The sequence below is a fragment of the Anas acuta genome, chromosome W (genome assembly GCF_963932015.1).
Source record: "Anas acuta chromosome W, bAnaAcu1.1, whole genome shotgun sequence".
Lineage (NCBI taxonomy): Eukaryota > Metazoa > Chordata > Aves > Anseriformes > Anatidae > Anas > Anas acuta.
Genome location: NC_089016.1, coordinates 1,954,627 through 2,076,522, shown reverse-complemented (window position 1 = coordinate 2,076,522; position 121,896 = coordinate 1,954,627). Strand labels below are relative to the sequence as shown.

Here is a 121,896-nt window from a genome sequence, read left to right as displayed (position 1 = left end):
TGCACCTGCAGTGGCAGGCAGGCTCCAGCTCCCGACCCGCCGCGGGGAATAACGGCCCCTGGGTGACACGCTGAGAGCCAGGGAGACGCCTGAGGCTCTGGGCTGCAGCTCTGCTGCCAGGGCAGACCCTGGACCAGCTCTGGCTGCTGCCGGGACCCCACAGGAGGCTCCCTGGGGAGGGACGGGACAGCCAGCACCCCCATCATGGGGCTCTGGCCCTGCCCAAGGGCCTTTCCCAGCTGCTGCTGCCAGCACAGCAGGGGCTGTAGAAGGGGCAGGGGCTGGTCCCTTTCCAGCCTGACACAGCCCTGCTGCAGGACCAGCCCCGTGGATCCCATGGCGCAGGGACGGCTGGACAATCGCACCTTGGGCTCTTGGATGCTACAGCTTAGGAGATGCTCCGTGCTCCCACAGCAGGCTGCAAGGGGTGTCAGAGGCATCTGCCCCCACACCCAGCCCTACCCCATGATGATGTCCCACCGCAGTGACGTGAGAGCCGCAGCGGAGCCGTCCCTCATATATGGTCATGAAGAGCGCTGGAGAAGTTCATTGGAGAGCTGGGCTGCGTCGGAGGGGAGATAAGTGCCGATAACGTCTAAAAAGGTGCCTTCTGCTTCGATTGGCTCCTCCTGCAGCTGGGACAGCATCTGCACAGATATATTGCCCTCCCGTCATTGCCATTGCCCCATGGGTCCCCAGGAGCTCTAGCAGGAGGGCCGTGCTGTCAGGACAGGAGCCTCAGGATGGGGACAGAGGGACTCCTGTCCCCTTGGGTGTTGTGTCTGCTCCTCTGGGTGCAGCCATGCAGAGGTAAGTGCCAGCTTCTCTGTTCCACAGCCTTGGGACAGTGGGCAGCAGTGGGGCCATTGGGATCTCTCTGGGAGTGGGGTTGTTTTCAGGCACCACTGATATGAGAGGCAGAAGGTGCTCAGTCTCTCAGCTCTGTTCTTTAATCTGTGCCTGTCTGGGTGGGAGGGGGTAATTCATTTTCACATCTCCCATGTTTTTGGCAGCCCAAGCCTGACTTCATTTCTAGACACCTTGTCCTTGGGTACCTTTCTGGGACCCCTTGATCCCCAGCACTGTGCCTCTGGATCTAGAGGAGTCCCAGACAGTGAGAGTGGCCCTCAGTGAGCTCCAGGGCACAGCCAATGTCTGGGTTGTCCCAGAGGGGTTGTGTGCTGTTCCCTGCCCCTGGGATCTGGGGAAACATGGACTCCAGGAGGGCAGGTTGTGTCTCATTAACAAAAGGGGCATCTGCACCGAGAGATGTTCTTCTTGGTGGCCCTGGTCAAGCACAGGGGCCAGTCTGACAGTAGGGATGGGGAAGGGATGTGGGCTGTTGGTATCCTTGTGGTCAACCCAGACAGTGGGTTTGGGAGGTGTCTGTGGCAGACAATGGGCAATGGAAGCTGCTCAAGGGGCATGGGTCTGTTTGGGGGACACTGGGAAGGGGAGGAGTGGGAGCCCTGTGCAGGGCTGGGGGTTGTGTGGGGGTGGGCATGGGCAGGACAGGGGGCCACTGAGGTGGGAGGAGGTGGTGAGTGCTGTGGGGCAGCAAATGGCCCAGGAGGGCTAGAGCTGGGTACCCCCAGCCCAGTGTAGCCCATGGGGAGAGGAGGAACCCCCCGTTGCCCCTGAGACAGCCTATGGGGACAGGGATCCCACCCTGGGAACTGGGAGTCTGCCTGGGGAGGGGGTCCTCATGGACACGCAATGTGGGGCTCAAAACTCTCCTGACCCTTCCTGTGTTGCTGTTTGAAGGGGCTGCGGAGGTGAGGCTGGTGGATGGCGGCAGTCGCTGTGCTGGGAGAGTGGAGGTGAAACACCAGGACCGGTGGGGGACCGTGTGTGATGACTCCTGGGACATGTCCGATGCTGCAGTGGTTTGTAGGCAGCTGGGCTGTGGGGTTGCTCTCGAAGCTCCTCGGAAGGCACACTTTGGACCAGGATCTGGTTCCATTTGGATGGATGATGTTGAATGTGATAGCATGGAATCTGCCCTGTCTGAATGCATGCATGCAGGGTGGGGCCAAACAGACTGCGATCACAGTGAGGATGCTGGAGTGACATGCTCAGGTAAGGACTGAACTTGTTCCCTACTTCTGGGATGAGGACACTTCTAAAGGACCTGGCTGTGACCTCAGGAAACAAGTAGACACCAGAAAATGGCTCTGTGTGTCAAGTTGCACTCTGAGCTGGGTCTGTCACTGCTGGTGTCCCTTGTCCCTGGGGAAAGCCCAGTGGGAGCACACTGAGTCTGGCCCTGAAGCTGGAGCAGCCAAGCCTGGGGAGGTGCCTGGGGCTGGGAGAGGAAAGCCCCCACCCTCCAGCTCTGCCAGCCACCAGCAGCCTCAGGAAAGGGCGTGCAATGGCCCAGGACTTTTGGGTTGTACCCCCAGCAGACAAGAGAACCTCAGCCAAAGCAAGGGGGCTGTTAAAAGAGGGCAGGAGCACTGGGCTTGAACAGAGGAGCAGGGTGCCAAATGGCACCTTGTTCCTGTCCCACAGTCACCCCATGAGAGCCAGTGCTTTGAGATATGGCCCCTCCAGGTAGTGCTGACCTGTGTCCCAGCCTCTGCTGCCTGCCCTGTGCCCCAGGGGCTGTGCCAGCACCTCCTGGCTCTCCTCTCTGCCTCCCCTCACACCGGAAGCTCGTGTCATCCAAGAGCTGCTCTCTGCCTGCTTTCCTGACCCATGCATCGTAGGTGGCTGGGGACGTGCATGCCCAGCACCACACTGTCCCTGCCAGAGGACCCCACTTTGCAGAGGATCCTCCAATGTGCCCCATCTAACAGGAGCTCCCCAAGAGCCCCAGCATTCCCTGGGAACAGGGGGGCTTCTTGGCAGATCCACGGATTTCTTCTAACTGGCCTGAGCCTTGTGGGGCAGAGCAGGCTGAAGTAGCCCCGAGTTCCTGGGCCTGTTTCCCCAGGCCCACGTGCTGCGTGTGCTGCAGTGCTGGGTCTGGGGCCGGGCAGCCCAGGGACTCCGGGCAGCAGCAGTTTGTCTGAGCGGTGCCTGCTGCTGGGGGCTTGGAAAAAAGGACATGGGTGCTGGGCTGGTTTCTGAGGAGCAGCAGGGGGGCCCTGACCTCTTTGTGCCATCAGCACCCCCTGACAGCTGCTGGGCTGGCCATGGGGCTCTGCATGTGGCTGCCTTAGGGATGAGGTGGGAGGTGGGCATGGAAGTGCCAGAGGGCTCTGGGAACTCACAGGTCTCCTTGGTTGCTCCAGGATTTGTCCGGCTGGTCGGAGGGGACAGCCCCTGCTCTGGAAGTGTGGAGGTCTACGACAGGGACCAGTGGAAAGCTGTCTGTCACTCCCACTTTGGTGCCAAGGCTGCTGAGGTGGTGTGCAGGGAGCTGCAATGTGGCACAGCCCTGTCTGTCCATGGGGCAGCTCAGCTGGGAGAAGGGGCCGGTCCTGTCTGGGACAGAGAGCTGCAGTGTGTGGGGAATGAATCCGTCCTCTCCTTCTGCCCCACGGAGGCCCCCAAGGACAAAGCCTGCACCCACAGCAATGGCACTCATGTCACCTGCACACGTAAGGACTTGGAGTGGGATGGTGCCCACGGGGGCTGTGGTGGCGGCAGGAGAGCAGGGTGGGCACTGGGCTGTGCTGGGTCGTGGACAGGTGGGGTGAGGTGGTGTTCTGCAGCCCTAAAATTAGAGTGCTGCAGGAGGAGAAAGGCATGCTGTCCCTTTGGCCTCTCCTGCAGCTCCTGTGGGAGCAAGAGCACAAATGTGGCCTCTCTCACCCTCCTTTGTCCTTGAGTACACAGGGTTCAGGCTGGTGAACGGCAGCACAGCGTGTGAGGGCAGGGTGGAGGTGGAGGTGCTGGGGACGTGGGGGACCCTCTGTGCCTCCCGCTGGGACCTCTCGGATGCCCATGTTCTGTGTCGGCACCTCGGCTGTGGCTTTGCTGAGTCCATTCCTGGAGGAGGGCATTTTGGGAGAGGAACTGGCCCCATCTGGAGAGACTCGTTCCACTGTGACGGGACTGAAGCCCACCTGGGGCAGTGCCCGGTGACTGCCCTGGGGGCCTCGCCGTGCTCCCAGGAGAACGCTGCTGCTGTCAATTGCTCAGGTGAGTGCTAGGCAGTGCTGCAAAGTCCATTTGGCCCTGGTGTGTGACACGGCCACACAAATTTGGGGAGCTCATGGCAGAACCTGGCTGAATGTCTGCTCTCACCAGGCCTAACTCACCCCATGCCCCTGCGGTTGGTGGGTGGAGGGAGCCGGTGCGACGGGCGCGTGGAGGTCTTCCAGCACGGGATGTGGGGCAGAGTCCTGGATGAGCAGTGGGACATGCAGGAGGCCAGCGTGGTGTGCCGGCAGCTGCAGTGCGGAGAGGCAGAGGCAGCCTACACCCCCGTGAGGGCCGAGCGAGGACGAGGACCTGTGGGGCTGCGTGGGGTGCGGTGTGCAGGACAGGAGGCTGACCTGAGCCTCTGCAACACCTCCCTGCCTCAGAGCATGCCAACAGAAGGGATCGTGGAGGACGTGGGGGTCGTGTGCCAGGGTGAGTGGTGCTGCACGTCCCCCAGGTGCTGGTCCGGGAGGGCAGCCAGCCCCTGACGGCCGGGGTTCTCCCCGCTGCAGGGAGCCGGCGGGTCCGGCTTGTGGAAGGGGCCGGGCGCTGTGCCGGGAGAGTGGAGATCTACTACCAGGGGCGCTGGGGCACCGTCTGTGACGACGCCTGGGACCTGGCCGACGCCGCCGTCGTTTGCCACCAGCTGGGCTGCGGAGGGGCCCTGGAGGCAGCCGGCTCTGCTCGGTTTGGGGAGGGCTCCGGGCAGATCTGGCTGGATGGCGTCAACTGCTCTGGGGCTGAAACTGCTCTCTGGGACTGCCCTGCCAAGGCCTGGGGGCAGCACGACTGCAGGCACAAGGAGGATGCGGGAGTCGTCTGTTCAGGTCTGTGCTGGGAGTGGGGCTTGGAGCTGGGGCCAGTGAAGCCGGCGTGAGGGCAGAGCCAGGTAGGGCCAAGGCCATCTGTGGCTGACATCCAAGGACGTCCCTGGGGCCTTTCCTACTTCCAGAGTTCATGGCCTTGAGGCTGGAGAACAGCGACGGCTGCTCTGGACGCCTGCAGGTTTTCTACAACGGGACGTGGGGCAGCGTTTGCTCCAACTCCATGACCATTGAGACGGTGTCACTGGTGTGCAAGGAACTGGGCTGCGGGAATGAAGGAGATCTGGAAACAGATTCTAACTATGCCGAGCTGTCTGGCATCACGTGGCTGGATCATGTGGAGTGTGGGAAGAGCAGCAGCTCCTTCTGGCAGTGTCCCTCTGCTTCCTGGGATCCACAGTCATGTACTGACAGCCGAGATGAGGCCAATATCACCTGCAATGGTAAATCTGAGCCATCAAGCTACCAGGTCCTGTTCCCCAGTGGGTATGGTGAAATGTAGAGAAGGAACCCAGAGGGGCTTTGACTTCCTGCATTAGACCCTGTTTCTACTGGTGCACAAAGGTGTCTTCAACTCACAGAGCCACCCATGTCCACCAGCAGCAGTCAACAGCCGGGCTGCCAGCACCTCCCTGGGGGATGCAGAGGCAACTCCAGGCAAGGTCTCGGAGGAGACCATGCAGGGCTTTCAGGAGTCCTCCCTCCTGGGACAGCCTCCTGCTGCTCTGTGAACCAGGGACCCTGCGGGGCTGAGCACTCAGGTCCCCCCTGCAGTACCGTGTGTGTCCCCTGAGTGAACAGGGTTCTGCTGCTGCCCTGACCCAGGCAGCATGGGGACATGTGAGCAGAGGTCAGCTCTGCTCTCTTCTGCACAACCCCCAGAACAACCCTTTTCAGCCCAACTTCTCTTTCCTTTGGGACATGGACAGAAAGGCCGCAGGTGGCTGCATGCCCCAACTCCACCAGCTGCACAGGTAGGGAGATGCCCCTGCACGTGCCCCCCTCACCTGGCAGGGCTCCCCCAGCTGTCCCGGTGCCATGGGAGGTCGCTGCCTCCCCAGACAGGGAGAAGATCCGCACCGTGGGAGGCAAGGACGGCTGCTCGGGCAGAGTGGAGATCTGGCACCGTGGCACCTGGGGGACGCTGTGTGACAATGCCTGGGACATGCGGGATGCCGAGGTGGCGTGCAGGCAGCTGGGCTGTGGCTCTGCGGTCTATGCCCTGGGCCAGGCTGAAGCTGGAGAGGGGACGGGCCCCATGTGGCTGATGGAGTGCAGGGGGACGGAGCTGTCTCTGCAGGACTGCTGGGCCCAGCCAGGGGACAGCGGTGCCTGCCAGCATAAGGCAGATGCGGCTGTGCATTGCTCAGGTGAGCAGTGGGGCTGGGAGACATGGCTGGGGGCTTGGCAAGGAGCTGGCTAGGGCATTTGCCCTGCTGGATCCTGCTGCTTTCCTGAGCAAGGGTGTTCCTGCAGAGTGGGAGGCTGGTGGTGGGTGGGGAGCAGCCTCTGTGGGGCTGGATGTGCCAGCACATCTCCTGGGCTGCCTGCACTGTCCTGTGAGCAGCCCAGAGCAGTGGTGCTGGGCCCTGTCCCTTCCACCCTGCCCAGCCCCGCAGGAGGGACAATTCAGGTGGCACATGCTGGGGCCATTTGCCAGAGAGGCTGCCTGGTGCCACAGCCCCAGCCTCTCAGCCCAGCTCTCCTTCTGCTCCCCTGCAGCTGCACCCAGGACAGCAACATCCCCCCCAGAAGCAGGTAAGCTGTCCTTCCCCAGGGCTGGGTCTGTCCATGTCCACGCTGTGACCCACAGCCAGGAGAAAGGGCTCCTTGCTGGGCTGTGAGACTCCCAGGAAATCAAGGGAGCTGGGAGAAGTCTGTGATGGACCCAGCAGGGTGGGAGCTGCCCCATCACCCAGCCCTGTCCCCCCCAGCCCCTGCTACCTTGTGTGGTCAGGAGTGGCATGTCCTGCCCCCAGCCTCTCCCTTGTCTGATGCTGCCCCTGCCATGTTCCTGCCCATGCAGATCCCCCACAGGGCCGTCCGACCACCAGCAGAGAGGGACTCTCGGTGCCTGTCGTCATCTGCATCATCCTGGGGGCCCTCCTCTGCCTGCTCCTGGCCCTCCTGGCTGGGCAGGTGCGAAGCGCCAGGGCTCGGCGCAGAGGTGGGTTCTTCCCCAGTGGTTCTGGGGGGGGAGATGCCTCCTGGCAGGGCTGGGGGTGCTGGGGGTGTTGGTGTTCTGGGGCACAGAAACAGAGCCGTGTGCTGCCTCCTGCCCCATGTGCTGCCCCACTGACTGACAGACCATGGGGTACCAACATCAAGGGGTGGAGAGAGCCCAGACCCTGAGGCATCCGTTCTGGGGTGAGAAGAGAAATGTGAGATCTGGGCTGGGTGAGACGGGGAGGATGCACTGCTGGCAGTGCTCTGGGCAGCACTGGCAGGAGGAGCATGGGACAGCAGGGTCCATCACCGTTGTGTCAGCCACCCCGCAACAGGGCACAGGCTGTGCTATTGCTGTGTGGGGCAGAGATGGAGCAGCTCCATGGGGAGGGGAAATGAGGGAATTGGTGCAGGGTCTGCACTGGGACATGAACTGGGGACCAAAGGGGCACGAGGGCTGTCTCCAGAGGGATGGGTCGAGGCTGACTCTGTCCCAGACCATCCCATGGGGATGCTGCCCTCCCTGGGGATGTGGCCTCAGTGCCAACACAACACAGTGGGGCTGTGCTGTGGGGACAGCCCTGTGCTGGCCTAGGGAATGGGGCTGGGGGAGTCCAGTGGGGTCCTGTCCCTCTCTGCCCATGCCCAAACCTGCCCTGCTTCTGTCCCCAGGCTCTGGGAGAGCCTGGGAGCCCTTCCCTGAGGCCGTGTACGAGGAGATCGCTTACAGCGTGGCGTGGGAGAAGCAGGCGAGGTTCAGTCTCTCAGGTGGGTGCAGGTCCCTGTGGAGGCACATATCCGGGGCCATTTCTCCCTGCCCCAGACCAGGGCTGTGTCCTGCAGCTCCTGCCCATGGTCCCCAAAATCACTGGGCTGTGGGGATTTTGGGAGAGCATCCAGGTTCTGAGCCCTAAAGAGGAGCTTCCTCCCCACCAGCTCTGCCCATCCCAGAAGGGATAGCCCCTCTTTGCTTGTCCCTGAACCAAGGACTAAGTGAAGGGCTTTCCCAGGGCAGCTGTTGGAGTCCCTCTGAGAATTGTCTCTTTGCAAGGAACTGGTCTCCTCCCCATGCACCCCCAGCTCTGTGGGTGCCCATCCCCAGCAGTGCTGACCACCAGTCAGGGCAGCAGGGCTCATCCCACAGGACCCACTGCAGCTCTCTGCAGCCTCCTTTTCAGAGGGGTCCCTGACCCAGCTGCAGCCCTACCCCAGGCACGTGAGCAGGAGGATGGTCTGGGGCCACAACCAGGGATGGGGGGGCGGGGAGGAAGGTCTCCATGTCTCCTCCCTGCAGACAGACCAGACGGACAGCAGTGCCACCGAGTGTTATCAACAGAGCTGGAAGCATGAAGGCTCTGCTGTGACCCTGACACCAGCAGCATGTCAGCCCTGTGTCCCCACACACCCTCCCATCCTCTGCTCTGCAGGACATCTCTTCTCATTGCCACCACCTCCCCTCTCCTTTCAGATGTCCCTGTCCTGCCTGGAGGTTACCCAGCAGATGGCTATGATGATGCTGGGGAGGTTTCTGACCCAGGGGAGGATCCTGTCCCTGGGCAGGGGAACTGGGAAGTGCCCAGGACACCAGAGGAAGGAGCTGGGTCCAGGGATGCAGCCACAGGTGAGAGGGCAATGCAGCACTGCCACTTGCTAGGTGCCAACCCCAGGCCTAGGAGAATCCATGCCATATTGAAAGCCTGACCACCTCCACAAGGAGAACCTGTCCTGGGATATTTTGTGGGGGCTGGAGAACGGGCCGAGTGTCTCAGGCTGGTGAGGACAAGGAAGGTGATAAACAGCCCAAGGGGCACCCCACAGGCCCAACCACAGCAACCTGCCTTGATGCTTACAGGGGGAAGCCTGCAGTCCCGGAGAAGTGCTGTGGTCCATGGAGCTGAGGGAGACACCTCGTCACCTTTCCTGGGGACCACAGGCTATGACGATGTTGAAGAGGTGTCTCTGGCATTTCCCCATGAGGACACCCAGGATGTGACACCAGAGTCCCGTGCACAAGAGTTCCAGAGCCCCAGGCCAGCAGAGCCCAGCCCTGCTGAGCAGCTGGGTACAGCCGGGAGGGAAGAGAGCTCAGTGCCACTGGGAGAGCCGTGAGTGCCAGGGAATGGTGTCCCTTTTCCAGCAGTCAGCAGACACACATGGGTATTTCCCCTCTTGGTATTCCCCTATTTTTATGCTGTGTGTTGGTATTTCCTCATATTAAAACCCTCTGGGGGCTTTGCCCCAGATCCAGTGCTTCCCTGCCCAGGTATCAGGGTGTCTCCCTGAGGTGGATGGAGGGGAGAAGAGCTCAAATATTCAGCGGTTTGGAAGGAGCTCATCTTAGAGCCAGCAGGATTGGGGTCTGGCTTTGGGGCTGACAGAGCCCCTGGTCCCTGGACACTATTCCTACTGAAAGAGACATTTCCATCCTGCCAGCCACAGGCAGTTTCCAGACAAAGTGGATCTCTGGGAAGCCCCAAGAAACAATCCCTTGCAGTGCCCACCCTCTGCTGCCTTGGGCCCCCACGGAGATACCTCAGCTGCAAGAGCTGAACAGGGAGATGTCTTGGACCCTTGGGCAGGACTTGGCACCAGCTCCTGCTGGTGGGTCCCCACAGCCCTCCAGGTCTTCCCCAGCAGGCTCTTCTGCTGCAGGCTGGGAGGTGCTTTCGGTAGTGGGATGGTGGGCTGGAACACCTATTGGAGCATCTATTTAATCCCTCTGGGTCGTCTCTCCTGTCTGTGTATAGTCTCCTTTGGGTGAAGAACTGGCTGGAGGGCCATGCCCAGTGGGTTGTGGTTAATGGAATTAACCTCAGTTGGCGTCCCGTTACAAGTGGCATCGCCCAGGGGTTGGTACTGGGGCCTATCTTGTTTAATACCGTTATTAATGACCTAGATGAGGGGATTGAGTGTACCCTCAGTAAGTTTGCAGACGATGGCCTGAGCAGCCATTCCTGCAGCCTCTGCCCATGCTACCCACAGCCCCCCAGCTGGTGGTGCTGCTCTGTAGAGGAAGGGGGCTGTGGTGAGTGGAGCCGTGGGGGCACTCTGCAGGGCCGTGTTGGTCAGGCTGGGGAGGCAGAGCCAGCTGGTGGGGGGCACTGGCACTGACTGCCTCCCACACAAGTGGTTCCTTGGCCATGGATAGCCGGCACAGATAGGCGGCCTTCTTCAGAGTCAGAGACTCATGGAATGAGCTGGAAGGGACCCACAAGGGTGACCCACTTCCCATGTCAGATGATGCACAAGTGACCCACTTCCAACGTCAGGATATGTTTTGGGGTGATTCACTGTATTAAATCCATGAAATTTCACCAGAGGTGTAACAAATAACTCAACAGAGAGCTTTCCCTATGCCTGCTGTGTCCCTGGAGTTGCAGAGCTCTCCTTTGCCTGTTCAAACCCAGATTCAGCACCTCAGGGTGGCTCCACCTGGGATGTGCCCGTGCTCTATGGGCTCCATGTGCTATTGACTCCCTGGCACACACTGTCACTGCCGAGCGCTTGGGCTCTCCAGGAAGCTCCCGCTTTCCTCCAGAAAGAAGCCTGCCTGCCATCATCCCTCTCACCTATTGTGTACAGAGGCAGGTGAATTCACTGTCTCTGTGGGTGCTGTCCAAGAACAGGGAACAATCACAGGTGCAGCCTGGCAATGCTGCACCCTGGCAGTGCTGCTATGGCAGGACCCTTCTTCCCTCCACCTCTGCAATCTGCCACGTGCCCCTGAAGCTCCACCACAGGTCTACAAGGAAGGGTATCAGGCAAGTAAGTCAATGCATGGTCCTTTCTATTATTAAAATACACAGAAAGCCTGACCCACAATTTTTACAAAGACTTGGAGTCACGTGAGACAGGTACATACAGTGTAGGAAGGTATGAACAATGATATTTCTTTGTGGGAAACACTATGAGAGATGAGGGAAAGGCGGAGGTGCTCAATGCCTTCTTTGCCTCAGTCTTTAGCGGCAATACCGGTTGTTCTCTTGATATCCAGGATACTAGTTGGTGGAGTTCCTTGGGAGGCGGTTCTGAAGGACAGAGGGGTCCAGGAAGGCTGGGTGCTCTTCAAGAGGGAAATCCTAATGGCGCAGGAGCGGTCTGTCCCCACGTGCCCAAAGATGAGCTGGCGGGGAAGAAGACCAGCCTGGCTCAACAGAGAATTGTGGCTTGAGCTTAGGAGAAAAAATAGGGTTTATAATCTTTGGAAAAGTGGGCAGGCCACTAGGCAGGACTATAAGGATGTAGCGAGGCTGTGCAGGGACAAAATTAGAAAGGCCAAAGCTCATCTGGAGCTCAATCTGGCTACTGCCGTTAAAGATAACAAAAAACGTTTTCATAAATACATCAACACAAAAAGGAGGACTAAGGAGAATCTCCATCCTTTACTGGATGCGGGGGGGAAGTTAGTTACAAGAGATGAGGAAAAGGCGGAGGTGCTTAATGCCTTCTTTGCCTCAGTCTTTAGCGGCAATACCGGTTGTTCTCTGGATACCCAGTACCCTGAGCTGGTGGAAGGGGATGGGGAGCAGGATGTGGCCCTCACCATCCACGAAGAACTGGTTGGTGACCTGGTACGGCACTTGGATGTGCACAAGTCAATGGGGCCAGATGGGATCCACCCAAGGGTACTGAGAGAACTGGCAGAGGAGTTGGCCATATCCTCTTGAGAGTCATCATGCAGCACTTGCAGGGCAAGCAGGCGATCAGGCCCAGTCAGCATGGGTTTATGAAAGGCAGATCCTGCTTGACGAACCTGATCTCCTTCTATGACAAAGTGACGCGCTGGGTGGATGAGGGAAAGGTTGTGGATGTGGTCTACCTTGACTTCAGCAAGGCTTTTGACACCGTCTCCCACAGCATTCTCCTCAAGAAACTGGCTGCTCTTGACTTGGACTGGCACACACTTTGTTGGGTTAGAAACTGGCTGGATAGCTGGGCCCAAAAAGTCGTGGTAAATGGAGTCAAGTCCAGTTGGAGGCCAGTCACTAGTGGCATTCCCGAGGGTTCGGTGCTGGGGCCGGTCCTCTTCAACATCTTCATCAATGATCTGGACGAGGGCATTGAGTGCACCCTCAGTAAGTTTGCAGATGACACCAAGCTAGGTGCATGTGTCGATCTGCTCGAGGGTAGGAAAGCTCTACAGGAGGATCTGGATAGGCTGCACCAATGGGCTGAGGTCAACTGCATGAAGTTCAACAAGGCCAAGTGCTGGATCCTGCACCTGGGGTGCAATAACCCCAAGCAGAGCTACAGGCTGGGAGATGAGTGGTTGGAGAGCTGCCAGGCAGAGAAGGACCTGGGAGTGATGGTTGATAGTCAGCTGAATATGAGCCAGCAGTGTGCTCAGGTGGCCAAGAAGGCCAACGGCATCCTGGCTTGTATCAGAAACAGTGTGACCAGCAGGGCTAGGGAGGTGATCGTCCCCCTGTACTTGGTTCTGGTGAGGCCGCACCTCGAGTACTGTGTTCAGTTTTGGGCCCCTCGCTACAAGAAGGACATCGAGGTGCTTGAGAGGGTCCAGAGAAGGGCGACGAAGCTGGTGAGGGGCCTGGAGAACAAGTCCTACGAGGAGCGGCTGAGGGAGCTGGGCTTGTTCAGCATGGAGAAGAGGAGGCTCAGGGGTGACCTTATTGCTCTTTACAGATACCTTAAAGGAGGCTGTAGCGAGGTGGGGGTTGGCCTGTTCTCCCACATGCCTGGTGACAGGACTAGGGGGAATGGGCTTAAGTTGCGCCAGGGGAGTTTTAGGTTAGATGTTAGGAAGAACTTCTTTACTGAAAGGGTTGCTAGACACTGGAACAGGCTGCCCAGGGAGGTGGTGGAGTCACCATCCCTGGAAGTCTTCAAAAGACGTTTAGATGTAGAGCTTAGGGATATGGTTTAGTGGGGACTGTTAGCGTTAAGTCAGAGGTTGGACTCGATGATCTTGAGGTCTCTTCCAACCTAGAAATTCTGTGATTCTGTGATTCTGTAAAGCAAAGTAAAAAGAAAAAAAAATAGAAACAAATAGAAAGATTTCTGGGTATGTATACAGTTAAGATTAAGAACACAGACAGTTTATTCCTTCTGGAAAACCTCCAGTCATCACTTTCCATACTACATCCTTGAGCTCCTGATTCCTCATGCTGTAGATGAGGGGGTTCTCTGCTGGAGGCACCACCGAGTACAGAACTGCCAGGAAAAGATTAAGGGAGGAGGAGGACATAGAGGGGGGCTTCAGGTAGGCAAAGAAGGCAGTGCTGAGAAACAGGGAGACCACAGCCAGGTGAGGGAGGCATGTGGAAAAGGCTTTGTGTCATCCTTTTTGTCATTCCCCTATAAGGGGGCTTAGCTGCCTCCCCGTGCCTCACAGAATCCCACTGGAGTTGGGATTCCTCTTCCTTGGTTCAGGTGGGTACAAACCAGGCAGCATGTAAGCTGCTTTTCTCAGCTCTCAGCACTTTGAATAGAGAAAGAGGCCAAAAGGGAGCTGTTCAGAGGCAGACACCAGGTGATATTGGACATGGCAGAGTGACATCTGAGTGACACTTGAAGTGCCTAATTCCTCTGGGCCATAAACAGAGATTTTATTATTGCATGTACAATATAATATAACTGTAGCTTTTGCTCAATAGCAAAGAAATAAAAAAATAAAAGGCATGCTGTGACCTGGTTGCCATCACTGGAACGTGGTGGGACCACTCCCATGACTGGAGTGCTGCAATGAATGGTTATGGGCTCTTCAGAAGAGACAGACAGAACAGAAGGGATGGTGGTGTGGCCCTCTATATTAGGGAGTGTTTTGATGTTTCAGAACTCGAATCTGGGAATGATAATGTTGAGTACCTATGGGTTAGGGTCAGCGGGAAGGCCAACAAGGCAGGCATCCTGGTGGGGATATCTTATTGACCGCCAAACCCGGATGAGGAGACAGATGAGGCATTCTACAAGCAGACTTCGAGCTGTTCAGGACACTGGTTGGCAGAGTGCCTTGGGAGGCAGTTCTGAAGGGCAGAGGAGTCCAGAAAGGCTGAGCACTCCTCCAGAAGGAAATCTTCAAGGCTCAGGAGCAGACTGTCCATCCCCATGTACCCAAAGATGAGCCAGCATGGAAGAAGACTGGCCTGGCTGAACAGAAAGTTGTGGCTACAGCTTAGGAAGAAAAAGAGAGTTTAGGACCTTTGGAAAAGAGGGCAGGCCACTCGGGAGGACTATAAGGATGTTATGAGGCTGTGTAGGGACAAAATTAGAAAGGCCAAAGCTCATCAGGAGCTCACTCTCACTACTGCTGTTAAAGATAACAGAAAAAGGTTTTATAATTACAGAAACACAGAAAGGAGGACTAAGGACAATATTCATCCTTTACTGGATACAGGAGGAAACTTAGTGACAAGAGATGAAGAAAAGGCTGAGGTGCTTAATACCTTCTTTGCCTCAGTCTTTAGCAACAAGACCAGTTTTTCTCTGAGTACCCATCCACCTGATCTGGTGGAAGGGATGGGGAGCACAATATGGCCCTCATAATCCATGAGGACATGGTTGGAGACCTGCTACAGCACTTAGATGTACACAAGTCAGTAGGGCTGGATGGGATCCACCTGAGGGATCCCATTCCTCATCCTTCTGTAGAGAGGTGGGCACTGGTCTATTCTCCCACGTGCCCTTTTATAGGACAAGGGAGAATATGTTAATGTTGTGCCAGAGGAGGTTCAGGTTGGATATTGGGAAAAACTTCTTTACAAGGAAGGCAAGAGGAGCCTGGCCAGGAGAGATGTGAGATTTGGAGGAGGAAAGAGGAGCTTGGATAGCAGAAGGTAACGATTTTGGAGAGGTAAGAATATTCAGGTAATGTTGATCCCACCATAAAGCTGACTTAAAGCAGTCATGTGATGCCCTTACCCTATTTTAACCTGATACATTAATACCTAAATCTAAATGCCACTCCACACCCTGACAGGAATCCACTGCTCTAATTTTTGACCACAATATCCCTTGAAGCCAAAATTAGTCCATCACCCCTTTCCATTACCTTTCCACTCTTGCTCACCCTCATCCCTGCCCTTAACACTAGCATTAAAATGCTCTATTCAACCCTAGTCTTCTTGCAGACCTTAACAAAACCCTCAAACAAACAGCTTGCCCATACCCTAACCACAGACCTGACACCCAAAGCAGAACACCAAACCTTCCCACTAAAGAGCTGCTTAATCACTCACCCAGAAGGGTTCATCGTAGTCCCCAATGCCATACATGAACATCTATCATCCAAAGCCTGTCTTCCTGTGCATTAACCTTCTCACCTTTAACCCTTATCCTAACCCTTAAGTTTAGGTTCTTGTTCTCTCGGGGCAGGGCAGGAACCGTGAGATTGCTGTGCAGTCACATGGCATTCAAAATGAACGTGAATGGCCATGGATTTGATCAGCTTGTAGGCCACAAGGAGGAGATGGGTGGGAATGCTCTGATGAGCTCAGCTCTGCCTCAGGATCTCCCAAACCAGCAGGAGGAATTGGCCTGTGAAAGGGACTATGAGGTCACTTCTGTCTCTGCAGTTGATATGGCAGCAGCAGGAATGTGTCACAGAAAGGGACTGTGAGGTCACTTCTGTCTGAAGCAGCAAACAGGTCACATTTCTACCCGGGAACTGTAGTTTTCAGCTGACATCTGCCAGTGGTCCTGGTAGGCCAGCAGAAGGCACCTGGTTGGCATGCTGACTATGGGGTCCCCTCTGCCTACATACCCAGGAGGACCCAGAGAGAAAGAAGGCCCACATATGGGTTGTCCTGTCCCTTCTGTTTGAGTCCATGACTGGACAGCAGCAGGCACAAGGCTTAGGTGTGTCTGCAGAAAAGTCTGTAAGGTCAGCAGCCGGACCATGGCTTGGAAGATCCTGGTGAGGTGACTTCTGTCTGGTTAGTTGACAGACTGCAAGAAGGATGACAGGTTGCGATGCCTACTTCAGGAGTGGTTTCCACCCTGATGGAGCTTTCTTTGGTAGTAGGAAAGAGCAGGAGAGAAAAACCTGCCAGAAAGTACACCTTGGAAGGTTGGCACTGGCCATGAAGAAGAAGAAATGTCCCTCAAAGAGTTGTGCCGTGGTGCTAGAGGTCACCCAAAGGGTGTCTTTGATCAGAGCATGGCTTTGCGTTTGAAGGAAAAGCCAGTGAGGATTGATGAGAAATTTGTGAAATGATGGAAATGCCAGGATGAGAGCAAGGTGAAGAACAGAGATGGGTGTCTTCATCTTTCAAGGAAATAGGGCAAAGTGTGGGGCAGCATAGGAAAGTCTAGAGAGGACAAAGAGGTGGGTGCTCTCAAGAACAGAAGGCCCCAGCAGCCCTGACTTTTTTGTCCCCTTGGATAGAGCTTTTGAGGAGATGAAAGTCATTGCAAGGGGGCTTATTGCTTTCTTGAGACCCTGTGTAGAGGCAGGAAGGAGTCATACCACTGTTCTTATGGCATCACACTGCCCACCACACCCCACAGACTGCCAGCAAGAGCCCTGAGCCAGATATGGGAGTGCAGGACATTCCCTTCCAGTGGCTGGAGTCAGGACCTGGCCCTTTTACTTCAGCACAACAAACCCAGACTTTTCTCAGCACAGTGCTTTGCCTATCTGTAATCATGGCCTCCAATTATCTGCCCTAACAAGTCCCTGAGGAGAATCTCTTGGTAACAGCCCTCAGTGGGGCCCATTAATACTCCAAGTCACTTCAGCTTTTCCTTCTGACTTTACTTTCTCAAGCAATTGCATCATTCTCCTCTCAGTACCTGATGTTCACAGACTAGGCACCAAAATCCACCATGGAATTCATTAAAATGCAGAAGCACCTAAAAAAACCATATGTCTTCCATAGTGTTATTCATGTCCTCAAGACTTGAACAGCTAATTGGAGAGCTTTCATGGTGTAGTTAAGGAGGAAGATTTCAAAAAGCACCTAATAAATGCCTCTTCTAATTTTAAAGGATGAATTTTGTTGCATTTCAGTTTTGAGCATCTTTCTTGAATTGATATTAATCCTGGGCTTCTCCTGTAAAAAAAGGAGGAAAAGCAGACACTTGAGGTTTGACAGTGCATGGACAACCTTGCTCCTCACCACCCCAACCCTGACATTTCTCTCACTGGCCACCTGGAGCTTGCATCACTTTTCCTTACACCACACTTCTGCACTGAAGTCTGCAGCTCGATGTTATAGCCCCTTTGCACCAGCTCCCACCTGCTTTCCTTAGAGACCTGGCTGCACACAGAAAGGTTCTTCCTTATTATAAAACAGGCAGGAATAAACAAGGAGCAATTTTCCAAACAGCAAAACAAGCTTTCATCCTGTATGTCTCCAGTCAGGTTTACCTTCCCAAAACCATGACTGTAAATTAAGTATTTTATACTCATTGATAGGAATTTATAGGTATTAAGATTACTATTACTCCATATGATCTTAATTCAATGATAAATGATGAGGAGCTTGCTACAGAAACAATTAGGCAGACCGCTAATCGATGGGCAAGCTTGAACTCAATGCATCTCAAAGTAGCAACTGGGTCGGTGAGAGCAGTCTGAATGATCAAAGAGTAAGGGGAGGAAGATTCAGGAGAACCATGGGAAGTGCATAGGTCCAGACAGACATCTGGAAAGGAGACATTCAACAGGGATTGTTTATTCTAGATGGGTGGAAGTGCCTGGAAGATGAGGGAGTACACCATGATGGAGAAAGCGATGACAATGCAAGTACAGGTGACCATCAGTATTTCTTCTCCTGTGATGAATAGAGATCCTGAAAATTTACCTGAAGAAGGATGTAGATCACTGCTGAAGGAAGTGTCTTTTTGTGCCATCACCAATGCAGATTACAAAAGTACTTCCTCACATCATGGCAATATGTCCCACCCCATCTTTACCATCCTGTGGGTCAAGGTAGAGGGAGCTGACAGCCAAGGGACACATTTGGGTGACAAAGAGGGGACCCAGCAGAGACAAGGAGTCAAGGCAGTGGGGTGGGGGAGGCCAGGAGAAGCAGCCCAAGGGGTGGTGCTGCTTGTGAGGACATGTTTGTGGCAGCAGCCTGAGTGGGCAGCAGCTCTGTGGAGGCGAGGGGAGGCCAGGGAGCACATGCCAAGAGCCCTCCTGCCAGCAGAGACAAGGCCGGGGCTGAGGCCAAGTGGAGAGGCAGGCCCAGGGCAGGGGGCTGCAAGGGCCATGCTGAGTTCCCTGCCCCTGCAGCAGCCACGCTGGCCCTCAGCAGATGTGCTGGCTGGCATGCACGGGGAGGTCCTGGTGTGCATCAGAGAGCATCAAGGAAGGCACTGGAGAGGGCTGGGGTGACGTGGTTGTCACTGTCCCATGAAAGGGTTGTCTGGGGGTCCCCTCTGCTGCAGCCACCGCATGGAGCATGGCAGGAGGAGGGCACGCAGGGCTTGTGGCCACAGTGCAGAGCCTGGTCCTGGATGCTCCACGACTGCCTTGCAGGTCCTGGCAGGTGTCGTGGTTTAACCCGGCCGGCAGCTAAACACCACGCAGCCGTTCGCTCACCCTCCCCCCTCCCTCTCTGGGACGGGGGAGAGAAATGGAAAGTGAAGCCCGTGAGTTGAGATAAAGACAGTTTAATAAGACAGGAAAATAATAATAACAAAATAATAATAAAAATAATAACAATAATAATACAATGGTGATAATAGGAAAGTAATAATAGTATGTACAAACAAGTGATGCACAATGCAATTGCTCACCACTCGCTGACCGATGCCCAGCCTAACCCCGAGCAGTCCGGCCCCCTCCCCCCGGCTAGCCACCCCTATATATTGTTTAGCATGACGTCAGATGGTATGGAATACCCCTTTGGCTACTTTGGGTCACCTGTCCTGGGTCTGTCCCCTCCCAGCTCTTACTGCACCCCCAGCCTGCCCGTTGGCAGGACAGAGCAAAAGGCTGAGATGTCCTTGGCTTAGTATAAGCACTGCTCTGCAACAATTAAAGCATCGGGGTGTTATCAGCACTCTTCTCATCCTAAGCCAAAACACAGCATTCCACCAGCTACTAGGAAGAAAATTAATTCTGTGCTAACTGAAACCAGGACAGCAGGCCATGGTGAGGGGACAAATGCCCTGGGCCCCCTTCCTGCTCTGACCAGGCCAGCAAGGGCCCAGAGCGGCCTCCTCTCCCCTGCCCCTGCAGCTCTGGGCTCCCCTTGCGCAGCCCTGGCTCTGCAGCACCAAGCCCTGCTGATAGTCCTCCCCTAAATGCTCCCACCACACCCTGATGCTGCTGTTGCCCTGTACCGGGCACTGCCCAGCCCAGCCCCTGCCCACCTCTCCCCACTTCGATGCCCTCTCCCCAGTCCAGCCCATCCCAGCCCAACAGCCCAACAGCCCAGGCTGGGCTGGCCCCACGGCAGTGCCCACCACAGGCTGCTGCAGGGCTCTGGGCATGGCCACCACAGCTGCAGCCTCTCGCAAGGCACCACAGCTGCTGGGACAAAGGTGGCTCTGGGCCTCCCCAGCAACCCCGGGGCTGGGGGCAGCCATGGCTCGGGAAATGGAGGTCCGTGAAGCTGTAGGAGTCCTGGTCTCTTGCCTGGGAGATCCCCAGCACAGAGTGCCTGTGTCCCACAGGTCCAGTCCCAGTCCCCAGGCCAGCACAAGAAGCCTGCCCCAGGCACAGGGTAGCTCCAGATTCCTCTCCAGGATGACATTTGCCATCTGTCCCAGCACCTTTGGGACACTCCCAGGCCAGTAAAAGGACAGCTACTATTTGCTGGCACCACAGCTGCTGGGACAAAAGCAACTCTGGGCTTCCTCAGCAGCCCCCACGCTGGGGCCAGCCATGGCTCAGGAAATGGACGTACATTAGGCTGCATTCTTCTTCACCAATGTTATAAGTTGCCCCCTTAATTAATTTTCAGAGAGCATTGTATTAAGCATAGAAAGGAATTTATTGAGTAAGCCAACAGCAAGCAAAACAGTGCTGGGCAGCAGGGGAGTCTCTGCTCCACCAACGGCGCGTACCTCACCCCCGCCAGGGTACCATTTTATATCTTAGTAATTCCGGGATTACGCAGCACATCCTGGTATGTTCTGTGACTGTGCGCACTGTTGTTAGGGGGTCATCTCTGTCCCTCTGGTGGTCGTGAAGATGAAGGCCGTAGTCTTCCTCGGCGTTGTGGTTCAACTTCTTTTTTTTTTTTTTTTTATTTGGTCATGTTGGCCCAGCATGAGACAGGAAGGCAGGATGTTGATACATGAGTTTAACAACTTATCAGGAGGTGGTTACATGAGCTTTGCAACAGTGTCTTTGAACAAAAGAGGCAACTGAGGTGCAGAAGGAGAGAAGGGGAGGGGGTTCTCTTTTTTTGTTACATTAAGCAAAAGAATTTTCATAGTGTCAAGCCAAGCATTATACTGCTCCTTACTTCAGCAGGGAGCTTTCGCAACTCCCACTCCTCAAACCGAACTCCTTGTTTTTTATAATACAAAAGACAATGAACAAACATTTATGGTTTGTTCAAAAACTCTCTTCCTCTCTGCTCAAGTGTATCTAGCGACTCACAGAGGCTGTCCGTATCCCGTCGTCCTCATGGAGCGGTCACTGCCCTCCTGGCAGCGTGTCACCATCCTGCTTGCTGTTAGAGGCTGGTGGGTGTGAGTTGGGGCGATCTTACCTGTCCTGGAGAGCATTGGCAGCTCTTCCTTACAGCTCACTTCTCAAGGGAGAGTGGCAAGGATGTGCCATTCTCTGGTTCCATCGCTGTGCGTTTCTGGCTAAAAGACAGTCACCACAATACAGAGTAGCATCCCTCTGTGAACACGAGCATCCCCTGCCTCTGTGCCTGAGGGTCTCTAGCAACACACCAAAGCTCTCCCTTCCCATTGTCCACATGGAGCGGTCACTGCCCTCCTGGTCTAAGCGTGACACCATGGTGGGGAATGGCTTGGGGCTGTCTTAACTGCTGTAGAGTGTTGCCATATTTTCTGGCTAAGTTCACTAAGCGAGAGAGGCCATCAGTGTGCCATGGTCCGGTCTCATCACTAGGGATGTTTCTGTCTGAAAGAGGAAAGCACCAAATGGAGCAGCATCCCCCTCTAACCATCAGCAGCGCTTGCCTGAGTGCCCAAGGGTCTCCAGCGACTCACCAAGGCCATCCCTGTCCCCTCATCCTCATGCAGTGGTCACTCGTGTCCTGACCTGATCATGTCACCATCCTGCTTGCAGTTAGAGAGGAAAAAGAAGCTGACTCCCTCTGGTTGAGGTTGTGTCTAGAGCAGACACTTGAGTGGGAGGAGCAGGCGGCCGAGCAGCCTCCCCGTCAGCACGGGCAGCCGTTACAGGCCTGCCCAACCGCCCAATGTTCATTCATGTGTTCATTCATGTGTCAAACACGAACATCTAGATTCCAAGATCTGTGTCCACGCTGATGGGTTCACACGGCACTCTCAGACTGCTCCATGAATCCTTAGAGCTCTTTGAAGTATGAGGCCCTCACCCTCAGACTTTGAAGTATATTACAATCTGGATAAACACATATTGCCTAAATCAATCTCCCTGCACTGTGTAGTTTTACTGTAATATAATATGGTGGATTTTTTTCATTATTATTTTTCTTAATGGAAGGCTTAGAAGCAGGTGTTTTACTGACAGGAAGAATGAAAAGACGTCCCAGTTTTTCATTCCCTCTACAGCAGGTCAATCTTCATCAGCTGGCAGAATCATAAGAGCTCATGCAGCTCACAGAACTGCAGTGAAATATGTCTCCGGTTAGCTAGACAAGAGAAGGTTGGTGTGCAGATGTAGACATGGGTTATAGGTAAATACATGTATATCAAAAGAAGTGGGAAGCAATAGCTGTAAAATAAGGCAACTGGAGAGGAACAGCTGACAATAGGACATAGTGAAAGTGAGAAAGGAGGAAAGGAAGAGAGAAGCTATAAATCTGAGTTACGGAAAAATCACCTTTTCTTCAGTCTTTATTCAACTAAGAAACACATATTTTTGAACTGCGCTTTTCTCAGATTAGGAAAAGTGGTAAATCTATCATTTAATCAGCCATTTGGATAGTTAAGGTGCTGCCCTGTGTTTTGGCAGAAGCAGCTGGAGTGAAGATTAGACTGGTTCAAAATAGAACAGGGTGTAATTATTTCAGCCCTCTGAGCCCAGATTTGTACTTTCCATGGACAGCTGCAAGATAGCTAGAGAGCAGCTCTCTGCCATTTTCAGGTAGATAAGTGATTGTTTTCCATTTCCAAAATTAGATTTATTTTTGATTAATAAGCATCCAAACTCTTCTGTATCACCCTATCTCTGTCAGAAAAGGAGAACAATGAAGAAAAAAAAAAGGGGGGGGAACGACGACATAAGCAACCCAGACAAGTAAATCAATATTCCAATTCTCAACCAGACAAAAGTTCAAAATACTGAAAGGGTGTCTGAAAGCTTCCAGGAATTTTAGCCCACACTGAAGGTATTGGCACCCAGAGAGGACTGACAGCATGAGTGTCTGCTTGACAAAGAAAGAACTAATCACGTGGGTCTACCATTTAAGTAACTTTCAAAGGAATAAAGGAGGCAAAGGATTGATCTTATAGGCTAACTACTGGTATACTAGTTCAAAATCCTCTGTGAAGAGAAGTTTGAGGTCTCTTCCCTAAAGAGAAAGGTTAACAACCTTTCAAAATCAAAAGAGATTGACTTTGAAGAAACACTTTCAGAATGAGATGAGAAGAGCAATTTAAAGAGTCTTAATTTTCTTTTATTGCTCAGAAGCCAGAGTTCATACAAACAAAAAAGATAAGGACTTTAACGCTTAGAGAAAGGGGCACTGAATTTGTAAATTAAGTCAATGTGGAAACCCTTTCTTTCTACACATTCAAAAAAAAAAAAAAAGTGATCATAAAGGACAAAGAACAGGATGAATGTGTTTTACAAATGCTAGAAACATACATGTATGTAACAAGATTGCTGTGTTAGAAACATGTGTTGAGGGAAAATTATGATTACATTGGAATGACAGAGACTTGGTTAAATCAAGCTATCAACTGGGAGATAAAATTACCAAGGTATAAAGTTTGCGGGTGGGTGAGGTAAAACAAAAGTAATGAGGGAGGGAGTAACTTACGTACAGGGCAAATACTGAATAAACAGAAATAAATGACACTAGGATTTTGGCTGACACAACAGGGACTATTGGAAGTAAACTGAAGAATGAGATATGGAAAAAGTTAGTCCTTGGACCTTGCCAGAGACTTTCAGGAAAGGGTGAGAAAGCATATCAGGAAACGTTTTTACAGATGAAGGAAGTCTGTATCGAATCCAGCGTAATGATCCAGTGGAGGAGTTCAATTACCTAGACATTTCCTAGGAAAATGTTAGTGGAAAAAACTATTAAGCAAGCATGATTATAAGAGTAATACAGGATTGCTTCCTTACGGAATATGCTCAGAAGCCACTCAGGCCACAGGAAAAGGGTAATGTGGATATAGTGACTAGAAATAAACTAGACACAATGAATACAGTGAAAGCTGGGAGGAGTATTACAATAAATATGTAGTGCAGTGCATGTGGTTGCAATGCCATTAAGACTGGGGGGGTAAGTTGCACTTGCATGTTAAATAAAATCAGACCCTCACTGAACATTAAATAAATTAAAGGTAGCCCAAAAGAATCAAGCTTCACCAAAGGAAACGCAGGGAAAAATCTAAGATATATTTAAGAACATATTTTCAAAATACAAGACATTCATCAGGGATGAAGCCAGAAAAAAAAAACAAAAACAAAAAGCAAAAAACAAACGAACAAAAATCTGCAATTGTATCAGGGAAGTGTAGTGCTTTATCTAGTCCCATTCATTGAACAATAGGAAAAGAAAGATCTTGTGGCCAGTAACACACGTTTGAAACAGCATAAATTCCCCATGACTTATGAGCCCATCTGTTTTGCTACTGGTGCTGGAAGAAAAATGTGAGCAGATGAGAAGGGACTGCAGATGAAAAGTAGAGACTAGGTGTGAAAAGAGAAATGATACATGTTTAAATAGATTCTCTGACATTTCCCTGTTTCCAGTGAATGAGGTTCACAAATGACCTTGCTGCCACGCACAAAGCCTAATAGCGAACCTCCACAGCACATTACAGGCAGACACTCATGCCAATGTGATGAACTTAGATTCAAGACCATATTTTGGCTAACAGAGATTGGACTCAGTTCTCTGAGGAAGCTATTTCTTAAAAAAAATAAAAAAATAAAATAAAATAAATAAAAAAATTCATTTTATAAAAAGTAATTGCATTTATTATTTTGAAGTTTAGACACAGAAATATTCACACATGCAGTAGTTAATTCAGGTTAAACATGTATTAAGTAGCAATCTTAGTCATCATTCTGGCAACTAAGACCGTGTATCTCAAAACTCTTCATCATATATTGAGTTAATTTACTCTTATTAACCTCCTTGTATGGCTCAGTTTTAGCTGCTCTCCAGTTTTCTACAATTGACAGTTGACAATTTGTACAACTGGCCATTGCATGGACTTTTAATAAAAACAACAACAAAGCATGTGTGAGTTTTACTGATCTAAAAGTCAGTTTCCATACAGTTTTATCCCTGCATCTACCTTTGGATCTGTAGATTTTGCATGTCCAACTTTTAAGTCAAAGTTTGATATAAAATTTTGGTTCTCTAAGTAGCTTCTCAAGGTCTCAAGCTCATCACCAAGTTGATGATTAAATAGAAAAAGCAGTTTGTAATCCTTTCCCTGAAAGGGACAATATTTTAGGGGAAAAATAGCAAGGAGTAGATACATGCATAAACACCATGGGTCACAGTGTGGCCACCTGGATTGCTATGTGACCTGAAGTGTGGGTATGTGTGCTCTGCCTTGCTTTTCTCCTTACACAGTGTGGTGGTTTTACTCAGCTGGGCAGCCGAGCTCCACCACTGTCGCTCTCTCACTCCCCCTCCTCAAAGAGGAACAGGGAGAAAATACAATCAAAAGGGCTCAAGGGTTGAGATAAGGACAGGGAGAACGCACAGTAATTATTGTGCCTGGCAAAACAAACTCAGCAGTAAGATTTATTGCCTATTACTAACCAGCTAGAAAAGCGAGAAACAAAGGAAAGAAACCAAAAGCACCTATCCCCCCCATCCACCCTCTTCCACCTCCTCCCCCCGAGTAGCGCAGGGGAGTGGGGGAATGGGGGTTATGGTCAGTCTATAGTGCTTCTCCACCGCTCCTTCTCAATCACTCTTGTCCCCTGTGCTGTGGGGTTCCTCCCACAGGATGCAGGCCTTGCTGAACTGACCTGGCGTGGGCTTCCCACAGGCAGCAGCTCTTCAAGAACTGCTCCTACATGGCTTCATACCATGGGGCCCATCCCTCAGGAGCAAACTGCTCCAACCTGGGTCCCCCACGGGCAGCAGCTCCTACCAGGTCACCTGCTCCTGCGTGGGCTCCTCCACGGGCTGCAGGGAGACAGCCTGCTTCACCGTGGGCCTCACCACAGGCCGCAGGGGACTTCTGCTCCAGCACATGGAGCACCTCTCCCCCTCCTTCCTCACTGACCTTGGCACCTGCAAGGCTGTTCCTCACTCCTCTCACTCTCCCAGCTGCTGTGTGGCACGGCATTTTTTTTTTCCTGTCTTAAATCTGCTCTCACAGAGGTGCAAAGCAACATTTCTTATTGTCTCAGCTCTGGCCAGCAGTTGGGCCCTTGCTAAACATGGGGCAGCTTCTAGATCCTTCTCACAGAAGCCACACCTGTGGCCCCCTGCTACCAAAACCTTGCCACATAAACCCACTACAGTCTACCCTCCAGCCCTTCTTGTAGATGGGCATCACATATGCCAGCAGCCAGTCATCTGGGACCTCCCTGGATAGCCAGGACTGTTGATAAATGATGCAGAGTGGCTTTGTTAGCTCTTCTGCCCATCGGATATTAGGTTGGATATTAGGAAGAACTTCTTTCTTGAAAAGGTTGTTAGGCATTGGAATGGGCTGACCAAGGAAGTAGTGGAGTCACTAACCCTGGAGGTCTTTAAAAGACATTTCAATGTAGAGCTTAGTGATATGGTTTAGTGGAAGACTTGTTAGCGTTAGGTCATGGGTTGGAGTAGGTGATCTTAGAGGTTTCTTCCAACCTAAATGATTCTGTGATTCTCTGATGCTGTGAATCCCAACTCCTGCGGGCTTGAATGAGGTATGGGAGACAGCTGAGCCCCCTCCTAGCTTCTGGATTGCAAAGAATGAGATGCCTTGCTTGATTCAGCTGAAACTCTTCCCTCAGGAGGGGGAATAAAGATCCCTTTCTGTCCTTGGAAAGGTGTCCTGCCTAAAACCAGGGCACAGAAAGGTGATTCCTGGACCTCATACCTTTTCTGTATGAGGAATGACAGTGCTGGAAAAGAGTTTCTTTAACATGTAGAGGGAAGGAGCATCAGGGATTGCTTCAGTCAGTTTCAAAGTTGATTTCCCTGGAGGCCCAGGGACTTGTCAAGAGCTCCCTGTGCTGCTGAGCTGGGCCGGGCTCCTGGACCCAAGGGGAGCTCCTGGCAAGCGGGCAGCACTGCAGAGAGACAACTCTGCCCAGGAGCAGCTCCTCTGCACAGCACAGCAGGGCTGGGGGCACTGCCTGCAGGGGACAAGGGCAGTGAGAAAAGGGAGGGAGATGTTAAAGGCAGTGTGGAGGGGGGATGCTGAGAGCTCACTGTGGGAGAAATCTTCACAGTTCTAAAATGGTAAGTGTCTGTGAGAGGGCAAGGCAGATGCAGCATCCTAGAGGGTTCTTCTACAGCTGCCACTTCCTATGGCTGGTAGGACATGGCACAGGGGCTGTGCTGGTTTCTCTAGTGTGAAGGAAAGGAATGTTCCGTGGATCAGTGGTTACCTGCCCAAGCTGTCAGAGGGACAGGACATGAGGGTTCCTTCTCACAGGGCTGGCTGCAGGCTGTGCAGCCAGGGTGCAGGCAGGGGTGGCCAGGGCTGTGGTGCAGAGCAGGGTCCTTTCTGTGCCCCAGGGGCTGTGTGCCGGGGCAAGGCCTCTGCTGTCTGCCAGGCTCAGCATTCAGCCTACCTGATAAGCTGCCCAAGACACTGCAGGGAGAAGCTGTGGGTGTAATGAACCCCCTCGCAGGGCACAGCAGAATCCTGCTAGTGCCCAGGGGCTGCCTGGAGCAGACGGCTTGGAGCTCAACAGCAACCCCAGACCATGTCAGAGGGGACTCTTCAGACAGAAAGTCAAGGCTAAGGCTGCCTGCTGTGGTCTGGGCTTTCCAGGACCTGTGCTTTCACTGTTCTTTAGTTCATCAGGATGGGAATGGAAACAGAGCTGTACTGAGTAGAGATGATTTTGAGTTTCTGTCACTTCAAAATTTATGAGGAACCTCAGAAAGTGCCTTCAGCACCTGCAAGCCTTCAGAAGGCAGCAGCATCACCTTCCCAGTTTCATCAAGGCGTGTGTGACCTCCTGTTCAGCACCTGCCCACACTGAAAGGGTGCAGAGCAGAGCTGAGCACACAGCAAATGAGAAGGGGTCTGTGAGCACTGGCAGGGCATAGACGTGACAGAGAATCAGTTCGTTGTAGGATTGGCTGCAGGCAGCAGAGATGGGCAGAGGGAAAAGGAACTGCAACAAGAAACTCCAGGCACCTCCTGCCATCCCCTGCAGGGGGATGGGGCCGTTGGGTAAATTAGCTCTTTGGGGCAGCAGGGTGGGGGTCAGCTGAGGAGCAGACTGAGCATCCTGTGAAGGACCCCCAGGCAGGAAATTGCGTTCCTCACAGTGCACTCAAACAGCACAGGGCAGAGCGCCAGCCAGGGAGAGGGAAGTATGGGGAGAATGGAAGAGAGTGTGCAATGGGTCAGTGAGAAACAGAGTGGATTGTGCTCAGAGACCCTGTCCTGTCTCTGTGTTTTCCTCCATGGACAGCCAACCATGCGCTGAGGCAGCAAATGTCCAACAGCAGCTTCCCCACAGAGTTCCTCCTCCTGCCATTCTCAGACACACACGAGCTGCAGCTCCTGCACTTCGGGCTCTTCCTGGGCATCTACCTGGCTGCCCTCCTGGGCAACGGCCTCATCCTCACCGCCATAGCCGGCGACCACCGCCTCCACACCCCCATGTACTTCTTCCTCTTCAACCTCGCCCTCCTTGACCTGGGCTCCATCTCCACCACTGTTCCCAAAGCCATGGCCAATTCCCTCTGGAACACCACAGCCATCTCCTACTTGGAATGTGTTGCTCAGGTTTTTTTCTTTTTCTTTTTCATCTCAGCAGAGTTTTTTCTTCTAATCATCATTTCCTATGACCGCTATATTGCCATCTGCCAGCCCCTGCACTACGGGACAATAATAGACAGAAGAACTTGTGTCAACATGGCAGCAACTACCTGGGGCAGTACTTTTCTCTATGCTCTGCTGCATACTGCCAATACATTTTCACTACCATTCTGCCATGGCAATGCCCTAGACCAGTTCTTCTGTGAAATTCCCCAGATCCTCAAGCTCTCCTGCTCAGATGCCTACCTCAGAGAAGTTGGGCTTCTTGTGGTTAGTGTCTCTTTAGCCTTTGGGTGTTTTGTTTTCCTTGTGCTGTCCTACATGCAAATCTTCAGGGCTGTGCTGAGGATCTCCTGTGTGCGTGGACAGCACAAAGCCTTTTCCATGTGCCTCCCTCACCTGGCCGTGGTCTCCCTGTTTCTTACTACTTCCATGTTCACCTACCTGAAGCCCCCCTCCACATCCTCCTCATCCCTGAATCTTTTGCTGGGAGTTCTGTACTCAGTGGTGCCTCCAGCAATGAACCCCCTCATCTACAGCATGAGGAACCAGGAGCTGAAGAACGCAGTGTGGAAAGTGATGACTGGAGGTTTATGAGAAACAACTGCATGTCCATTGCATATCACTCATAATGTAACTCATTAAAGGTCAAGGCATATCTTGTGTGTTTTTTTTTTTTTTTTTTTTTTTTTGCTTTACTTATGTAGTGATATATTTAAAAAAAATCCTTTTTCTTCCCCTTCCATTTTGCTACTAAATGTCTCATGTGACTCTGAGATTTGGTATAAAAGAGGTGTATTTAATGGGCAATTAAGTATTTAATGTGTATTTAAATAAAAAGATGGTTCTTGCAGTGACTTGCTTGCCTGAGATGCTTCCTCAGAGAAATGGGCTGGAGCTGCAGGGGGACTTGTCTGTGTTCAGAGGTGGAAGGGGAGAAGACTCCTGGCACAGCAGCAATGCCAGGGAGCCCCAGGGCTTGGTCTGTCCAAATCAGCTCTCCATTTCACCACCCACACTCTCCTACGGAGCTCTTGTGTTGCTGCGAGGACTGATTGCACTTGTTACTTGCTCATCATGCTCCTGTGTGCACAGGCAGGGACAGGCCAGGGGCACTTCTCTAACACAGCTGGCTCCATACAAGCATCTCCAGCATAAAAGGGGATCTGATCAGGGCAGTGCCTGAAAGCTCAGCTCCTCTCCCAATGATGCTCTCATGGATATTTCAAAGCAACAGACATGAAAGAGGCTCCTGGCTTTGCTTGTTTCTCTGTGGACTCAGGCAGATAAGATAGGAGTCCCAGGATCATATTTTAGGCAGGGAGGGATGATTCCATTCCTGCCTGTTGGTGCCCAGCACCCATGAGATTTTGACTTCACCGGCCTGTATCCACAGCATGAAAGGCTGCCTTCCTGGGAGAGTCAGGGAGGACCAAAAGAGCAGGGGCTGGGTTTGGACCTTGTTCTCTGGACACCCTGGCAGATGCTGCCTCAGGCCAATGGTCCAAGAGCAGCCCCTTGCAACCACCGTTCCCAACACTAGGCTCTCGCCCCAGCTCACACAGATGGCTTCTTCCTCTGGATATGGACACTAAATGACTACATCAGGAGTCCATGTTTCCCTTGTCCATATGAGACTGCATCCGGTGTGGGTGTGGTGAGATGAAACTGAATGAGCCCAAGTGCCATAAACTGTTCCCTAAGGGAGCCATGAATTCCAGTGGGACAGAGAGAGTCTAAAGTTCACTTCCCATTGCAGGTAAGGTCCCCTAGAATACCATCTGAATAAAGCAATCCTAGTCATTGTAACTGTCATACCAACTCCTTCTCTGCAGAATTTGCCAAAAATATATGTTTTCCCAAAGTATATATAAAGTTCTTGAATCACATTTCCACACATGGGTGGGCATTTCCTTTAGGATGCAATGGAGTTGCTAAAGGCTGCATGAGGAAATGTCAGTCTGGACATGTAGAAGACCTTCTGAAGCATGAGCTCGTTGGCAGGCAGAGTACCTGAGGGACTGTGAAGGGCATGCACCTGGTGCTCTTGGGTGGGCTGGAAAGAGGCTTCCCGAGCACAACACCTCCTTGTGACCCTGTGGATGCTGGCTGTGAGGTCACTTCTGTCCCAGCCCCTGTCTAGACAACAGCAGGGAGGCAGAGCCTCTGAGGTCATAAAGGCTTTCAGGAAGCTGCCCCCAACAGGGTGACATATTTCATAGAATCATAGAATCATAGAATATCCTGAGTTGGAAGGGACCCTTAAGGATCATCAAGTCCAACTCTTGACACCGCACAGGTCTACCCAAAAGTTCAGACCATGTGACTAAGTGCACAGTCCAATCTCTTCTTAAATTCAGACAGGCTCGGTGCAGTGACCACTTCCCTGGGGAGCCTGTTCCAGTGTGCAACCACTCTCTCTGTGAAGAACCCCCTCTTGATGTCAAGCCTAGATTTCCCCTGCCTCAGCTTAACCCCGTTCCCGCGGATCCTGTCACTGGTGTTAATGGAGAAAAGGTCTCCTGCCTCTCGACACCCCCTTACGAGGAAGTTGTAGACTGCGATGAGGTCTCCCCTCAGCCTTCTCTTCTTCAGGCTGAACAGGCCCAGTGCCCTCAGCCGTTCCTCGTACGTCTTCCCCTCCAGGCCTTTCACCATCTTCGTAGCCCTCCTCTGGACACTCTCCAACAGTTTCATGTCCTTTTTATACTGTGGTGCCCAGAACTGCACACAGTACTCGAGGTGAGGCCACACCAGCGCAGAGTAGAGCGGGACAATCACCTCCCTCGACCTACTAGCGATGCCGTGCTTGATGCACCCCGGGACACGGTTGGCCCTCCTGGCTGCCAGGGCACACTGCTGGCTCATATTCAACTTGCTGTCTACCACGACCCCCAGATCCCTCTCTTCTAGGCTGCTCTCCAGCGTCTCATCGCCCAGTCTGTACGTGCAGCCAGGGTTTCCCCGTCCCAGGTGCAGGACCCGGCACTTGCTCTTATTGAACTTCATGCGGTTGGTGATCGCCCAGCTCTCCAACCTATCCAGATCCCTCTACAAGGCCTTTCCACCCTCATTCGAGTCCACAACTCCTCCAAGTTTGGTGTCATCAGCAAACTTGCTCAAAATACCTTCTATTCCTACATCCAGATCATTTATAAAAATATTGAAAAGTACCGGCCCTAAAATGAAGCCTTGAGGGACCCCACTGGTGACCGCCCGCCAGCCTGACGCAGCCCCATTTACCATAACCCTTTGGGCCCTGCCCATTAGCCAATTGCTCACCCATCATATGATGTTTTTATTTAGCTGTATGGTGGACATTTTGTCCAGTAGGATCCTATGGGAAACCGTGTCAAAAGCCTTGCTGAAGTCCAAAAAAATCACATCAGCTGGTTTCCCTTGGTCCACCATACGGGTGATCTTATCATCAAAGGAAATCAGGTTAGTTAGGCAGGACCTACCCTTCACAAACCCATGCTGGCTGGGACCAATGACTGCTTTGTCCCCCAGGTGCGCCTCAATACGTTCGAGAACCATCTTCTCCATGATTTTACCAGGCACTGACGTGAGACTGACAGGCCTGTAATTGGTAGGGTCTTCTTTCTGACCCTTCTTGAAAATCGGCACAACATTTGCCAGCTTCCAATTTACCGGGACCTCTCCAGATTCCCAGGATCGTTGAAAAATAATTGAGAGAGGTTCCGCGATGACATCCGCCAGCTCCTTCAGCACCCGGGGATGAATCCCATCCGGACCCATGGACTTGTAGGGATCCAGGTGGAGTAGCAAATCCCGCACACATTCAGGGTCGGTTGGGAGTTTGTCATCCCCACTGTCCCGGTCCTCCAGCTCAGGGTACCCTGGGTCCCGAAGCCCATCATCGACATTGAAGACAGAGGCAAAGAAGGCGTTAAGCGTCTCTGCTTTGCCTATGTCATTGTCTGTGAGGAGACCTTCCCTATCAAGGAGCGGCCCTATGTATTCTTTAGTTCTCCTTTTTCCATTCACATATCTAAAAAAAAACTTTTTATTTTCTCTCACAGAAACAGACAGCTTCAACTCTAGGTGTGCTTTGGCCACACAAATTTTCTCCCTACAAACATGAACAGCATCCCTGTATTCTTTCCATGTCACCTGGCCCTCCTTCCAGTAGCGAAACACTATTTCCGCCTAATCTCCATTAGAATGTTCCTGGTCAGCCACGCCTGCCTCCTTTCCCACCTGCCTGACTTGCGATATTTAGGAATTGCCTGATCTTGTGCTTCTAGGAGGCATCGCTTAAAGAATGACCAGCACTGGTGGACATCGAGGCCTTCAAGAGCAGTTTCCCAGGGGACCTTGCTGACTAGTTCCCTGAGCAGCCTGAAGTCCGCTTTCCCCATATCTAGGGATGAGGTTTTGGTGGCACTTTTCCTTCTATCACCGTAAATTTTGAACTCAACCACTTCATGGTCGCTATGACCGAGGCGGCCACCAATCACCACATCTCCCACCAGACCCTCTCTGTTTTCTAGCAGCAGGTCTAGGAGGGCACCTTTCCTTGTTGGCTCCGTTAGCATCTGCACCAAGAAGTTATCATCTAGGTGCTTCATGAACCTCCTGGACTTGCTCGTGTCAGCCGTGTGGCACTCCCAGTTAACGTCAGGCAGGTTGAAGTCCCCCATAAGGACAAGGGGAGTTAATCTCAAGGCCTCTCTTAGTTCTGTAAAGAATAATTTATCGGCGCTATCGTCCTGGCCAGGCGGTCTGTAATAGACTCCCACAACGACATCCCCTTTATTCGTTCGTCCCTTGATCCTTACCCAGAGGCTCTCTGAATAGTGGAAAAGTACTGCTGTAGAGCAAATGGTATAAGAAGGGAGTCTGTCCTCAATAAGAGAATTGAAGTCATGTTATCAATAGGAGAGCTGAACTTATGTCTTCAATAAAGGAGTAGCAGTTACTGGTCCTTAAAGAACCCTGGTGTCCATGTGGTCATTATGCCAAAGTCCCCATGTTCCCCATATGTACATACCCAAGCTGACGGTGCTGCTGTGCAGAGCAAATGGGCTGTGGTGCTGTGGGTGAATCTGCATAGCTGTCCTAGTCAGGGTGGGAAGCAGACAGCCAGGATCACTGGACTGTACCAGGCAGAGGTACTTCACGAAGGGGAAAATGAATCAGAGTCGCAGGTTCCCTGTGAATACCTGGCTTTAGGTCTTTCCCTGTGGCTGAGCACACAGTGGGAAATCTCTCACATTCATGGAGGCTGCAGTCACTGCCCACACCATGCTCTACTGTCCCTGGACATAACCTGGTCTCTTAAGGCAGCTCCAGATTCCCCTCCTGAAGGACATCACCTACAGGTCAGATGTGGGAACAGCCCTGGCTACGTATTTTGCTGTCTCTGCTCTGAGCAGACACCCATGGGTGAGTTTTAAATCTAGCCCTGGGTCTCTGACAGGTCACAATGTGACAATGATAATTCCCTCCTGAACAGAAGCAGGAACAGACCCTTCTGGGGAGCAATGCTTTGGGCCTTTTCTTGGCACTTGTTTGGGAAGGAAAGCCCAGCCTTCAGAATGTGAACTCGGGTAATTCCATTTTCTTAGAGATGTTATGAGAGAGTTTTCATTGACTCACTCACAGTGTTAAATGCACATTTATGCAGCCTCCATATGTCACAGAACACGTTCATTCATTTATAGAAGTGGGGGGAATAAAAACATTTATGTAGGGATGCAAAGGGCAAAAACAGACTGTGGTTTTTCCACTCGAGTGGGCAGCTGAGCTCCACCACAACTGTTCCCTCACTCCCCCTCCTCAAAGAGGAATGTGGAGAAAATATGACGAAAAAGGCTCAAAGGTTGAGATAGGGACAAGGAGATCATGCACTAATGATTGTGATAGGCAAAACAGACTTGACATAGGGAGACAGTAAGATTTATTGTTTATTACTAACAAGCTAGAGAAGTGAGAAACAAAGGAAAGAAACCAAAAGCACCTTCCCCTCCCTCATCCACCCTCTTCCACCTCCTCCCCCCAAGTGGGGCAGGGGAAGGGGAAAGGGGATTATGGTCAGTCTACAGTGCTTCTTCTCTGCTGCTCCTTCTCGGTCACTCTCGTCCCCTGTGCTGTGGAGTCTCTCCCATGGCATGCAGTCCTTGATGAACTGATCTGGCATGGGCTTCCCACAGGCAGAAGCTCTTCAAGAACTGCTCCAGATATGGGTCCGTACCACAGGGTCCATCCCTCGGGAGAAAACTGCTCCAACCTGGCTCCCCCACGGGCAGCAGCTCCTGCCCCATCACCTGCTCCTGCATGGGCTCCTCTCCATGGGCTACAGGTCCGGCCTGGAATCTGCTCCAGCAGTGGTCTTCTACAGGCCACAGACTCCATTGGTGCAGGTCCACCTGCTCCACTGTGGTCTCCATGGGCTTCAGCGTGGAACCCTGCTCCACCGTGGTACTCCATAGGCTGCAGGGGGACACCCTGCTTCACCATGGTCCTCACCACAGACCGCAGGGGACTTCTGCTCCAGTGCCTGAAGTACCTCTCCCCCTCCTTCTTCATTGACCTTGGTGCCTAAGGCTGTTCCTAACACCTCTCACTCTCCCAGCTGCTGTGTATCGCAGCATTTTTTTTTTCCTTGTCTTAAATCTGCTCTCACAGAGGTGCAAAACAACATCACTTCTTGGCTCGGCTCTCGTCAGCAGTGGGGCCCATACCAAACATTGGGCAACTTCTAGATCCTTCTCACAGAAGCCACAACGTACTGCTACCAAAACCTTCCACGTAAACCCACTACACAGACATAATGAGAAAAAGAAAAAAAGTATAAAATAATAAGAAGAATGACCAAAACAAAAGCCTGGAAGAGGATGTATTGAGATTCATCAATGGAGAGTGAAGGGATCTTTATGAGGACTGTACAACCTCCCCAAAATCAGTTTACTAACTGCATCCTTGAGATCCTTGTTCCTCATGCTGTAGATGAGGGGGTTCACTGCTGGAGGCAGCACCGAGTACAGAACTGCCAGCAGAAGATTCAGGGAGGAGGAGGACATGGAGGGGGGTTTCAGGTAGGCAAATGTGCCACTGCTGATGAACAGGGAGACCACGGCCAGGTGAGGGAGGCAAGTGGAAAAGGCTTTGTGCCGGCCCTGCTGTGAGGGGATCCTCAGCACTGCCCTGAAGATCTGCACATAGGACAACACAATGAAAACAAAGCAACCAAATAATATACAGGCACTAACCACAAGAAGCCCAATTTCCTGGAGGGAGGCATGTGAGCAGGAGAGCTTGAGGATCTGGGGAATTTCACAGAAGAACTGGTCCAGGGCATTGCCTTGGCAGAGGGGAAGGGAAAAGGTATTGACAGTGTGCAGCACAGAATAGAGAAAAGTACTGCCCCAGGCAGCTGCTGCCATGTTGACACAAGTTCTTCTGTCTATTATTGTCCGGTAGTGCAGGGGTTTGCAGATGGCAATGTAGCGGTCATAGGCCATGATGGTGAGGAGAGAAAACTCTGCTGTGAGAAAGAGAGCAAACATAAAGACCTGGGTAGCACAGCCTGCATAGGAAATGGCCCTGGTGTCCCACAGGGAGTTGGCCATGGCTTTGGGAACAGTGGTGGTAATAGTGCCCAGGTCAAGGAGGGCAAGGTTGAGGAGGAAGAAGTACATGGGAGTGTGGAGGCGGTGGTCACAGGCTATGGCTGTGAGGATGAGGCCGTTGCCCAGGAGGGCAGCCAGGTAGATGCCCAGGAAGAGTCCGAAGTGCAGGAGCTGCAGCTGGCGTGTGTCTGCGAATGGCAGGAGGAGGAACTCAGTGGGGAAGCTGTTGTTGGACATTTGCTGCCTCTGGGCATGGTTGCCTGTCCATGGAGGGAAAAACAGAGAAAAGTTAGGCTAACTTCCCTGAGCAACCCGCCTGCTTCTCTAAAAGAAATCACTGTCCCCAGAGCAGAATGAGGAATATGTGAGCTCATTCTCCCACCCTCCCAACTCAATGACACCATACCTATCATTTTAAGATGAAGCTTGAGCTGTTTGTTCCCAAGAAGACACCCTCAGGGCAAGGCCTTGACAGTCGGTGTCAGAACAGAAACTTACACCTACCTGCACCCCAGACAAAGAGAGTGGGAGAACCACACACAGGTTTAGAAATAAGAAAGAACGTTGCAGTGGTCCAACCTGCTGACAGACAGAAAGGGAGATGGGCATGTAGGGAAGCCTTTAGCTTACTAAGCTTGCATGCACCTAGAGAAGTGACACTGCAGGGCAAGTACTCTTATAATACTGATAACTGCATATCACCTTGCAGGACACAGGCTCCTCTCCTCTTCTGGAGGTCCATCTGAGGAGGAGGTGGCTCATGCCCTAAAGCCCCAGAGGGCAGAGGCTGTGCTGGGTGTCAGAGGAGAGCAGGGGATTGCTGCAGAGAAAGTGCCCGCACTGCAGACCTGACAGGGAGTGCCTGAATCCCCTCTCCCTTGGAGTTTCAGGCAGTTCCCTCTCTCCTCCCTGCCCCTGCCTCGAGCTGTCCCTGCTGGGGTCTTCTTCCCTGTCCCCACATCTCCTCCGTGCCATTGCTCACAGACCCATCCCATCCACAGTGTACTCACATCTGCCTTGTAGACGCCTCCTGTCCCAGGGTAATTTTCAGGGATATCTCCATGTTTTCAAAGGCTATGGAGCAGCTCAGACCTAAAAGACCTTACAATAACTTACAATAACTGTGGTCTCAGTGCCTTCATCCAAAGGGAGAAATAAATTCCATATCTAACTGCCACCCACAAGGCAGGAGGAGAAATCTCAAAGCACAGAATAATTCTCTCCAAGAAACTCTTCCTCTGAACTTTCCTTTGAGGAATCTGCTCTGAGGTGTCCTGGGGGTGCTATGTAGCTGTGAGAAGCCTTCCAGAGGCAGCCTCTGGGAGACAGTAGCCTCAGTGTACCAACAGGACCCTGCCCTTTCCTTCCCTGCCGAGGGGGGCTCCTTCCACCCACAGCTTCTCCCCGCAGCACCCTAGGCAGCTCCCCAGGCAGGCTGAGTGCTGAGCATGGCAGGCAGCAGAGGCCCTGTCCCAGCACACAGCCCCTGGGGCACAGCAGGGACCCTGCTCTGCACCACAGACCTGGACACCCCTGCCTGAACTCCAGATGTACAGCCTGCAGCTGGCCCTGTGAGAAGGAGCCCTCATGTCCTGTCCCTCTGACAGCTTAGGCAGGTAATCCCTGCTTTGGACCTTGTCATTTTCCTCTTATCCAAAAAAACTCTGAGAGTCCTCCTGAAAGCTCCCATAGGCTGTGGGATTTGACAGCAAATCTGCAGATGGCACCAGAAACAAGAGCTGCATTGCCCTGCAGCCAAAGACTTACCCTGCTCAAGACTGTGAAGATTTCTCCTGCAGTGAGCTCTCAGCATCCCCCCCTCCACACTGCCTTTAACATCTCCCTCCTTTCTCTCAGCGGCCCTTGTCCCCCGCAGGCAGTGCCCCTAGCCCTGCTGCTGTGCTGTGCAGAGGAGCTGCTCCTGGACAGAGCTATCTCTCTGCAGTGCTGCCTGCTCGCCAGGAGCTCCCCTTGGGCCCAGGAGCCCAGCCCAGCTCATCAGCACAGGGAGCTCTTGACAAGTCCCTGGGCCTCCAGGGGAATCCAGTATGAAACAGAGTGAAAAAATCACTAATGTTTTTTCCCTCCACTGAGGACAGAAACTCTTTTCCAGCACTATCATACCTCATATCTGAAAAAGTATTTGTTCCATGAGTGACCTTTCTCTGCAGAGCTGCTCTCAATGATTTCTTCTCCCAGTCTGTACTCATGGCTGAGATTGCCCTGGTCCAAGTGCAGAATCTTGCATTTGGACTTGTTGAACATCATTATGTTAACATTGGGCCCACTTCTCAAGCTTGTCCAGGTCCCTTTGAGTGGCTTCTCTTCCTTCTGTTCAATCAACTGCACTCTCAGCTTGATGTCATCAGCAAACTTGTTGATGGTGCACTCAACCCCACTGTCTATTTCATTGATGAAGATTTTCAATAGTCCTAGTCCTTGGAGAGACCCCCGAGGTAAACCTCTCTTCACCTGCCTCCAACTTGGAGATGGAGCCATTGACCACCACTCTCTTGGTGTGACCTTCAAGCCAATTCCTTACCCACTGAGTGGTTCAACCCTCAAGAAATTCAAGAGACTACTAGAGCACGATGAGGATAAGTTTCTGGTGCAGACATTTGGACCAGGATGGATTCTCCAATTTGGAGACCAGGATGTCGTGTGGGACCATGTCAAATGCCTTACAGAAGTCCATGTAGATGGCATCGGTCAGTCTTCCTTTGTCAACTGATGCAGTCGTTTCATTGTAGAAAACCAGCAGTTTGGTCAGGCATGATTTGCCTTTACTGAAGCCATTCTGGCTGTCTCGGATCACGTCTTTCTTTCTCTTTCTCTTGCACCTGCCTTGATATTGCTTCCAGGAGGACCTTCCAGGAGGAGCTTAGCTTAGGGATATGGTTTAGTGGGGACTGTTAGTGTTAGGTCAGAGGTTGGACTCGGTAATATTGAGGTCTCTTCCAACCTAGAAATTCTGTGATTCTGTGATTTCCCAAGATCTTGTCAGGCACAGAGGTGAGGCTCGTCAGTCTGTAGTTCCCCATGTCCTTTTTCTACCCTTTTTAAAAATGGGAATGATGTTTCCCTTTTTCCAGTCACCTGACTGCCAGACCTTTTTAAATATGACAGAAAGAATCTTGGCAACTGCATCAGCCAGTTCCTTCAGGACCCTGGGGTGCAAGTCATCAGGCCTCATAGACTTGCATGTCTTTACTTTCATCAGGTGGTCTCAAACTTACTCTTCACTTACAGTGGGTGAGACTTGACTCCCTCAGCCTCCATTTACAGGTTCAAGGAAAAGAAAGACTTGGGAAGCCTGACTGGCAGTGAAGACCAAGGCAAAGATATTGTTGAGTACCTTAACCTTCTCCTTATCTGCTATTACCAGTTCACCCTTCTCATCCGTCAGAAGAGACACACTCTCCTTTGCCTTTCTTTTCTGGCCAATGTATCTCTAGAATCCCTTCCTGTTATTCTTTGCATCCCTTGCCAAGCTCAGTTCTGTCTATGCCTTGACTTTCCTGATCCCATCCCTGTATATCCGGACTGCATCCCTGTACTCTTCCCTGGCCACATGTCTCCATTTCCACTGCCTGTGCATTTCCTTCTTGTGCCTCAGTTTGACCATCAGGTCCTTGCTGAGCTGCCCCAGTTGTCTGCCCTCCCCACCCACTTTCTTATGCAGGAGGATGAAGAGTTCCTTTGCTCTAAGGAGAACATTCTTAAAGAGTGGCCAGCTCTGTTCATCTTCTTTGGCAGGAGGGTTGTAATTGGGTGATCTATAAGGTGCCTTCCAAGTCAAACCATTCTAAGATTCTATGATTCTATTGGACCTGATGGGATTCACTCATGAGAGTGGAAGGAGCTGGTTGATGTCCTTGCAAGGCCACTCTTGGTCATCTTGGATCAATCCTGGTGACTAGCAGAAGTGCCCCAAGACTGGATAAAACCAAATGTCCATCTTTGCTGCAAGAATGGCAAGGAGGAGGGCCCAGGGAAGTGCAGGTTGCTTAGGCTCCACTCCATCCCTGGGAAGGTGATGGAGCAGCTCATCCTGGAACCCTGTTCCAGACACAGGAACTACAATAAAATCATCAGGAGCAGTTGGGATATCTTCATGTAGGGGAAGTCACTCTTGACCAACTGGGACAGGAAATGCTCCGATGAAATTACTGGCCTAGAAGAAGAGGACAGAGCAGTGGATATCGATACACTTTGACTTCAGTAAAGTTGTGTGGTGGATTAAACCTGGTAGGCAGCTAAGCAGCACAGGTCTACGAGCTCATTCCTCCTACCTAGTGGGATGTTTTGAAAAGAACCGAAGACTAAAAGTGAAAAAAAAAAAAAAAAAAGTGGGCTGGAATAAAGACAGTTTAATAGCTAGATGTGCACACAAGCAACAACAACAAACCAACCAACAAACAAACAAACAAAAAACAGAACTTATTATTCATCATTTGCCATTGACAGGCAGATGTTTAGCTATTTGCAGTGCTTCATCATGTGTAACCAGTCAATATGAAGGCAGATGCCATACTTCCTAATGTTCTTCACACCACCAATAAAAGACAAAAACAGATTTTGCTACTGTTGTTTAAATAGCTAAATAAATTCCTATCTTTTTTTTTTTTTCATGTCTCAGCTCAGCTTAGTACACACATGGACTTAGAACAGGTGCAGAGGAGGACAACAAAAATGATCTAGAGCACTTCTGTTAAGAGAGGAGACTGGGAGAATTATGGTGATGATGATGATGATGATGATTATCATTATTATTTACTGGAAAAGAGAAGGCTCTGGGGAGACCTTACAACAACCTTCCTGTACATAAAGGGAGCCTAGAGGAAACCTGGGGAAGGACTCATTACCAGGGAATGTAGTGATAGGCCAAGGGGCAAAGGCTTTCAAGTAAAAAAGGGAGATTTCTGTCAGATATTAGGTATTCACATATCGATGAACCATGTCTGCACAGCATCAAGGGTTTCTGTTTCTCATCCTGCCCCCAATGACATGTAGGTTGGGGGTGTGCAAAACATTGTGAAGTTTGCATCTTGGGCTGCATCAAAAGAGGAATGTCCAGCAGAACAAGTAAGGTGATTGTCCCCTTCTACTCTGCCCTTGTGAGGTCCCACCTGCAGTACTGTATTCAGGTTTGGGGACCCCAGTACAAGAAAGATGTCGACCTGTTAGAGCAAGTTCAGAGGAGGGCCACAAAGATGATCAGAGGGCTGGAGCTCCTCTCCTATGAAAAAAGGGTGAGAGAGCTGGGGATGTTCAGCCTGGGGAAGAGAAGGTTCTGAAGAGGCCTCATTGTGTCCTTTCAGTACGTAAAGGGGTCTTGAAAAAAGGATGGAGATGGACTCTTTACTCGAGTTGATAATGACAGGGCAAGAGGGAAAGGTCTTCAAGTAACTGAGGATAGATTTAGACTAGATGTTAGGAGGAAATTCTTGACTGCATAGATAGTGAGTCACTGGAAGAGGTTGCGCAGAGAAATTGTGGATCCCCCATCCTTAGAGGTGTTCAAGGCCAGACTGGAGAAGGCTCTGGGCAACCTGATCTAGTAGGTGGCATGCCTGCTTAAAGCACATACCTTGAAACAGTAAGATCTTTTAGGTCCCATTCAACCTAAGCCATTTTGTGATTCTTTGACACTGCAAGGACAACTAACTGAAGCACTCCCTGCAGCCCACTACACTGCTAACAAAAGTATACCATGCACAAGAAGGACACCTCCAGTGAAGACAGCCTGAGAAAGCTGGGATTGCTTAGCCTCGAGAAGACTCCAGTAGACATTATTGTGGCCTTCCAATACACAAATGGGGCCTAGCCAAGTCTGTAGTGATTGGAATAGAATAGTTCAGTTGGAAGGGACCTTCAAAGGTCATCTAGTCCAACTTCCTGACCTCTTAAGTGTTAAACATAAATTAGAGAGTATGTATGAGGGTATTGTCCAAATGCCTCTTGAGCACTGACAGACATGGGACATCAAGCAGGTCTCTAGGAAGCCTGTTCCAGTGTTTGACCACCCTCACAGTACAGAAAATTTTCCTAATGCCCCATCTGAACGTCCCCTGGTGCATCTATGTGCCATTCCCACATGTTCTGTGATCAGTTACAAGAGAGAAAAGATCATCCCCTCCTTCAACACTTCCCCCCCTCAGGAAGTTGTTGAGAACAATGGGGTTACTCCTCAGCCTTCTTTTCTCCAAACTAGGTGGCCAAAGGATCCTCAGGCTGTCCTCATAGGACATGTCCTTTTACACCTTTTCCCTTGGTTTCCCAACTGACAATGTTGGGAAACCCTCTCTCCATGCTCTCACCAGTCAGTGTGACTGACCATGTTTGGTTCCCTCCACTGCTTCCTTTATCACTTGTTGGTCATATTTGTGTCCCTGGATGTGTTGTAGTTTATCCCCAGGAGGTAACCAAGCTCCCCACAGCCACTCTCAGCCTCACCCTCCATAGCAGAACAGATGGAGAACAATAGGAGAGAGATGGAGAGACACTTTATCAGGGAGCACAGTGTTAAGACAATAAGTTTTAAATTAAAAGAGAGTAGATTTAGATCAGATCTAAGGAAGAAATTATTCACACAAAGAGTGGTGAGACACTGGAAAAGATTACACAGAGAAGTTGTAGATGCCCCCTCCCTGGTAGTGTTCAAAGTAGGGGTGGATGAGAGCTTGAAAAACCGAATCTCATTGGATTAGCCCCTGCCCATGGAATGGGGGCTGGAATTAGATGGTCTTTAATGTCCTGTCTAATGCAAAGCATTCTATGGTTCTAAGATCCTGGAGGCCTACAATTCCTAGAATCATAGAACCATTAAGGTTGGAAAAGACCTCCAAATCATCTGGTCCAACTGTCCCCCAACCGCCTATATTACCCTCTAAACAAAGTCCCTAAGCACCAAGGTTTCTTAAACATCCCCATGCATGGTGACTCCACCACCTCCCTGAGTAACCTGTTCCAAAGCCTAACCAAAATGGTCAAAGATCAGGGTGGATGGGACCTTGAGCAACCCGGTGTAGCGAAAGGTGCTCCTGCCCATGGCAGGGGGGTTGGGACTAGATGGTCTTTAAGGTCCATTCAGACCCAAAGGATTCTAGGATACAATGATCCTACAGGACAACAATTGGTTGTGTAGCTTATGTACACAGAGGGATTTCAGTTTCTGTGAAAAAGTTTCCTCCCGCTTAATATCAACAAACGTTTGGAAGAGATGGGATGCAGCCTCCCTGTCACTTTGTGGGTGTCTGATCTCATAATGGGACAAGAAATTAGTACTCTCACACCAAACCCTTCTCTGGAATTAGGGGAAAACACACTCCTGGAAATAAGTGATCATCCCCAGCTGAAAGAAAAAAAAATAAAACAGATTGCACCAGTCTGTTTCAAAGTTGATTCCCCTGGAGGCCTTGTCAAGAGCTCCCTGTGCTGCTTAGCTGGGCTGGGCTCCTGGGCCCAAGGGGAGCTCCTGGCAAGTGGGCAGCACTGCAAAGTGACAGCTCTGCCCAGGAGCAGCTCCTCTGCAGAGCGCAGCAGGGCTGAGGGCACTGCCTTCAGGGGACAAGGGACAAGGGTGGCTGAGAGAAGGGAGGGAGATGTTAAAGGCAGTGTGGAGGGGGGATGCTGAGAGCTTACTGCGGGAGAAATCTTCAGAGCCCTGAACAGGGTAAATCTCTGGCTGCAGGGCAACACTGCTTTTGTTTGTGGTGCCTCCACATTTGCTGGCACATCCCACAGCCTATGGGATCTTTCAGGAGGACTCTACTGTCTCTACTGTATAAATGACATACTCCAGAGTAGGGTTTACCAGATGCAGCTGTCAGAAGTACAGGACATGGGGGTTGATTCATATGGGGCCGGCTGCAGGCTGTGCAGCTGGGGTGCAGGCAGGGGTAGCCTGGGCTGTGGTGAAAAGCAGGGTCCCTGCCATGCCCCAGGGGCTGTGTGCTGAGGCAGGGCCTCTGCTGCCTGCCAGGCTCAGCATTCAGCCTGCCTGGGGAGCTGCCCAGGGTGCTGCGGGGAGAAGCTGTGTGTGGTTGGAGGGCCCTCCTGGCAGGGCAGGGCATGGCAGGGACCAGGTGGTGCCTGCAGACTTCTGCCTGGGTTAGGCAGCTCCCAGCTCCATGGCACCCCCAGACCATGTCAGAGCGGACTGCTCTGACAAGGAGGAAGGTCAAGTCTGAGGCTTTCCTGAAGCTGTGCTTTCAGCTCTCTTTGGTTCATCAGGATGGGAATGGAAACAGAGCTGTACAGAGTAGAGATTTCATGTCACCCCAGATTTTATGAGGAACCTCAGAAAGGGCATTCAGTACCAAGAGCCCTTCAGAATGCAGCAGCACCACCTTCCCAATTTCATCAGGGCTTTTGTGACCTGCTGTTCAGCACTTGTACACACTGAGAGGGTGCAGGGCAGAGCTGAGCACAACAGATGGGACGGGTTCTAGGAGCACTGGCAGGGCACAGATGTGGCGACAGAGAAGCAACTCCTGGCAGGAATGGCTGCAGGCAGCAGAGATCAGCAGGGAAAGAGAGAACCGCAAAGGGAAACCCTGCTGCAGAGGACATATAGGCACCTCCTGCCATCCCCTGCAGTGCAGGTTCCGTCCTTGAGCTACCCCCCTCAGCTCTCCTCTCCCACCCAGCAGAGCCTCTGCCCTCTGGGCTGGAGGGTCCTGGGTAGCAGCTGCCTCCTGTGTAGCCAGAGCCCCAGAAGAAGGCAGATCTTCCTTTCCTGTTATGTGCCCTGTCCCAGTGCTCAGCAATGGGCTGAGAGCCACTGCTCTGCCATGGTGCTGCCTGGCAGGCAGCAGGTATGGCTTGGCAGGGCGACCCCTTTCTGCTTGCTCATCTGTCTCTCCCCTCCCCTCTTTCGGTCATGCTGCTTGTCCTTTCCCTCCACCTGTTTCAGTCTTTCTCTTCAGCTGGGGCTCTTGGGTGTGTCAGCTCCTTGGAGTGGTGGGGAGGGGGTCAGCTGAGGATCAGACACTGGTGCTCAGGAGGTGTCTGCAGGGGAACAAGGTGCCAAAGGGCCCTTCTAACCTGTGGAGCTCCTGGCAGGGCAGTCAAGAGGACTGAGAAATGATCTGGCTCTGCCTTCGCAAGTACTGATCCTTAGGGCACTTCACATCGGTTCAAAGACAAGGATGGTTACCCCTTTGAGAACATTGCACAGGTGTAGTGGGAGAAGCTAAGCCTGATGGAATGGCATCAGTATGACTCCGTGTCACAGCCCATCTTCTGAAGAATGAGCATGAAGCTACTGCACAGCCTCTCTGTACGATGGGTACAATTCACCAAGGGCACACAGCACAGTGACAGTGTTGTTTCCTCCATCCTGCCCTCTCCAGTTCTCATGCCTGGAGAGAAAGAGCAGAGGACAGGCTGAGGTGAGAACAGGCTTTGTCTCAGTGGTTACTGGCTCCGTCACTTGGTCACTGAAGAAGGTGAAGAGGAAGGACTCTACGGCTACCTGAAAAGAAGTTGTGGGGTGCTGAGGGTCAGCCTCTTTGCGCAGATAACCAGCAGTAGGACAAGGGGGAATTGCCTCAAGTTGCACCAGGGAGGTTCAGGTTGGAAATTAGGAGCAATGTTTTTCCCAGAAAGAGTGGTCAGGCATTGGAATGGCTTGCCAGGGAGGTGTTGGAGTCACCGTCCCTGGAGGTGTTTAACAAAAGCTTGGACGTAATACATAAGGCCATAGTTTAGTGGGTGATATTGGTGATAGGAGAATGGATGGGCTGGATGATGTTGGAGGTTTTTTCCAACCTTAACGATTCTATGATTATAAGTGGAAGAATCCCTCCCAGTGATCTTGTCTCAGGGGCAGATGGCCATGGGTGCCAACATAAATGCTGAATGCTGGCCTTGGAATTTAGTCCCACATGGACAAAGCTACGAATTCCCTTCTCAAATCTCAGGCCATCCACCAAAAGGAACCTCCCCAGAAGTGGGGGCCTCTCTGTGAGGAAGCCTCCAGGTTCCTCACAGTGCACTCAACCAACAGAGAGCAGATTGCTAGCTGGGTAGCTGTAACTATACCATCCTGAGATGGGGAGAATGAAAGTGGGTGTGCAAAGGGTCTGTGAGAAATGAAGTAGGTTTTTCTCAAAAACCCTGTCTTAATTGTCTATGTCTTTTCCTACATGGACAGCCAACCATGCCCAGAGGCAGAAAATGTCCAACAGCAGCTTCCCCACAGAATTCCTCCTCCTGCCATTCTCAGACACGCGTGAGCTGCAGTTCCTGCACTTCGGGCTCTTCCTGGGCATCTACCTGGCTGCCCTCCTGGGCAACGGACTCATCATCACAGCCATAGCCTGCAACCACCACCTCCACACCCCCATGTACTTCTTCTTCCTCAACCTCTCTCTCATTGACCTGGGCACTATTACCACCACTGTTCCCAAAGCCATGGCCAACTCCCTGTGGGACATCAGGACGATCTCCTATGCAGGTTGTGCTACCCAGCTTTTTATGTTTGCCATCTTTCTCACAGCAGAGTTTTCTCTCCTTACTATCATGGCCTACGACCGCTACGTTGCTATCTGCAAACCCCTGCACTATGGGACAACAATGACCAGCAGAACTTGTGTCAACATGGCAGCAGCTGCCTGGGGCAGTGGTGTTCTCAATGCTGTGCTGCACACTGCCAATACCTTTTCTCTGCCCCTCTGCTAAGGCAATGCCCTGGACCAGTTCTTCTGTGAAATTCCCCAGATCCTCAAGCTCTCCTGCACTGATGCCTATCTCCAGGAAATTGGGCTTCTTCTGGTTAGTGCTGTTTTATCATTTGGGTGTTTTGTTTTCCTTGTGCTGTCCTATGTGCAGATCTTCAGGTCAGTGCTGAGGATCCCCTTGGAGCAGGGCAGGCACAAAACCTTTTCCACATGCCTCCCTCACCTGGCTGTTGTCTGCCTGTTTCTCAGCACTGCTATATTTACCTACCTGAAGCCCCCCTCCATCTCTTTGCCATCTCTCGACCTTTTGCTGGCAGTGCTGTACTCGGTTGTGCCTCCAGCAGTGAACCCCCTCATCTACAGCATGAAGAACAAGGAGCTCAAGGTTGCAGTTAGGAAACAAATATGTGGGATATTTTTCAATACTAATAAAGATCCCTTCACCCACAAATAATGAATCCTAGTACATCCCCTTCCAGGCTTATGTTTATAACTTCCCTTCCCTTCCCTTCCCTTCCCTTCCCTTCCCTTCCCTTCCCTTCCCTTCCCTTCCCTTCCCTTCCCTTCCCTTCCCTTCCCTTCCCTTCCCTTCCCTTCCCTTCCCTTCCCTTCCCTTCCCTTCCCTTCCCTTCCCTTCCCTTCCCTTCCCTTCCCTTCCCTTCCCTTCCCTTCCCTTCCCTTCCCTTCCCTTCCCTTCCCTTCCCTTCCCTTCCCTTCCCGTCCCATTTCCTTTCCTTTTTTATTGTCATTATGACTGTTTGTGTTCATTACATTCCTACATAAATATTTTAATTCCCCCCATTGCTATGAATGAATGAAATTGTTCTGTCTCATATGGAGGCTGTATAAATGTGCAACAACCCTTTAAGTGAATCAGTGAAGACTTTCTCATAGCATCTGTGAAATAAAATGTAATCACACAAGTTCAATGCAAGGCCTCGTGCACCACAGCCCCTCGCTTTGCAGAGCAGCACTGCCAGCTAAGTGGCTATGGGCAGCATGGGCAGGGGCTTCAGGAATGGCTGCTCAGGCCAGCCCAGATGTGCTGGGCTGGGGCAAGGCTGTGTGGGACATGGGGTGTACTGGGAGCAGAGCAGTGTGCTGAGTGTGTGCAGTGGTGCTGCCTGAGGATCTCCAGGGCCAAGCTGGGGGTGGCGGTGGAGGGGAGTGTCAGGGCATCTCCTGCAGCAAGGACACTGCCACTGACCTCATGTGTTTCATGGGCTGGGCTGGGAAGAGGCCTCCTGAGAACAACAGCTCCTTGTAGCACTGTGGGTGCTGGCGGTGAGGTCACTTCTGTCCCAGAACCTGTCTGGCCAACAGCACGGAGGCAGAGCCTCTGAGGTCATAAAGGCCTTCAGAAAGCTGCCCCCAACAGGGTGATGTATCTTGTGAGGACAGGGGAAAGGTGGGTGAATAAAGGTGGGAAATCTGGTGGAGAAAAGAGGGACTTGGCTAACAGAAAGGAAAGATATGGAAGAGGTGAGAGGGGTTCGGGCAAGGCTGTGTTGTTGCAACACTTACTAGGAAAACATCCATGTCAAGCCCTGGCAATATTTCTAAGCAGTAACTGTAAGCCCTACCCCTACATCTAAATGCTATCCCTCTTTCTGCAAGGAATCCACTACTCTTACCCCGAACCTCAAACCTCACCTGGCATGGGTTAGTAAATCCTAAATCCATAAGGCCTTACCATACACTCAACTCATTTCTCACCGTATTCCTCAGCCTTTCATCCCTAGCATTGAATTCCAGCCTTAACATGATTCCTCAACAGAGCCCTGAAGAAAATCCCAACAAATAACAGTCTCTACACTACACACAGACAGAAACCAAAGCAGTAAACACAGGCCTCCCTCTAATACTCTGCCCAACCACTAACCCTGGAAGGCAAGATCTAATCCCTAAACCCTAACCTGAACACCTAAGCCCCAAATCCTGCATTCCTGTGGTCTAGACACCTAACTGAAGCAGTTTGACCTCATGAGGCTGGGCAGGGCTTGAGAGGTCATGCAACAATCCCTTGGTCTTGGAGGAGGCAGGTGAGATGACATGGATGTGGTCAGGTCACAGGACTCAAGGAGGCAATGGGTGGGGATGTTCTGCTGAGATCAGCTGTGATTCAGGGCCTGAGGAGGCAGCAGGAGGCCCATGGCTGTGCAGGTGTGTTTTGGGGCATATTCTCAAAGCTTGTTTGACTATTACTTGAATTCTACAGGCTGGAAATACTGCACTGAGTACTTTGGGAAACTTTCCAGCCCAGATCAGGGTAATCATATGCCCTGAGACAAGCTCCAGTGTCTCTGCAGAGGCCCCTTGGTCCTGGAATGTCCAAGGTGTGTGTCACCCAATGTGTCCTGTAGGGAAATGCACAGGTGTGCAGAGGTGGCCTGTGGAAGTGCAGTCCCTGTTGCTCTGGGATATGTGTGGGTGTGTTGGGTATGGTACAAACACCTGGGATGGTTTCTAACCTCAACCCCTGCCAAAACCCTCCTTGTTTTATCTCATCCATGGAGGGAAGAGCCAAAAAAAACCTCAGAGCAGTTCTCCCAGGGTTTGCCTCTGCTAGCAGGCCTTGATGTGCCTTGCCATTGCCAGCTCATGGGTCTGCTGCTGCTTGTCTGGGCTCTGTTTTTACTTTGTGGGTGGGAGGTTGTATTGGACTTACTTATTGGTTTTGTATCAGGGACAGCTGCAGGGCTGGTGTCTGTGAGGAGAGTCCAGAAGCTGCCGCTTCTTAGACAAGAGCCACTTCCAGCTGGCTCTAAAGGGGACATGCTGCTGGCCAAACTCAGCCAATGAGTAATGCTGTTTGTACATCTGTGAGAGCTTTTTAAAGAAAGGGGTTGAAAATGACATGAGGGAATAGCTGGGAGAGAAGATTGAGAAACTGTGAGAGAAAACAACCCTGCAGACACCAAGGTCAGTGAAGAAAGAGGGTAAGGTGCTGCTCCAGGTGCTGGAGAAGATGTTCCCCTGTGGTGCACCATGTTGGAGCAGATCTCCACACTGCAGCTGATGGAAGACCCCATGTGGGAGCAGGTGGATGTGGCCTGAAGGAGGCTGCAGCCCTTGGAGAGCCCCTGCAAGAGAAGACTGTGTCAGAACTGTGGAGAGGAGCCCAGCTCTAGACAGTCCCTCACGTTCGGGACTTTCTTTTGAGGAGAAACTTATATCAGCCATCTGACAGATGTTGCACAGGCAAGGACACGACTCAGGATGGCATCACCCTTCAAGAAGGAATTTCCTTTGGGATTCCCTCAAAAGATAGAATTCCTGTCTGTGTCACAGCTTGAGTCACTGCACTGTGAATGCTGACCGAGGTCCCACCATGACAGATGCAACCTCATGCTTCCCCGCAGCCACCCCTCCAGTATTCCTGAACTACCATTGACAATGCAGACTCAAGCAAACAGAGACAAAAGGGAATGCAAGAATGCCAGTGCTGTACAAACTCAACAACAATGATACGTGCTAGCAAGTAACTGGAACACGAGCTGAGCACCAGCTCATCACAAGCACCAGCTTCATGCTTACTTGGTTTGAAAGGACTGAGCACAGGGCATCACAAAAAGCCTAATAGCAGGAGCTACATCTTCTCAGTGTGGACTCAGCAGCAGCAAGCTCTGCAGAATGACAACCCATCCATCTGCTCATGGCTTGGACAAGAGTACAGTTTGCTGGCTGAAGAACTGTCTGGATGGCCATGCTCAAAGAGTCTGAGTGAAGAGAGATCAATCCAGTTGGTGGATGGTCGTGGGTGGCATTCCCCAGACCTCTGTACTGGGTCCAGCTTTGTTTACTATTTTGATGGATGATCTGACTGAGAGGATCAAGCACACCCTTAGTACATTTGCAGATGATAAAAAATTAGTTGGGACAGTTGATCTTCTTGAGGAAGGAAAGCTTTTCAGAGGCATCTGGAAAGGCTAGGTTGATGAACTGAGTGCAATCACATGACATTCAACAATGATTAAGTGCCAGCTCCTGCACTTGGATCATAACAATCCCATGCAGCATAGGCTTGGGGAAGAGTGGCTGGACAGATGCCAACAGAAAAGCACCTGGGAATTTTGGTCAACAGCCAGCTGAGCATGAGCACCCACCCCCTGTCATGGGCAGGGACTCTGACATCTTCCAATAGATCATCTGTGCTTACGAGGTCACTGTCAGCTGAAGATCTGATAGGCCATGAGCAGGCCCATGGCAGGTGAATATTCCAGTGATGCCAGTGGTGCCTGAGTAGCTGACAGGCCGAGAGAAAACATGGCCTGTGCTAGATGCTGGGAGGACCCTGGTGCCTGAGAAGCCAGGAGGCCAGGAATAAGCACATGGCTTGTGTGGGTCTGTGGGGAGGACATTGGTGATCAAGTAGCTGATAGGTCAGGGCAAGGCCCATGCATTGTACCTGTGAGACCACTGGTGCTTGAGGAGCTGTCAGACCAAGAATTGTGTAGGTGTTTGTGAGGTCATTGCTGTCTGAATGCAGGCCAGGAACAGGCCCATGGCACGTGAAGATGCTATGGCATCACCTGGAGCTGGGTTGAACTGAATTTTGAAATATCCTGCTCTGGAAATAATTGAAGATCAGTGAGACCAACTTCAGCCATGAGAATAAAATTAAATTATATGTATCTAAAAAACTATAAGAGATTTATATCAAAAATATAAAAAATATATGTTTATATTTATAAGTATATATATATTAAACACTATATGTATGATATGTATAAAAAATCATAACATAATATTTAATACAATATAATATATATTATTTAAATAACATAAAAACTAAAAATATATATTTTATAGTATTATATTATATAATATATAATAATAGTATATATAATAATATATTATATTATATTATATTATATTATATTATATTATATTATATTATATTATATATTTTATTATTAAATTATTTATAAATTTTATAATTAATTATATACTATATAATATATTATATAGTATTATATATATTATTAAACATATACTATATAATATATATTATATTCTATATATATACTATATAGTATATATATATATACTATACTAGTATATAGTATATAATATGTAATATAAAGTATATAGTATATAATATGTAATATAAAGTATATAGTATATAGTATATAATATATAATATGTAATAACATAGCACAACGTAACAATAAATATAATGTATTATAATACAATATGATATGATATGATATATTAGTAAAGTATATATTTTTATATGTGTTTATTATATATATATTTATTTATAATTATATATATACATATATATACATATATATACATATATATGCATATATATATACATATATATATATACATATATATACATATATATGAAACTGTACATCTGAGAGCATTGTCCCAACACTTCTTGGACTCTGCCAGGCTTGGAGCTGTGGGGAGACTGGGAGGCACCGCAGGGCCATGCCTGGGCACGGGGCCAGGAGGAAACCACCGTCTTCCTGCCCGGGCGCCATGTCACGTGGGCTGCGGTTGGTGCACCTGCAGTGGCAGGCAGGCTCCAGCTCCCGACCCGCCGCGGGGAATAACGGCCCCTGGGTGACACGCTGAGAGCCAGGGAGACGCCTGAGGCTCTGGGCTGCAGCTCTGCTGCCAGGGCAGGCCCTGGACCAGCTCTGGCTGCTGCCGGGACCCCACAGGAGGCTCCCTGGGGAGGGACGGGACAGCCAGCACCCCCATCATGGGGCTCTGGCCCTGCCCAAGGGCCTTTCCCAGCTGCTGCTGCCAGCAGAGCAGGGGTTGTAGCAGGGGCAGGGACTGGTCCCTTCCCAGCCTGACACAGCCCTGCTGCAGGACCAGACCTGAGGATCCCATGGCGCAGGGCTGTCCGGACAATCGCACCTTGGGCTCTTGGATGCTACAGCTCAGGAGATGCTCTGTGCTCCCACAGCAGGCTGCAAGGGGTGTCAGAGCCATCTGCCCCCACACCCAGCCCTACCCCACGATGATGTCCCACCGCAGTGACGTGAGAGCCGCAGTGGAGCTGTCCCTCATATATGGTCATGAAGAGCGCTGGAGAAGTTCATTGGAGAGCTGGGCTGCGTCGGAGGGGAGATAAGTGCCGATAACGTCTAAAAAGGTGCCTGCTGCTTCGATTGGCTCCTCCTGCAGCTGGGACAGCATCTGCACAGATATATTGCCCTCCCACCACATCCAGTGCCCCGTTGGTCCCCAGGAGCTCCAGCAGCAGGGCCGTGCTGTCAGGACAGGAGCCTCAGGATGGGGACAGAGGGACTCCTGTCCCCTTGGGTGCTGTGTCTGCTCCTCTGGATGCAGCCTTGCAGAGGTAAGTGCCAGCTTCTCTGTTCCACAGCCTTGGGACTGTGGGCAGCAGTGGGGTCATTGGGATCTCTCTGGGAGTGGGGTTGTTTTCAGGAACCACTGGTATGAGAGGCAGAAGGTGCTCAGTCTCTCAGCTCTGTTCTTTAATCTGTGCCTGTCTGGGTGGGAGGGGGTAATCCATTTTCATATCTCTTATGTTTTTGGCAGCCCAAGCCTGACTTCATTTCTAGACACCTTGTCCTTGGGTACCTTTCTGGGACCCCTTGTTCCCCACTACTGTGCCTCTGGATCTAGAGGAGTCCCAGACAGTGAGGGTGGTTCTCACTGAGCTCCAGGGCACAGCCAATGTCTGGGATGTCCCAGAGGGGTTGTGTGCTGTTCCCTGCCCCTGGGATCTGGTGAAACACGGACTCCAGAAGGGCAGGTTGTGTCCCATTAACTGAAGGGGACTGAGGCATCTGCACCGAGAGGTGCTCTTCTTGGTGGCCCTGGTCAAGCACAGGGGCCAGTCTGACAGCAGGGATTAGGAAGGAATGTGGGCTGTTGGTATCCTTGCCGTCAACCCAGACAGTGGGTTTGGGAGGTGCCTGTGGCAGACAATGGGCAATGGAAGCTGCTCAGGGGCATGGGTCTGTTTGGGGCACACTGGGAAGGGGAGGAGTGGGAGCCCCGTACAGGGCTGGGGGCTGTGTGGGGGTGGGCATGAGTGGGGGCAGTGGTCCACTGGGGTGGGAAGAGGTGATGAGGGCTGTGGGGCAGCAAATGGCCCAGGAGGGCTAGAGCTGGGTACCCCCAGCCCAGTGTAGCCCATGGGGAGAGGAGGAACCCCCCGCTGCCCCTGAGACAGCCTATGGGGACAGGGATCCCACCCTGGGAACTGGGAGTCTGCCTGGGGAGGGGGTCCTCACGGACACGCAATGTGGGGCTCAAAACTCTCCTGACCCTTCCTGTGTTGGTGTTTGAAGGGGCTGCGGAGGTGAGGCTGGCTGATGGCGGCAGTCGCTGTGCTGGGAGAGTGGAGGTGAAACACCGGGGTCAGTGGGGGACCGTGTGCAGTGACCGCTGGGACAAGTCCGATGCTGCAGTGGTTTGTAGGCAGCTGGGCTGTGGGGTTGCTCTCGAAGTTCCTCGATATGCACACTTTGGACCAGGATCTGGTTCCATTTGGATGGATAATGTTCAGTGTAATGGCATGGAGTCTGCCCTGTCTGACTGCACACACAACGGATGGGGTCAAACAAACTGCCCTCACAGATGGGATGCTGGAGTGACATGCTCAGGTAAGGACTGAACTTGTTCCCTACCTCTGGGACGAGCACACTTCTAAAGGACCTGGCTGTGACCTCAGGAAGCAACAAGTGCACACCAGAACATGGCTCTGTGTGTCAAGTTGCACTCTGAGCTGGGTCTGTCACTGCTGGTGTCCCTTGTCCCTGGGGAAAGCCCAGCACACTGAACCTGACCCTGAAGCTGGAGCAGCCAAGCCTGGGGAGGTGCCTGGCGCTGGGAGAGGAAAGCCTCCACCCTCCAGCTCTGCCAGCCACCAGCAGCCTCAGGGAAGGGCAATGGCCCAGGACTTATGGGTTGTACCCCCAGTAGTCCAAGAGAACAAGTGGCTGGGGGCTGGGAGAGAGGGCAGATCATGGGTACTGGGCTGGATTCTGAGGAGCAGCAGGGGGGCCCTGACCTCTTTGTGCCATCAGCACCCACTGAGAGCTGCTGGGCTGGCCGTGGGGCTCTGCATGTGGCCACCTCAGGGATAAGGTGGGAGGTGGGCATGGAAGTGCCAGAGGGCTCTGGGAACTCACAGGTCTCCTTGGTTGCTCCAGGATTTGTCCGGCTGGTCGGAGGGGACAGCCCCTGCTCTGGAAGTGTGGAGGTCTACGACAGGGACCAGTGGAAAGCTGTCTGTCACTCCCACTTTGGTGCCAAAGCTGCCGAGGTGCTGTGCAGGGAGCTGCAGTGTGGCACAGCCCTGTCTGTCCATGGGGCAGCTCAGCTGGGAGAAGGGGCCAGTCCTGTCTGGGACAGAGAGCTGCAGTGTGTGGGGAATGAATCCACAATCTTCTTCTGCTCCTGGGGGGCCTCCAAGGACAAGGCCTGCACCCACAGCAATGGCACTCATGTCACCTGCACACGTAAGGACTAGGGGAGGGATGATGTCCACGGGGGCTGTGGTGGGGGCATGAGAGCAGGGTGGGCACTGGGCTGTGCTGGGTGGGGGACAGGTGGGGTGAGGTGGTGGTCTGCAGCCCTAAAATTAGAGTGCTGCAGGAGGAGAAAGGCATGTTGTCCCTTTGGCCTCTCCTGCAGCTCCTGTGGGAGCAAGAGCACAAATGTGGCCTCTCTCACCCTCCTTTGTCCCCAGAGTACACAGGATTCAGGCTGGTGAACGGCAGCACAGCGTGTGAGGGCAGGGTGGAGGTCGAGGTGCTGGGGACGTGGGGGACCCTCTGTGCCTCCCGCTGGGACCTCTCGGATGCCCACGTTCTCTGTCGGCACCTCGGCTGTGGCTTTGCTGAGTCCATTCCTGGAGGAGGGCATTTTGGGAGAGGAACAGGCCCCGTCTGGAGAGACCCGTTCCACTGTGACGGGACTGAAGCCCACCTGGGGCAGTGCCCGGTGACTGCCCTGGGGGCCTCGCCGTGCTCCCAGGAGAACGCTGCTGCTGTCATTTGCTCAGGTGAGTGCTGGGCAGTACTGCAAAGTCCATTTGCCCCTGGTGTGTGACACGGCCACCCACAGCTGGGGACCCCACGGCAGCACCAGGCTGAATTTCTCCTCTCACCAGGCCCGGCTCACCACATGTCTGTACGGTTGGTGGGCGGAGGGAGCCGGTGCGACGGGCGCGTGGAGGTCTTCCAGCACGGGACGTGGGGCAGAGTCCTGGATGAGCAGTGGGACATGCAGGAGGCCAGCGTGGTGTGCCGGCAGCTGCAGTGCGGAGAGGCAGAGGCAGCCTACACCCCCGTGAGGGCCGAGCGAGGACGAGGACCTGTGGGTCTGCGTGGGGTGCAGTGTGCAGGGCACGAGGCTGACCTGAGCCTCTGCAACACCTCCCTGCCTGAGAGCACACCGGCAGCAGGGATCATGGAGGATGTGGGGGTCGTGTGCCGGGGTGAGTGGTGCTGCACGTCCCCCAGGTGTGGGGCTGGGAGGGCAGCCAGCCCCTGACAGCCGGGGTTCTCCCTGCTGCAGGGAGCCGGCGGGTCCGGCTGGTGGACGGGGCCGGGCGCTGTGCTGGGAGAGTGGAGATCTATTACCAGGGGCGCTGGGGCACCGTCTGTGACGACGCCTGGGACCTGGCCGACGCCGCCGTCGTTTGCCGCCAGCTGGGCTGCGGAGGGGCCCTGGAGGCAGCCGGCTCTGCTCGGTTTGGGGAGGGCTCCGGGCAGATCTGGCTGGATGGCGTCAACTGCTCCGGGGCCGAAGCTGCTCTCTGGGACTGCCCTGCCGAGGCCTGGGGGCAGCACGACTGCGGGCACAAGGAGGACGCGGGAGTCGTCTGTTCAGGTCTGTGCTGGGCATGGGGCTGGGAGCTGGGGACAGTGAGTCTGGGGTGAGGGCAGAGCCAGGTAGGGCCAAGGCCATCAGTGACTGACATCTAAGGATGTCCCTGGGGCCTTTCCTCCTTCCAGAGTTCACGGCCCTGAGGCTGGAGAACAGCGACGGCTGCTCCGGGCGCCTGCAGGTTTTCTACAACGGGACGTGGGGCAGCGTTTGCTCCAACTCCATGACCACCAAGACGGTGTCACTGGTGTGCAAGGAGCTGGGCTGCGGGAATGAAGGGGACCGGGAAATATTCTTTAATTATGCCAAGCTCTATGGCACTGCATGGCTGGATTACGTGGAGTGTGGGAAGAGCAACAGCTCCTTCTGGCAGTGTCCCTCTGCTCCCTGGAATCCGCAGTCGTGTGATGACAGCCGAGAAGAGACCCACATAACATGCAATGGTAAATCTGAGCCATCAAGGCACCAGGTTCTGTTCCCCACTGGGTGTGGTTAAATGCAGAGAAGGAACCCAGAGGGGCTTTGACTTCCTGCATTAGACCCTGTTTCTACTGGTACACAAAGGTGACTTCAGCTCTCAGAGCCACCCATGTCCACCAGCAGCAGTCAACAGCCAGGCTGCTAGCAGCTCCCTGGGGGATGCAGAGGCAACTCCAGGCAAGGTCTCAGAGGAGACCATGCAGGGCTTTCAGGAGTCCCCGCTCCAGGGACAGCCTCCTGCTGCTCTGTGAACCAGGGACCTTGTGGGGTCGAGCACTTGGGTCCCCCCTGCAGTACCGTGTGTGTCCCCTGAGTGAACAGGGTTCTGCTGCTGCCCTGACCCAGGCAGCATGGGGACGTGTGAGCAGAGGTCAGCTCTGCTCTCTTCTGCACGACCCCCAGAACAACCCTTTTCAGCCCAACTTCTCTTTCCTTTGGGACATGGACAGAAAGGCCACAGGTGGCTGCATGCCCCAACTCCACCAGCTGCACAGGTAGGGAGCTGCCCCTACGCGTGCCCCCGTCACCTGGCAGGGCTGTCGCAGCTGTCCCAGTGCCATGGGACATCGCTGCCTCCCCAGACAGGGAGAAGATCCGTGCCGTGGGAGGCAAGGACGGCTGCTCGGGCAGAGTGGAGATCTGGCACCGTGGCACCTGGGGGACGCTGTGTGACAATGCCTGGGACATGCGGGACGCCGAGGTGGCATGCAGGCAGCTGGGCTGTGGCCCCGCCATCTATGCCCTGGGCCAGGCTGCTGCTGGAGAGGGGACGGGCCCCATGTGGCTGATGGAGTGCAGGGGGACGGAGTTGTCTCTGCAGGACTGCTGGGCCCAGGCAGGGGACAGCGCTGCCTGCCAGCATAAGGCAGATGCGGCTGTGCATTGCTCAGGTGAGCAGTGGGGCTGGGAGACATGGCTGGTGGCTTGGCAAGGAGCTGAATTGAGTGTATGCCCTGCTGGATCCTGGCATGGCCCTGGTGCAGGCCTGAGCAAGGTTGTCTCTGCAGAGTGGGGGGCTGGTGGTGGGTGGGGAGCAGCCTCTGTGGGGCTGGATGTGCCAGCACATCCCCTGGGCTGCCTGCACTGTCCTGTGAGCAGCCCAGAGCAGTGGTGCTGGGCCCTGTCGTTGCCACCCTGCTCAGCCCCACAGGAGGGACAATTCAGGTGGCACATGCTGGGGTCATTTGCCAGGGAGGCTGCCTGGTGCCACAGCCCCAGCCTCTCAGCCCAGCTCTCCTTCTGCTCCCCTGCAGCTGCACCCAGGACAGCAACATCCCCCCCACGAGCAGGTAAGCTGTCCTTCCCCAGGGCTGGGTCTGTCCATGTCCACGCTGTGACCGACAGCCAAGAGAAAGGGCTCCTTGCTGGGCTGTGAGACTCCCAGGAAATCAAGGGAGCTGGGAGAAGTCTGTGATGGACCCAGCAGGGTGGGAGCTGCCCCATCACCCAGCTCTGTCCCCCCCAGCCCCTGCTGCTTTTTGTGGTCAGCGTTACCTTGTCCCACCCCCAACCTCTCCCTTGCTGCCCCTGCCATGTTCCTGCCCTTGCAGATCCCCCACGGGGCCGTCCGACCACCACCAGAGAGGGACTCTCAGTGTCTGTCGTCATCTGCATCATCCTGGGGGCCCTCCTCTGCCTGCTCCTGGCCCTCCTGGCTGGGCAGGTGCGAAGTGCCAGGGCTCAGAGCAGAGGTGGGTCTTTCCCCAGTGGTCTTGGGGGGGAGATGCCTCCTGGCAGGGCTGATGGTGTTGGTGTCCTGGGGCACAGAAACAGAGCCGTGTGCTGCCTCCTGCCCCATGTGCTGCCCCACTGACTGACAGACCATGGGGCACCAACATCAAGGGGTGGAGAGAGCCCAGACCCTGAGGCATCAGTTCTGGGGTGAGAAGAGAAATGTGAGATCTGGGCTGGGTGAGACGGGGAGGATGCACTGCTGGCAGTGATCTGGGCAGCACTGGCAGGAGGAGCATGGGGCAGTGGAGTCCATCACCGTGGTGTCAGCCACCTCCCAGCAGGGCACAGGCTGTGCTATTGCTCTGTGGGGCAGAGATCGAGCAGCAAAAGTGGGTAGGAGAAATGAGGGAACTGGTGCAGGGTCTGCACTGGGACATGACCCAGGGACCAAAGGGGCACAAGGGCTGTCTCCAAATGCGAGACTGACTCTGCCCCAGACCATCTCCATGGGGATGCTGCCCTCCCTGGGGATGTGGCTGCAGTGCCAACACAACACAGTGGGGCTGTGCTGTGGGGACAGCCCTGTGCTGGCCTAGGGAACGGGGCTGCGGGAGCCCAGTGGGGTCCTGTCCCTCTCTGCCCATTCCCAGACCAGCCCTGCCTCTGTCCCCAGGCTCCGGGAGAGCTGGGGAGCCCTTCCCTGAGGCCGTGTACGAGGAGATCGCTTACAGCCTGGCGTGGGAGAAGCAGGCGAGGTTCAGTCTCTCAGGTGGGTGCAGGTAACCTGTGGGGGCACATCTGCTGTGTCCATCCTCCCTGTCCCAGATCAGGGCTGTGCCCTGCAGCTCCTGCCCATGGTCCCTGAAATGGTTGGACCATGGGGTCTGTGGGAGAGCATCCAGGTGTTGGCCCCCACGGAGGAGCTTCCTCCCCACCAGCTCTGCCCATTCCAGAGGGGACAGCCCCTCTCTGCTTCTCCCTGCACCTTATTGAGTGCCAAGGGTTAAGCAAAGGGCTGTCCCAGGGCAACTCTGGGAACCTGTCTGGGAAGTGCCTTGTCCCAAGGGAACTGGTCTCCTCCCCATGCACCCCCAGCTCTGTGGGTGCCCATCCCCAGCAGTGCTGACCACCAGTCAGGGCAGCAGGGCTCATCCCACAGCACCCACTGCAGCTCTCTGCAGCCTCCTTTTCAGAGGGGTCCCTGACCCAGCTGCAGCCCTACCCCAGACACATGAGGAGGAGCATGGTCTGGGGCCACACCCAGGGATAAGTGGTGGGGGAGGAGGGGGTAGAAGAAAGGTCTCCATGTCTCCTCCCTGCAGACAGACCAGATGGACAGCAGTGCCACCGAGTGTTATCAATCAGAGCTGGAAGCATGAAGGCTCTGCTGTGACCCTGACATCAGCAGCATGTCAGCCCTGTGTCCCCACACACCCTCCCATCCTCTGCTCTGCAGGACATCTCTTCTCATTGCCACCACCTTCCCTCTCCTTTCAGATGTCCCTGTCCTGCCTGAAGGAGATGGGCTGAGGCATGCAGCCACAGGTGAGAGGGCAATGCAGCACTGCCACTTCCTAGGTGCCAACCCCAGGCCTAGGAGAATCCATGGCATATTGATGGTCTGACCATCCATGGAGAACCTGTCCTGGGAGATTTTGTGGGGTCTGGGAGAATGGGCCGAATGTCTCAGGCTGGTGAGGACGAGGAAGGTGATAAACAGCTCTGAGGGGCACCCCACAGGCCCAACCACAGCAACCTGCCTTGATGCTTACAGGGGGAAGCCTGCACTCCCGGAGAAGTGCTGGGGTCCCTAGAGCTGAGGGACACACCTCGTCACCTTTCCTGGGGACCACGGGCTATGACGATGTTGAAGAGGTGTCTCTGGCATGTCCCCATGAGGACACCGAGGATGTGACACCAGAGCCCCATGCACAAGAGTTGCAGAGCCCCAGGCCAGCAGAGCCCAGCCCTGCTGAGCAGCTGGGTGCAGCCGGGAGGAAGGAGAGCTCAGTGCCACTGCGAGAGCCGTGAGTGCCAGGAAATGGTCTCCATTTTCCAGCAGTCAGCAGACACACATGGGTATTTCCCCTCTTGGTATTCCCCTGTTTTTATGCTGTGTGTTGGTATTTCCTCATATTAAAACCCTGTGGGGGCTTCGCCCCAGATCCTGTGCTTCCCTGACCATGTATCCGGGTGTCTTCGTGAGGCTGATCAAGGGTAGCAGAGCTGAGAAACACAGCAGTCGGGGATGGTCTTGTCATAGGGTCAGCAGAATCAGTGTCTGGCTGTGGTGCTGACAGAGCCCCTGGTCCCTGGACACTATTCCTACTGACAGAGACATTTCCATCCTGCCAGGCACAGGCAGTTTCCAGGCAAAGTGGATCTCTGTGAAGCCCCGTGAGGCACTCACTGGCAGTGCCCACCCTCTGCTGCCTTGGGCCCCCATGGAGGCCAAGGATGCCTGCCCAGCACCCACTGGCAGGGATACCTCTCTTGCAGGAGCTGAATAGGTAGAAAGGTGGGACCCTTGGGCAGGGCTTGGAATCCAGACTGCCCTCCCAGCTCCTGCTGGTGGGTCCCACAGCCTTCCAGCTCTTTCCCAGTGGGCTTCTCTGCTGCAGGCTGGGAGGTGCTTTTGGTAGTGGGATGGTGGGCTGGAACACCTATTGGATCATCTATTTAATCCCTTTGGGTCAGTTGTCCTGGCTGTGTGCCATGGCATTGTCCTGCATACCCCCAACCTACATGTTGTGGGGACAGTATGAGAGATGGAGAACCCATTGGTATGGTTCAGCAGTAAGTGAAACACTGGTCTGTTAACAACACTGCTTTGGTCTCAAATGCAAAACTCAACTCCATATGAGCTTCTCTAAGTAGAACCATAGAGATTGAAAGAGTTTCAAGGGGGAAATGAATCCTAGCACAGGAGCTAGCAGGACTCATCGAGAGAGCATTAACTATGATGGGGGAAGGGGATAAAACAGGGATCACCAGAGAAGTGCCTGGGGGAACAATGCTGAAGCTGAGGGGGAGGCAGATATCTCGTCTGAAGTGCATCTACACCAATGAATGCAGCATGGCCAACAAACAGGAGGAGCTGGAAGCGATTGTACAACAGGCTAACTCTGACCTAGTTGCTGATAGGTTGGAGAGCTGGGCGATCGCCAACCGCATGAAGTTCAATAAGAGCAAGTGCCGGGTCCTGCACCTGGGACGGGGAAACCCTGGCTGCACGTACAGACTGGGCGATGAGACGCTGGAGAGCAGCCTAGAAGAGAGGGATCTGGGGGTGGTGGTAGACAGCAAGTTGAATATGAGCCAGCAGTGTGCCCTGGCAGCCAGGAGGGCCAACCGTGTCCTGGGGTGCATCAAGCACGGCATCGCTAGTAGGTCGAGGGAGGTGATTGTCCCGCTCTACTCTGCGCTGGTGCGGCCTCACCTCGAGTACTGTGTGCAGTTCTGGGCACCACAGTATAAAAAGGACATGAAAGTGTTGGAGAGTGTCCAGAGGAGGGCTACGAAGATGGTGAAAGGCCTGGAGGGGAAAACGTACGAGGAACGGCTGAGGGCACTGGGCCTGTTCAGCCTGGAGAAGAGGAGGCTGAGGGGAGACCTCATCGCAGTCTACAACTTCCTCGTAAGGGGGTATCGAGAGGCAGGAGACCTTTTCTCCATTAACACCAGCGACAGGACCCGCGGGAACGGGGTTAAGCTGAGGCAGGGGAAGTTTAGGCTTGACATCAGGAGGAAGTTCTTCACAGAGAGGGTGGTTGCACACTGGAACAGGCTCCCCAGGGAAGTGGTCACTGCACCGAGCCTGACTGAATTTAAGAAGAGATTGGACTGTGCGCTTAGTCACATGGTCTGAACTTTTGGGTAGACCTGTGCGGTGTCAAGAGTTGGACTTGATGATCCTTAAGGGTCCCTTCCAACTCAGGATATTCTATGATTCTATGATTCTATGCTGTAAGGAAGCATGGTGGGATCACTCCCAGTACTGGAGTACTGTGATGGATGGCTACAAGCTCTTCAGAAGGGATTGACAAGGAGGGAAGGGTGGTGATGTGGCGGCTCTTTATATTAAAGAGTGTTTTGATGTTGAGAGCTTGGGGTTGGGAATGGTAGAGTGTCTATGGATAGGAATCAGGGGAAAGGCCTGTAGGGGTGACATCTTGGTAGGGGTCTGTTATATGATCGTATGACCAGACTGGTAGATGAGGTTTAGGAGTTCTTTTGCTTTCCATGTTTAGAGATAGGACAGAGTCTTAGAGGGAGGTTTTCGTGTTCTGCTTTGGGGAGCCAGTCAGAGTTTAGTGTAAGGGCTAGATTTTTGGTTAGGTTTTTGTTTGTTTATTTGTTTTTATGGTGTTTTACTGGGTGAGGGCTGGTGTTAAGGCTGGCAATCTAATGCTAATGATTAAAAGCTACACTTTATTGAGTGTTAAGATTAATGCTAAAAGGTAACATGTCTGGGGTTTGACTTCAAGGTAGGATTTGAGGAAGGGGATTAGAGCAATGAATTCCTACCAGGGTGAGGGATTTACAGTAGCTGTATGTGTTAAGGTTACTGGTTAGAAATATTATCAGGACATAACAGGAATATTTTTCAAGTGAGCATTGCAGAAGCATCAGCCTTACGTGAACCCCTATCACTGCCTCCTAATCCTTCCTTTCTCTTAGCCAAACCCCTCTTCTTTCCCCTAAATCTCCCACCTTTATTCTCCCAGCTTTCCCCTGGCCTCATCAAATGCGTCACCCTGTTGGGGGCAGCTTTCTGATTACCTTTATGACCTCAGAGGCTCTGCCTCCCTGCTGTTGGCCAGCCAGGTGCTGGGACAGAAGTGACCTCACAGCCAGGATCCACAGGGCTACAAGGAGTTGTTGTCCTCAGGAGGCCTCTTCTCAGCCCACCCAGGAGCACGGGTTGCAGTGAGTGCCCTGCACAATCCCTCAGATACTCTGCCTGCCAACCAGCTCATGCTTCAGAAGGCCTCCCACATGTCCAGAGTAATTTTTCCTCAGGTAGCCTTTAGCAACTCCAGAGCATCCTGAAGAAAATGGACACCACTCTGTAGAAAAGTGATCCAAGAACTGCTTTCTCAATTTCTTCTGCACAGCTAAAATGACACACGTTTACACCAGCCATCAGCCTGAAGGTGGCACATCAGGTCCTCAGGCAGAAGTGCCCCGACATCCACCTGCACAGCCATGGGCCTCCTTCTGCCTCCTGATGTCCTGAGGCACAGCTGACCTCAGCAGATGATCCCCACTGTCGTGGTTTAACCCGGCTGGCAGCTAGACACCACGCAGCCGTTCGCTCACCCTCCCCTCTCCCTCTCTGGGACGGGGGAGAGAAATGGAAAATGAAGCCCGTGAGTTGAGATAAAGACAGTTTAATAAGACAGGAAAATAATAATAACAAAAATAATAATAACAATAATAATAATAATAATACAATGGTGACAATAGGAAAGTAATAATAATATGTACAAACAAGTGATGCACAATGCAATTGCTCACCACCCGCTGACTGATGCCCAGCCTCACCCCGAGCAGTCCGGCCCCCTCCCCCCAGCTAGCCACCCCTATATATTGTTTAGCATGCCGTCAGATGGTATGGAATACCCCTTTGGCTAGTTCGAGTCACCTGTCCTGGGTCTGTCCCCTCCCAGCTCTTACTGCACCCCCAGCCTGCCCGTTGGCAGGACAGAGCAAAAGGCTGAGATGTCCTTGGCTTAGTATAAGCACTGCTCTGCAACAATTAAAGCATCGGGGTGTTATCAGCACTCTTCTCATCCTAAGCCAAAACACAGCATTCCATCAGCTACTAGGAAGAAAATTAATTCTAACTGAAACCAGGACACCCACCCATCTCTTCACTGATTCCTGTGACCTGACCAGACCCATGTCACCTTCCCTGCCTCCTCCAAGACCAAGTGATTGCTGCAGAACAAGAGATTGCTGCACAGCTAAAATGACACACGTTTACACCAGCCATCAGCCTGAAGGTGGCACATCAGGTCCTCAGGCAGAAGTGCCCGACACCTACCTGCACAGCCATGGGCCTCCTGCTGCCTCCTGATGTCCTGAGGCACAGCTGACCTCAGCAGAGCATCCCCACCCATCCCCACTTCATTGATTCCTGTGACCTGACCAGACCTATGTCACCCCAGACCTATGTCACCTCCCCTGCCTCCTCCAAGACCAAGTGATTGCTGCAGAACCTCTTAAGCTCTGCCCAGCCTCGTGGGGCCAAATCCCTTCATTTACATCATAAGAGTGCAGGAATGAGGGATTTGAGGTTTGGTTGTTCAGTTTAGGGTTTAGGGATTGTATTTTACCTTCCAAGTTTAGGAACTGGGCAAGGTCTTAAAGGGAGGCTTGTGAGTTCTGCTTTGGGTAGACAGTCAGTGTTTAGGGTATAAGCTAGATTTTTGGTTGGGGTTTTATTATGTACCTTGTTACGGGATGATATCTGGCAATATAATTCAAGGAATTAAGAACTAGAGATTAGCAAGAGCAATATGTTAAGACTAAAGGTAAAAAGTAATTTGTTTGGGGTTTGACTTCAAGGTAGGAAATGAGGTTGGGGTTTAGAGCAGTGGATTCCTTTCAGGGTGAGGGAGAGCATTTAGTACTAGGTTAGCACTAGGTTTTCAGGTTGCTGGTTAGAAATTTTGCCAAGGCCTAACACGAATGCTTTCCCAGTGAGTGTTGCAGAAGCATCAGCCTTACCTGAACCCCTCTCACCTCTTTGAAATCTTTCCTTTCTCTTAGCCAAGTCCCTCTTCTCTCACCAAGGTCTTGCATCTTTACTCTCCCGGATTTCCCTTGGCCTCCCATACGTGTCACCGTCTTGGGGGCAGCTTTCTGAAGGTCTTTGTGACCTCAGAGGCTCTGCCTCCTTGCTGTTGGCCAGCCAGGTGCTGGGACAGACGTGACCTCACAGCCAGCATCCACAGGGCTACAAGGAGCTGTTGTGCTCAGGAGGCCTCTCCCCAGGTCCTCCAGAAGCAATGTGTGCAGGGGATGCCCTGTACAATCCTTTGGGTACTCTGTCTGCCAACCAGTTCCTGCTTCAGAAGACCTCGCACAAATCCAGACTCACATTTCCCCATGTAGCTTTTGCAAGTCCAGAGCATGCTGAAGGAAATGGCCACCTCTCTGTAGGAAAGTGATTCAAGAACTGACTATATATTTTAGAAAAATGTTGAGAACTCTTCCGAGGAGTTGCTGTGAAAGTCATGATGACTAGCATTGGTCATATCCATATGCAGTGAACAAAGGCCCAGCCCAGACTGCTCTGTGGTTCCCCCTTGTTGCTCCCAGGAGGCCAGCCCAGCCCACTCCCTCCCCAGCTCTCCACACCTGCCTCTCCTCTCCCCAACCCAGCCCAGCAGAGAAGTCCAGGCTGGGCTGGCCCCAAAGCTGCAAATTAAACAGGGGAGGTCACAGGCAGTGTGTCTGCTGCTGCAATCTGCAGGAGAAAAACCCTACCGATCCACCTTCCCAGACAGTCTGCAGCCCTCCCCGAGCCAGTGCCACTCCCCAGCACAGCACAGCACCACACTGCTGGCCCTGGGGTTCCTCAGGCACCACCACTGCAAACACACAGAGCCCTGCTCTTCTCCCAGGACACTTTATGTCCCACACAGCCTTGCCCCAGCCCAGCACGTCTGGGATGGTCTGAGCAGCCATTCCTGCAGCCCCTGCCCATACTGCCCATGGCCCCTGAGCTGGCAGTGCTGTTCAGCAGAGTGAGGGGGATGTGGTGAGTTGGGCCGTGGGGGCACTCTGCAGGGCTGTGTTGTTCAGGCTGGGAAGGCAGAGCCAGCTGGTGGGGAGCACTGCTACTGACTGCCTCCCACACAAGTGGTTCTTTGGCCATGGAGGGTGCACACAGATAGCCCTCCTTCTTCAGAGTCAGAGATTCATTGAATAGCCTGAGCTGGAAGGAACCCACAAGCATTATCAAGTCCAACTCATTTCCAATGTGAGGAGAAGTTTTGGGGTGATTCACTCCCTCCAGACTATGAAATTTCACTGGTTGAATAATTAATAATTTTACCAACCCCTTTCCCATTGCCTCATGTTGCAGAGCTCTGCTTTGTCTGTGGAACACAAATAATGATCATATTTCTCTCTGGACTACCTTATCATCAGTAAAACAAAGTAAAAGTAAAAATAAAAGGAAAACAAGATGAAAACTGTATCTCAGTCTGTAATGAGTTGCATTATCAGTGATATGCAGAGGACAGTAACTATATTGCTTCTGAAAAACACCCAGACATCACTTTCCACACAGCATCCTTCAGCATCTGATTCCTCATGCTGTAGATGAGGGGGTTCACTGCTGGAGTCAACACTGAGTACAGAACTGCCAGTAAAATATTCAGGGATGATGAGGACATGGATGGGGGTCTCAAGTAGGCAAATGCACCAGTGCTGATGTACAGGGAGACTATGGCAAGGTGAGGAAGGCAAGTGGAAAAGGCTTTGTGCCGTCCAGGCTCAGAGGATATCCTCAGCACAGCCCTGAAGATCTGCATGTAGGAGTAAAGAATAAAAAGAAAACAGACTAAAAGTGAACATGCAGTGAAAACAATAAGCCCAAATTCTCTGAGGTAGGCATCTGAGCAGGAGAGCTTGAGGATCTGGGGAATTTCACAGAAGAACTGGTCCACAGCATCGCCTTGGCAGAATGGTAGTGAAAATGTATTGGCTGTGTGCAGCACAGCATGGAGAAAGCCACTGCCCCAGGCAGCTGCTATCATGTTTATACAAGTTTTACCACATATGATGGTTCTGTAGTGCAGGGGTTTGCAGATGGCAACATAGTGGTCATAGGCCATGATGGTGAGAAGATAAAACTCTGCTGAAATAAAAACAGCAAACATAAAGACCTGTGCAGCACATCCCGGTAAGGAGATGGTCCTGGTGTCCCAGAGGGAGTTGGCCATGGATTTGGGAACAGTGGTAGAGATGCAGCCCAGGTCAAGGAGGGCGAGGTTGAGAAGGAAGAAGTACATTGGGGTGTGGAGGTAGTGGTCGCAGGCTATGTCTGTGAGGATGAGGCCGTTGCTCAGGAGGGCAGCCAGGTAGATGCCCAGGAAGAGCCCGAAGTGCAGGAGCTGCAGCTCGCGCATGTCTGTGAAAGCCAGGAGGAGGAACTCTGTGGGGAAGCTGCTGTTGGACATTTGTTGCATCTGGGCATGGTTGCCTGTCCATGGAGGAATTGACAGTGACAAGTTAGAGAGACTTTTCTGAGCAAAAACTAAACCTTATTTCATAGAAATCCTCCTCACCACGACTGCATTCTCACTGCATCTTCATCTCAAGAAGACTTGCTCCTGCCTAGAGCTCTACATCTCTCGACCTAAGGCTGCCACAGAGACCATGCAGATCCTCTTTAGACTCAGCAAGGGTTAGTACTGCCAAACAGTATATGGTAAAGAGCACCAGGAATGGATCTCAGGCATCCGCTGGCCAGAGGCATCTCCCTCTTTACAAGTGCTGAGAAGGAGTTCCAACAATCCCACAAGAAACAAGGAAGGTTGTGTTGGTGCTCTCTGTAAGCTAAAGAGTGTGGAGTGAAATTGTGAGGTTCCTCAGACCTAAAGGTCCCTTTCAGTATAATGCTCTATGAGTTTCAGTCCCTTCTATAATCCTGACAACAGCATTGTCATCCCCCTGACTGCCCTCCAAAGCAGGAAGTTGAAAGCAGAGACCTCAGAGAGTGCCTTTCCTTCAGGTATGGCAGGTATTGTTCTTCCCTTTCAAGAATCTCCCCTGAAGATGTCCTGTGGGTGCTGTGGAGCTCTGAGCAGCCTGCTCCAGACAGCAGCCTCTGGGCATCAGCAGGACCCTGCCCTGTCCTGTCCTGCCTTGGGGGTTCCTTCCACCCACAGCTTCTCCCCGCAGCACCCTGGGCAGTTCCCCGGGCAGGCTGAGTGCTGAGCCTGGCAGGCAGCAGAGGTCCTACCCCAGCACACAGTCCCTGGGGTACAGCAGGGACCCTGCTCTGCACCACAGCCCTGGACACCCCTGCCTGCACCCTGGCTGCACAGCCTGCAGCCAGACCTGTGAGAAGGAACCCTCATGCCCTGCCCCTCTGACAGTTTAGGGAGGTAATCCCTGCTCTGAAGGTTTTCACTCCCCTCTTACACAAAGAAACTCTGAGAGTCCTTCTTAAAGCTCCCATAGGCTGTGGGATTTGACAGCAAATCTGGAGATGGCACCAGGAACAACAGCTGTGCTGCCTTGCAGCCAGAGACTTACCCTGTTCAGGGCTGTGAAGATTTCTCTCACAGTTAGCTCTCAGCATCCCCCCTCCACACTGCCTTTAACATCTCCCTCCCTTCTCTCAGCCGCCCTTGTCCCCTGCAGACAGTGCCCCCAGTCCTGCTGCACTGTGCAGTGGAGCTGCTCCTGGGCAGAGCTGTCTCTCCGCAGCACAGGGAGCTCTTGACAAGTCCCTGGGCCTCTGGGGGAATCAACTTGGAAACACACTGAAGTAAACATTTATGTTGCTTCCCTCCAGTGGAGACAGACCACTGTCCTTCTTCATTTCAGAAGAGGTATGATGTCCAAGAATCACTTTTCCATATCCTGGTTTTAGGCAGAACACCCAGGCAAGGACAGGGAGTTATCTGCCTTCCCCCTGTTGAGGAAAGGGTTTCAGCTGAGTCAAACCAAGCAACTCATACCTTGTTTGCAGTTCAGAGGCTAGAAGAGGGCTTAGCTGACTCTCCCATGCCTTACAGAAGACCACAGGAGTTGGGATTCCTCTTGCCTAGGTTCAGGTGGGCACAAACCAGGCAGCTCTATGTAAGCTGCTTGTCTCAGCTCCCAGCATATTGAATGGAGATAGAGGCCAGGCGGGAGCTGTTCAGATGGAGACACCGGGTGTCATTGGAGGTGCCATGTGACATTTGAGTGATGTTCACAGAATCACAGAATCACAGAATTTCTAGGTTGGAAGAGACCTCAAGATCATCGAGTCCAACCTCTAACCTAACACTAACAGTCCCCACTAAACCATATCCCTAAGCTCTACATCTAAACATCTTTTGAAGACTTCCAGGGATGGTGACTCCACCACCTCCCTGGGCAGCCATGTTTCAAGTGCCAAATTCTTCCGGGCCATAAACAAAGATTTTATTGATGCATGTCCAACATAATATAGCTCTAGCCATTGCTCAACAGTAAAGAAATAAAAGGCAAGCTATGACTTGGCTGCCATCACTGAAAGGTGCTGGGACCACTCCCATGACTAGTGTGCTGCAATGACTGGCTTCAGGCTCTTCAGAAGGGACAGGCAGCACAGAACGAGTGGTGGCATGGCTTTCTATATTAGAGAGGGTTTTGGTGTTGTAGAACTCAAGACTAAGAATGGTAACGTTGAGCCCCAGTGGGATAGGGTCAGTGGGAAGGCCATCCTGCTGGGGGTCTCTTATAGATCGCCAAACCAGGATGAGGAGATGGATGAGGTATTCTACAAGCAGCTGGCAAAAGTTGCACAATCACCAGCACTTGTTCTTGTGGGGGACTTCAACTTTACAGACATATCCTGGAAATACAATACAAAATACAAATACAAATACAAATGCTAATACAAAAAGAGTAAGCAGTCTAGGAGGTTCCTGGAGAGCATGGAAGATAGCTTCCTGATTCATCTGGTTAGTGAGCCTACCAGGGGAGGTGCCCTGCTAGACCTTCTGTTCACAAACAAGAGAAGGACTGGTGGGAGATGTGTGGTCAGGAGATGTCTTGGGCAGGGTGACCATGAAATGGTAGAGTTCTCTATTCTTGGCAAAGTCAGGAGGGGGATCAGTAAAACTGTTTTCTTGGACTTCCGGAGGGCAGACCGTGAGCTCTTCAGGACACTGGTTGGCAGAGTCTGTTGGGAGGCTGTTCTGAAGGGCAGAGGAGTACAGGAAGACTGGGCACTCTTCAAGAAGGAAATCTTAACAGCTCAGGAGCAGTCTGTCAGCACATGCCCAAAGACAAGCCACTGTGGAAGAAGACTGGCTTGGCTGAACAGAGAGTTGTGGCTAGAGCTCAGGGAGAAAAAGAGGGTTTATGACATTTGGAAAAGAGGACAGGCCACTCAGGAGGAAGCTCAGTATTAGGGCCAGTTCTCTTTAATATCTTTACCAATGCAGTCTGTATCAGTCCATGGCAAATGGCAGGACTGTGTTTCCACCCCTGGGACAGTTGATTCCAGGTGTATAGGACACCCCTGAAGTGAAAGCGAACCGTGGCCTTCACAGTGCTCTCAAAGGGATGGATAAAAATGCATTAGTGATATCCATTGTGGCATACTACAAGGGAAAGGAGATATGTTCTCTTTATGATGTAGGACCTCTTGGAAATGTTTCTCCCTTGCTTTCCCTTGGAGTTGGTGAGCCCCTTGAGAAAGTTTCTCCACAGACAATACAGAAGCCCATTGGAAAGAAGAGAGACTTTCTTCATACTGCTGGAGTTGACTAGCCAATTCATCCACCGTAGGTTTCACCTGACTTTCAGCATTGTTTTCCCTTGTTTAGAGGAGCAACTGATACTGGCATAGGCTGGTTCTCTGGCCCAGACATGGGGCCATCACGTTGGTTGGATTAGCTGCAGGGCCTGTCACAGATGGAGTGTCACTGGAGCCGGAGTGGCTGCGGGGCTTGTTACAGGGTTGGAGTCGCTGATGGGCCTGTCACAAGAGTTGTTGTGGCTACAGGGCCTGTTTCAGGTGTTGCAGTGCCTGCAGAACCCATCGCAGGAGTTGCTGTGGCTGAAGTGCCTTTCAGAGGAGTTGTAGTGGCTGCCAGGACTGTCACAGTAGTTGGAGTGGCTGCAGGACCTTTGGCATGTGTTGGAGTGGTTGCAGGGCATAGCACAGGGGTTGAAGTGGCATTAATTGAGGCTCAGTAAGCAGAGGTCAACTCCCAGCATGTTGATTTGTGTCTCTTGGGAATGGCTGTGGTGATCACACTACTTTTTCAAGGGTTTCTCTAGATTGTTTGGATTCTGCACTTGTTCAGGGGTGAATTTCCAAAGCATTGGAGGTGTTCACTGCTATAGGTACCTGCCCATATCCTCCCTCAATCCCTGCCACTCGTAACTCTCCTGCCTCTGGACAGATCTCTGGATGGCATTCTTAAATAATTGTCTGACGTTAAACAAAAGCTGAAACACATTAATGAGACATAACAATAGGAACTTGCTGGTTTGACCATCCCAAGGATACTCAAAGCTTTGCAGAGCTATTGGGAGTATCCTGGAGGAGAAGGGGGAGATGAAGGAGACAGGGAGAGTTAACAAGTGGGGAAAAGCGTCCCCCTCTTGTCCTCTCCATGTCCCAGTCTACCAGTTCTGGGGGCTGAGTATCAGAACAACTGGTGCTGCTGCTAAAGACTGAGGGAAAGAAAGCATTAAATACCTCAGCCTTTGCCTCATCTCTTGTCACTATGTTTACCCCACCTACAATAAAGGATGAAGATTTTCCTTAATCCTCCTTTAAAGTATTTCTATAAACAGTTTTGATTGTCTCTGGCAGTAATAGATGGATTGAGCTCCAGCTGGGCTTTGACATTTCTAATTTTGTCCCTGCACAGCATCATAACATTTTGGACACAGCTCTGTACAAAATGACAACAGGCATGACAAGAAAGCACAGAAAAGGTGGAACCTGGCAGCCTGCAATCCCTTACCCTTCTGAGACTGTGTTGCAATTCCATTCAGCTGGTTACTCCTGTATTATCCAAACTTGCCTGCAACTCCTGATGCTGCTCTCTTGTCAGAGATAGCACAATCACACAAAGGTTGAACCGTCTGCCTGCAGACATTAACAGCTGACAGAATGGAGCATCAGTGTGGGGGAGCCTTGAGAAACTGCATGAATATGCCTACAGAAACCTCTTGACATTTACAAGTAGAGTCTAGTCCTGCACCAGTGGAAGAGGAGCTCCACACATCAGGGCAGCCTGGGACCCTGCTGAGTGAGCAGTGCCCAGGAGGAAGAGGAGGGCCTGGGCACCACCATGGATGCCATATGACCAGTGGTGCCTGCTCACCAGGAACCAGGCCAGATTCCTACAGAGCTGCCTTACAAGGTGCACGGCCACCAAGAAAATCTCAATTACCAGACTCATCTCAGACATCGCATGGAAGAGGGTCTACAGCCAGCAGGGAAAGAGGTGCAGGTGTAAGAGTCCCAAGGACTGCATGGGGTGGAGAGGAACAAGGGCTGTGGCAAGGATGAAAGTCCAAAGAGGACCAAGTTCTTTGTATCCATGGCTATGACTGTTGTCAGTGTCACTGAGGCCTATGAGGAGACAGCTTATCGGTAAAGTGCCAGGGCCTCATTGCCTCCTCACACCCAGCCATGAACCAGGCAGAGGTCGTACCACTGTCCTGCACTTAGCAATGCACATCCCCATCTCCTACTGTCCCAGGAAGAGCCCTGAGCAATGTCTTAAGGGAAAGGATCTCTCTTCCCAGAGGCCAGGGGTCAAGGCTCAGCTTTTGTGCTTGGTGAAACACACCCAGTTTTTCCAAAGATCAGTGTCAATTTCACATTGCCTTTGTCTCCCGGCCCCACGGCCTCCAATGCTTGGTTCTAATGAGCTCCAAGGGAGGCTATGTCAGTCCTGGCCCTCGGGGGGAAACTCCAGAAAACTTGCATCTGACTTGGACTTCTTGAGAGAGTTCTTCACTTTCCACTCAGTGCCTGAGGTTCATGAGCTCATCACCAAAGCCACCAGAGGGGTGATTCCACTGCCTTGGGCTGGGCCTCTGCTGCTGAGCTGGGTCGGGCTCCTGGGACAGAGAGAGCTCCTGGTAGAGGACAGAAAGACAGGTCTACCCAGGAACAGCTCCTCTGCACAGCGCAGCAGGGCTGCGGGCACTGCCTGCAGGGAACAAGGGTGGCTGAGAGAAGGGAGGGTGATATTAAAGGCAGTGTGGAGGGGGGGTGCTGAGAGCTCACTGCAGGAGAAATCTTCACAGTCCTGAACAGGGTAAGTCTCTCTGCAGGGCAATGCAGCTGTTGTTCCTGGTGCCATCTCCAGATTTGATGGCAAATCCCACAGCCTATGGGATCTTTCAGGAGGACTCTCAGAGTTTCTTTGGATAAAAGAAGAATGTCAAGCTCCAGAGCAGGGATTACCTACCAAAGCTGTCAGAGGGACAGGGCATGAGGGTTCCTTCTCACGGAACCGGCTGCAGGCTGTGCAAGCAGGGTGCAGGCAGGGGTGTCCAGGGCTGTGGTGCAGAGCAGGGTCCCTGCTGTGCCTCAGCGGCTGTGTGCCAGGGCAGGGCCTCTGCTGCCTGGGAGGCTCAGTACTCAGCCTGCCTGGGGAGCTGCCCAGGGTGCTGCGAGGAGAAGCTGTGGCTGGAAGGACTAGAAAGCCAGGGCAGAGCAGGGTCCTGCTGCCGGCAGGGGGCTGCTACATGGGACAGGCTCCTCATAACTCCCCATCACCCCCAGGGCATTTCTGAGGGAGATTCTTGAAAGGGAAGAACAGCACCTGCCGTAACTGAAGAGATGGCACTCTCTGAGGTCTCATTTTTTAATTTCCTGCTTTGGATGGCAGTTAGGGAGACGATAATGGTGTTGTTAGGGTTGTAGAAGGGACCTAAACTCATAGAGCATTACAGTTAAAAGAGATTTGTAGGTCTTTGAGGAACCTCACAACTTCACTCCACACCCTTTAGCCTACAGACAGCACCAGCACAACCTTCATTGTTTCTTGTGGGATTGGTGGATGTCCTTCTCAGCATTTGTAAATAGGGAGATGCCTCTGGCCAGTGGATGCCTGAGATGCACCCCTGGTGTTCTTTACCAGCAGTACTGATTACTGCTGAGATTACAGAGGATCTTCATGGTCTCTGTGGCATCCTTAGGCAGACAGATGCAGAGCTCCAGGCAAGAGCAAGTCTTCTTGAGATGAAGACGCAGTGAGGATACAGCCTTGGTGAGGATGTTTTCTATGAAATAAGGTTTAGTTTTGGCTCAGAAAAGTCTCTCTAACTTGTCACTCTCTATTCCTCCATGGACAGGCAACAATGACCAGAGGCAGCAAATGTCCAACAGCAGCTTCCCCACAGAGTTCCTCCTCCTGCCATTCGCAGACACCCGCAAACTGCAGCTCCTGCACTTCGGGCTCTTCCTGGGCATCTACCTGGCTGCCCTCCTGGGCAACAGCCTCATCCTCACAGCCATAGCCTGCGACCACCGCCTCCACACCCCCATGTACTTCTTCCTCCTCAACCTCGCCCTCCTCGACCTGGGCTCCATCTCCACCAATGTTCCCAAAGCCATGGTCAATTCCCTGTGGGATACCAGGGCCATTTCCTCCTATGGATGTGCTGCTCAGATTTTTTTCTTTTTCTTTTTCATCTCAGCAGAGTTTTCTATTCTCACCATCATGGCCTATGACCGCTACATTGCCATCTGCAAACCTCTGCACTACAGGACAATAATGGACAGCAGAACTTGTGTCAACATGGCAGAAGCTGCCTGGGGCAGTGGTGTTTTCAATGCTATGCTGCACACTGTCAATACCTTTTCCCTCCCCCTCTGCCAAGGCAATGCCCTGGACCAGTTCTTCTGTGAAATTCCCCAGATCCTCAAGCTGTCTTGCTCTGATGCCTACCTCAGAGAAGTTGGGCTTCTTGTGGTTAGTGCCTGCTTAGCATTTGGATGTTTTCTTTATGTTGTGCTCTCTTATGTGCAGATCTTCAGGGCAGTGCTGAGGATCCCCTCACAGCAAGGACGGCACAAAGCCTTTTCCACATGCCTCCCTCACCTGGCTGTGGTCTCCCTGTTCATCAGCACTGGATTATTTGCTTATCTGAAGCCCCCTTCTGTATCCTCCTCCTACCTGAATCTTTTGCTGGCAGTTTTGTATTCAGTGGTGCCTCCAGCAGTGAACCCCCTCATCTACAGCATGAGGAACAAAGAGCTCAAGGATGCAGTGTGTGAATTGGTAACTGGATATTTTCAGAACCAATAAACTGCCATTTTTCCTCTGCATATCATTTATAATGTAGGTCATTACAGGCCTAGAAGTTGGAAATTTATGTGTGGTTGTGTTGCATTTTCTTATCTTTGATTTATGTGTGATGGTGTTGCACACAAAGGTATCATTATTCATCCCCTTCCATTTCAGTATCTACCTGTCTGTGTGACTCTGAGACATAGAGTAAATGAGAAGCCAGGCTCTCTGTGTATTTCAATAAAAGAAAGAACCTTGCTGTGATTTGCTTGCCTGAGATTCTTCCTCAGAGACCTGTGGTGGAGCTGCAGGGGTACTTGAATGTGTGCAAAGGTGGAGGGAAAAAGAGTCTTGGTACAGCAGCACTGCCAGGGAGCCCCAGGATTTATTTTATTTTATTTTATTTTATTTTGTTTTATTTTATTTTGTTTTATTTTATTTTATTTTATTTTATTTTATTTTATTTTATTTTATTTTATTTTATTTTATTTTATTTTATTTTATTTTATTTTATTTTATTTATTTCCCAAGCTGCCCTCTTTCACCTCCCACATTCTTCTTCAGAGCCCTTGTGTTACTGTGAGGACTGATTCTTCTTGTTGCTCAGGAGAGGCAGGAGAGCATGGAACATACAGAACACGTCTGTCCAACGTGGAGGCATCCAGGTGCTAAAGCATTCAAGGTGCTAAATCAGGGCAAGGACAGCTCTGCAACTCCAGGAAACACAGCAGGCATAGGGAAAGCCATCTGCTGGATTAGTTGTTATACCTCTGGTGAAATTTCATAGTCTGAATACAGTGAACCACCCCAAAACATCTAATGACATCGGAAATGAGTTGGACTTGATGATCCTTGTGGGTTCCTCCTTGTCAGGCTATTCCATGAGTCTCTGACTCTGAAGAAGGCGGGCTATCTGCGCACCCTCCATGGCCAAGGAACCACTTGTGTGGGAGGCAGTCAGTGGTAGTGCCCCCCACCAGCTGGCTCTGCCTTCCCAGCCTGACCAGCACAGCCCTGCAGAGTGCCCCCACGGCCCCATGCACCACAGCCCCCTTGCTCTGCAGAGCAACACCGCCAGCTGAGGGAATGTGGGCAGCATGGACAGGGGCTGCAGGAATGGCTGTTCAGGCCAGCCCAGACGTGCTGGGCTGGGGCAAGGCTGTGTGGGACATGGGGTGTCTCGGGAGCAGAGCAGGGCACTGTGTGTGTGCAGTGGTGCTGCCTGAGGATCCCCAGGGACAGCAGTGTGGTGCTGTGCTGTGCTGGGGAGTGGGGCTGGCCTGGGGGGCTGCAGGCTGTCTGAGAAGGTGGAGCGGTGGGGTTTACATCCTGCAGATGTCAGTAGCAGGGACACTGCTACTGACCTCCCCTTCTCCATTTCCTGTTTGTGTGCCATCCCAGCATGGGCTGTTCTGCTGGGCTGGGCTGGGCTGGGCTGGGGAGAGGACAGGGAGGTGTGGAGAGCTGAGGAGGGTCTGGGCTGGGCTGGCCTCCTGAGAGAGATAGGGAGGACCAGCACAGAAGGGGCTGGTCTGGGTCCTTCTTGTCTGGACACTCAGGGCATTTGTCCTAGAGCCAGATCCTTGCAATGACCATTCCCAGCACTGGGCTTTCAGCCCCGATCAAACAGGTGGTTTGTTTCTTCAGGAATGGACACCAAAGGATGACATCAGAAGGACGTGATTCTCTTCTCCATATGAGATTCCCCATAGTACTGCTGTGGTAAATGATCCTGAGAAAGCATGTGCTATAAACTATGGGAAAACACCTGAATAAAGGAAGGATAGATGTCAGGACTATCACACAAATAATACCAATCTTCTCTTCAGTTTTCTCAACATTTTCCTAAAATATACATTCAGGTCTTGATTCACTTGTCCACATAGAGGTGGACATTCCCTTCAGGATGCCCTGAGGTTTCTGATGAATTGTCAGGAACTGGGAGGCCTTCTGAAGCAGGAACTGGTTGACAGGCAGAGAACCTGAGGGATCGTGCAGGGCATCCCCTGCACCCAGTGCTCCTGGGTGGGCTGGGAAGAGGCCTCCTGAGCACAACAGCTCCTTGTAGCCCTGTGGATGCTGGCTGTGAGGTCACTTGTGTCCCAGCCCCTCGCTGGCCAACAGCAGGGAGGCAGAGCCTCTGAGGTCATAAAGGCCTTCAGAAAGCTGCCCCCAACAGGGTGACACATTTGGGGAGGCCAGGGGAAAGTTGGGAGAATAAAGGTGGGAGATTTGGGGGAGAGAAGAGGGTCTTGATAACAGAAAGGAAAGGTTCAGAAGAGGTGAGAGAGGTTCAGGTAAGGATGCTGCTGCTGCAACAGTCACTGGGAAAACATTCATGTTAGACCACTGGTAATATTTCTAACCAGGAACCTTAGGTCCTGGTGCTATCCTAAATGGCCCCTCTCACCCAGAAAGGAACCCACTGCTCTAATCCCCAGCCTCCTATACTACCTGGAAGTCAAACCCCAGACACATTACCTGTTACTATTAGTCTTAACCTATTCCTTTTGCTAATCCCTAGTCCTTAATCCCTGACAATAATTTGTCAATTCAAAGCAGAACACGAAAACCTCCCTCTAAGACCCTGCTCAATCCCTAACCCTGGAGGCCAGATCTAATCCCTAAACCCTAACCTGAACACCTGATCCTCAAATCACTTCTTCCTGGTTACTAATGCCAACTGTCCTGCTGTACAGGTCAAACCCACGGTGCTGAGAAACAGATAGGAGCCCTGAGAGCATAGTTATGAAAAAGATAGAAGGGGATTAAAAACTATAAGGACACCTTGTCTTCAAGCATCAAAGCTCTTCCAAAAGCTTGAGATATTCAATGAGGTGGTCAAAACCTCAAATTAAGATGGAAAACTGAAGGGAAAGAGAGACAGTTCACACTTAATTAAGACCTGACTATAACTTTCAGAGCTTGTAAGAAAAGTGACCCCATCTCTCCTGCATTAGTATTGTAAACATCTCCTGAAGTTTAACAAGAGCAAGTGCTGAGTCCTGCACCTGGGATGGGGCAACCCTAGCTATGCATACAGACTACGGGATGAGAAGCTGAAGAGTAGTCTCGCAAAGAGGGATCGTAGAATCTGAGAATCATACAATATCCCGAGTTGGAAGGGATCCATAAGGATCATTGAGTCCAACTCCTGGCACAACACAGGTCTACCCAAAATTTTAGACCATGTGACCAAATGCACAGTCCAATCTCTTCTTAAATTCAGACAGGCTCGTTGCAGTGACTACTTCCCTGGGGAGCCTGTTCCAGTGTGCAACCACCCTCTCAGTGAAGAACCTCTTCCTGATGTCTAGCTTAAACCTCCCCTGCCTCAGCTTAACACCATTCCCGTGGGTCCTGTCACTGGTGATTAAGGAGAATAGGTCAGCACCTGCGCCTCCACTCCCCCTTGTGAGGAAGTTTTTGACTGTGATGAGGTCCCCCCTCAGCCTCCTCTTCTCCAGGCTGAACAGGCCAAGTGACCTCAGCCGCTCCTCATGTCTTCCCCTCTAGGACCTTCACCATCTTCATTGCCCTCCTCTGGACACTCTCTAATAGTTTTACGTCCTTTTTTTTACTGTGGTTCCCAGAACTGCACACAGTACTCGAGGTGAGGCCGGACTAGCACAGAGTAGAGCAGAACAATCTATTCCCTCAACTGACTAGCGATGTCGTGCTTGATTCACCCCCGGATACGGTTGGCCCTTATGGCTGCCAGGGCACACTGCTGGTTCATATTCAGCTTGCTATCAACCACAACCCCCAGATCCCTCTGTGGGGCTGCTCTCCAGCTTCTCGTCCCCCAGTCTGTACGTATAGCCAGGGTTGCCCCATCCCAGATGCAAGACCTGGTACTTGCTGTTGTTACACTTCATGCGGTTGGTGATTGCCCGTCTCTCCAATCTGTCCAGATCTCTCTGCAAGGACTTTCCACCCTCAGCTGACTCCACAACTCCTCCAAGTTTGGTGTCGTCAGCAAATTTGCTCAAAACACCTAGTCCTACCTCCAAATCGTTTATAAAGACATTGAAGAAGACTGGCCCTAAAATGGAGCCTTGAGGGACCCCACTAGTGACCATCCACCAGCTTGATGCAGACCCATTTACCACAACCCTTGGAGTCCTACCCGTCAACTGGATATTCACCCAATGTATGTGTTGAGGGATTTTTGAAACAGCAAAGATCCCATGGCTTGCTGCAGCTGAGCAAACCACCAGGACGACTATGAGAACCAGGACGCCCAATTGATGAATTTATAGAAGTATTGTTGCCAGCAGCTGGCTTCAAGGACGGGATGTACGTGACTGCTATTCACAAGGGGGTTGTTTTCATGCAGTTGTTTTTCTGAGTGCTTTTGACCAATAATCTTGTGTGAGACACTATCCATCCCTGTTAAGTTTACTATAAAAGTCAGGCTATTCGGGTAATAAAGGGCTGCATGATCTGACCATACTAGTGTCTGTCGTGTTTTCAGCCGTTCTTCCTGCAACATGTATGATATTTTTGTCCAGCTACATTTTGTCCAGTAGTATCCTCTGTGAAACTGTGTCAAAAGCTTTACTGAAATCCAAAAAGATCACATCAGCTGGTTTCCCTTGATCAACTAAATGGGTGATCTTATCGTAAGAGGAAATCAAATTTGTCAAAGAGGACCTACCTCTCATGAACCCATGTTGACTGGGACCAATGACTGCATTGTCCCCCAAGTGCGCTTCAGTATCTACAAGGACAATCTACATAATTTTACTTTTCTTTTCTTTTTCTTTTTTCTTTTCTTTTCTTTTCTTTTCTTTTCTTTTCTTTTCTTTTCTTTTCTTTTCTTTTCTTTTCTTTTCTTTTCTTTTCTTTTCTTTTCTTTTCTTTTCTTTTCTTTTCTTTTCTTTTCTTTTCTTTTCCCTTCCCTTCCCTTCCCTTCCCTTCCCTTCCCTTCCCTTCCCTTCCCTTCCCTTCCCTTCCCTTCCCTTCCCTTCCCTTCCCTTCCCTTCCCTTCCCTTCCCTTCCCTTCCCTTCCCTTCCCTTCCCTTCCCTTCCCTTCCCTTCCCTTCCCTTCCCTTCCCTTCCCTTCCCTTCCCTTCCCTTCCCTTCCCTTCCCTTCCCTTCCCTTCCCTTCCCTTCCCTTCCCTTCCCTTCCCTTCCCTTCCCTTCCCTTCCCTTCCCTTCCCTTCCCTTCCCTTCCCTTCCCTTCCCTTTCCCTCTTGTTTTTCTTTTTTCTTTTTCCTTTTTTCTTTTTTTTTTTTCCCCAGCATACTTTCTTCTTCCCCTCCCCTTCTGAGGAGGGTGAGTGAGAGAGAGGTTGTGGCGGAGTTCAACTGCATAGCTAGGTAAAAACAACAAAGAATCATACCCCAGCGGTGTGATATCCCATGATATCCTGTGTTATCTTGTTTATTACAAAGGTGCTATGAGAGAGTCTTCACTGACTTACTGTTACATGAATATGTATAAAGCATCCATATAAAAAAGTGCAGTTTCACTCATTAATTGCAGTGGGAGGAATCCCAACACTTATGCGGAAATGCAAGAAGCCAAAGATGTCACAATGGAAATAAGGAAAAAAAATAATAATGATAAAAACAAACAAGTAAACAAACAAGCAAAAAAAAACAGGCTGGAATGGGATACACAATTTTCGTTTATGGAGAGGGAAAGAAACTTTCTGAGTACTGAAAAACATCCCCCAAATCAGTTTCCTAACAGTATCCTTGAGCTCCTTGTTCCTCATGCTGTAGATGAGGGGGTTCACTGCTGGAAGCACCACTGAGTACAGAACTGCCAGAAAAAGATTCAGGGAGGAGGAAGAGATGGAGAGGGGCTTCAAATAGGCAAACATGATATTGCTGATGAACAGGGAGACCACAGTGAGGTGAGGGAGGCACGTGGAAAAGGCTTTGTGCTGGCCCTGCTCTGAGGGCATCCTCAGAACGGTCCTGAAGATCTGCACATAGGACAGCACAAGGAAAACAAAACACGCAACACCTGAACAAAAGCAAAAGATAATGAACGCAACTTCTCTGAGGTAGGCATCAGAGCAGGAGAGCTTGAGGATCTGGGGAATTTCACAAAAGAACTGGTCTAGGGCATTCCCTTTGCAGAGGAGAAGGGAAAAGGTATTGGCAGTGTGCAGAACAGCATAGAGAAAAGTGCTGCCCCAGGTAGCTGCTGCCATGTTGACACAAGTTCTGCTGTCCATTATTGTCCCATAGTGCAGAGGTTTACAGATGGCAACATAGCGGTCATAAGCCATGATGGTGAGAAGAGAAAACTCTGCTGTGATAAATGCGACAAACATAAAGAGCTGGGTAGCACAATCTGCATAGGAAATGGTCCTGGTGTCCCAGAGGGAATTGGCCATGGCTTTGGGGACAGTGGTTGTAATAGTGCCCAGGTCAAGGAGGGCGAGGTTGAAGAGGAAGAAGTACATGGGGGTGTGGAGGTGGTGGTCGCAGGCTATGGCTGTGAGGATGAGGCCGTTGCCCAGGAGCGCAGCCAGGTAGATGCCCAGGAAGAGCCCAAAGTGCAGAAGCTGCAGCTCCCGAGTGTCTGTGAATGGCAGGAGGAGGAACTCTGTGGAGAAGCTGCTGTTGGACATTTGCTGCCTCAGGGTATGGTTGGCTGTCCATGGAAGAAAAGAGAGAGACAAGTTAGACTTCTCTGAGCGTAAGTTATATTTCAAAGAAAGCTCCTCAGGAAGACACAGTGTCACTTCCTTGTGAGGAGAATGTGCTCCTTCCTGGATCTCTGGGTTTTGCTGTCGAAGAGTACAATAGGGACCAGGCAAATCCTTGTTGGACTTAGGAGCAGTCAGTACTGCTTCATAGTGTCTTGTAAAGGGCACCAGAAAGGGATTTCAGGTGCCCATTTTGCTGACGTAGCCTGTGCAATCTGTACAGGTGTTAGGGGAAATTAGGAGGTTCTTCACAGACATACAAATCTATTTCACTGTAACGTTCTAGGATCTTCAGTCCCTTCTAAAAACCTGGTAAGTCCCTTATAATCTCCATAATTGTCCCTCATGGCAGGAAAGTGAAAGCAGAGTTCTGAGAGTGCCTTCCCTTCAGGTATTCCCTGCCTTGGTCTTCCCTATCAATAACCAACCCCAGAGATGTCCTGGGGGTTCTCTTGAGCTGTGAGCAGCCGGCTCCAGTGTTATGGTTTAACCCAGGTGGCAGCTAAGCATCACCATTCGCTCATCCTCCCCTCTCCCTCTCTGGGATGGGGGAGAGAAACAGGAAAATGAAGCCTGTGAGTTGAGATAAAGACAGTTTATTAAGATGGAAAATAATTAATAATAATAATAATAATAATAATAATAATAACAGTAATAGTGTGAATAATAATTATGTGTATGAAACAAGTGATGCACAATGCAATTGCTCACCACCCGTTGACCAATGCCCAGCTTGTCCCCGAGCAGCCAGCCCTCCCACCCCCGCTAGCCACCCCTATATATTGTTCAGCATGATGTCAGATGATATGGAATACCCCTTTGACTAGTTTGGGTCAGCTGTCCTGGGTCTGTCCCCTCCCAGCTCCTGATGCATGCCCAGCCTGCCTGCTGGCAGGACAGAGTGAGAAGCTGAAAAGTCCTTGGCTTAGTGTAAGCACTGCTCTGCAACAATTAAAACATCAGCATGTTATCACCACTCTTCTCATCCTAAGCCAAAATATAACACCTTTCCAGCTACTAGGAGGAAAATTAACTCTATCCTAATTGAAACCAGGACATCCAGGAAGCAGACTCCCACCAGCAGGACCCTTTCCTGCCCTGCTGGGGGGAACCCTTCCACCCACAGCTTCTCTCCGCAGTACGCCAGTCAGCACCCTGTAGGCTGAGTGCTGAGCCTGGTAAGCGGTAGAGGCCCTGCCCCGGCACACAGCCCCTGGGGCACAGCAGGGACCCTGCTCTGTACCACAGCCCTGGGCACCACCACTGCACAGCCTGCAGCCAGCCCTGTGAGAAGGAACCCTCATTTTCTGTCCCTCTGACAGCTTATGTAGGTAATCATTGATCCAGGGAACATCCCTGTCCTCCACAGTAGAGAAGCCAGCACAGCCCCTGTGACATGTCCTATCAGTCGTGGGAAGTGGCAGCTATAGAAGATCCCTCTAGGGTTCTGCATCTGCCTGCTCTCTCACAGACACTTACCATGTTAGAGCTCCATGTTAGAGTTGTGAAGATTTCTCCCTTTAGGAGCTCTCAGCATCCCCCCTCCACACTGCCTTTAACATCTCCCTCCCTTCTCTCAGCCACCCTTGTCCCCTGCAGACAGTGCCCCCAGCCCTACTGTGCTGTGCAGAGGAGCTGCTCCTGGGCAGAGCTGTCTCTCTGCAGTGCTGCGTGCTTGCCAGCAGCTCCCATTGGGCCCATGAGCCCGGCCCACCTCATCAGCACAGGGAGCTCTTGACACGAGGGAACTCCAAGGGAACTGATTTTGAATCAGGCTGAAGCAGTCCCTGATGTTCCCTCTCTCAGCTGGGGAGAGACATTCCCCATGTGGAATGACACAGCAGTGTCATTTCTCCTACTGGGAGAAGATTCATCAAAGAATTGCCTTGTCCTCTTCCACTTTTAGGCAGGAGAGACCAATTGAGACTCCCTGATATTCAGCAAGGACAGATCCCAAGTTGAGCCTCTGAAGTGGACAACTGCCGTACCATGACACAGGTTAGGGACAGTAGAGCTTATATAATAGAATCTGAATGGATAGCAACAAATTCAATCAAATGGAAGAGAATAGTTCAGTTGGAAGGGACCTTCAAAAGTCATCTTGTTCAGCTGCCAGACCTCCTGAGGGCTAACCAAAAGTTAGAGACTATGTATGAGGGCAATGTCCAACTGCCTGTTGAACGCTGACAGGCCTGGGGCATCAACCAGGTCTCTGGGAAGCCTCCTCCGGTAGTTGACCACCCTCACAGTACCGAAATCTTTCCCAATGTTCAGTCTGACCATCCCCTATGTGCCATTCCCACACATCCTGTCAGTTACCAGGGAGAAAATAAGATCGTCACCTCCCTCTCCACTTCTGCTTCTCTGGAAGTTGTCAGGAGCAATGAGGTCACCCTCAGCCTTCTTTTCTTCAGATTAGACAACCCAAGTGTCCTCAGGCTGTCCTCACAGGACATGCCTTCCAGCCCACCTTTGCTGTCCTCCTCTGGATACCATCAAATTTACATCTTTCTTCTATTGTGGAGCCCAAAACTGTATGCATGATTCAAGGGGAGGCTGCACCAATGCTCAATATAGCAGAAGACTTACCTCTTTTGACCATGTGGGAATTCTGCGCTTAATGCATCCTAAGACGCAGTTTGCCTTCTTGGCTGCCAGGGCACCCTGCTGGCTGATGTTGAGCCTGCTGTCAACCACCACCCCCAGAGCCTTTTCTGCTGAGCTGCTCTCTAGCCACTTGTCTCCCAGTCTGTGCTGGACCTGTGTCCAGCATTAGTTTGTCCCAGGTGCAGCACCTGGCATTGTCTAGGTGATCCTGCTAGGCAGAGGGATTGGACTGGATTATCTTATTAGGAGTCCCTTCCAACCTAAACCACTCTGTGATTCACGTCATTGCTGATCACCTAATGCTCCAATCTATCTAGACCTCTCTGCAAGGCTTCTCATCCCTTCAGGAAGTCAGTAGCATGTCTCAGTTCAGTTCATCTGAAAACTTGCTGAGGATGCATTTCATTCCTGCACTCAGATCACGACTGAAAATGTTACAAATGGATAGTAACTCTGCAGAAACCTCCCAGGTGGGCTTTAGTTTACATTGGACAAAACAGGAGCCACCTTCAAAGCAGTCCAATGATATTCCAGGCTGTATGAGCAGTGGAAGTGATGATCTCCCTCTGCAGAGGACGCTTTCTGCCTGAGGTACACAGAATCACAGAATCACAGAGTTTCTAGGTTGGAAGAGACCTCAGGATCATCGAGTCCAACCTCTGACCTAACACGAACAGTCCCCACTAAACCATATCCCTAAGCTCTACATCTAAACGTCTTTTAAAGACTTCCAGGGATGGTGACTCCACCACTTCCCTGGGCAGCCTGTTCCAGTGTCTAACAACCCTTTCGGTAAAGAAGTTCTTCCTAACATCCAGCCAAAAACTCCCCTGGCGCAACTTAAGCCCATTCCCCCTCATCCTGTCACCAGGCACGTGGGAGAACAGGCCAACCCCCACCTCTCTACAGCCTCCTTTAAGGTATCTGTAGAGAGCAATAAGGTCACCCCTGAGCCTCCTTTTCTCCAGGCTGAACAAGCCCAGCTCCTTCAGCCGCTCCTCATAGGACTTGTTCTCCAGGCCCCTCACCAGCTTCGTCACCCTGCTCTGAACTCGCTCAAGCACCTCGATGTCCTTCTTGTAGCGAGGGGCCCAAAACTGAACACAGTACTCGAGGTGCAGCCTCACCAGAGCCGAGTACAGGGGGACGATCACCTCCCTAGCCCTGCTGGTCACACTGTTTCTGATACAAGCCAGGATGCCGTTGACCTTTTTGGCCACCTGAGCACACTGCTGGCTTGTATTCAGCTGACTATCAACCATCACTCCCAGGTCCTTCTCTGCCTGGCAGCTCTCCAACCACTCATCTCCCAGCCTGTAGCTCTGCTTGGGGTTATTGCGCCCCAGTTGGAGGACCCAGCACTTGGCCTTGTTGAACTTCATGCAGTTGTCCTCAGCCCATCGGTGCAGCCTATCCAGATCCTCCTGCAAAACCTTCCTACCCTCAAGCAGATCGACACACGCACCTAGCTTGGTGTCATCTGCAAACTTACTGAGGGTGCACTCAGTGTCCTCGTCCAGATCATCGATGAATATGTTAAAGAGGACCGGCCCCAGCACCGAGCCCTGGGGAACGCCACTAGTGACTGGCCTCCAACTGGACTTGACTCCATTTACCACGACTCTTTGGGCCCGGCTATCCAGCCAGTTTCTAACCCAACGAAGCGTGCGCCGGTCCAAGCCATGAGCAGCCAGTTTCTTGAGGAGAATGCTGTGGGAGATGGTGTCAAAAGACTTGCTGAAGTCAAGGTAGACTACATCCACAGCCTTTCCCTCATCCACCCAGCGCGTCACTTTGTCATAGAAGGAGATCAAGTTCGTCAAGCAGGATCTGCCTTCCATAAACACATGGTGAATGGGCTTGATCGCCTGCTTGCCCTTCAAGTGCCGCATGATGACTCTCAAGAGAATCTGCTCCATGAGCTTCCCTGGCACTAAGGTCAAACTGACAGGCCTGTAGTTCCCTGGGTCTGCCCTCCGGCCCTTCTTGTAGATGGGCGTCACATTTGCTAGCCGCCAGTCATCTGGGACTTCCCCTGATAGCCAGGACTGCTGATAAATGATGGATAGGGTCTTGGCCAGCTCCTCTGCCAGTTCTCTCAGTACCCTTGGGTGGATCCCATCCAGCCCCATTGACTTGTGCACATCCAATTGCCGTAGCAGGTCACCAACCAGTTCTTCGTGGATAGTGAGGGCCACATCCTGCTCCCCATCCCCTTCCACCAGCTCAGGGTACTGGGTATCCAGAGAACAACTGGTATTGCCGCTAAAGACTGAGGTGAAGAAGGCATTAAGCACCTCCGCCTTTTCCTCATCTCTTGTAAGTAAGTTTCCCCCCGCATCCAGTAAAGGATGGAGATTCTCCTTAGTCCTCCGTTTTGTGTTGCTGTATTTATAAAAACAGTTGCAGCTCACAGATGTTGTGGCACAAGCAGTGATCCACTTCGAGAAGCACCAGGCCTCTGTGTAGGATCTGCCGTCTGGTTTTTGAAAAGCTATGGTGTTATGCTATTGGATACCCCATAAAATTTGTCTGTGTCATAAACAGGGATGATAGGAGGAAACTGCTAGCAGCTGTAGACATTGCTTCAGAGCAAAGAAGGAAAGGCAGGATCCATCCGAACTCCCAAGACTTTATTGCTCCCAGATCCATTTAGATATGGAATGTAGGTGTGAAATATGCCAATACAATCATGTCATTGGAACAGTTTCTCCATTCAAAGTGCTGGGAGGAAATGCATTTTTCGAAATGTCAGTTTAAATTTATATTCGCATAAAGGGAAAGTGTCAGCATTTGCTACTACGTCTCCACAGTCTATGAAAGAAGTCATGAAAATGGTTTTGTAGACAACCTTCAAAATTGTGAAGACGAAGACTTCTTACACACCAATCACAACAATGTTCTTTCTTATTCCATATTATTCCATATGGTTCAACTTTTGCCTAACATCATGCAGGGGTTGATTCAGTTATCTAAACAGAGAGGGCCACGGCTTCCCAGACGTGCTGTTACTGAACAGCTAACTTTTTGGCATACATTTGGCATACTTGATTCAGTTGCCAAACTTGAATGAATTTGCCGTACTTGATTCAGTGAGAGGTTCTGCCCTCTTGGGGCAGCTGAAGCCCTCCAATGGGGCTGGGGAGTGTGATCTTGCACCTACAGGAACCTTTCTGAAGGATGAAGGTAGTGCAGAAGCAGGCTAGTCCAAGGCATCTGAGTTGACACATCTGATTTCTCTCCTTTGACTAGAAAGAGAAGTCTGGGCAACATGATGAAAGTTGTTTCATGTTAGAAAAGACCACGATCATCCCTTCTGGTATCAGGAGGTATTTTGAAGGTCTTGGGATCTGCTTTGGAATGAGAAAGATAAACAAATATAATTTCCATAGGTTGAAAGCTTTCCACTTTGAAGTGGACATCAGTGAAGGCAGAGTTACTGTCATGCTCTGCAGAGGAATGTCATGTCTTTTATATTGAATTATGCCTAACTTTGTTTTAGGTTGTTGGTGTGTGTGTTTTGGCTGGAATAGAGTTAATTTACTTCACAGAGGTTCTTATGATGCTATGATTTGGATTTGTGGTGGAAATAGACGTGATAACACACCAATGTTTAGGTTATTACTGAGCAGTGCTTACACTTCGTTATGGGGTTTTCTGCTTGTTGAGCTTCCTTGAGGTGTGGCTGGACCTGGCAGGCAGATAAGCACCACAGCTGTTCATTTACCTCCCCACCTCCTGTGAGGAGGATGGAGGAGAGAACTGTATATATATATATATATATATATAAAACATATATATATAAGGACTAGTGAGTTGAGATAAGGCAAATAAAGAAAGGACGTGGGAAAGAAAATAAATGATGCAGTTGGTATAGACAGGAGGATTTCACTTGCTGTGAAAATGATTTCACTTGTTGTGAAAATGTTTCATTCCCCTTGCATATTGACCAATGCCTGGAAGAGGTGGGATGCACCTGCCTGGCAATTTGTGGGGGATACCACGAATCAAAATCAAAAAGATGATTCCCATAATAAACTCCTCCTTTGAACTAGAAGAAAAGATAAAACTATAAGTAGGTGCCTCTCTAGCTGACAGAAGGACCATCAGTGATTGCATCAGTCAGTTTCAGAGTCGCTTCCCCTGGAGGCCCAGGGGAAAATATCCCTGTGCTGCTGAGCTGGGTCGGGCTCCTGGACCCAAGGGGAGCTCCTGGCAAGCACGCAGCACTGCAGAGAGACAGCTCTGCCCAGGAGCAGCTCCTCTGCACAGCACAGCAGCAGGGCTGGGGACACTGCCTGCAGGGGACAAGGGTGGCTGAGAGAAGGGAGGGAGATGTTAAAGGCAGTGTGGAAGGGGGATGCTGAGAGCCCACTGCAGGAGAAATCTTCACAACCCTGAACAGGGTAAGTCTGTGGCTGCAGGGCAACAGAGCTGTTGTTCCTGGTGCCATCTCCAGATTTGCTGGAAAATCCCACAGCCTATGGGAGCTTTCAGGAGAACTCTCAGAGTTTCTTTGGATAAGAGGAGAATGACAAGTTCCAGGTCAGGGACTACCTGCCAAAGCTGTCAGAGGGACAGGACTTGAGGGTTTCTTCTTCAGGGTTCAGCTGCTGGCTGCACAGGCAGGGTGCAGGCAGGGGTGCCCGGGGCTGTGGTGCAGAGCAGGGTCCCTGCTGTGCCCCAGGGGCTGTGTGCTGGGGCAGGGCCTCTGCCACCTGCCAGGCTCAACACTCAGCCTGCCCGGGGAACTTCCCAGGACACTGCGGAGAGAAGCTGTGGGTGGAAGGAGCTCTCACAGCAGGGAAGGGCAGGTCAGGGTCCTGCTGGTGCTCAGAAGCTGCCTGGGCAGGCTGGTTACAGCTCCACAACATTCCCAGGGAATCTTTCAGGGAGATTCTTGAAAGGGAAAAGAAATGCCTGCACTAGAAGTAGGGAAGATGCTCTCCTGGGTCTCTACTTTCAATTTCCTGCACTGGAGGGCTCTTAGGACAGGTCAGAGCTGCTGTATATCTGCTGAACATGAAGAGATGTCTCTGGACAGTTCTCTGGGACAGGAGGTGTGTGCAGAACAAAGCTGAGCACACATCAGGTGGGATAGGGTCCGTGAGCAATGGCAGGGAGGAGATGTGGGGACAAGGAAGGAGCTGCCAGCAGGGACAGCTCCAGGCAGCAGAGACCTCGGCAGGGAGCGAGAGGGAGCTTCTGCCTGAAACACCAAGGGAGGGGGGATTCAGGCACTCCCTGCCAGGCCTGCAGTGCAGGCACCTTCTCTGCATCAACCCCCTGCTCTCCTCTTACATCCAGCACAACACCTGCCCTCAGGGGTTTTAGGGCTTGAGCCACCTCTTCCTCAGCTGGACCTCCAGAACAGGAGAGAAGCCTGTGTCCTGTATGGTGATACACCATAATGAGGCTAAGAGTACCTGCCGTGCAGTGTCACTTCCATAGCTGAAATGCAAGCTGAGAGAATGGGATTAATGTGAGGAAAGAAATGGGTTTTGTTCAGTGAAGTCTGCCTAACTTTTCATTGTCTTTTTGTCCATGCAGAGGTCTCAGTGGCAACATATGTCAAACAGCAGCTTTCCCACAGAATTCCTCCTCGTGGCATTAGGAGGCACGTGGGAGCTGCAGCTCCTGCACTTTGGGCTCTTCCTGGGCATCTACCTGGCTGCCCTCCTGGGCAACGGCCTCATCCTCACAGCCATAGCCTGCGATCACCGCCTCCACACCCCCATGTACTTCTTCCTCCTCAACCTCGCCCTCCTCGATCTGGGCACTATTACCACCACTGTTCCCAAAGCCATGGTTATTGCTTTGCAGGACATCAGAGCCATTTCCTTCTTTGGTTGTGCTACCCAAGCATTTCTGTTAGTCTTTTTCATCTCAGCAGAGTTTTCTCTTCTCACCATCATGGCCTATGACCGCTACATTGCCATCTGCATACCCCTGCACTACGGGACAATAATGGACAGCAGAACTTGTGTCAACATGGCAGCAGCTGCCTGGGGCATTACTTTTGTCTATGCTGTGTTGCACTCTGCCAATACCTTTTCCCTCCCACTCTGCCAAGGCAATGTCTTGGACCAGTTCTTCTGTGAAATTCCCCAGATCCTCAAGCTCTCCTGCTCACATGCCTACCTCAGAGAAGCTGGGCTTCTTATATTTAGTGCTGTTTTAGCATTTGGATGTTTTGTTTTCCTTGTGCTGTCCTATGTGCAGATCTTCAGGGCTGTGCTGAGGATTCCCTCAAAGCAGGGAAGGCACAAAGCCTTTTCCACTTGCCTCCCTCACCTGGCTGTTGTCTTCCTGTTTATCAGCACTACCTTTTTTGCCTACCTGAAGCCCCCTTTCATGTCCTCCTCCTCCCTGAATCTTTTACTAGCAGTTCTGTACTCGGTGGTGCCTCCAGCAGTGAACCCCCTCATCTACAGCATGAGGAATCAGGAGCTGAAGGATTCATTGGGGAAACTGGTGACTGGATGCTTCTCAGAACGAATAAACTGTTTGTTGTCTTCTGCATATTACTCATAATTCAACTCATTAGAGGTGCAGCTGCAGTATATTTATTTATTTATTTATATTTGCTTGTGTGCGTGTATTTCTTCTTTATTTTCTTCAATTCCAATAGTGTTTTCTGCAAAGAATGTTTATTCTTCTTCCCCTGCTATTTAAACATCTACCTGTCTTTTGTGACTGAAAGGCTTAGTGTAAACAAGGAACCAGGCTCTCTTCATCTTTAAATATAAGAAAGAACTCTGAAGTGACTTGCTTGCCTGAGATCCTTCCTCAGAGATCTATGATGGAGCTGCAGGGGCTCTTGGCTCTGTGCAGAGGTGGAGGAGAGAAGAGTCCTGGCACAGCAACACTGCCAGGGAGCCCGAGGGCTTGCTCTGTCCTGAGCTGCTTTCCTTTTCACTTCCCGTGTTGTTCTTCAGAGCCCTTGTGTTGCTGTGAGGACTGATTGCTCTTGTTGCTTGCTCACTGTGCTGCTGTGGGGCAAGGCTGTGTGGGACATAGGGTGTCCTGGGAGCAGATCAGGGTGCTGTGTGTGTGCAGTTGTGTTGCCTGAGGAGCCCCAGGGCCAGCAGTGTGGTGCTGTGCTGTGTCTCGGAGAGGTACTGGCCTGGGGGGGCCACAGGCTGCCTGGGGGTGGGCAATGTCCTGCAGATTGCAGCAGCAGGGACACTGCCCCTGACATCCACTTCTCCATTTGCTGCTTTGGGGCCAGCACAGTCTGGACTGTTCTGCTGGGCTGAGCTGGGCTGGACAGAGGAGATGGAGGTGTGGAGAGCTGGGGAGGGGCTGAGCTGGGCTGGCCTCCTGGGACAGACAGCGGGGAACCACAGAGCAGTCTGGGCTGGGTCCTTGTTCACTGGATATGGATATGACCAATGCTAGTCATCATGACTTTCACAGCAACTCCTTCTCTGCAGAGTTCTCAACATTTTCCTAAAATATATATTCAGTTCTTGAATCACTTTTCCACAAAGAGGTGGTCATTTCCTTCAAGATGCCCTGGAGAAACTAAAGGCTGCATGAGGAAACGTGAGTCTGGACGTGTGGGAGGCCTTCTGCAACATGAGCTGCTTCACCCACAGAGTACCTGAGGGATTGTGCAGGGCATCCCCTTAACCCGCTGCTCCTGGGTGTGCTGGGAAGAGGCCTCCTGAAAACAACAGCTCCTTGTAACCCTATGGATGCTGGCTGTGAGGTCACTTGTATCCCAGCCCCTGGCTGGCCAAGAGCAGGGAGGCAGAGCCTCTGAGGTCAAAAAGGCCATCAGAAAGCTGTCCCAACAGGTTGACACATTTGGGGAGGCCAGGGGAAGAACTGAGAGAATAAAAGTGTGAGATTTGGGGGAGAGAAGAGGGGTTTGTCTAACAGAAAGGAAATATTTTGAAGAGTTAGGAGGGGTTCATGTAAGGCTGCTGTTGCTTCAACACTCACTGGGAAAATATTCATGTTAGGCCAGTGGCGATATTTCTAACCAGGAACCTGATATTACCCTAAACGCTATCCCTCAGGCTTGAAGAAATCCATTGCGCTAATCCCTAAATTCAAATCCTACCGTGAAGTCATATCTCAGACACTGCAGCACTCAGCAGTGGCATGACTTCATTCCAGCCACGATAGTCCACTGGCCATATGAGACTAATAAAGGGTGAGTGAGTCTTGCTGTTCACCCCTGGGCTCTACACTTGATGAACCATCATGTGGATGGGAATCGGGGAGTCTCAGTTAGCATGATACTGCCTCAGAGGCACCGCTGGGGTAACCATCAGCACCTGCTGTTCTTCAACCCTCAACAAACCCACAATAGAAGGGTCCCATGAGAGACCAGGTCAAGGCAGACAGCTGTTTAATGTCCTCCGTTGCCAAGGAAGACATGCCAAAAGCCCACCGGAACCCTTCTGGATCTTGGAAGTACCCTCTCCTGAAGTAGTCTATGCCGAGCACGTACAGAGCCTCCAGGCCAGTCCCAGCTGGGTGCTTTTTGCTACTCCTTCCCAGTTAGGCTCACTTCAGCCTCCAATACCATTACCAGTTGGGATCTCCCTGTCACTGCAGAAATACAAATGGGATTTGCCCCTTTATAGTTTGATGGCATTACAGTACACTTAGCATCAGTGTCCACTTGAGCCTTATACTCTTGTGTGTCTGACATTTTTGGATTTCGGTAAAGCTTTTGACACAGTTTCCCGTAGCATCCTACTGGACAGAATGTCCAGCATACAGCTAAATAAAGCCATCATACAATGGGATAGCAATTGGCTGATGGGTAGGGCTCAAAGGGTTGTGGTAAATGGGGGCCACATCAGGTTGGTGGACAGTCACTAGTGGGGACCCCAAGGCTCCATTTTAGGGCCAGTCCTCTTCAAAGTTTTTATAAGTGATTTAGATGCAGGACTAGAAGTTGTTTTGAGGAAATTTGCTGATGACACCAAACTGGGAGGAGTTGTTGACTCTGATGAGGGTGGAAATACCTTGCAGAGAGATCTGGACAGACTGGAGAGCTGGGCAATCACCAACCGCATGAAGTTTAACAAGAGCAAGTGCCAGGTCCTGAACCTGGGATGGGACAACCCTGGCTATATTTACAGACTGGGGGAGAAGATGCTGGAGAGCAGCCCCACAGAGAGGGATCTGGAAGTTGTGGTTGACAGCAAGCTGAATATGAGCCAGCAGTGTGCCCTGGCCGCCAGGAGGGCCAACTTTATCCTGAGGCACAGCATTGCTAGGGCTATGAATATGTTGAAGGACATAGAGGGGAAGACGTATGAGGAGTGGCTGAGGTTACTTGGCCTGTTCAGCCTGGAATAGAGGAGGCTGAGGGGAGACCTCATCATGGTCTACAATTTCCTTATGAGGGGGAGTGGAGGGACAGGTGTTAATCTATTCTCTTTGGTGACCAGTGATAGGACCCATGGGAATGGAGTCAAGCTGACGCAGGGGATGTTTAAGCTAGACATCAGGAAGAGGTTCTTCACTGAGGGTGTTGTCACACACACTGGAACAGGCTCCCCAGAGAAGTAGTCACAGCACCAAACCTGTCAGAGTTTAAGAAGTGTTTGGACTGTGCACTTAGTCACATGGTCTGAATTTTTGAGTGGACCTGTCTGGTACCAGGAGTTGAACTCAATGATCCTTGTGTGTCCCTTCCAACTCAGAATATTCTATGATTCTATGCTTCTATGATTCCAGGCCATCAAATCCACACAAGCCAATAAACATGATTATCCCTTCCCTCCATCTGGTTGGAAGCAGGGCCCCTCTAGCCCTATTCTTAGTAGTTGTCAGTGTGTCTCAGGGACTGTCTGATGGAAACAGGAGCAGTAATTTTCTGCTATATGGATGCCCCCCCCCCCCCCTTTGGCCATTGTTTTTGTTGCAACTCGCATACCTGTGCCTCTAGGGTCAAGGTAGATTTCCCATCCCATTTTTTCATGTCCTCTCCATGGTCATGCAGGTAAAACCATGGGGTGGCACGTGGTGTGTTCTCACCATATCCCCTTCCTTGAGCAGAGCAGAGGCTGATGACAAGCTTGATAAGCGCTGACAGTGTGTGCTTGCAAGCCAGAAGGCCAGCAGCAACCTGGACTGCATCAAAAGAGGACTGGCCATCAGGTCGAGGGTGGTGGTTGTCCCCCTCTACTCTGCTCTTGTGAGGCCCCACGTGGAATACTGTGTCCAGGTCTGGGGACCCCAGCCCGAGAAGGATGTTGAGCTGTTAGCAGGTCCAGAGGAGGGCCATGAAGTTGATCAGAGGGCTGCAGCATCTCTTTTATGAAGAAAGACTGAGAGATCTGAGGCTGTTCTGCCTACAAAAGAAAAGGTTGTGGGGGGACCCCATTGATGCCTTTCAGTATTTAAGGGGCGTTATAAAAAAGACGGAGAGAGACTCTGCTCAATCAGATAATGACAGGATGAGGGCGGAAAGGTTTCAAACTTAAAGAGGTGATTTACATCACAGGTTAGGAGGAAATTCTTCACTCAGAGGATGGTGAGACAGTGAAGAGGTTGCCCAGACAGGTTGTGGATGCTCAGCCTTGGAGGTGTTCAAGACCAGGCTGGCTGAGGCACTGGGTAACCTGATCTAGTGAGTGACATCCCTGCCCATGGCAGGGGGCTTAGAACTGGATGATCTTTAAGGTCTCTTCCTCACCAAGATGTTCATTGATCCTGTGTTTCTATGATCCAAGTGCCTGTTGAACACTGACAGTCATGGGACATCAACCAGGTCTCTAGAAAGCCCGTTCCAGTGTTTGACCACCCTCACAGTAGAGAATATTTTCCTAATGCCCAGTCTGAACAGCCCCTGGTGCTGTTTTGTGCCTTTCCCACATGTCCTGCCATTGGTTCCCAGAGAGAAGAGACCGGCACCCCCCTCTCCACTTCCTCTCCTAAGGAAGTAATTGACAGCAATGAGGTCGCCCTTCAGTGTTCTTTTCTCCAGACTACACAACAGTCTACAGGCTGTCTTCACAGGACAGGCCTTTTACCAGCATTCCCCGTTTTCTCTTGGTTCCCCATCTAAAAATGTCCCTAATCAAATAACCTCACTGGAATTAACATTTTCTCTCTGTCCCATGCTCTCACCAGTCAGCGTGACTGACCAGGTCTGCTTCCTTTCACTGCCTCCTTTATTCACACAAATGGTGGTGAGTCACTGGAACAGGTTGCTGGTCTTGAAGGTCCCTTCATACCCAAAGAGTTCTATGATATGGTGATCCTGCAGGCCAGCAATTGGTTATGTAGCTTATGTAGACAGAGGGACTTCTGTGAAAATGTTTCCTCCCTCTGAATAATAATAAGTGCTTAGAAGAGATGGAATGCAGCCTGCCTGTCACCTTGTGGCTCTCCAGTCTCATAACGGAACAAGAAAAGATGAATCTCGTGTCAAACATTTATTTTGAAATAGGGGAAAAGACACTGCTGGCAGTAAGTGTCCTGTCTATTCCACTGGAGGCTCAGGGACTTGTCAAGAGCTCCCTGTGCTGCTGAGCTGGGCCGGGCTCATGGGCCCAAGGGGAGCTCCTGGCAAGTGAGTAGCACTCAGAGAGACAGCTCTGCCCAGAAGCAGCTCCTCTGCACAGCACAGCAGCAGGGCTGGGGGCGCTGCCTGCAGGGGACAAGGGCAGCTGAGAGAAGGGAGGGAGATGTTAAAGGCGGTGTGAAGGGGGGATGCTGAGAGCTCACAGCAGGAGAAATCTTCAGAGCCCTGAACAGGGTAAGTCTGTGGCTGCAGGGCAATGCAGCTGTTGTTCCTGGTGCCATCTCCAGATTTGCTGGCAAATTCTGCAGCCTATGGGAACTCTCAGGAGGACTCTCAGAGTTTCTTTGGATTAGAGGAGAACGACAAGTTCCAGAGCAGGGATTACTTGTCCATACAGTCAGAGGGACAGGACATGAGTGCTCCTTCTTGTGGGACCAGATGCAGAGGTGCGGGCAGGGGTGTCCAGGGCTGTGGTGCAGAGCAGGGTCCCTGTTGTGCCCCAGGGGCTGTGTGCCGGGGCAGGGCCTCTGCTCCGGCCAGGCTCAGCCTGCATGGGGAGCTGTACAGGGTGCTACGGGAATAAACTGTGGGTGGAAGGAGTCCCTCTGTCAGGGCAGGGCATGGTCCTGCTGGTGCCCAGATGCTGCTGCCTGGGGCAGGCTGCTTCCAGCTCCAGAGCTCTCCCAGGGCATCTCAGAGTGGACTCCACAAGACAAAGGTCAGAGCAAGGGATTCTTGAAGGGAAGCATTCTGTGCTTTGAGATTTCTCCTCTTGCTTTGCTGGGTGGCAGATGATGATGGCAATTTATTTCTCCATCTTGACGACAACACTGAGTCCCCAGTTCTTTTAACTTCTATTAGCTTAGAGCTGCTCCTGCCTCTGAACTTGGGGAGTTGTCCGCGAAAGGTGTCCTGGGGCAGGATGTGTCTGCCGGGCAGAGCCGAACACACAACGGGTGGGATGGGGTTTGTGAGCAATGGCAGGGAGGAGATGTGGAGACAGGAAGCATCTGCCAGCAGAGATAGCTCAAGGCATGAGAGACTTGGGCAGAGAGGGAGAAGGAGCTACTGCCTGAAACACCAAGGGAAGTAGGATTCAGGCACTCACTGCCAGGCCTGAAGTGCTGGAACCTTATGTGCAGCAAGCTCCTGCTCTCCTCTGCCAGCCAGTCATAGTGCCTGGGGTTTTAGGGCATGAACCACCATCTCCTCAGCTGGACCTCCAGAAGAGGAGAGGAGACTGTGTCTTGCACTGTGATACTCTTACAGCTCAGGGAATGGTGACTTATGTTAGTGAAGGAGTTGGGGTTTGCTCTGAGATGCCTGCCTAACTTGACTGCATTTTCCTCCATGGACAGGCAAAGATGCCCTGAGGCAGCAAATGTCCAACAGCAGCTTCCCCACTGAGTTCCTCCTGTTGGCATTTGCAGACACTCGCGAGCTGCAGCTCCTGCACTTTGGGCTCTTCCTGGGCATCTACCTGGCTGCCCTCCTGGGCAACGGCCTCATCCTCACAGCCATAGCCTGCAACCACCGCCTCCACACCCCCATGTACTTCTTCCTCCTCAACCTCGCCCTTATCGACATGGGCTCCATCTCCACCACTGTTCCCAAAGCAATGGTCAACTCCCTCTGGGACAGAACGACCATTTCATATGCAGGTTGTGCTACCCAGGTATTTATGTTTGTTGTCTTTGTCACAGCAGAGTTTTATCTTCTCACCATCATGGCCTATGACCGCTACATTGCCATCTGCAAACCCCTGCACTACGGGACAATAATGGACAGCAGAACTTGTGTCAACATGGCAGTGGCTACCTGGGGCAGTACTTTTCTCTATGCAGTGCTGCACACTGCCAATACCTTTTCCCTCCCCCTCTGCCAAGGCAATGCCTTAGACCAGTTCTTCTGTGAAATTCCCCAGATCCTCAAGCTCTCCTGCACTGATGTCTACCTCAGGGAAGCTGGGCTTGTTGTGGTTAGTGTCTGCTTAGCCTTTGGGTGTTTTGTCTTCCTTGTGCTTTCTTACGTGCATATCTTCAGAGCTGTGCTGAGGATCCCTTCAGAGCAGGGCAGGCACAAAGCCTTTTCCACGTGCCTCCCTCACCTGGCTGTTGTCTCCGTCTTCATCAGCAATATTGTGTTTGCCTATCTGAAGCCCCCTTTCAAGTCCTCCTCCTCCCTGAATCTTTTGCTGGCGGTTCTGTACTCGGTGGTACCTCCAGCTGTGAACCCCCTCATCTACAGCATGAGGAACAAAGAGCTCATGGATGCTGTTAGGAAACTGATTTGGGGGATGTTTTTTAGTACTCATAAAGTTTCCTTCACTCTACAGAAATGAAAATTGTTCATCCCATTCCATCATGTTTTTTTTGTTCCTTGTTTTTATCATTATTTATAAAATTGTTTTTTCCTTATTGTCATATTGACTGCTTTTGCTTCTTGTATTCCCACATAAATATTTGGATTCCTCCCACTGCAATGAATGAGTGAAACTGCTCTGTGTCATATGGATGCTTTCTGCATGTACTTGTAATTGTGAGTCAGTGAATTATCTCATAAAAACTTTGTAATAAACAGGATAACCCATGTGGACTGCCTGAAGGCTGGAATTTCCTACTCAAGCTTGTGCCAAAAAATAGCTCTCCACTAGGGTCTGTTCCTTGTTAGGTTTAGGAGGGAATGGCTTATTGTTACACTGTGACCTGTCAGAGCCCAAGGGCTAGATTTAAGACTCGCCCATAGGTGTCTGCTCACAGCAGAGGCAGCAAATGGTCACTGCATTACATAGCCAGGGCTGTTCCCACATCTGACCTGTAGATGATGTCCTTCAGGAGGGGAATTGGGAGCTGCCTGCAGAGCCCAGGGTACCTCCAAGAACAGCGGAGCATGGCATGAGCACTGACTGCAGCCCCTCTGAAAGTGAGAGATCTCCCACCATGGGCTCAGCCACAGGGAAAGAACTAAAGCCAGGTATTCATAGGGAACCTGCAACTCTACAGTCTCAGAGAAGAGAGTGGACCTGAAGCAGGCAGAGGGAAGGGAAGCTGGTCAATGATTCATTTCCCCCTTCGCAGAGTACCTCTGTCTGGTCCAGCCCAGTGATCTGGACCTGTCTGGGTCTGCTTCCCAACCTGACCAGCGCGGCCATGCAGATTCACCCCACAGCACCACAGCCCATTTACTCTGCACAGCAGCACTACCAGCTTGAGGATCACATGTGGGGAGCACAATGACAGCCATTCCCCACTGCCCAAGGGGAGCTGATCTTTGAAATTCGACCAGCTCCACCTTTCTGCTGGCCTCACTGTCTGTACTAGGGGAACAGACACCAAGACAGTGGATCAGCACTGGGTCATAGGCCCAGAGATTTTCAATACCGATCTGCAGAAAACACTAACTAACCTGATCTACCAGTAGAGCTATCACTGCTCAGAGAAGATGATGGTAGTGAACACCTCCAGAGGTCCCTTCTGACTCAGGGAAGAAAGGGCTGGACTGTACAGTCAGAGTGCATGACAATCCTGTGAGGTCTTTGAGGCTGGAGTTTGTAAATCCTTCCTCCTCAAGGTTACACAGTGAGCGGGGTAATTCTCAAAATGAGGATCCGACCCATAGGAGCTTGTAGTACAACAGGTGTAATGTTTAGCCTGGAGAAGAGGTGGCTCAGGGGTGACCTTATCTCTCTCTATAGGCACCTTAAAGGAGGCTGTAGCGAGGTGGGAATCGGTCTGTTCTCCAACATGCCTGGTTATAACACAAGGGGGAATGAGCAAAAGTTGCACCAGGGGAGATTTAGGTTGGATATTAGGAAGAACCTCTTTACCAAAAGGGTTGTTAGACATTGGAATGGGCTGCCCAGGGAAGTGGTTGAGTCACCATTCCTGGAGGTCTTTAAAAGACGTTTGGATGTAGAGGATATGGTTTAGTGCAGGACTTGTTAGTGTTAGGTCAGAGGTTGGACTAGGTGAAGTTGGAGGTCTCTTCCAACCTAAATGATTCTGTGATTCTCTGATTCTGTGAAAAGCTTGTGTGTTGAGATAAAGACAGTTTAATAGGAGAGAAAAGGAAGAGGAAAAATAATGATAATATTATCATTTATGATTAATAATAATATTTTTATTACTATTATTGAATGTACAAAGCAAGAGTAATTGCTCTAGGCAATTACTCAGCACACCCTGACTGATGCCCATCCCATCCCCAGGCAGCTGTCTCTTGATCCTGACCAGTCTGCATCAGGATCTCCTCTGCAGGTCTCTTGACCTTGTCTCTTGACTAGGTCTCTAGACCTTTGGCAGGGCTGATTGATAGGGCTTTAAACGGGGGAAGGGGATAAAAGCAGGCATGTCAGTGATGAACTACGGGATGGTGCACTAGAATCAGAGGGACTGTGTGCCGGTGAGGTCCTTCGGTTAGCTCCCCATGGTTCTGTGTGTAGGGTGGTGCATTTGAAGTGCTTCTACACGAATGCACACAGTATAAGGAATAAAATGGACGAGCTAGAAGTCTGGGTTAGAAATGGACGAGCTAGAAGACTAGGCTAGAAGCCCAGTCCCACAGCTACGACATCATCAGCATAAGCAAAACCTGGTGGGATGAGTCCTGTGGCTGGTGTGCTGCAATAGATGTTTACAGGCTCTTCAGGAGGGACAGGCAGGGTAGGCGAGGTGGCGGGGTGGCGATGTATGTGAAGCATGGGCTGGACTGCATGGAACTTCAAGTTGGGGATGGCAAAGTTGAGAGCCTCTGGGTAAGGATTAAGGGATGAACAAATAAAGCGGATGTCATTGTGGAAATCTATTACAGACCACCCGGCCAGGATGACAACACTGAAGAATTATTCTTTGCAGAACTAAGAGATCAATTCCCCTTGTCCTTATGGGAGATTTCAACTTGCCAGACGTCAACTGGGATCACCACATGGCTGACATGAGCAAGTCCAGGAGGTTCATAAAGCACCTAGATGATAACTTCTTGGTGCAGGTGCTAAGGGAGCCAACTAGGAAAGGTGCCCTCCTTGATCTATTGCTGGAAAACAGAGAGGGTCTTGTGGGAGATGTGGCAATTAGCGGCCATCTCGGTCATAGTGACCATGAAGTGGTTGAGTTTAGAATTTATGGTGACAGGAGGAAAAGTGCCACCAAAACTTCAGCCCTGGATATGGTGAAAGAGGACTTCAGGCTGCTCAGAGGACTAGTCAGCAAGGTCCTCTGGGAAGCTGCTTTTGAATGCATTGGCGTTCATCAGTGCTGGTCAATCTTTAAGCACTGCCTCCTAAAAGCACAAGATCAGGCAATTCCAAAATATCAGAAGTCAGGCAGGTGGGGCAGAAGGCCGACCTGGTTGAACAGGGATCTTCTCCTGGAGCTTAGATGGAAAAAGAAAGTGTATGACTGCTGGAAGGAGGGTCAGGTGACAAGGAAGGAATACAGAGATGCTGTTCGTGTTTGTAGGGAGAAAATTCTGGGGCCAAAGCCCAACCAGAGCTGAAGCTGGCCATGTCTGTGAGACACAATAAAAATGTTTTGTTTTATTTTTAGATATGTTAACAGAAAAAGGAGAACCAAAGAGAACATAGGTCCACTACTTGACGTGGAAGGTCTCCTCACAGACAAGGACATAGGCAAAGCAGAAATGTTTAATGCCTTCTTCACCTCTGTCTTCAATGCAGATGATGGGCTTCCAAACCCCAGGTGCCCTGAACTGGAGGACCATGGAGGCGGGAATGACAAACTCCCAACTGACCCTGAATGTGTGCAGGATTTGCTGCTCCACCTCGATCCATACAAGTCCATGGGTCTGGATGGCATCCATCCCAGGGTGCTTAAAGAGCTGGCTGATGTCATAGTGGGACCTCTCTCAATTATTTTTCAACGATGTTGGAAATCTGGAGAGGTCCCAGTAGAGTGGAAGCTGGAAAATGTGCCAATTTTCAAGAAGGGTAAGTAAGAAGACCCTAGCAATTACTGGCCAGTCAATCTCACATCAGTGCCTGGTAAAATTATGGAGAAGATGATTCTTGAAGTTATTGAGGTGCACCAGGGGGACAATGCAGTCATTGGTCCCAGCCAACATGGGTTCATGAGGGGGAGGTCCTGCCTAACAAATCTGATTTCCTTTTATGATAAGGTCACCCATCTTGTTGACCAAGGGAAACCAGCTGATGTGATTTTTTTGGACTTCAGCAAGGCTTTTGACACAGTTTCCCATAGGATCCTACCAGACAAAATGTCCAGCACACAACTTAACAAAAATCATACGATGGGTGAGCAATTGGCTAACGGGCAGGGCTCAAAGTGTTGTGGTAAATGGGGCCACATCTGGCTGGCAGATGGTCACTAGTGGGGTCCCTCAAGGCTCCATTTTAGGGCCAGTCCTCTTCAATGTCTTTATAAATGAGTTCGATGTAGGACTAGAAGGTGTTTTGAGCAAATTTGCTGATGACACCAAACTTGGAGCAGTTGTAGAGTCAGCTGAAGGTGGAAAGGCCTTGCAGAGAGACCTGGACAGATTGGAGAGCTGGGCGATCACCAACCACATGAAGTTTAACAAAGGCAAGTGTCGGGTCCTGCACCTGGGACGGGGCAACCCTGGCTATATGTACAGACTGGGCGATGAGACACTGGAGAGCAGCCCCGCAGAGAGGGACCTGGGAGTGTGGTTGACAGCAAGTTGAATATGAGCCAGCAGTGTGCCCTGGCAGCCAGAAGGGCCAACGGTATCCGGGGGTGCATCAAGTACAGCATCGCTAGTAGGTCAAGGGAGGTGATTGTCCCTCTCTACTCTGCGTTGGTCTGGCCTCACCTCAAGTACTGTGTGCAGTTCTGGGCACCACAGTACAGGAAGGAAATTAAACTGTTAGAGAGTGTCCAGAGGAGGGCAAAGAAGATGGTGATAGGCCTAGATGGGAAGACTTATGAAGAGCGGCAGAGGTCATTGGGCCTGTTCAGCCTGGAGAAGAGGAGGCTGAGAGGGGACCTCATTGGGGTCTACAACTTCCTCATGAGGGGGAGTGGAGAGGCAGGTGACTTATTCTCTGTAAACACCAGTGATAGGACCCGCAAGAATGGTGTTAAACTGAGGCAGGGGAAGTTTAGGCTGGACATCAGGAAGAGGTTCTTCACCAAGAGGGTGGTTGCACACTGGAACAGGCTCTTCAGGGACATAGTCACTGCACCAAGTCTCTATGAATTTAAAAAGCAATTGAACTGTGCACTTAGTCACACGGTCTAAACTTTTGGGCAGACCCATGCAGTGCCAGGAGTTGGATTTGATAATCTTTATGGATCCCTACCAACTCGGGATATTCTATAATTCTATGATTCTATGACCTTACCTTTTTACAACAAAATCGTCTTTCAGAAGGATTTGAATTATTTTCTTCCCCTTCTCAAATACTTCTGCTGTGTTAGCCCACTCAATGATGCCATCAATACATTGGAGGTGTCGCACCACTGTCCTGCTATTGGCAATGCATCTCCAGGAAGATCCCTGAGCAATATATAATGTAAAGGGAAAGGATCTCCCTTCCCAGAGGCCAGGGATCAAGGCTCAGCCTTTGTGCTTGGTGAAACATATCCAGTTTTTCCAAAGATCAGTGTCAATTTCACATTGTCTTTGCCTCCTTGGCCTCACTGCCTCCACTGTTTAGCTCTAATGAGCTCCAAGGGAGGCTATGTCAGTTCTGGCCCTTGGAAGGAAACTCCAGGAAACTTACATCTGACTTGGACTTCTTGAAAGAGTTGTTCAATTTGCTGTCAGTGCCTGAGGTTCGTGGGCTCATCACCAAAGCCACCAGAGGGGTGATTCCAATGCCTTGGGCTGGGCCTCTGCTGCTGAGCTGGGCCAGGCACCTGGGACAGAGAGAGCTCCTGGCAAGAGGCCCCTGATGCAGAGAAACAGCTGTGCCCAGAAGCAGCTCCTCTGCACAACACAGCAGGGCTGGGGGCCCTGACTGCAGGTGGCATGGGAAGACGACAGAAGGAGAGAGGGCTTGGAGGCAGTTAAGAGTGGGAGGATGCTGAGAGCTGACTGCAGGAGAAATCTGCACAGCCCTTGACAAGGTAAGTCTCTGGCTGCAGGGTCATGCAGCTACAGGTCCTGGAAGGGTCTCCTGCTGGGTCTTGTTTCTGGGAGGGCAGTGGGCAATGCAGTAGGCTTTGAGATTCCTCCTGGGTTGCACTGCGAGATGAGGAAGTCTGGCAGAAGCCCCTTGGAGTGCCCTAAACCAGGTGCCCCCAGTCAGCCCAGAACACCCTGCCCTGGCTGGCCATGCTGGGCTCTCTGTCAGCTGCCCCGTAGCTCCTGCAGCCCTGGAGGTGCCCCTTGGCAGGGCCCTGTTGGTGGCAGGGTGCTGCAGGGCAGCACTGAGCACAGCCATGTGGGATGGGGTCTGTGAGCATGGGCAGGGGGAAAGAAGAGGTGGGAACAGAGCAGCAGCTCCTGGCAGGGACAGCTGCAGGCAGCAGAGAGAGGGGCAGGTGACCAGAAGGAGCTGTTGCCAGAAATGCCATGGCAGGGGGGATTCGGGCACCTCACGGCCATGCCCTGCAGTGCAGACGCCTTCCCCTGGAGCAGCCCCTCCCTGGCCTCCTCTCCCCCTGTAGCCCATGGGCTGTGGGGCAGGCATGGCCAGCACAGCAGGCAGAGCCCAGATGAGGAGAAACTCCCAAGCTCCTTCTGGCTCAGTACCAAGGTGCCCCAAGGAGAAGACACCTCCATGCTGAGGTCATGTCTGTGCTGCTGGATGGCTGTCTGTGGGCACCTGGAGTGAGGCCTCTGCACCCCTAGCTAGGAGGGAAGGGCTGAGTTTGTGGTCCGGCACCCAGAGACAAGGTGAGGATTCTGCCAAGCTCCATTTGGACTGCGACTTCTCTGCTCTCAGCTGCTTCCAGTTTCTTCTCAGGGAAACACCTGAGCATGATGGTAGTCCTAATCATTACAGGGGTAACTACTAGAAAATAAAGCAAAGAAAATCCTACTTTGCTTTGCACTGTGGTCGGAGATGTTTGCAAGAGTACTGCAGAGCTCAATGATCTGAGAGGTGGACTGAACCTGTTTCCCCTATGTTCCTTTTTCCCTCGTGCTGCACAGTAGGAAGGATTCCTCTAGAGCCCAAAGCAGCCCCTGCTCCCAGTGCCTCCCTCAGCCAACACCAGCTGCAGCTCAAGCAAGAGAGCTGCAGAACAGTTCTCGTGCTAAGAGAGAGGCTCAGTTTGGGGGTGCTATAAGACTTGCATTAAGTTTTCCTCAGAGAATTCTGTTCTAACTTTGTTTTGCCTTCTCCTCTTCAACAGACAGCCTTGTCAAAGTCAGAGAATGACCAACAGCAGCTCTGTGAGTGAGTTCCTCCTCCTGCCATTCGCAGACACACGCCAGCTGCAGCTCCTGCACTTCAGGCTCTTCCTGGGCATCTACCTGGCTGCCCTCCTGGGCAACGGTCTCATCCTCACTGCTGTAGCCTGCAACTACCACCTCCACACCCCCATGTACTTCTTCCTCCTAAACCTTGCCCTCCTCGATCTGGGCTCCATCTCTACTAGTGTCCCCAAAGCCATGGCCAATTCCCTGTGGGACATCAGGACCATTTCCTATGAAGGATGTGCTGCACAAGTCCTCTTTTTCTTATTCTTTTTTGGTGCAGAATTTTATCTTCTCACCATCATGTCCTATGACCGCTATGTTGCCATCTGCAAACCCCTGCACTACGGGAGCCTCCTGGGCAGCAGAGCTTGTGCCCAGATGGCAACAGCTGCCTGGGGCAGTGGCTTTCTCAATGCTGTACTGCACACGGCCAATACATTTTCCCTGCCCCTCTGCCAAGGTAATGCCCTGGACCAGTTCTTCTGTGAAATCCCCCAGATCCTCAAGCTCTCCTGCTCAGATGCCTACCTCAGGGAAGTTTGGACACTTCTGTTTAGTATTTCCTTAGCATTAGTTTGTTTTGTCTTCATTGTGCTGTCCTATGTGCAGATCTTCAAGGCTGTGCTGAGGATGCCCTCTGAGCAAGGCCAGCACAAAGCCTTTTCCACGTGCCTCCCTCACCTGGCTGTGGTCTCCCTGTTTCTCAGTACCATCATGTTTGCCTACCTGAAACCCGTCTCACTCTCCTCCCCAACTCTAAATCTCATGGTGTCACTTCTGTACTCGGTGGTGCCTCCAGCAGTGAACCCCCTCATCTACAGCATGAGGAATAAGGTGCTCAAGGATGCAGTCTGGAAATTCTTGCAATACATGCTTCTTCAAATCAATAATGTGCCTTAAAGTTCCTACTTTATTTCAGAAACTGAGGAAAACCTTTTGTTTTCTTTAATACTCCTTTGTTTTCTCTTATTGCAGTTTTCTTCCATTTCTTGCTTTGATCTACAGAAGCTTATTCTTAGCCTCCTACCTGTTATTTTGTGCTTTACTTTGAGACAATCATCATATGGAGCTATGATTGGGCCTCTTCTATAGATACAGATAAAAAAGAAGACACAAGAACTTCATTGGTCTCAGCTCCTGTTTGCTTCCACCTGCTCTGGAGCTGGGGGAGCAACCATAGCATGCAGGAGGGGCTCAGGGCCCAGAACCCAGCTGCCACATGGAGGAGTGTTGTGGTTTAACACAGTCAACAAATAAACACCACATAACCTTTTGCTCACCCTTTCTCCTCCCTCTCCATGAAGGAGGGGAGAAACGGGAAAGTGAAGCCTGTGGGTTGAGATAAAGACAGGTTATTAAGACAGGAAAATAATAATAATAATAATAATAATAATAATAATAATAATAATAATAATAATAATAATAATAATAATAATAATAAATAATAATAATAATAACAACAATAACAACAATAATAATAATAATAGTAGTGCTACTACTAGTAATGTGTACGAAACAAGTGATGCAAAATGCAATTGCTCACCACCTGCTGATTGATGCCCAGCCTAACTCCGAGCAGCCTGCCCCCCACCCCCGCTAGCTACCCTTATATATTGTTTAGTATGACGTCAGATGGGATGGAATACCCCTTTGGCCAGTTTGGGTCAGCTGTCCGGGGTCTGTCATCCAACCTAAACCTCCCCTTTCGTCCATTCCCCTTCATCCTATCACCAGGCATGTCAGAGAACAGACAGATCCCCACCTTGCTACAGCCTTCTGTAGAGTACCTAACGAAAGTGATAAGGTCGCCCCTGAGCCTTCTCCGCTCCAGGCTAAACAACACCAGCTCCCTCAGCCATTCCTTGTACGACTTGTTCTCCAGACCCCTCACCAGCTTCATTTCCCTTCTCTGGACTCGCTTGAGCACCTCAATGTCCTTCCTGTAGTGAGGGGCCCAAAACTGAACACAGTACTCAAGGTGTGGCCTCACTAGAGCTGAGTACAATCACTTCCCTAGTCCTGCTGGCCACACTGTTTCTGACACAAGCCAGGATGCCGTTGGCCTTCTTGGCCACCTGAGCACACTGCCGGCTCATATTCAGCCAACTATCAACCAATACTCCCAGGTCCTTCTCCGCCAGGCAGCTTTCCAACCACTCATCTCCCAGCCTGTAGCTCTGCTTGGGGTTATTGCTCCCCAGGTGCAGGACCCGGCACTTGGTCTTGTTGAACTTCATGAAGTTGACCTCAGCCCATCGGTGCAGCCTATCCAGATCCTCCTGCAGAGCCTTCCTACCCTCGAGCAGATCGACACACACCCCTAACGTGGTGTCATCTGAAAACTTACTGAGGGTACACTCGATCCCCTCATCCAGATCATTGATAAAAATGGCCCTAATACTGGGCCCTGGGGGCGCCATTAGAGACCAGCCACCGACTGGATTTAACTCCATTTACCATAACTCTTTGGGCCTGGCTACCCAGAGAACTTTTAACCCAACGAAGCATATGACAGCCAACGCCATAAGCAGCCAGTTTCTTGAGGAGAATGCTGTGGGAAACGGTGTCAAAAGCCTTACTGAAGTCAAGGTAGACAACAGCCACAGCCTTTCCCTCATCCACTAAGCACAAGACTTTGTCATAGAAGGAGATCAGGTTCATTAAGCAAGACCTGCCTTTCATAAATCCATGCTGACTGGGCCTAATCACCTTGTTGCTCTGTAAGTTCCACATGATGACACTCAAGAAAATGTGTTCCATGAGCTTCTCTGGTACTGAAGTCAAACTAACAGGCCTATAGTTTCCCGATTTTACTCTCTGGCCCTTCTTGTAGATGGGCGTCACATTTGCTAGCATCTGGAACCTCCCCTGATAGCCAGGACTGCTGATAAATGATGGAGAGTGGCTTAGTCTGCTCTTCTGCCAGTTGGATATTAGGTTGGATATTAGGAAAAAGTTCTTTACTGAGAGGGTTGTTAGGCATTGGAATGGGCTGGCTGGGGAAGTAGTGGAGTCACCATCCCTGGAGGTATTTAAAAAACGTTTCAATTTAGAGCTTAGTAAAATGGTTTAGTGGAAGACTTGTTAGTGTTAGGTCAGAGGTTGGACTTGGTGATCTTGGAGGTGTCTTCCAACCTAGATGCTTCTGTGATTCTGTGAATCCCAACTCCTGTGGGTTTGTGTGAGGCATGGGAAACAGCTGAGCCCCCTCCTAGCTTCTGGACTGCAAAGAATGAGATGCCTTGCTTGACTCAGCTGAAACTCTTCCCTCAGGAGGGGAGATGGAGATCCCTCTCTGTCCTTGGATGCCTGTCCTGCCTAAAACCAGGGCACAGAAAGGTGATTCCTGGGCCACATACTTTTCCTGTATGAGGAATGACAGTACTGGAAAAGAGTTTCTTTAACTTGTAGAGGGAAGGAGCAACAGGGATTGCTTCAGTCTGTTTCAAAGTTGATTCCCCTGGAGGGCCAGGGACTTGTCAAGAGCTCCCTGTGCTGATGAGCTGGGCCGAGCTCCTGGGCCCAAGGGGAGCTCCTGGCAAGCGGGCAGCACTGCAGAGAGACAGCTCTGCCCAGGAGCAGCTCCTCTGCACAGCACAGCAGGGCTGGGGGCGCTGCCTGCAGGGGACAAGGGCGGCTGAGAGAAGGGAGGGAGATGTTAAAGGCAGTGTGGAGGGGGGATGCTGAGAGCTCACTGCGAAAGAAATCTTCACAGCCCTGAACAGGGTAAGTCTCTGGCTGCAGGGCAATGCAGCTGTTGTTCCTGGTGCCATCTCCAGATTTGCTGTCAATTCCCACAGCCTATGGGAGCTGTCAGGAGGACTCTCAGAGTTTCTTTGAATAGGAAAAGAATGAGAAGCTCCAGAGCAGGGATTACTTTTCAAAGCTGTCAGAAGGTCAGCAGATGATGGTTTCTTCTTTTGGGGCCGGCTGCAGGCTGCGCAGCCGGGGTGCAGGCAGGGGTGTCCAGGGCTGTGGTGCAGAGCAGGGTCCCTGCTGTGCCCCAGGGGCTGTGTGCTGGTGCAGGGCCTCTGCCACCTGCCATGCTCAGCACTCAGCCTTCCCAGGGAACTGTCCAGGACACTGCGAGGAGAACCTGTCGCTTTAAGTAGCCCCCCAAGCATGGCAGAGCAGGGTCCTGCTGGTGCCCAGAGGCTGCTCGCTGGAGCAGGCTGCTCACAGTTCCACAGCACCCCTAGGGGCATCTCTGGGGGACATTCTTGACAGGGAAAATGAACATCTGCAGTATCTGAAGGGAAGGCACTCTCTGGGTTCTCTGGTCTTGCTTTCCTACTTTGAAGGGCAACCAGAGGGATGATAATGGAGTTGTCAGGTTTGTATCAGAGACTGAAGCGCAGAGACCATTACACTGATCTGTAGGTCTTTGAGGAAACCCACAATTTCACTCCATACCCTTTAGCCTATGGGCAGCACCAACACCACCTTAACTGTTTCTTGAAAGACTATTGGATGTCCTGTTCACCACCTGCAAACAGGGAAATGTCTCTGGCCAGTGGGCACTGGAGATCCGTCTCTGGTACACTTTACTAGATACTGTAAAGCAGTATGGATTCCTCCTGAAAACACATAATTATGCCTCATCATCAAGGCATGCTTGGACAGAAAAAATACAGAGCTCACAGGAAAGAGGCAGTGAGTCTTTTTGAGGAGGTTTCAGTGGTACATGAAACCTCCTCATGTGGTACAATTTTTCTTCAGAGAAGTCTCTCTAACATGTCACTCTCTATTCCTCCATGGACAGGCAACCAGGCTCTGAGGAAGCAAATGTCCAACAGCAGCTTCCCCACAGTGTTTCTCCTCCTGCCATTCGCAGACACACGCCAGCTGCAGCTCCTGCAATTCGGGCTCTTCCTGGGCATCTACCTGGCTGCCCTCCTGGGCAACGGCCTCATCCTCACAGCCATAGCCTGCGACCACCGCCTCCACACCCCCATGTACTTCTTCCTCCTCAACCTCGCCCTCATCGACCTGGGCACTATTACCACCACTGTTCCCAAAGCCATGGCCAACTCCCTCTGGGACACCAGGAGCATTTCCTATACAGGTTGTGCCACCCAGGTCTTTACGTTTGCTCTCTTTCTCACAGCGGAAATTTACCTACTCACTATCATGGCCTATGACCGCTATGTTGCCATCTGCAAACCCCTACACTACAGGACAATAATGACCAGCAGAACTTGTGTCAACATGGCAGCAGCTGTCTGGGTCAGTACTTTTCTCTATGCTGTGCTGCACACTGCCAATACCTTTACACTTCCCCTCTGCCAAGGCAATGCCCTGGACCAGTTCTTCTGTGAGATTCCCCAGATCCTCAAGCTCTCCTGCTCACATGCCTACCTCAGAGAAGTTGGGCTTCTTATGCTGAGTGTATTAATAGCATTTGGTTGTTTTGTTTTCCTTGTGCTGTCCTATGTGCAGATCTTCAGGGCTGTGCTGAGGATCCCCTCAGAGCAGGGCCAGCACAAAGCCTTTTCCACATGCCTCCCTCACCTGGCCGTGGTCTCCCTATTCATCAGCACTGCCTTTTTTGCCTACTTGAAGCCCCCTTTCACGTCCTCCTCCTCTCTTAATCTTCTGCTGGCAGTTCTGTACTCGGTGGTGCCTCCAGCAGTGAACCCCCTCATCTACAGCATGAGGAACAAGGAGCTGAAGGAAGCAGTATGGAAAGTGATGACTGGATGTTTTTCAGAAGCTATATACTACCTATCTTCCGCAGATCACTCATAACACATTTCTGTCCCGGATGTTATTTTTTCTCTATTTATTTATTTATATATTATTTTTTCTTTTTTTTTTTTTCTTTACATTCCTTGTGATAAAGTTATTAACAAAGAAATATGATTGTTCGTCACCTTCCATTTCAGTGTCTACCTTGTCTACCTGTTTCATGTGACTCAGAGACTTGGTGTAAAGAAGGATCCAGTCTTTCTGAATCTTTTAATAAAAGGAACGTCCCTACAGTGACTTGTTCTCCTGAGATCCTTCTTTTGAGACCACTGTGGAGCTGCAGGGGCACTTGGCTGTGTGCAGAAGTGGTGGGAAAAAGAGTCCTGGCACAGCAGCAATGCCTGGGAGCCAAACAGCTTGGCCTTTCCTGAGCTGTTCTTCTTCACTTCCCTTCTAAACCCTTGTGTTGCTGTGAGGACTGATTGCTCTCACCGTGCTGCTGTGGGGTAGTCCAATGTCTACAGGCAGGGACAGGCCAGGGGTACTTCTCTAGCACAACTGGCTCTGCACCAGCCTCTCCAGCATAAAAGGGGATCTGCTGAGGGCAGTGCCTTAAGGCTCAGCTCTTCTCCCAAAGGTGCAGTCACGGATATTACTAAGGAATAGACTTGAGCAATTCTCCTTACTTTGTTTCTCTGTGGGCACATGAGGGTGAGATCAGAGTCCCAGGATGAGCATTAAGGTAGTGATGGATGATTCTGCTCTTGCTTGTTGGTTTCCAGCACCCATAGAGATTGCTGGGCTGGGAGGAGGACAGGGAGATTTGGAGAGCTGGGGAGGGGATAGGCTGGGCTGGCCTCTGGGCAGAGACAGAGAGGACCAGCAGAACAGGGGACATCCTGGAAGATGCTGCCCCAAGGCACTGGTCCCAGAGCAGTTCCTCACAACCACCTTTCCCAGCTCTAGGTTCTAGCCAGAGTAGAGTGAGACAACCACTTCCCTTGACTGTCTGGCAATGTTGTTCTTGGTGCACCCAAGGATACAGTTGGCCCTCCTGGCAGCCAAGGGACACTGCTGGCTCTTGGTCAGATTGCTGTTGATCAATATCCCCAGATCCCTTTCTGTGGAGCTGCTTTCCAGCATCTTGTCCCCAAGTTGGTATGTATAACCAGAGTTGCCCCTTTCCAGGTGCAGAATCCAACACTTGCTCTTGTTAAACTTCATGTGGTTGGTGATTGCACAGCTCTCTAAATTGTCCAGATCTTTCTGCAAGGCCTCACCACCCTCAACAGAGTCAACAGCTCCACCCAATTTGGTGTCATCCCTGAACATGCTCAAAAAACTTCAAGTCCTTCATCCAAATCATTTATTAAAAAAATGAAGACGACTGGTCCTAAAATGAAGTCCTTTGGAACCCCACTAGTGACTGGCCACCAGCCTGATATAACCTCATTTACAAGAGTCTTCTGGGCCTGACCCATTGGCCAACTGTTCACCCATCTTATTACGCTTTTCTCTAACTGTATTCTGGTCATTTTGGCCTGAAGGTTACTGTGAGAGACAGTACTGAAATTTGTACTGAAATCCAGGAAGATTACATTGACTGGGTTCCTTTAGTCAATTAGCTTGGTGACCTTGTGGAAAAGGAAATTAAGTTTATTAGTTATGACCTTCCCCTAGTGAACCCATATTGGCTCTGACCAAAACTTCATTGTCCTTTATGTGTTTTTCAATAGCTCCCAGAACAATCTTCTCCACAATTTTACCAGGCACTGAAGTGAGAACCTGAGGGATTGTGCAGGGCATCACCTGCACCCACTGCTCCTGGGTGGGCTGGCCTCATGAGCGCAACAGCTCCTTGTAGCCCTGTGGATGCTGGCTGTGAGGTCACTTCTGTCCCAGCACCTGTCTGGCCAACAGCGGGGAGGCAGAGCCTCTGAGGTCATAAAGGCCATCAGAAAGCTGCCCCCAACAGGGTGACACATTTGGGGAAGTCAGAGGAAAGACGGGGGAATAAAGGCGGGAGATTTTGGTCAGAGAAGAGGGGCTTGGCTAAGAGAAAGGAAAGATTTGGAAGAGGTGAGAGGGGTTCAGGTAAGGCTGACGCTCCTAAAGCACTCTGGGAAAACATTCATGTTAGGCCATGTACATATTCCTAATCAGCAAATGTTGCTCTAACCAGACGAAGTTGAAAAGCCCCTATCCATTATGTTTTAAAAGTTGTGATGGTCTAGTGAATTTCCCACTGATTGGGAAATAGAGATTAGGATGTCATGTGGGACAATGTCTAAGACCTTACAAAAGTCCAAGTAGATGATATTGGTCAGTCTTCCCTTGTCTAGTGATTCAGTCATTCCTTCATAGAAGGCAAACAGATTGGTCAGGAATGCTTTACCCGTGTTGAAACCATGCTAGCTGTCCCAGATCACCTCCTTGTCCTGCATGTGCCTTAACATTGCCTCCAGGAGGAGGCAAAAAAAAAGAAACAAACAAACAAAATGAGCTTCCCAAAGGGATCACTTAACAAATCTCACATCCCATATGCTGTAGGAGTTTCCCTTTCCTAACAGAGAACTTGTGAAACCAGACAATAGAGCTTTATTGATTTCTCCCCCTCTCTTTTTCTTCTCGATGATGTGGAATTAAACCTGCCTAACTAACCTGATTTCCTTTTATGATAAGATCACCCGTATGGTGGACCAAGGGAAACCAGCTGATGTGATTTTTTTGGACTTCAGCAAGGCTTTTGACATGGTTTCCCATAGGATCCTACCGGACAAAATGTCCACCATACAGCTAAATAAAAACATCATACGATGGGTGAGCAATTGGCTAACGGGCAGGGCCCAAAGGGTTATGGTGAATGGCGCTGCGTCAGGCTGGCGGGCGGTCACCAGTGGGGTCCCTCAAGGCTCCATTTTAGGGCCGGTACTTTTCAATATTTTTATAAACGATCTGGATGTAGGAATAGAAGGTATTTTGAGCAAGTTTGCTGATGACACCAAACTTGGAGGAGTTGTGGACTCTGTTGAGGGTGGAAAGGCCTTGCAGAGGGATCTGGATAGGTTGGAGAGCTGGGCGATCACCAACCGCATGAAGTTCAATAAGAGCAAGTGCCGGGTCCTGCACCTGGGACAGGGAAACCCTGGCTGCACGTACAGACTGGGCGATGAGACGCTGGAGAGCAGCCTAGAAGAGAGGGATCTGGGGGTCGTGGTAGACAGCAAGTTGAATATGAGCCAGCAGTGTGCCCTGGCAGCCAGGAGGGCCAACCGTGTCCTGGGGTGCATCAAACACGGCATCGCTAGTAGGTCAAGGGAGGTGATTGTCCCGCTCTACTCTGCGCTGGTGTGGCCTCACCTCGAGTACTGTGTGCAGTTCTGGGCACCACAGTATAAAAAGGACATGAAACTGTTGGAGAGAGTCCAGAGGAGGGCTACGAAGATGGTGAAAGGCCTGGAGGGGAAGTCGTACGAGGAACGGCTGAGGGCACTGGGCCTGTTCAGCCTGGAGAAGAGGAGGCTGAGGGGAGACCTCATCGCAGTCTACAACATCCTCGTAAGGGGGTGTCGAGAGGCAGGAGACCTTTTCTCCCTTAACACCATTGACAGGACCCGCGGGAACGAGGTTAAGCTGAGGCAGGGGAAATTTAGGCTTGACATCAGGAAGGGGTTCTTCACAGAGAGAGTGGTTGCACACTGCAACAGGCTCCCCAGGGAAGTGGTCACTGGACCGAGCCTGACTGAATTTAAGAAGAGATTGGACTGTGCACTTAGTCACATGGTCTGAACTTTTGGGTAGACCTGTGCGGTGTAAAGAGTTGGACTTGATGATCCTTAAGGGTCCCTTCCAACTCAGGATATTCTATGATTCTATGATTCTATGAAACCTCTTGAATTTCCTTCCTGATATTGATACCTAAAGTACACCAAGGAATTCATTCACTACTTGCAATTGGCAGGCAGATTTTCAGCCATTTCCAAGAAAGCAGCATCCATCACATGTAATGACTTCTCAGGAAAACAAACACCATTACTCTGAACATGCCCCCTCCTCCTTCTCTCCCCACTGCTCTAATTACTGAGCATGACATCCTACGGCACAGTATATCCCTGTGGTCAGTTCAGGTCAGCTGTCCTCACTGGGTCCTCTCCCAACTCCATGTGCACCCTCAGCCTCCTCCCTGGCAGGGCAGCACATGACAGGTTCCCCTTGAAATCTCTCATGGGGAAAGGGTGGATCACACTGGAGACCAAGAACAGTGTGGCAAGGAATCTGAGTTTGACCACGAGTCAAGTGCTTCCTCTTAAAGATAGAGTGACTGGAGAACAGGGTGCTGGAGTAGCTTTTCCCCAGCTGAGCTATGGTTCAGAATTACCTCCTGTCACATCAGTCCTCCATTAAGCAACAGTTAAGACAGCTGAATGAGAACAGGCACTCCCTGATCACATCTCAGACCCTGTAGCCCAGGCTCTGAGGAGTACCAGAAGTGTACATTCAGGGAGGTACCAGAAGAGCAGTCATAGTGGAAAATTCCAAAATTGCCTTCTCAGAACCATGGCCAGGATGGAAAAATACTAATGAACAATCAGTTGTGATAGTATTATAATACTACAATACTAATGAACAGCAATGGTGATGGCCCGTGCTCCCACAGGAGGGGGCAGCTTGTGACTTTTGCACATGGAAGGCTACTCCTTTTTAGTGCAGCTCTCCACTCCACGGACCCCAGAGCATCAGACTGCTTTGAGGCTTCATTCTGTGGGCCCAGCTGAGCCATAGGTCTTTGGAAAAGACAGCATAAGACACCCCTTTGCCAACTGCCCCCTGGCATGCAGCAGCCAAGATGGCATCAGGCTCATCTTCTTGGCCACTCCCCACTGTCCCCATTGCACCAACACCCTCTGAATTGCTCCAGAACCTGTGGGGAAGTGGTGGCAAGGCCTCCTTCTTCCTGGTGGTGTCTTTGGCTCTTCTTTGGCAAGAGATACTGGAGAGCAGCCCCATGCAAAGGCACCTGGGGCTTTTGCTCCACCACAAGTTGAACCAGAGTCAACTGTTCTGAACCCTGCCATCAGAGTGGTTCCAAAGAATATATCAATATGTAATATAATAGAATATATCAAAGAATACCATACATTAATATGGTGATAGGCACATATATGTGTATATATACATACATCTATAAATATCTGTTGTTTTTTATGATGTTCTCTGCCCTTGTTCTCTGGACATCCTGGCAGATGCTGCCCCAAGGGCGGTGGTCCCAGAGCAGCCCCTCACAACCACCATTCCCAGCACTGGGCAGTGCAGTTGACATGCAGGAGGAAAAGGATATTATCTGGAGGGATTGTGACAGGCTTGAGAGATAGGCCCGTGCAAGCCTTGTAAAGTTCAACAAGGCTAAGTGCAAGGTCCTGCACCTGGCTCAGGGCAATCCCAAACATTAGTGCTGAGTAGGTGATGAGTGGATTGAGAGCAGCGCTATGGAGAAGGGCTTGGGAGTACTAGTAGATGAAAAGCTTGACATGAGCCAGCAACATGCACTTACAGCCTGGAAAACCAACCATATCCTGGGCTGCATCAAAAGCAGTGTAACCAGCAGGTTGAGGGACGTGAATCTCTCCCTCTACTCTGCTCTCAAGAGACCCCACCTGGAGTACTGCATCCATCTGTGTGGCCCAGGCACAACACACTCATTAGACTTAGGACCTAGGACTTCAACTGGGTCCAGAAGACATCCACAGAAATGATCAGAGGGCTGGAACAATGCTCCCATGAAAAGAGGCTGAGAGAGTTGGGCTTGTCTGACCTAGAGTAGAGAGTCATAGGATCACAGAATCAGCAAGGTTGGAAAAGACCTCCAAGATCATCTGGTCCAACTGCCTCCCTACCACCAATATTACCCACTAAGCCATGTCCCTAAGTAGCTCATCCAACATTTTCTAACACCTCCCCTCCCTCTGGGATAGTGACCCCTGTCCCCCTCCCTCCGGGACAGTGACTCTACCACCTCCCTGGGCAATCAGTTCCAATGCCTAACCACTGTGTCTGAGAAGAAATTTCTCCTAATTTCTGTCTTGAACCTCTCCTGGAGCAACTTGAGGCCATTCCCTCTCATCCTATTGCAGGCTATCTGCAAGAAGAGACTGACCCCCAACTCCCCACACCTTACTTTCAGGTAGTGGTTGAGAGCAGTAAGGTCTCCCCTGAACCTCCTCTTCTCCAGACTAAACAACCCCACTTCCCTCAGCTGCTCCTCAAGGCACTTATGGTCCAGGCCCTTCACCAGCTTTGTAGTCCAAAATTCTACAGGAAACCGTACTCTGGTTTTCGAACAAGGGGGCTTACAATAAACATGGAGAGAGACTGTTTCCAGCTCCAACTAATTTGTGATTCAGTCATTCTGGAATGTCTGACAGTGTTTCTGAGAACTTTTCTGTAGTATCCTTGTACCAACTGTACTTCAGGTTCCCATTGGGAAGAATCTCATTTTGAGAATTATCCCACTCACCAGGCACCCTTGAGGAGCAGGAATTACAAACACCATCCTCAGAGGCCTCAAAACACAGGACTGTCACACACTCTAACTCCATAGTCCAGCCCCTTTTTCCCTGAGTCAGAATGAAGCTCTGGAGGGGTCCACTACCATCATCTTCTCCGAGAAGTGATAGCTCTATAGGTAGATCAGGTTAGTCAGTGCTTTCTGCAGATGGGTACCGAGAAAATCTCTGGGCCCATGACCCAGTGCTGATCCACCGTCTTGGTGTCTGTTCCCCTAGTATAGCTACTGATGGCAGCAGAAGAATGGAGCTGGTCAGATTTCAAAGATCAGCTCCCCCTGGGCACAGGGGAATGGCTGTCCCCTGTGGTAGTGTGGCCATGGGGGTCGACAAGACCCATGGTTGATGATAACATTGGACTGAGACCATGAGGAATGTAAAGTGTTTAGAAGGAACAAAGAAGTGTCATTCAGGAGACACCTTGCTGTCTCAGACTGCTTGTTCTCCAGCTGTTAAGACATGGAAGTTGCTGGGCGTTTGCTGTTGCCAGGCAAAGTTGTTGACCGATGAATAGTGGAAAAGTACTGCTGTAGAGCAAATGGTATAAGAAGGGAGTCTGTCCTCAATAAGAGAGTTGAAGTCATGTTATCAATAGGAGAGCTGAAGTTATGTCTTCAATAAAGGAGTAGCAGTTACTGGTCCTTAAAGAACCCTGGTGTCCGTGTGGTCATTAAGCCAAAGTCCCCATGCTCCCCATATGTACATACCTAAGCTGACGGTGCTGCTGTGCAGAGCAAATGGGCTGTAGTGCTGTGGGGTGAATCTGCATGGCTGTCCTAGTCAGGGTGGGAAGCAGACTCAGCCAGGATCACTGGGCTGGACCAGGCAGAGGTACTTCACGAAGGAGAAAATGAATCAGTCCCCAGATCCCTTCCCTCTGCCTGCAGGGTGCCACTCTTTTCTTTGAGACTGCAGAGTCACAGGTTCCCTGTGAATACCTGGCTTTAGTTTTTTCTCTGTGGCTGAGCACACAGTGGGAAATCTCTCACATTCATGGAGGCTGCAGTCACTGCCCACACCATGCTCTGCTGTCCCTGGAGGTAACCTGGTCTCTTAAGGCAGCTCCAGATTCCCCTCCTGAAGGACAGGTCAGATGTGGGAACAGCCCTGGCTACGTAATGCAGTGACCATTTGCTGTCTCTGCTGTGAGCAGACACCCATGGGTGAGTTTTAAATCTAGCCCTGGGTCTCTGACAGGTCACAATGTGACAATGATAATTCCCTCCTGAACAGAAGCAGGAACAGACCCTTCTGGGGAGCAATGCTTTGGGCCTTTTCTTGGCACTTGTTTGGGAAGGAAAGCCCAGCCTTCAGAATGTGAACTCGGGTAATTCCATTTTCTTAGAGATGCTATGAGAGTTTTCACTGACTCACTCACAGTGTTAAATGCACATTTATGCAGCCTCCTTATGGGACAGAACTCGTTCATACATTTATAGAAGTGGGAGGAATAAAAACATTTATGTAGGAATGCAAAGGGCAAAAACAGCTGAGCTCCACCACAACTGTTCCCTCACTCCCCTTCCTCAAAGAGGATTGTGGAGAAAATACGACGAAATGGGTTCAAAGGTTCAGATAAGGACAAGGAGATCATGCACTAATTGTGATGGGCAAAACAGTCTTGACATAGGGAGACAGTAAGATTTATTGTTTATTACTAACAAGCTAGAGAAGTGAGAAACAAAGGAAAGAAATCCAAAGCACCTTCCCCTCCCTCATCCACCCTCTTCCACCTCCTCCCCCTGAATGGGGCAGGGGAATGGGGGAATGGGGGTTATGGTCAGTCTACAGCGCTTCTTCTCTGCTGCTTCTTCTTGGTCACTCTCGTCTCCTGTGCTGTGGAGTCTCTCCCATGGCATGCAGTCCTTGATGAACTGATCTGGCATGGGCTTCCCACAGGCAGAAGCTCTTCAAGAACTGCTCCAGATATGGGTCCGTACCACAGGGTCCATCACTTGGGAGAAAACTGCTCCAACCTGGGTCCCCCACCGGCAGCAGCTCCTGCCCCATCACCTGCTCCTGCATGGGCTCCTCTCCATGGGCTACAGGTCCAGCCTGGAATCTGCTCCGGCAGTGGTCTTCTACAGGCCACAGCCTCCGTTGGTGCAGGTCCACCTGCTCCACTGTGGTCTCCTCCATGGGCTTCAGCGTGGAACCCTGCTCTACCGTGGTACTCCATGGGCTGCAGGGGGACAGCCTGCTTCACCATGGGCCTCACCACAGACCGCAGGGGACTTCTGCTCCAGTGCCTGAAGTACCTCTCCCCCTCCTTCTTCATTGACCTTGGTGCCTAAGGCTGTTCCTAACACCTCTCACTCTCCCAGCTGCTGTGTATCGCAGCATTTTTTTTTCCTTGTCTTAAATCTGCTCTCACAGAGGTGCAAAACAACATCACTTATTGGCTCGGCTCTGGTCAGCAGTGGGGCCCATACCAAACATTGGGCAACTTCTAGATCCTTCTCACAGAAGCCACCCCTGTGGCCTACTGCTACCAAAACCTTGCCACGTAAACCCACTACACAGACATAATGAGAAAAAGAAAAAAAGTATAAAATAATAAGAAGAATGACCAAAACAAAAGCCTGGAAGAGGATGTATTGAGATTCATCAATGGAGAGTGAAGGGATCTTTATGAGGACTGTACAACCTCCCCAAAATCAGTTTACTAACTGCATCCTTGAGATCCTTGTTCCTCATGCTATAGATGAGGGGGTTCACTGCTGGAGGCACCACCGAGTACAGAACTGCCAGCAAAAGATCAAGGAAAGGGGAAGAGATGGAGGAAGGCTTCAGGTAGGCAAATGTGGCAGTGCTTATGAACAGTGAGACCACGGCCAGGTGAGGGAGGCAAGTGGAAAAGGCTTTGTGCCGGCCCTGCTCTGAGGGCATCCTCAGCACTGCCCTGAAGATCTGCACATAGGACAGCACAAGGAAAACAAAACAGCCAGATGCTAAAACAGCACTAACCACAAGAAGCCCAAATTCCTGGAGGTAGGCATCAGTGCAGGAGAGCTTGAGGATCTGGGGAATTTCACAGAAGAACTTGGTCCAGGGCGTTGCCTTGGCAGAGGGGAAGGGAAAAGGTATTGGCAGTGTGCAGCACAGAATAGAGAAAAGTACAGCCCCAGGCAGCTGCTGCCATTTTGACACAAGTTCTGCTGGCCATTATTGTCCCGTAGTGCAGGGGTTTGCAGATGGCAATGTAGCGGTCATAGGCCATGATGGTGAGGAGAGAAAACTCTGCTGTGAGAAAGAGAGCAAACATAAAGACCTGGGTGGCACAACCTGCATAGGAAATGGCCCTGGTGTCCCACAGGGAGTTGGCCATGGCTTTGGGAACAGTGGTCGTAATAGTGCCCAGGTCAAGGAGGGCGAGGTTGAGGAGGAAGAAGTACATGGGGGTGTGGAGGTGGTGGTCGCAGGCTATGGCTGTGAGGATGAGGCCGTTGCCAAGGAGGGCAGCCAGGTAGATGCCCAGGAAGAGCCCGAATTGCAGGAGCTGCAGCTCGCGTGTGTCTGCGAAAGGCAGGAGGAGGAACTCTGTGGGGAAGCTGCTTTTGGACATTTGCTGCCTCTGGGAACAAAGCCTGTCCAGGGTGGAGAAATACGGGGTAGATTTCTCTGAGCAACTCTACTCCCTACAAACCTACCACCACACCCGTGCCCTTTCAGGAAAACCTTTGTGCAGCTCCCTTTTCCTTGAGCTCTGGGTTGTACAAAGCTGAGGCTGACAGCACAGCAAGGACTCTGCTCTGGACTCCAGAAGAGCAAGTCCTGCCCTACACCAGCTGGTAAATAGCAACGCAAGGGGGTCCCCAATTAACCCACTTGTTGTAATAAAGGTTGTTTCAACACTGTTGCTCGTGGTTAACCTGACTGCAGAGCAGAGCTGTGAGAATTTTGTTTTGTTGAACCTATTCCAGGGGCCCCACC

At 51.3% G+C, this 121,896-nt stretch overlaps 10 protein-coding genes, 1 long non-coding RNA gene and 1 pseudogene across 11 annotated transcripts; 9 read left to right on the top strand and 3 right to left on the bottom strand.

The window, feature by feature from the left end:
• The first annotated feature begins 697 nt into the window (after positions 1 to 697).
• On the top strand, positions 698 to 60,964 carry LOC137847096 (scavenger receptor cysteine-rich type 1 protein M130-like). The gene is made up of 12 exons (XM_068665371.1): positions 698 to 810; positions 1,765 to 2,079; positions 3,237 to 3,545; positions 3,784 to 4,089; positions 4,198 to 4,524; positions 4,605 to 4,919; positions 5,045 to 5,359; positions 5,846 to 5,890; positions 5,978 to 6,286; positions 6,639 to 6,674; positions 8,551 to 8,703; positions 60,359 to 60,964. The coding sequence occupies exons 1-12, from the start codon at positions 744 to 746 to the stop codon at positions 60,613 to 60,615; spliced, it is 2,754 nt and encodes a 917-aa protein (XP_068521472.1). The 5' UTR covers positions 698 to 743; the 3' UTR covers positions 60,616 to 60,964.
• Positions 35,195 to 36,151, bottom strand: LOC137847326 (olfactory receptor 14A16-like). The gene has a single exon (XM_068665611.1). The coding sequence runs from the start codon at positions 36,149 to 36,151 to the stop codon at positions 35,195 to 35,197; it is 957 nt and encodes a 318-aa protein (XP_068521712.1).
• On the top strand, positions 46,097 to 47,053 carry LOC137847325 (olfactory receptor 14A16-like; annotated as a pseudogene).
• LOC137847324 (scavenger receptor cysteine-rich type 1 protein M130-like) lies at positions 52,773 to 57,899 on the top strand. Its single transcript, XM_068665610.1, has 10 exons — positions 52,773 to 52,924; positions 53,886 to 54,200; positions 54,750 to 55,058; positions 55,289 to 55,603; positions 55,712 to 56,038; positions 56,119 to 56,433; positions 56,559 to 56,873; positions 57,360 to 57,404; positions 57,492 to 57,775; positions 57,894 to 57,899. The coding sequence occupies exons 1-10, from the start codon at positions 52,858 to 52,860 to the stop codon at positions 57,897 to 57,899; spliced, it is 2,298 nt and encodes a 765-aa protein (XP_068521711.1). The 5' UTR covers positions 52,773 to 52,857.
• On the top strand, positions 57,943 to 59,356 carry LOC137847151 (uncharacterized). The gene is made up of 3 exons (XR_011090816.1): positions 57,943 to 58,199; positions 58,461 to 58,601; positions 59,258 to 59,356. It is a non-coding gene; the product is annotated as an uncharacterized lncRNA (long non-coding RNA).
• Positions 60,965 to 66,845: 5,881 nt separating the features above from the next.
• On the bottom strand, positions 66,846 to 67,790 carry LOC137847481 (olfactory receptor 14C36-like). The gene has a single exon (XM_068665751.1). It carries the CDS (start codon positions 67,788 to 67,790, stop codon positions 66,846 to 66,848), a length of 945 nt encoding a protein of 314 aa, XP_068521852.1.
• Positions 67,791 to 74,657: 6,867 nt separating this feature from the next.
• Positions 74,658 to 75,590, top strand: LOC137847480 (olfactory receptor 14A16-like). Its single transcript, XM_068665750.1, has one exon. It carries the CDS (start codon positions 74,658 to 74,660, stop codon positions 75,588 to 75,590), a length of 933 nt encoding a protein of 310 aa, XP_068521851.1.
• A 2,633-nt stretch (positions 75,591 to 78,223) lies between these two features.
• LOC137847479 (olfactory receptor 14A16-like) lies at positions 78,224 to 82,077 on the bottom strand (the record flags this gene model as incomplete). Its single annotated transcript, XM_068665748.1, has 4 exons — positions 78,224 to 78,286; positions 79,424 to 79,617; positions 80,233 to 80,295; positions 81,240 to 82,077. Coding segments are annotated over 4 exons (1,158 nt in total), but the record flags the coding sequence as incomplete, so codon positions are not given.
• A 7,802-nt stretch (positions 82,078 to 89,879) lies between these two features.
• LOC137847478 (olfactory receptor 14A16-like) lies at positions 89,880 to 94,173 on the top strand. The gene is made up of 3 exons (XM_068665747.1): positions 89,880 to 89,909; positions 90,400 to 91,323; positions 93,844 to 94,173. The coding sequence occupies exons 1-3, from the start codon at positions 89,880 to 89,882 to the stop codon at positions 94,171 to 94,173; spliced, it is 1,284 nt and encodes a 427-aa protein (XP_068521848.1).
• Positions 94,174 to 96,602: 2,429 nt separating this feature from the next.
• On the top strand, positions 96,603 to 98,687 carry LOC137847477 (olfactory receptor 14C36-like). The gene is made up of 2 exons (XM_068665746.1): positions 96,603 to 96,792; positions 97,705 to 98,687. The coding sequence occupies exons 1-2, from the start codon at positions 96,603 to 96,605 to the stop codon at positions 98,685 to 98,687; spliced, it is 1,173 nt and encodes a 390-aa protein (XP_068521847.1).
• Positions 98,688 to 105,667: 6,980 nt separating this feature from the next.
• Positions 105,668 to 106,612, top strand: LOC137847475 (olfactory receptor 14A16-like). Its single transcript, XM_068665745.1, has one exon. The coding sequence runs from the start codon at positions 105,668 to 105,670 to the stop codon at positions 106,610 to 106,612; it is 945 nt and encodes a 314-aa protein (XP_068521846.1).
• A 3,885-nt stretch (positions 106,613 to 110,497) lies between these two features.
• LOC137847474 (olfactory receptor 14A16-like) lies at positions 110,498 to 111,460 on the top strand. The gene has a single exon (XM_068665744.1). It carries the CDS (start codon positions 110,498 to 110,500, stop codon positions 111,458 to 111,460), a length of 963 nt encoding a protein of 320 aa, XP_068521845.1.
• Positions 111,461 to 121,896: the final 10,436 nt, after the last annotated feature.

What these genes read in the sequence shown, in the direction of transcription:
- LOC137847096 (XM_068665371.1), top strand. Translation starts at nt 744, where the DNA reads ATGGGGACAGAGGGACTCCTGTCCCCTTGGGTGTTGTGTCTGCTCCTC. An exon ending in TGCTGGAGTGACATGCTCAG is followed by an intron (nt 2,080 to 3,236) that starts GTAAGGACTGAA and finishes TGGTTGCTCCAG; the next exon opens with GATTTGTCCGGCTGGTCGGA. An exon ending in CACTCATGTCACCTGCACAC is followed by an intron (nt 3,546 to 3,783) that starts GTAAGGACTTGG and finishes TTGAGTACACAG; the next exon opens with GGTTCAGGCTGGTGAACGGC.
- LOC137847326 (XM_068665611.1), bottom strand. Translation starts at nt 36,151, where the DNA reads ATGTCCAACAACAGCTTCCCCACTGAGTTCCTCCTCCTGCCATTCGCA.
- LOC137847324 (XM_068665610.1), top strand. Translation starts at nt 52,858, where the DNA reads ATGGGGACAGAGGGACTCCTGTCCCCTTGGGTGCTGTGTCTGCTCCTC. An exon ending in CGCGGGAGTCGTCTGTTCAG is followed by an intron (nt 56,434 to 56,558) that starts GTCTGTGCTGGG and finishes TCCTCCTTCCAG; the next exon opens with AGTTCACGGCCCTGAGGCTG. An exon ending in CAACTCCACCAGCTGCACAG is followed by an intron (nt 57,405 to 57,491) that starts GTAGGGAGCTGC and finishes CTGCCTCCCCAG; the next exon opens with ACAGGGAGAAGATCCGTGCC.
- LOC137847481 (XM_068665751.1), bottom strand. Translation starts at nt 67,790, where the DNA reads ATGCAACAAATGTCCAACAGCAGCTTCCCCACAGAGTTCCTCCTCCTG.
- LOC137847480 (XM_068665750.1), top strand. Translation starts at nt 74,658, where the DNA reads ATGTCCAACAGCAGCTTCCCCACAGAGTTCCTCCTCCTGCCATTCGCA.
- LOC137847478 (XM_068665747.1), top strand. Translation starts at nt 89,880, where the DNA reads ATGTCTCTGGACAGTTCTCTGGGACAGGAG. An exon ending in ACAGTTCTCTGGGACAGGAG is followed by an intron (nt 89,910 to 90,399) that starts GTGTGTGCAGAA and finishes TTGTCCATGCAG; the next exon opens with AGGTCTCAGTGGCAACATAT. An exon ending in AGGATTCATTGGGGAAACTG is followed by an intron (nt 91,324 to 93,843) that starts GTGACTGGATGC and finishes AATACCTTGCAG; the next exon opens with AGAGATCTGGACAGACTGGA.
- LOC137847477 (XM_068665746.1), top strand. Translation starts at nt 96,603, where the DNA reads ATGCAGCTGTTGTTCCTGGTGCCATCTCCAGATTTGCTGGCAAATTCT. An exon ending in TTGTGGGACCAGATGCAGAG is followed by an intron (nt 96,793 to 97,704) that starts GTGCGGGCAGGG and finishes CTCCATGGACAG; the next exon opens with GCAAAGATGCCCTGAGGCAG.
- LOC137847475 (XM_068665745.1), top strand. Translation starts at nt 105,668, where the DNA reads ATGACCAACAGCAGCTCTGTGAGTGAGTTCCTCCTCCTGCCATTCGCA.
- LOC137847474 (XM_068665744.1), top strand. Translation starts at nt 110,498, where the DNA reads ATGTCCAACAGCAGCTTCCCCACAGTGTTTCTCCTCCTGCCATTCGCA.